Source organism: Dreissena polymorpha, chromosome 7 (genome assembly GCF_020536995.1).
Source record: "Dreissena polymorpha isolate Duluth1 chromosome 7, UMN_Dpol_1.0, whole genome shotgun sequence".
Taxonomy (NCBI): domain Eukaryota; kingdom Metazoa; phylum Mollusca; class Bivalvia; order Myida; family Dreissenidae; genus Dreissena; species Dreissena polymorpha.
Window position 1 is genome coordinate 107,689,092 of NC_068361.1, and position 144,179 is coordinate 107,833,270.

General features: G+C 36.3%; 3 protein-coding genes and 1 long non-coding RNA gene across 8 annotated transcripts; 3 read left to right on the forward strand and 1 right to left on the reverse strand.

The window, feature by feature from the left end:
• Positions 1–27,069: 27,069 nt before the first annotated feature.
• Positions 27,070–119,126, forward strand: LOC127838283 (DNA replication complex GINS protein SLD5-like). 4 transcript variants are annotated; one of them, XR_008029756.1, is made up of 8 exons: positions 27,070–27,249; positions 30,928–31,074; positions 46,730–46,783; positions 52,836–52,933; positions 55,599–55,687; positions 65,993–66,083; positions 113,638–115,700; positions 115,853–119,126. XR_008029756.1 is itself a non-coding variant. In XM_052365929.1 (7 exons), the coding sequence occupies exons 1-7, from the start codon at positions 27,154–27,156 to the stop codon at positions 113,732–113,734; spliced, it is 672 nt and encodes a 223-aa protein (XP_052221889.1). In that variant the 5' UTR covers positions 27,070–27,153; the 3' UTR covers positions 113,735–119,126. The 4 variants fall into 4 exon arrangements, 1 of the variants encoding a protein (XP_052221889.1); XR_008029757.1 differs by having other exon boundaries at positions 113,638–115,407; XR_008029755.1 differs by having other exon boundaries at positions 113,638–114,846; positions 115,124–119,126.
• LOC127838275 (uncharacterized) lies at positions 55,755–59,789 on the forward strand. Of its 2 annotated transcripts, none has more exons than XM_052365903.1 (3): positions 55,755–56,831; positions 57,270–57,500; positions 57,740–59,789. In XM_052365903.1, exon 3 carries the CDS (start codon positions 58,177–58,179, stop codon positions 59,563–59,565), a length of 1,389 nt encoding a protein of 462 aa, XP_052221863.1. In that variant the 5' UTR covers positions 55,755–56,831; positions 57,270–57,500; positions 57,740–58,176; the 3' UTR covers positions 59,566–59,789. The 2 variants fall into 2 exon arrangements, with proteins under 2 accessions (XP_052221863.1, XP_052221862.1); XM_052365902.1 differs by having other exon boundaries at positions 58,216–59,789.
• On the reverse strand, positions 94,704–98,015 carry LOC127838286 (uncharacterized). The gene is made up of 3 exons (XR_008029758.1): positions 96,523–98,015; positions 96,011–96,201; positions 94,704–95,674 (listed from the first exon to the last, which is right to left on the reverse strand). It is a non-coding gene; the product is annotated as an uncharacterized LOC127838286 (long non-coding RNA).
• Positions 119,127–133,534: 14,408 nt separating the features above from the next.
• On the forward strand, positions 133,535–141,380 carry LOC127838277 (protein phosphatase 1 regulatory subunit 3B-like). The gene is made up of 2 exons (XM_052365904.1): positions 133,535–133,687; positions 137,545–141,380. The coding sequence occupies exon 2, from the start codon at positions 137,553–137,555 to the stop codon at positions 138,603–138,605; it is 1,053 nt and encodes a 350-aa protein (XP_052221864.1). The 5' UTR covers positions 133,535–133,687; positions 137,545–137,552; the 3' UTR covers positions 138,606–141,380.
• The last annotated feature ends 2,799 nt before the right edge of the window (positions 141,381–144,179 follow it).

Here is a 144,179-nt window from a genome sequence, read left to right on the forward strand (position 1 = left end):
AATTTTGTTATGCGATTTAAATGAGGTAACTTAAAATTTGAATTTTCTCATAGCACTTCATGAGGAATCAAACCCAGCACGTTAACGAGCAAAAGCTTATGCAATAACACTACTGAAATGGATTCTCAAAATGTCCTGATGTAATTGTTCTCAATTATCAGGCAGTGCAAGACCTAAGTTCTACACCCATCCATTAACAAACGTTATTTGGCGGGGGATATCAATTCAACGAATGTGCTTGTGTTTACATGAGTGGAAGTTATAGACAAAAAAGAGAATGTGGGGGGGGGGGTATCTGTACTCCACTGGCACAGGTTAAGTATTGTTTATTGTTCTTTGCCTAGTTTTACTAGTTTCATTCGATGGATTCCATTTAATTTATAGTTCTAAGCTCACCTGAGGAATGTTCTTCAAGCACCATTTTTTCAACTGTTTTTTTTTCTTCAAAATAAGAGCCGCATTGGGGTGATATGTATAACAGAAAATGCAAGGATTTGTTCAAGTGACACAATTCATAGATTGATAACCTAACACAACAATTCTTCTCAAGTGAGTGCTTTAGTTTCAGTAGCCTCCAGGAATTAAAATGTTCTTTTGCCTGCCCTTTTAATAAAGGTAATACAGATTTCAATTTGTTTGAACATTTACATGTGTATTCTATATATTTGTCTAGAGCAGGGGATCAGAAAAGAGTTACCTGTTCATTTGTTTTGCTTTTACTTTGTTAAATATAATGACACATTTTGCTCTTATATTCTTGAATATGTTGTTTACATTGACAGCTAGTCATTGTGGCAGACAGCCATGTGATACTAAAACAGATTGTGATGGAATTTGAAGCTTAAAGCAAAAATATATCTAACATTCGATCATCAGCTCAAGCATGGAATTATTACTTTGTGAGGATTAGAAGTGATCTATGGATTTCAATAAAAGTAAACCAATAAAAACAAACACAATACCTTTATATTGATATGTAATCATTACTAATGTCATCATCACAGACATTCTGAACATAAATACCCTAAACAAAGGTCAACCATACGATTTTATGTTTCGTATGGTTTTTTTCTAGATACATGCATGTTTAGGCAATTATGCTTTGTGTGCAGTTCTGAATATATTTTAACTACAATTCCAGGTTAAACATTTGCATTCCAATTATAAATTGAATGCATGCAACTTTTTTTTATTTAACTCTGCAGTAAGAAGCTTCCAACACTTTCGCATTTTGCATTCACTCAAAGTTTTTATGAAATAAGTTTCAAATTCCAAATTATGGATGATATTATTATTATTGTTGTTGGTTTTTGTTTAAAGATATTTTATCGTTTGTTATGAAATTTGCTATAAAAGTGGAACAGCAATAGTTTTTAAGTCAATTTATTTAAGTGCAATAGACATATTTTCAAGAACATAGAATTGCATACATGTGAAAACAATTCTGTTGGATACACAAATACCCTATCATTTAACAGACATATGGACACTTTAATTTTTTATTACTTTTAATTAAAAAATATGAAGATAAATGCATGATCAGGACTCAAAACTTACCGATTGATTACAAAATAATGTAAATAACTACTCAGCAGTATAAGTGAAAACCAAGCATTTAAAAAAAATAATGGTCAATGAAATGTTTTTATTAGTATGTTTCATTATTTTTAATATAAAAAGTAAACCAAACTAAATCGTCTCAACAGGTAGAACAGAAAATGAAAGCTTATTAATTCAGTTTATCGTAAACTGCCTGGTATAATTGTTCTTTTCATAACGCCTTCGGCATTATTTTGAGGTACAAATACTGCAAAGTTATTAGCATCATTTTCCGGTTCATCATTTTCAAAAAGAATGTCAGTTTCATCTTCATTTAAAATGGAAAAAATTATGCAGTATGCAACCACCATATCAATGAACATAAGTCTGCGAAATCTACTCTTTAACATGCCAAAGCTGTTTTCTATGAGGACACGGGTGCCAGAAAGGGCTTTGTTGAAGTTCACCTGTTCCCTTGAAAGGTGACCATTATCGCTAAATGGTGTCATCAAGTATCTAGAAATCGGATAAGCTCCATCTCCTGTTATGTGATTCATTCCAGTAAACCCGGGAAGTGCAGCAAATAAAGGCGAGTTACCGAAAACGCGTGCATCATGCACCTTTCCAGGCCACCCACAATACACTCTGTGAAACGCCTGTCTTCTCGACAAACAGCTTGCAAGATTATTGAATAGTGTCTATTTCTATTGAAGTAGTCCGGAGACCTTTTCCTTGGTGCAGAAATTTTTATGTGCGTCCCATCTATTGCCTCCAAGACTCCAGGGAAGCCTTTCTTATTTTGAAATTCATCAATCACAGTCTGCTTGTCATTGTTTAATGGCCAACATATTACTGTCTGAAGAAGGCTGTCACATAAAATTGTCAGCATTCTTCGGTTATGGTCTAAGAAAGCTGACTTTGATAAGTTTAAACGGTCTGCAATAGACCTTACTGTCTCTAAATTACCCAAATACCAAAGCGTCATTTATAAGTCCTTATCCAATAGAACTTGTTCACGATCCCCAGTGGCAATCCTTCTACGAAACTGATCATCAGCTGAAATTCTCTCCAGAACTCTTTCAAAAGTACCCCTTATCATGCGAAAAGATGTCTTAAAGTCATCTGGGAGGTACTGAGGTACAGTGACTTCAACGTAGTAGGCCACTTTTGGGACATCATCTCAAGCTGCATCTGAAAAGAAACCAAATTACTAGTTATTAGATGGATTCAGTTAAAAGCCGGTTATATTGCTTGATTACGTCAAGCTTATTAATACTTTAAAACTCAATATGATTTTTGTGCTTAGTAATCTTTATTACTTGGTTCAGAACATTTTCAACCCAGGACCCTAATACAAACCTGTGCCATTAAAATTGCAATAATTATTCAAATATTACTCCAATTTAAGTTTAGATGTTTGTTTTCGTGGCTATGTTAACATCATAGGGCTGAAGCATGGTCCTTAGATGCTAAGGAGTATGGGTACACCCCTTTGGGTGATACACATTATTTAGCATCGTTTTTATAATTAATGAATTCCGACTATTTATCCAATAAATAAAATATATACTTGAATTGGTAATTGTCAATAGTTAATACTCGGTGTATACACTTAAACTATTCACGTCCCGAGGCCAAAATTACTGTTCTTTATATTGTCCGAAATTTAGTTAGCCCAAATAACATTGAATATAACAAGTGAATTCGTTAATAATTGTAGAATAGACATTTCATAATACGTACATTGCTGCACATACAGCAGCGAATCGTGGCATTGTTCCACTAGCCTTATGAGAGAGCAAGTCCATTTAATTTTCTTCAAATCAAAAATCATAAAATCATAATGGTTGAATTAATTGTGATTCCGTCAAATCGGTATGATTGAACAGCGAGAAGTGCCCCTTTCCAAGGACAAGGTTTTCTATAAACGAGAAGGGTCTCATATGTTTTATTTTGAATATTTTCCAATAGATACAAAAGAAATGTACTAATAATCTAAATAAAGAACTCATAAATCATTATTGAAATTTCCGCTTTAATGTTTATGAGGCCTTTTCCTTCAACTTTAAGCGGGATTTAGCCATCTCCGCTTTTTAGCCACGCCTGTTCAAAATATTTCCCATGATGCAAATTATAGGACATATATATATATGAAAATTTTACCCCAAATATATGAAATTTATACCACACACATATTTTGAAAACTTTTAACACATATATCAGAATTATACCACATATATATCAAAATATTGCATACATATGAATTTTTAGAACATATATATGTTAATATCAAACATAAATATGAAATTATAAAACATATATTTGTTATGCAATACATATATCGGATTTTACCATATATATATATATCAATTTATACAACATATATATGCAATTATAACACACACAAATGGAAATATACAACATATATATACAAATATACCACATACATATGGAAACATTGAATTTTACAAAAGTTATCACGCCATAAAAACGTGACAGAATATATCAATATAACATAATCAAGCTTTAATAACACACACAACATTTAAAAAATAAATATCCGGAAGTGATCATCCGAAATAAAGGTTTCTGAATAAGGAATTTACTTATTACCATTTCCTTATTAGAGGCCATAATTTCAGATTCTTAAATTTGAATCAGTTTCGCATAGCACAGCTTTATATTCATTATTATTTGCGAACTTTAAAGTAAGATTTGTTATTATATATCTGATGCAGTTTTTGAAGTCTTTCTGACCCTGGACGTTGGTCAAGAATATGATAGCTAAATACTAAACATGTTTAAGCTCATTCCGTTCTTATACGTAAACAGTTACAAAGGGATATTATTAAGGATTCGAAGCGAGTTCAACACGTCACCATTTAAGCAAGACTGCACCTAAGGCAGCGGTCTAGTAGCCTCAAGTAGATTGCAAAGTTTCATCGAGATGCCTCATTTTTTTTATCGAAACCTGCGCACACACTAGCTGTAAGAGTGTGTTTCTTCATAGATTTGTTTTAGTGCGAAAACGCATTTTCTCGCTCATGCAGGCCAACAGTAAATCCGGCAACCGTTTACCTCGACACACGAGGGATATACAAAATGGCGATGGCCTCGACGGTAAGCAGTCATTCGCCGATCTTCGCGTTATAGTTCCGCTCTGTTTTCGTACAGAAGGCCAATATTTCGGACTGCGGTGTCGTTAGTATGACTTCACTAAAGTCACCATAAAGGCGAGACTGCACCGGAAGCGGCGGACCAGGTGCCTCTAGTAGTCTGGACAGTTTCATAGAGATGGCACTGCTTTTATAATTTTCAATTTAGAAGCAAATGCGAATACTAGCTTTAATTGAGTGTTTATATAAATATTAATTTTCAATCTCCGAAAACGCACCTCTTGATCTTTAATGCCAACTGTACATCCGGCGAACTTTAATATAAGCACATCACTAAAGGTCGTGATAAGCGATAAAATAGCGCTGGTCTCAGTGGTAACCAGTCATACTTCTCCGAAGTTAGTGCAACTGCTAATATTTTCCGCGAAAAAAAATGGTTACCATTACACATAAACTTTTTAGACATGTATTCAAATACATATTTTGATACCCAACTCACATTTACAATGATTGTCATTGATTTATTGGTCTCTTTGGTTCATTATATTTTTGTGTTTGTAAGAAAATAATATTTCTTTATTCGATTTGAATAAGGAATATGGAAGAAGTTCCTTATTCCTTTTGCAAACCGAATAAAAAATAGCTTATCATTAAATCAAACTTAGTAGAGATTGTTTTTTAATATTTATTTTGACCTTGCAGTCAAGGATAAACCATGAAAGTGCCAGCACTTATTCCCAATGGGGTCCTTTGGTTTTGTTGAAGAGACAGCAAGCAGAAGAGACAGTATTGAGATACAAGGAATCCGGATTACTCTAGCATATTGCGAATAGATCCCTTGTTTTGTTTACGTGCTCAGTGTAAAGCACCGATACACGCGAGAATAACGTGGGTAAAAATCAGTTCCACTCTAGTTAGGTGGGAAACACTTAAAGCATTTCTATAATTTCCAGTGCCCCGGCAAGGAATTGAACTGGGGACCTCTGGAATGGTAGACCAGAGTGTTATCACTCGACTACCGCACCACCTTTAGTGCGAAAACGCGTTTTCTCGCTCATGCAGACTAACGGTACATCCGGCGACCTATAACCTCGGCACACGATTATTGACCGTGGGATCTACAAAACGGCCATTTATTAGCGTAACAGTTACGCTCTGTATTCTACCGAAGGCCAAAATGTGGAGCTGCGTTTACATCAATGCGATATCACTGACGTCACCATTAAGCCGAGACTGCACCGGAAGCAGCGGCCAGCTCATTATTTATTATTCAAACCGAATAAGGAACTATGTTATCATTAGATAAAATAAAGTAGAAATGTACTGCAATTAATATTGTTTATAGCCGACCTACATTTACAATATTTTCGTTTATTTATTTCTCTCGGTGGTTTATTTTGATAAATAATTTATAGAAATAACATTCCACTTCCTCATTCGATTTGAATAATATATAATGAAGCTTCTTTTTATGTAGCTCACTTTGGATCGAGTTCATCGATATTTATTATGACAATTCCAGTTCATTATTCGGCTTCAATAAGGAATAAGGAACTCTATATTTCTATTTCACTCGCTACGAAATGTCTTAGCGGGACACAATATTCAAGCTCCTGCTCAGAAAATTCGTAGCGAGTGAGGTCAAGAACTTAAGCGAATATTAGTGAACAATAAAGCCAATCACTTTCTTACAAATATGGCTGAAAAGTGAGCGGCATTTACCATTTAATACACACAATTAATACGGGGTTTAAAAAGGCGAAAAATACCCGTCTCGATATGGACGTCGCCATATTAACTATCAAGTGATTATATATTTATATTTATCCTTCCGTTGACGTGTACTGAGAACCATTACACATAATAAACATTACTTAACTTGACGTTTTTTATAACTTGATTATATTAAATTCGTGGTTCTAGTACGTCGACATTATTTTATGATGTAAGGGGTGTTGTTCTGTAGCGCAGCCTAAGAAAGACATTTATTGAAACATATACAAAATAAAATTCATTTTAGTACAAGTCTGCGTTTCAATGTTGTTTTCTTTTATTCTCCCAATCTTAAACATGCCAAAGTGCACATTATACGGGTAATTCGTTTAAATAAAAATCGCAAGACTGTGCAAGTTCGATATCAAATAATCAATTCAGACGACACTGAAGTATACACAAAAGAAACAGAATGACATCCAGCGACATTGAAAATATAACAGAAGGCATTTTATGTACCAGGCTAAAGCCGTTCATGTTCGTTGATATATCGGAAAATATATGTCTATAAGTATACTGGGTATACATTTAATTCATATAATTGTGTTGTGTTGTTGTTTTTTCACACACAAAATACAGTCATCTATCAAATTATACTTTAATGAAACGAACTTTAAAGATGCCAGAAGGGGTGTGGTGTTGTTGTTTTTTCAGAAGAAGTCCATTTAGAAAAGGAGCGTCATAATCAGCATATCTTAGTCAACTGATGTTGAATAAGAACACAGACAGTAGACGAAATCTAGGTATATACATGGATAATGTAGGAAACCGATAACTACTCAGTAACCGGATGTTTTCTATGAAAAGCCTTTTGATAACTTTAGATTCTGCCATAGTGTTTCCCCAAACATTAATGAAGGGACGGTAAAAATCCAGTTTATAATTAATCATCTTTTTTAATTAACGTTTGTATTGTGAGCATTATTTTAACTCAATCAACGTTATTTCGCCCTTTATAACCAGTATTCTTCAGATTGCATGATGATGATCTGAATATTGAACTATAATATACTTTGTGTCTGAAACGGTTTAACATTGTGTTTGCGTCAAAATCAATAAACACTGTTGTATTATACGTGTCGCGGAAGAGAATGGTTGTGAATGACTAAAATAGTCCACTATCTGCTGCGTCTTTTATTTATGGCAAGTGACCAATTGACAAAACAGTACAAAACAGCACAATACAAAACAGCATGCAAACATAGAAGAATAAACAAGGGTCAAAGCCTTGGAACGGTCAATGCAAAGCATTGCGGGTTTAAACCGGTTTTAGAGCGCTCAACCTCACACCTCGCCCAGCAGTATTTATGATACATATTAGTGTAAATAAAATTTAACCTCGGAGCATTGCAACTCAAATTTAACAATAATAAAAGGGAATTTAAACGCATTCAATTTCATTACCATTTAATTACTCAATGGTAGGAAGAAGACCAGAGCAACAAAGTTACAACTTTTTGAGGAACGATGAAATGAAATTACGAACAAGTGTCAACTATATTCCTTCTTATAAGAAAAATATTTAGCATCATAGCATCATAATACAGCATAGTATGCAGTTTGTGCAATACAATATCGTAAAATTGTATAACCTTTAAAATAATAAACAATGATGTTTTGAACCAGCGTATTATACATTTATCACGGAACAACAAATAACAGCCAAATTATGTATTTCACAATTAACAGGGAATCATATTAATAAATTAATTAAACAAACTTGTTGCTACTGTACACTGTCATACTAAAATTAATCACAACACAGTGGTCTAGGTACTTTGTGCTTTTATATACTTGTCGCAAGTTTTTTATTACTAGTTTAACATTTATTTCAGCCACTGGTCGATATGCACACTATATTTGCATGGGAAAATTCGCTTTTTGTCCTCAACTCGTTAATTTAATAACCCGTTGACAATATTTTATTATCTGATCTTAATAATTCCATAGCTGATTTTGTTTACAGACAGACATATAAGCTCTCTAAAAATCTATTCAAATTCACATATGTTCCATCGAAGTAAACCAACAGAGCCTATAAATAAGATCATCACCATGGCTTATATCTTTATTCCTTGGAAAGTTTGATAATCAGGAATCCCTCTTTTGTTTGTTTATAGAAACCAAATTGGTCGGTTTCGCTAAACAGTCTCAGAATGGCGTGTGTGATGCCCAGCACTATGCAGAGCAACTTCTAAAAAGAAAAACAAACACAAATCCTTAAATTTGATAAATGATGCAGAGGTGTTGTAAATGCCCTGTTGTTGTTGTTTTTTGTTGATTTTGAAATGTCTGGAAGATTTTGGTACGAAAATCCAACAGTATTTAATTCAGAGGTTTTAAAACTTATCCTTTTATAGTGATATGTAACCTATCAGCAAATCGGCAAAAAGCGCGCAGACAAAGTGTGAACAAGTGGAAAATAAGCTAAAATACTGAAAAGTTAATTCGGAATATTGATAAATTTTGTGTTTCTGTTTGATTTAAACGACAACTTACTACGATATCGCTCATTATCACGTGTACATTTCTTCTAAGAGCATATGGAATTTTAGGCGGGTAATATTTACCAACATTGTGTTGACAAAAGTAATCGTTATTGTGATAAACCAGTCTGGGACTATGGCTGTGGCCGAAAGCAGTTTCCAGGCGGTAGTCTTTGCATTATCGTTCCATACAGAAAACACAGCAATAGGCCAACACCGGTTTTTGAACGTCCTGTAACATTACTCAAACTTTAACCTGTAAGTGAGAATTCCTGTCAAGCTAGCAAGATCCAAGGAACTATTGTATTCATGTGGACGTAGTTCTACATTTTGTGATGATTTCTCTGAAGTTCAGAACATACCAAACTGGAGTATGTTTCCTGTCATAACAGTCGCCAAGGGCAAATAGAAGACTATACCAACAATAGCATACAACCATATTTTTATTTCAAAGCCAACCGATCATAGTACGGTCTATAAAAACGCTTCTGCGAGCAAAAAGAAATGGCAAAAGCTCTGAGGCAGTCTCACATTCCTTTGGTTTTTGATATGGGTCTTTTGTATAAGGCCCTAAAATTATTTGGAGTCAGAACGACAATTTGAAAGGGGTATTCATATGGAAGAAGGCATGCATTTGCTAATTCAATTTTGGCTGGAATTGGTTTCTGTACGGTGAAGCTGGTTTTCGACAGCTCCTGTCAGACGCTGCTGTACATGTTCCTGTTATTGCAACCAATATTATCATTGGAAAACACGTTGACAGTGGATTGATGGCGTTCAAGTCGTTTGATGAAGCATTGCACAACTGACTTCTCAGAAACTTGTGTGAAGGAACAATACAGATATGCTGTTAAAGTTCAGACGCATTAATAAAAATGCAAATACAGAATCATCAATGAAACAATTCTGTTAAGTCATTTCAACGCACATATTCCAACTGCTTGATGGATTCCTAGAGGAGTGTCGCAAGATCAATATCAACCAATGTGTGACATGGGCGAGGAATTTTGTTTTGACGGAGCTGTGTGGAGGCAACAACAGATAGACTCTAAACGCACTAAGATGTACCAAGGCTAAAAGTTCTGTACATCCAGGACTCCTTCCACCGACTGAGGACAGTTTAACTCTACATCTAATTAGATGTGTGGTTCATTAATGGATATGGAGACATGCAACATTATTGTCCTGCCTTGTCAGACGTTGTATATGAATATGATGGAACTGAAGCCGGTCTCAGGCCAAAGCTGATGAGCCTACCCGCTGCATCGCCAGAGTTGCTGAATGACCTAGTGTGCGAGTGTTTGGTTTGTAATGAAACGTGTGTTTGTTAAGCAAATCAACAACCATGTACTGAGACCTGTTTTACAGTGGTAACACGTCTACCAATATATCAACAATGACATTAAGCCACGAAATAGATAGCTCTGATGATGAGAAATAAACATTATCAATCTTACTAATTAGACTAAATTTTGAATCAGCTTCATATTTATATTTTTAAAAGTTGTTACTAATATGTTGTATACGGTTGTGTGCATACATGATTCTCGTATATAAAAATCATTATGTTCACTGTTCCGAATTGTGATGTTGAGGAATACATTATTTCATATCAATATGATGTTAAAGAAAATTATGTCACACAAATAGGAAAGGAAGAGATGTATATAAAGTGAAACTCCAGTGAAAGCTTATCTACTTTATGTTGTGAAAATATTGTAGAGAATTAGTTTCTTTTTTATCAGTATTAAAGGTATTTATATAATTTTTGTATATATAATTTTGTTAATGAATGTATAGTTTAACAAACTATATATGATGTAGTTTCATGTCGTGATGTTAAGTTATTTTATGATGATAATTTGATAAAAACACTAATGGTTAAATAAACAATTCATCTTCATATTAAGGGACAAAATATGTAAACGTGTGACTATGTCGTATACTTAAAACAGTGTTAGAATAGTAATCATTTTATAACATAGAATACATATTATAAATAGAATAAACTGGAATTAATGTATATTAATAGGTGACATACTGTTTCATGTGTATACCAGTAATACAATTAGTTTTGTGTTTATATTATGTTGAATATTTTTTGTTGGATAATACTACAACACGTATGATAATTCTTCAGCCATATTGACAGCTCGTTTAGCTGCCATATTGAAATTGTAGTTGTTGCGTATATTTCAGATTGTTCAGATGTTAACACCATAATTATAAATATAAATTTATTTATAAAACGTTTGTTAACAAAATCCTGGATAAAGTGCTGCTAAGAACCTCAGGATATGTCTCACATTGACCCCACCCAATGTTAGTTACTTCTAAAAAAAACTCAAAACATATTAGAACATATTGTTTATCTGAGTTCATTTATTATATCTGACATGTGACAATTATGAAAACTTCATTTCATGTATTTAATTTGAACATATATGTTAACATATATGTTAAATAACTGACACATTAACATTTTTTGTTATTTTTTTTATCAACTATTTTATGAACAAAATATATATTCACTCTTTATAACATGTTCCATTGAATCAAAATGTTAATACTTATCTAAACATTTATAACAGTTTAAACAGATAAAAATAGCAAACATTTTACGCATAAGTCTTTTTTTCATTTTTAGTTGTTTTTTTTTTTTAGTGGCCATCTTAGACGCCATCTTGGATTTCTCAGTCCCCCAGCCCCTTTGAACAAAATGATTTTTTATTTTGAAATCTAAAGAGCTTGACAAAAATGTTGGTTCCTAAATATGAGAGTTATTTGAGACAGTTTGCTCTACCATTTGTCATGCATAATTGGGAGCTTCGATAGGAATGAAATTATTGTAATCGTTTCGACATCCGATTATGTAAATTGAGTTTTTTGCTGACAGTGTTTTAAAAGTTTAACAGGAAGGATTTAAAATCAATATAGATATAAACGGATAGAATAACAAAAAAACGGGATTACACATCTGTGTTATTGTATTATTATTATAAGCACCGGACTTATTTGTCATCGAGGTAATTGTGTCTTTTACAATAAATTTTGCTGTTTGACAAATCCTGTTAAAGCACAAATAGAGGCATCAATTTAATGTACAGATGAATTTCAGATTCAATCGATATTTTTGCTACGTGTCATCATATAGTTTTGTTCGATTCTTTCGTTGAGAGGTGGCTTCATTTCTTTGATCACCGTTGGCTAAGACTGAATGTGGACGTCATTTTGTTCAGTTGAAGCCGCGTGATCCAATTCTTTTTAGATAAGAAAAATTGGCCCGGCTAAGTGGGCTGATATTATTGATATTGGCCCACTAGATACGAATATCGGCCCGCTCGCGACGTCACTTTGTTACTTTTATAGTAACGATATGTAATATTTAGACAATAACACACGGCAGAGCTGGGCCGAACGTCTATTATCGACCCGCTGCTGACATAACGGCCCGAGGGCCTGTTGAGTATATCTATACTCAAATAGATAATTCAGCAGTGCAAATTATATGAATTGATTTGTGATTTGTGATTTAATCACATTTTCACAAGTTATAAATTAATGAATTTATGGCTTTTCTCGTTGGGTGTTTTTATGCTCAAATACATAACAAATCTATTACCAGCTATATTAATTGATTCGTAATTGAATCACAATAACACTTCATATGAGGTTCAAAAATGGTAAACTTTTACTAATTTTTGGAACTGTGATTAATTAATAATTTGACATCACTGTGTTTGTGTGTTTTTCACATGCAATGTCAATTTAAAGTTTAAGGGGCATTTGAATGTGTAATATTCCCTTGTTTGTTTTTCTCTGCTTGCACACTTAAGTAAGTGTGGCATATTTATTTTAATAAGCTATTGCAATTGTTGTGTGGTATTTACCTCTAACATTACAGTTGTAACATGTGTCCGCAATTTCTTTCACGCATTATATTTATTACATAAATTTTAAAATTAATCGTGTCCAACTAATGGATATGGACACGGCGCCTGTATTGGCGCCCGGGTGGCCAAAGCAATTGTAGTGCAACGGGAAATTCACGGTAGCATCACGCCTGAAGCTTTGACCGAAATCCTTGATATACGACCGACCATCTAGTCAAATGTGGAGTATGATTGGATTCAGTAAATCTGAATCTGGGACCATGAATAAGGTGGAAAGTGAGAATGAGGGGAGGGTGAAGAAGAGGGGTTAGAGGCAGTTGTTGGGTCAATCATCGTACCGGACACCTTTTTGGGCTTGGAAGAAATAGAAAGTGAGAATGAGGGGAGGGTAAAGAAGAGGGGTTAGAGGCAGTTGTTGGGTCAATCATCGTACCGGACACCTTTTTTTGGGCTTGGAAGAAATAGAAAGGGTGACGGCAGCTATTGATAGTGCGTCCCTCAGTGGACCTCATGCATCATAAATCAAATCATCTTATGCTAAGGTTGTGGATCAGGGGGCTTGGTCAAAAGTGATACAACAAAGGCCAGAGGTAGTGTGGCATCAGGGGTCAGTGGAGCAGTCTGTACAATATCGGACTATGACATCTGCGCCAATGCCACTGGAGCCCATGTCTGTTCACAACCAAGCTGCCCAGTGGGGTGTCAGCAGGGGTCGTAAGAGCATCCTGTACAGTATAGGTCTGTGACGTCGACACCGTATATACCATTGAATCATTATCTGCAGTCTGGTCCAAATTAGGCTATGGCTCAAATTCACGTGGCACATGGGACGTACCCTATGAAGTTCCATGCCAAGGCGCATGGGGCACAAACTGGTCAGTATCAGATCATGACGCAGGTGCCGGTTCCGCAAGCGGGTCAGCTTCATTACATGTAAATGGGCGGTCAGAGTCAACCGACCACAACTGACATATATGCTCCCTACCGTACAATCGGGGTATGCAACCGCGACACCGGTGGTACCTTCAACGCAGGTGGACAAGGGCCATGCACTAACTCGTCTTGCTTCGCGGTCTGCTGCACATGCGGCGCGTGGTGCTTCACACCTGTTCAGCAGAAGTCTAGACTGCAATCGCTGCCCAAGGCGCTGGTTAATGATGGCCGGATAGGCTGGCAAGTTTTTTCACCAAATTTGAAAAATATGCTGGTATTTTCGAATGGGAGATGCTGAGAAGCAAAATTACTTGTTTCTGTGTGTCACTGATAAGGCTAGAGAGAACTATGCCTAAGTCATGGACCGGGAGGTGGAACTTGGCTACCTAGAGGTAGTTGACAAGCTTGAGAGGAGGTTTGGTTACCGACAAGGGTAAAATTTTCGGGTCCGAGGCAGGGACAAGGGGAGTCAGTAGATGACTGGGCGGACAGGGTGTTGACCTTGGCTGGCAAGGTCTTTAAGGATTTGCAAGAGGAATACACGTCGCAAGAATCTATATTAAGGTTCTTCATGGGAGCAAAAGAAAGAGAGGCTGGGGAGCCGGAAGTGGTTCCGGCGGTGGAATATGTAAACATTAAGACTGCAGAGAGAGGGCTGCAGATGAATGGTTCAATTGTGGGACAAGTAGCCATCCAACTGGGGGACTCGTTTTTTAAGAGAAGGTTTATGTAGCCCCTAATGAAGATTGCATGTTGCTCGAGCTGGATTTCTTGAATAGGCATTGAGCCACTGTCGACATCGTAGTGGCCACCATGTGTTTAAATGGCCAGGTAGTTCTCATGTCTCAAGAAGGAGGATAAGTCGAGACAAGAGTGGCTAATGTGACTGTCGCTCGTACTGTTATCATTCCACCATACTCGCTGACCATGGTTAAGTGCTCTTTGATAAAGCCAATAGTCACTTTTGAAATTCAGTCTGAGTTCGGTGAGCTGATATTACCTATGTCACTCTATGTCAGGGAAGCTGGATTTAGTCTGTCAATTGTGAACATGTCGGGTCACCATGTTAAGCTGTAGACAGGAAAATTGGTTCGAAGGACAGAAGAGGTACGTTTAGTGAGACAATTGCCCGAGGTACTGACCTCAATAAAGTTGGTACGGAGGCGGCAAAATGGGATGAAGTAATCAAGGTGCCGGACAATCTCGGAGACCTTTAAGAACGATCGAAATTAAACTTGAGCGATGGGGAACAGCTAAAGGCGACTGGATTCTAACGTGAACTTGAGGATGTATTCGTTAAAAACGAGTATAATCTGGGCTATTGTACGGCTGTGAAGCATTGCATAGATACGGGGTAAGTCAAACCCATTAGGCAGAAAATGCATAGAACCCCGGTCGCCTTTGTAACGGAGAACTATCTTAAAAAGATGTTAGAGGCGGGGGTGATCCAGCATTCTATCTCAGAATGGTGCTCAGCGCCAGTTTTGGTTAGAAAGTTTGATGGGTCGGTTAGGTGATATGTGGATTACAAGATATTATAAGATCAAGGAGTCAGACAGGAAGAAAACTGCTTTCACAACTAAGTACGGGCTATTTGTGATTGTCCGGATGGCATTCGGTCTATGCAATGCATCGGCGACATGTTCACGGGTCGTAGGCTAAGTACTGCGGGGTTTGAACTGGAACAGTGTTCTTGCCTTTCTTGATGACATCCTTGCTGTGAACAAGACATTCGCTGAACATATGCATTCAATACTGGGGATATTTGCCAGGTAACGGCACTATTACTTAAAACCTGTGTATTGTGAGCTGTTTCAGCATAAGGTGGAGTTTTTGGGATGTACTGTAGGACCAGCGGGTTTTAGGGTTGTCCTCAAATGACGTAAGGGTGGTGTTTGACTGGCAGGTGCCAATCTGCTCTAAAGATGTAGAACGGATTTTTGGGGCTGGTAAAATACCACCGAATGTTCATACCGGATTATGCCGGAAGAACGAGGGCACTGTATGAAGTATCGGTAGTTAAAGAATATAAGTGAGGAATAATCAAGATGCGGCTTTCTTGATTTGAACGAGGACCTGGTATATGCCCCAGTTCTAGGACTTTCTAATCTGAGTGACCCTTTGTACTTGACACCGATGCTTCTGATAAAGCGATTGGTGGGGTTCTCAGTCGAATTCAGGCAGGGGTCCTTAGGGTTATTTGTTTTGGGTCAATGCGCTGACTAAAGAATATTTTTTGTACCTCGAAAAGGAAATGCTAGCGGTAGTGACGTTTACTCCACAGTTTCGCCACTACTTGCGGGGACGCAAAAGGTTGTTCATTTCGGAGCAAAACAGCTTGTAAGACAATGGCCAAGCCTCGTTTAGAAAGTCGCCCCAAGGTTCATGTTTTATATCCCCCACTGTATTCCACGTAGCACTGATAAACTCGCGGGCGCTCCTCTTTTATTGCAGGGTGTTGGCTGCGTGGCTAAGGTTATGCAGCCAAGAGGTAAGAGACAATATTCTGGCGCAAAGGTTTGACTGTCGGTGCGGCGTGGTTCGAGCAGATTGTTGTAAGGCGGTCCAGATGATCAGGTCGACTAAGTCAATTGAGTTGATGCAGAGGCGCGGACCAAATTATTGTATGGCGGTTCAGACAACTTATCAACTAAGTCAATTGAGTTGATGCAGAGTCGCGGATCAGATTGTGGTGTGGCGGTCCCGGCGACCGGGTTGACTCAAGCAACTGAAGCGATTCAGAGGCCCGGACCAGATGTTGTTTCACTCCGGCAACTGAGTTGATACAGGGACCCGCACCAGAGCGGAGTGTGGTTGCTGAGGCTCGGGCGACTGTGTTAAGATCAGGGATGGATTTGATTCAGAGACCCGCGCCATTCAGTTGTGCAATCGAAGGGGCCAATGTGATGGCGTCGGCTCGAATGACAGGGTCGATTCCGGAGCCCGGATCTCTGGCGGACGAGTCTAAATGGGGCGAGGACAAGGAATCCGCACCTGGGGTTCCCGAATGGATTTCGGCTAGGAATGAGGAACTTACCACGTTCGACAGCCATTTCCATTTGGACAGTATTTGTAAGGTTACCAAGGCTAGCTCTATTGATGCGCTGGTGGGGCATTACATGGGGCCAATACCTCAGGTACCGGTGCGGGTAAATGGGTGGATTTCGGTTTTCTGCGATCCACTCAACTACCCAAGGGAATATCCCTGCGTCACTGGTTTCAGGTCGGCTGTTGGGGTACATCATAAGGCGCCTCCAAGGGACGTTAAAGAGGAAGGACAGGTAGATAGGGAATTGAGAAAAGATGTGGTAGTAGCACTGGGAGAGATCGGGTTGGACCTATCTCTGTGCCTGCGAGAGTGGTGTAGGCAGAAGGAGATGTTTGAGGGGATGTTGGAGCTGGCTTGCCCTAGGCGACCAGTGATCTTGCATATTCCGGGACGAGGCAATTACACTTCTAAGGCTCGTGCCCTTGCCCTCCGTCTTATGTGGAAAACGTTAGTCCCACACAGAGAATACATCTGCACTGTTTTACAGTAACTTTCGATCAGGTTCTGAGTTTGTCCGCCGCATTCCCTCGGTGCTACTGTAGCAGCTCAGGTCTGGCCGCGCGCTTTGATGAGGTGCAAATGTCAGCCGTGCGAGGTATTTTGGCCGACCGACTGTTGGTGGAGACCGACTCTCCCTACTTGCGGGTCCAGAGTAAGAGAGATAATACTCCGACGTACGTTGGTGAGGTTGCCCATACTGTGGCTTAGATCCGAAAGGTGACCCTCGGGGAGATATTACGTACTAATGCTGAGAACGGCAGACGTCTTATAACCTGTAGGGGAGTCAGATGCTAGAAATAGTCTGTTTGCGAGTTGAGAGTCGACGTATATGCTACTTTTTGAGGCGCACTTTAACTAGAGCTTGACGCGGTCGGTTGTCCTGTAGACACTGGCCGAAGGGAATGGATATTGGAATGTGCACATTAGGATTTAGACTGGAATATATCCTGGGGTTACTGTTGGTCATTTGTAAGATAAGACTAAGGTCAAACAATGGAAACACGTGTCAGGATCCAGTAAGGTGGTCTATGCTTTAGGAAAATGTTTGGACAAGTATTTGAATGTGTGCTAGGATATACTCAACTGACCCAGGAAGTTATAATAGAAAGTGAAGTGAAGTGTGGGCTGTGCGGTAGGAATGGGTTTGGTAATACATTGCAAGCGTGCCCGGATTCGTTACAATTTATAAGCACGTTAGTGGACGCCATTTAGTTCAGTATAAGCTGCTCATACCCATGCTTTTCACAAATGAAAAAAAGACCCATCTCATAAATCATGAGAAGGATGAACTTGACCTTTCACTACTCAAAATGTGCAAAACGATTTCTCTACTTGGAAGCTCCAGTTGAGTTATATGTAAAAACGTGAGAAGGTCACTTATAATTACATAAAGTGTTTGTTTAATGTTTACCTGTGTTTTTATGCTTCAACTGATAACAGAAGGCAAAACAATAAGTTCTAAGTATACATTAAATAAACTTTTAAAAATGCGATTAACTTATACTGTTATAAATATAGTAAATATAGACATGTATTTTTGTAAATAAAAATAATACATAGCTTTGCATTAACGAAAAATGACTGTATACATGAATTGTTTTTTTATGTTGCTGCATACCATAATATATGTGTTTAAGGTATCCAACTGAAGGAAATCTCTTGACAGTATTACTTTCTTCGACCATACCTTCGTAGAATTCGAAGGCATAATAAAGAGAATCAATCGATCTACGTCAAGACTACCGATCAATCCTTTAGAAATTGTTTATGGACCAGTCAATGGTCACGGCATCAAAAAGCATTGCCTTATTTCCGTATCACAAAGAATCCCCATCATTACATCTTAGCATCGATATTTTTTTAATGAGACTAATACAATCGTCGGTGAACAATTTAATAAAGACGCCGTTCAATGTATTGCTTCGAAAGTTTATCATATTTAGTTTCTGAAAAGCATATTTTAATGTCTTGTTTATGTGTGAATAAATACCTTATCTACAATATATGTCGTTAGGCGGATTTTTTTTACTTTAACTATAATTAAGTTAGTATTTTGCAAGCCATGCCTTATTTATAAGACAAAAGACATACGCATACGATCTTAAGCTTACTGCCTCTGAAGATTGCTATATTACAACATTGACGATATTTACAGAGGTAAGTTCTATTCCATTAACACAGCTAAAAAAAACTTGGGTATTATTTAATGTACCAGTAGTAAGAGAAGTAACTCTAGAAACCTTTATCAAAAGACATGTTTGTTTCATCAACTACGTTTATAACATAACATAAACTATAAGCATCAATGCCTCGGAACGGTGTATGAAAGATATTTGGTATTTCAGCTTCGAACAAATCTTCAGTAAAAACACGGAGCAGGTTCTCGTTAACCGGCTGCCTTAGTTTAAACATATTTATTTCTTATGGCGTGAACAATATATACAGATGTTACACAATATAAGCAGAAAAGGATTGAAACGAAAGAAGCACGTTCTTGTATAGTTTCTCTCCTTAGAATTAATATTTACACATGGAAGTGGCAGTGTTTAAAGACTACACATTTCATGATATATGCCGGTAGTAACAAGACGGGATATAAACATTTAAAAAAGTGAGGTGATCAAGGTAGGATGAAGGATTTTGGTTGTGGGTAAATGTCAAATAAATGCAACGTCGAGTCGGGATCGGACTGTTATGAGAAACGCTTAGATTCGGTGATGTATTGTTGGACACAAAGAAAGATAGTAGAGTTATCATCATCGTTTAGGGATGTATTGCCAAAGAGTAGCGTATCAATGTCTACAGGACTTATTTATAATTCCTACGACATCGTTCATTAACTTTGTCCGTATTACGCTATACTAAGAAGAAGTGGAAGTTAGACTCAATATCTCCACAGCGACAAAGAGGAGAATCAATAATATTGTTAGCGTAAAGGTGCTCATTAAGGGAACTGGATTTGGTCCTTAAACGCGTGTGAATGACTTGAGAATGCCGTTTACCTATGTAATAGTACGATGGTGTTATAACTTTATTCCTGTTATGTTTAGATTTAAATGCATTCAACGATTCACAATTTTTTAACATCATCTGGTAGGTTATTCCATTTTCGAATGACTTCGGGTACGAATGAATTTTAGTAAAGGGTTGTTCTAGATTCGGAAGTACGTAAGTCATTAGCATTGCGAAAATTATACCTAGCAACAGATCCAACATGTTGGGGTACGAGGTCGAATAAATACTGTGGGGTAATCGAAATTTGCATTTTGAAGAATAATGTTAGTTTATGTTTGTCATGGCGGTCATGTAGCGGTTCCCAGATAATTTCCTTATGAAGGTCAGTTAATGAAACTAGTTTAGACGATGCACAAGCGATTCGCGCTGCTTCATTTTGAATTTTATCAATTTCGTTTTTTTCCGCTTGGATGCCATTGTCCCATATCACATCTTAATATTCTATAAGAGGTCGAATAAACGATATATTAATTATTTCAAGAGATTTCCAATCAAGTGTGAACATTTGTTTTCGCATAATATTAATTCGAGTCCATGCTTTTTCTGGTATGTATTTAATATGGATGTTCCATTTACAGTCTTTAGAGAGGAAAACCCCTAGATGTTTGTGGGAACCGACCTCTGGTATTTGTTTAGATTCTATTGGATCATCGATAATAATTTAAAGGGAAGTGTCATCAGCAAAAAGGCATAGATTACTTTTGATGCCGTAAACAATATCATTAATAAAAATTAAAAATAACAGAGGCCTTAATATGGAACCTTGGGAAACACCGGCTTCTAATATTGCCCAGTTAGAGACTGCGCCTGGAAGTACTACGCGTTGTCGTCTTTTATGAAGATAATTAGTTAACCAGGAGAGTAACTTTCCTCAAATGCCAATTGCATTTAGTTTATGGAGAAGACCTTTGTGCCAGACCTTATCAAAGGCTTTACTGATATCAAAAAAGACAGTTTTTACCTCTAAACCATTGTCGATGGCTTTACAAAACGTATCGTATATACATGTATATGTCAGTTGGTTAGTAGTTGAATCACCTGGCAAAAATCCAGACTGAAAAGGCGTAAGTAATTTGTTACTAATGAGGTGATTATATACGTGTTTGAAAATGATTTTTTCGAAAACTTTTTCCATTGTATTTAAGAGTGAAATTGTCTTAGATATAGACCGTACGCCGACTCGCCGGCGTCCTGTTCCAATTATAAAACGATCAAAATAGTAAAACGCATTCAAACAAAGATACCAAAAATTGCGAACTATATGTACTTAATCAAACTCTCAAAGTACAATGATTTCGGTGACCAGTTGTCTTATGTGTATGCTGTACACCGTCTCACCGATGGCCTGCTCTATCTTTAAAACGACTTAGCAAGGCATTAGTGGCCAAACGCCCAGTGACCAATGTCTTGCTTTCAACATTTGTGTATTAACAAATACAAAATTTAAAAGCACCTACCTCCATACCATAACAGCCATCTTAAAAAACTAAAATGACGGAAGGGCAATATTTTCTCAAATACGAATACCAAATAGGCCGTAAACTCTTTACTCTTTCTTTATAAGAAAAACGTTATTTATTACATACCCAGGGCTCTGCGAGACCTTCCTTTTTTCGTCTCACACGGAGCTGTAGATAAATCCCTACGACAATAAGGGAAATCACTAAGTCAATAAACTTCCATTGATCACTGGAAGATGCAATAGTGCAAACTTGGATCGCTCCGGTACGCTTTTGCAACCCCTCTTGATACTGTTAATGTATGTTCTTATAAATCCATGTGTATATATATCCTGTTCTTGAAAATAATCAAATATGTTGGGTAGGGCGTACCAGCGTCCCAGCGGGACGTACGTTACAATTATCTATCCCGTCCGTGCGTCTTGGTCCTGATGACATTACCTACTTAAGATTTCAAAAAGATTGTGTGATCTTTTGCATGTTTTCTATATTCATCGTTTATCCTTTTTGCTTCCGAACCACTTTTTATATGCACTAAAACTTTTTGCTATATTAATAACTGCACGGAATACAAACATTTTGCAGGCACAGTAAAGTGGTTTTCTGTTCCAGCGCAATTAAAACTAGATGGGTCATTGCACATAGACATTTGTTTACACCTTTGTTATTAACTTCTACAAATAAATAAGTCTTCCGCGAGGGACTTTTAACATGGTAGCATTGAATCTGTGCTATAGACCAAGCATTCAAAGAACCATGGGTGCCTCTGGGATCGAGGTGTCACCTGTATCCCGCTAGAACCCCAAGTAACACCTCTCTTGGGCGGAGAGCACATAATCAAGGCTCAAGTACAGTCTTCGAATTATAACATGTATACCAATCAATAAAACATTTATCTAATAATATCTCAATTGGGAAGTATTCATATAGCAATATAACTATATCCCTAACCATTACATTACCACCGAACTCTTTGGATCAAAATTGTAAATGTGGCGAATAGTCGTTTAGCCGGGGTAAAGTTGATCCGCTTTGGCTTGAATTCAAAGTTTTCCCCTGAAATATCACACAAGTCCGCCCTAGAGATGCACTTTACGAAAATAAACTTCGAAATACATACACAAGCCTTCAATGGAATGACAAGATTGGAACACAAGTTTATACATAATTCAAATCAATTACGTTTTTGAAGGTTACGACGAATCAATACGGCTACTCCCTAATAATTTACACGACGAATTATTAATGGCTCCTAAAATATGAACAATATCATAATCATTTAGCTTATTTATAAGGTTTGAGTTGTTGTAAAGCTTTAACAGAATGAATAATTTACGCTGATCCTAATGCACGAATATTGTTAAATTTTCATAAATAAAATATTAAGAAGTTGTAAGTTTTTTTGTGCATCGATGCCGTAGATTATTTTCCAATACCTCTATCTATCTGTCTATATATATACTGTCTAACTCCCCTTTCGGGTATTATCGACAGGTGCGCAGTCAGTGCAGGTAAAAGTGTTAAAAGTGAAAAAGTGAGAATGTTAAAAGTATGTTAAATTTATTATAAGGTGAAGTGATTTAAGGTTAAAAGCTGATAAAAACATGTCTCCCAGAGTTCAAGGTGCAGAAGGGGAAAGCAGGGACTGCTTAAACCCTTCAAGATCATGATGTAAAACTGTAGTGGCGGGGTGGTTGTTCTACATCACAATAGCACTTGGGAAATGAGAAAACTTATAATAATTTGCAGTGGTATTGATCTGTCTGTAGGAGAGGGGATGCATGTTACGAGTGAATCTGGTGGGTCGATCGATATAAGATGGTAGGGGCACAGCCACTAAACCTTGAACAATTTTGAAAAACATTATTAATGTTGTGTTATTTCGTGTATCTTGTAGGTCTGCCAACCAAGTTCCAGTTGCATGGAGGTGACACTGGCATACGGGGTATAGTTGTGTTTGACCCAGCGGATTGCTCGACTCTGTATATTTTCATTTTTTTGTATATTTTTAATGTGTGAGGACTCCATATAAACAGCAGCAGAACACGCGCCGCAAAAGTGAAAGCACAAGAAGAGTACATCGAAGCAAATAGGACCGTCAAGCGAAGTATCAGAGAGAAAAGAGGAACTACATAGAGACGCTTGCAAAGAGGCGGAAGGGGCAGCCTATCAAAACAGAACTAAAGATCTGTACTCCATCACCAAAAGATTAGCAGGAAAGTTTGCTAAGCTAGAGAGGCCAGTAAGGGACAACAATGGAGGAGTTATACCAGATGATGAATGGCAGAAAAAGAGGTGGATTGAGCACTTCCAGGAGCTACTCCACAGGCCTGCCCCTGTGAACCCATCGGAGATTCTGCCAGCTACAAGCGATCTGCCAATCAAATGCTGCACTCCCACAAAGGAAGAGATTAGCAGCGCCATCAAACAATTGAAGAACGGCAAATCTGCAGGACCTGACAGCATACCGGCAGAAGCGCTTTAGGCTGACGTTGAGACCAGTGTGGACCTACTACACCCGCTCTTCAGCAAGATATGGGAAGAAGAAGAAATCCCAACAGAGTGGAAAGAGGGTTACCTCATCAAGCTTCCCAAGAAAGGCGACCTCTGTTCTTGTTCCAACTACCGAGGAATCACGCTGTTATCCATCCCAGAAAAGGTGTTTCATCGCATTCCTACTGCACCGAATGAAAGACGCAGTAGACCCTCATCTCCGTGACCAACAAGCAGGCTTCCGAAAGGAGAGATCGTGCACGGATCAGATCGCAACCCTGCGCATCATTCTGAAACAATCCCTGGAGTGGAATTCGCCGTTGTATTTCAAATTTATTGACTATGAAAAGGCGTTCGACAGCGTTGACCGGGAGTCCCTCTGGAGACTTCTGAGACACTACGGAGTGCCAGACAAGATCACCAACATCATCAGGAAGTCTTATGAGGGAATAACTTGCAGAATTGTTCACGGCAGACAGCTCACGGATGCCTTTGAAGTGAGAACTGGTGTGAGGCAAGGCTGTTTACTCTCACCTTTCCTGTTCCTGCTGGCCATAGATTGGGTAATGAAGACACCAACGGAACAGAAGCGGAATGGAATTCAGTGGACACTCTGGGAACAGTTGGAAGACCTTGACTTTGCCGATGATTTGGCTCTTCTCTCCCACACCCAACAACAGATGCAGGAAAAAGACAAACATGGTAGCGGAAAACTCAGCTAAACTGGGCCTCACCATCAACAAAGCGAAGAGCAAGGTGTTCAGGACCAACGCATCAAACAACACACCCATCACATTCAAAGGCGAGGCGCTGGAGGAGGTGAACAGCTTCACCTATCTCGGCAGCATTCTTGACAACCAGGGATGAACGGATGAAGATGTCAGAACCCGCATCGGTAAAGCACGAACAGCCTTCCTCAGCTGAAGAACATCTGAGGATCCAGCGTAATTGGCATCACCACCAAGATTAGGCTCTTCAATACCATTGTGAAGCCGCTACTCCTCTATGGAGCAGAGACCTGGAGAACCACTGTCACCACCATAAAGAAAATACAGGTCTTCATCAACACCTGCCTCAGGAAAATCCTCAAGATACGCTGGCCAGACAAGATCTCCAACGAATAATTATGGAGAAGAACAAACTAGCAGCCAGTTGAAGAAGACATCCTTCAGAGACGTTGGAGGTGGATAGGCCACACCATTCGCAAGCCTGTATCCAATATGACAAGGTGGATAGGCGCCGTGACCTGGATGCAAGAACATCTGGGGGTCCAGCGTAATTGGCATCAGCACCAAGATTAGGCTCTTCAATACAATTGTGAAGCCGCTACACCTCTATGGAGCAGAGACCTGGAGAACCACTGTCACCACCATAAAGAAAATACAGGTCTTCATCAACACCTGCCTCAGGAAGATCCGCTGGCCAGACAAGATCCCCAACGAAGAATTATGGAGAAGAACAAACCAGCAGCCAGTTAAAGAAGACATCCTTCAGAGACGTTGGAGGAGGATAGGCCACGCCATTCGCAAGCCTGTATCCAATATGACAAGGCAATCCCTCACATGGAACACCCAAGCGAAAAGGAAGAGAGGGCGGCCTAGAAACACCTGGCGCCGGGACCTGGATGCAGATGCTAAGCAGATGGGCCAAACATGGGGGCAGCTTGAGAGACTCGCCCAGAACCGAGACGCCTGGAGGAAGCTGGTTGGCGGCCTTTGTCCCAGATGGGACCACAGGCGAAGATGAGATGAGATGAGATGATATGAGATGAGGACTCCATACGGAGGAAGCATATTCAACTTTAGGTCTAACCATGTCTTGTATGCGAGCTGGCGAATGCTGGAATTTCTCGTCTGTATGTTCCTGTGGAGAAAACCAAGATATTTATTAGCGTTATTTGTAATTCTATTTATATGGGTGTTCCAGGAAAGGTCTTTTGAAATGTCCACACCTAAGTATTTTGCATTGTCAACAGTTTCTAATATTTGTCCATGGAGCTTGTAGTTTAAAGACAATTTTGATTTATTTCTGGTTATGTTTAAAACTTGACATTTACCTGGGTTGAACTCCATGTCCCAAAAATGTTCTCATTTCATTAGTTTATTTAGATCTTCTTGTAGGGTGTGGCAGTCATGCATATTGTTGATTGTTGGGTATACGGCAGTGTCATCTGCAAATAAGCGATCTTGAGAGGTAATAGACTTAGGTAAGTCGTTTTTATAGAGAAAAAACGTAACGGACCAAGCACAGACCCTTGTGGTACCCCGGATGTCACTGGTACCTCGGAGGATAGTTCTCAATCTTGAACAACCCATTGAGTGTGACATATAAGGAATGATTTGATCCATGAGAGAGTATCCACACCATATTCCTGTAATTTGAAAAGCAGTTTAAGATGGTTCGATCACTTTGTCAATCGCTTTGCTTAAATTAAGCAATATTAGATCAGTTTGTTTTCCATATGTCATATTTCGTGCCAGGTCATCAATGAGTTGTAGAAGTTCTTTCTCTGAAACCATGCTGTAAGTCATAAAGTATGTTATATTAATTGAAATGAGCTGAAAGATTAGATGGAACTATATGTTCTAAGGATTTACATAAAATACCTCTGAATGTTCATACGATATGCTTTGCAAGTATGTTACTAATTATGAAGCTTTATGCATTTAACCGAAAATATAACTTATATGTTTATAAACTTAAGAAGACAAAACATAGTATTTGCTATTTTAAACCACACTGTATCTACATCATGTTCAACCTATTCGCGAACTATATAGGTTATATTACACTAATTCAGATTCCCATATGGTCCCATTATAAAACTGACAATTTTCAACGCATTTTTCTTGCCTTTCCTACGGATCAATTTTTCCGAACCTGGTATCATTTTAAAGATGGATCTGTCCTCTTCCAATAATTGCAATCAAAAACAATCTTATCGCAACTTCTAAGAAAGTAAATCGCTGTCGAATGCATCCACTGTAGAAAAACCTGTCTCGGAAGCCTAATTTCGACAAAAGCCCCACCCAATAGAAAAGACACCCCCAAAAGTTCATCTTTTTAGTAAGCTTCCAATCCCAGGCATCAAAGTACTCCAGACACATACAGGATATTACAAATAACCACAAAAGACATGTCTCACATTGTTAAATGGCTTTTATTCAAAAAGAGAAAAGGAACTCTTTAGAAATAGGCACTACTGTCGAATGGTCCACGGAGGGATACAAAATGATTTAGTGTAATGTAACCTTATCATCAACGTACGGAACAGCACGGCGTTTACAACATGTTAACAGAGTGCGAATTTTATAAATCAATGATTTTCTTACTAGACAGTTGGCGGGAAAATGTTAAAGAGTTAAAAGGCATGCATTAAATTATTATTTTTTAACCATGGATGTTCTAGATGAATTGGACAATTCGGAAAATGAAAGCGAAGAAGAAGCGGAGGCGATGACCGCGGCCGACGTACTTCTTAAACTCGAAGAGGTGTCTTTTTTATTATGGTGGACGAACCAGTTATCGAACATCTAAGAAATTACGTTAAATTACCTAAAAATTGAAACACTTAAATGCCAAAACAATTTGTTTTAACAAATGACTTACATTTCAATCATTGAATGATTTATTTGTAAAGTTTTCCAGCTAACTACCTTCAAGAATTCATAACAATGATTCCCTGATTATTGTCACCTCTAGCAGACAAAATAAAATGGCGGCCGATGTAAACATGGTCACAGCGATTTTCCTTGTCCAATTGGGAAAAGTACCTGTACCGGTCCAATTGGGAAAAATCAAGTCATGAAAACCTCAAAATTGGGAAAAATCGAGTCGTGAAAACCTCAACTTGGGAAATTGGTGTATTTGATTTTTTCCTCCCAAATACTTTTAAATTGATAACCAAGTGTTTTCAAGCTGTCAATATTATATAAACCTAGGTTCAAGCTATAGAGTTGCAAAGGGAAACTAACTAAATGTTGCTAAAAAAAAAAAAAAAAATTTTTTTTTTTTTTTTTTTTTTTTTACCTTTAATTGGGAATTTAAGGACAGCAATTGGGAAATTTGTATTTTTTTCGTAATTTGGAAAGTGCTGTTTACCGGTACTTTATAAAGAAGGAGGAAAATCGCTGGGTCATAACACACTAAATAGTTTCCCTATATAATTCAATGTAAAAGCGACAACTTTGAGCGAAAATAAATGCAACATTTTGCACATAGAGACCCCCATAACCATACCTTTTCTTAAAGGCCATTCTAAGCGGAATCGATTTATGCAATAAAAAAGATATGTCATGTACAATGCAAGAAAGAACTTGACACAAATCAAAATCGACTGTTTTTGCAACTTTTTTTTTTCGGCCGTTTCTTAATGGAATGTAACCTTTTCTAGTGCAATGGTTTACTATAGTCTTCACGTGTATCATATTTCAGGGATTCAGTAGTGAACACCTATTCATGCCCTACCATTATCTCCGCAAGATAACACCGGAATAATGGTAAAAAGTGTAAAACATGCCTTCCTGTCAACTATGATATTTTTTTAGAGAGTACAGCCTAATATGAAGCGATCATTTAGTGTATTGTAACCACATGACGTATTACCCGACACTTCATAAACACTACTCCAGTATATACCAAGTCACATGACTATCACGTGACCCGGACTCAACGAAAAAATCTGCGTCTGCTGCAATCAAAATTGCAAACGGAAATATGCTTTTTGGTTTGTAAATGCACGTTTTGATAAATGCATTCATTTTGTAATAGCAAAAAACACACAAAATGGTGTAAATAACAATAAATGCACTCCTTTAACCTGTTTTTGGCGCATTTGTTTCAAGCTAAATAGGCAAGTAGGTCATGGACTTCATGTGCGACCATTTGTTTATCAATGTGACGTCATGCGCACTTTTGCTTATGTGCATACAGAAGCAAAACAAAACGTCCAATAATAGGTGCTGTTCGATAACAGGTACTTACACGATAAAAAGATTAGCCTATTTTGCAACCGCAGTCAAAATCCTAGTCAGATATCCTCCAATTACATTGAATTGAGCGGTTAAGGAAACAACTAAAATAATTTCTGAATTAATTCAAAGAATGCCGCACTAAACGATGTACCTTTAAAGATTTATTTCATTCAAAATTGTTTATTTACAGCATGTTTAACCACGCAAAGCTGATAGTTCCATACACAAATGCAAATGACATAATGATATCCTCCAATTACCTTGTGTCGAGCACAAACGGAAATGACATAATGATATCCTCCAATTACCTTGCGTCAAGCGGTTAAGGAAGCAACTAAAATAATCTGTGAATAAATTCAAACAATGCCACAATAAACGATGTACCTTTAAAGATTTATTTCATTCCCATTCAACCAATGTCAAAATTGTTTATTTACATGGTGTTTTACCATGCAAAGCCGATAGTTCCATACACGCCCGCAAATGACATACATTGTTTACCTTGAGTCCAGAGGTCACATCCAAAAAGCGAGAGTACTCGATTGCAACAGGCAGGAGGTCAACAAAACTTCAAAAAGTCGATTCACTGAACAAATTTAGAGAAACTGAAAGATTAATTTAACTTTTTTCATATCTTCTATTTACCATTTAACAAGTTTCTGTTTTATTGGTCTATCTTCTTTTGAGCAACATGGACACGAAAAAGTGCTCAAGAGTTGAAAAAGAAATAACGTTCGCAATTTGTTGAAATAAAATTTTGGCATATATATGTTACTATTAAAAGATTTGATAAAATTATCCAATCGGGACAGTGCTTACCCACTGAACATGTGTATATCATCATGTAACCTATTTTCTCGATGTGCGTTCACATATTGTTCCGTGCAACATTTTCAGGGAATCGTGAAAAAAAGAGTTTTCATTCAAATAAATGAATTTGGTGTGTTTAAACTAGGGCAGTGGTCTGCAATTTATGTGCAAGTTTAATGAAGAGTACTGAAAAATGCATGAAACAGGCATACACTTGGATTATTTTAGTTGAAGTAAGATTTTTAAATACAATAAAACTGTTTTTTTCCTTATTTTAGTCGTGTCTGTAATTATTTTCAAGCGTAGTAATATGAGTAAAACAAAATACTCCAAGCGCATGCGTGTGACGTCATCACGAGAGCCGCGTTCTTAATGTAAACAAAGTGATCGAAATTAGGTTATGCTCGAAATAAGGAAATCGTACGATATGTACAGGAAAGTAGGTCAACTAAACTGGAAAATACAAGACCTCATCTTTTACAGGACCTACCGTCAACAACATATAGTCGGAAAATAATCAGTTTTTATTGCTGATAGTGATGTGTTTATGATAAAAATTACTCATTGATTTTTGTTGGTTTTATTTTTCAAATTTATATTTTAAAGTGCTGATTTGATTTTTTTTCATAAAATCAAGATAATGCTTTTTCAATATCCTTTCAACAGGTGTTGGGCGCGTAGCCAAGTCACTTTAACACTATCTGTGTTGTAAGTTGATAAACTCGTATTCGTTTATTGTACAAATGTTGATTATGTTCGGTAGCAAGGATATTTCGATAGTTTACTCTTGTAAAATTCGGCACTGAACGTTCGGTCAGACAAGAGCAAACCTAGCATTTCTATGAGTTCGAGAAGTGTTTTCTTCTAGTTTATGTTGGCAAGTAGCCGTTTGTGTCATTTTTTGTCAAGAGGCAACCTTTCCCAACAAAATTGTACATAGTGAACGAAAATTGACTGCCAGTAAAGCAATGAATGGCTTAAAAATGTTGATGTTGTTGATATTCCTGTGACATGTTATTTATATTTTAAAAAAGCTTGCTTCACTTTTAGAAAAACATTCAAAATGAAGTGATCATTTTAATGTATGAAAAAAGTTGTTTACAAATGAGCATTTATGTGATTGAAATATACTGAAAAAAAGTATTTTCTCAGGTTTGCATAAAAGAAGTAATTCGGCAATATCTGGTGAGGTCCTGTACATTTTGTAAGTAACATGTACCCAACCTCATTTCCTGTAAGATTTTTTGTCCTTTTTGCATGTGTTGGTAAGAGCAATATGACGGCTTAATGCTCCTCCCTTTATGGGAGTATAAAAAAAATAGTCAAAGTTCATATCCTTATTTACAACTAAGATTATTGTTAATAAACAAATTCATCCCTTTTTCAGGCATGGCTGAATGAGAAGTTTGCCCCAGAGCTACTTGAATCAAAGACTGAGCTTGTGGAATGTCTGCTCGAGCAGATTTCAGAAATGGAGGAAAACTTCAAACGAGCAAAAAAAGGCGACTTCAAAGTCAACATACACAGCATGGAGGTAATTTGTTTTCTCTGCTTTGACAAGAGGGTCTTTATGTTCCAGCGATGTGTTGGGAAATTTCAATTTTATAACATACATTTTACAAATTTGGCAATAAAAATAGTGTTCAAGTTGCTATTTGTGTCGCGTCCAAAACTTCTATTGAATTAGAAATTTTGTGATATCATATCTTGTTGAGAGAAGCTTCTTAAAGGGACCTTTTCACAGATTCTGGCATGTATTGAAGTTTGTCATTAAATGCTTTATATTGATGAACGTAAACATTGGTTCTAAAATGCTTCAGTAAAAAACAAAAATAAAATTAAAGAAAAAATAATGACCCTCATCTGGGCTCGAACCAATGAGTAAAAGTCTAACCCTTAGACCACTCGGCCATCAATGCTCATACTAGCTCAGCTGATTAAGTCTATATATCAAGATATCTTTCAGTTTGTGATGCAAGCACCAAATTTGGCACATATACTTTTCAGTCACTATAGATTTGATAAAGCACGTTAGCCAATACAAAATTTCAAAATGGCGTCCGTTTTCAAGATGGCCGCCGTCAGGATTGAAAAATGAAAAAAAAAGGAACAAACTCTCTGAATGGTGTTACTGCTGTGAATATTACTTGATTTTGATTTTGTACACAACAATTTGACTAGTTTGAATTTAAATTAAGACATTGTTTAAGTATATAGTACACACAAATCCAACATGGCTTCAAAAAAGGCCACCAAGATGGCCGCAAAAGCTATTTATGATCATAGCTATGTTACTATCCAATTAAATTTGATGAATTTGGTGTCTATTCCCAGGTTTCAGGGAGCAAAGAGCACATTTATTTCGTCAGACAAAGTCATACATGCCATAATTTTTCAGACCAATTCCGGGACATTAAGTTAAATTGTCCGGGACTTTTGCCGATTTTCCGGGACATGTATCAAATGTAGCGATATTTATAGACATATGCAGGGGTTTTTTTTAGAAAAAGGGGAAGACGCTGGACGCTGGGTAAAAGGGGAAAATCGAACGCGAAAGAGACATATTTGGGGAAAAAATAAAAACGGTTCATTTCAATGTCTATTACCTGCCTACATACTTCAGGGTTTGTTTTTTTAGAAAAAGAGGCATGTCTCTGACCTTTTTGTTCTTAAACACATGAACAAGTATGATATTAAAGTCAAAGTCCTAAATAAAGTTGCAGGGGTAGATCTAATAATGGGAAATGTTTTCAACTGGGGCCGGGGAACGATGTCAATATTGTGATTTCAATTTCATGATGAATGGGTTGACGATCTAGATCTGCTACAGTATTGAAAGGGAAAGGTGCGACAGTATAAATCGATGTTGATTACATTTACCTCCGACTCCTGCTGGGTTTCAACGGTTTTTGGTGATTCATCCTTAAAAAATGCGTCAACGCAATTAATATTTCCCGAGTCCGAACGTTTTATTTTGTTTGTGTATGAACGCCAATTGTGAGACTTTTTTCTGTTTTAACGTTTATATCTTGGCTTTCACATAACCCGGATGAAAATTCGACTGGTTTCTGGTAATTAATTGACGAAACACCCTTCTGGCGCAAGACCGGAATCCAGTAAAATAGTCACATGATTAATACGATTAGTTGCCCGGTTTCCATGACGTAATTAAAGAGCTATATATAGAATCACTGGGATTCCCAGATTTTAGTGTTCGTAGGGAGAGAGAGAGAGAGAGAGAGAGAGAGAGAGAGAGAGCGAGATCGTTGTACATGGTACAAATTGGATAAGTGTCGACTTCCCAAAAGAAAAAAACATTTCTTTGAGGGTAAAATATTATATTTTGGTGAAAAATTATATTTTTGAAGGGGAAATGGTAGTTTTAGGGGAAAAATTCTTGTAGGGGAAGACGCCGAATATCGGCGTTACTTTCTTAGTAAAAAAAACCCCTGATATGCATTTTTGGTACGTTTTTTTTTGTGTTTCGCATCGTTAATTGCAAAAGTTTGAAAGCCTATCCGAAATACACTTGATCTATTAACGTCAAATTAAACATTACTACTTCCGTTACTAGATACAAGCCACGTGTTTTCAGTGTAAGCGTTCTAAACATAGATGGTGATGTCACTGCGTTATTGTTATTAAGACCGGTGTGTAACGCGTAGTTGTTGATACGCCTTTATTCATTTATAACATTTATATTTTATATGTTTAGAACAAGACAATAATAAACCTAGTGAGGATGACGTTTTTATATGCTTACTTTTTTACTCAACTTCTTTGTTGGTTAAATGTGCGAACATAAACTGCTTTTAATTTTTTACTCGGCGATGTTGGACTTCAGATGTGTGAACAACTATCCTTTGCCCTTACCCAGCGGGAAATAATGACGTAGTAGATTAAAGTCAATTAACAACCACATTTAACTAGAAATGGCGCGGCAGAGGCCGACGCGTATCCCCACGCCGAATGTTTGACCTAGGTGTGCCCCAGGGTTGGTAATGGGGCCATGCATAGCTGAGATTGACCGTATTGTCATAAGAGAAGTTCATCATCAATTAGAAGTGAATTGGTGTAGAAATGAAGAAGTTATAGTAAAAGGCAATTTTGGGTGGGTGTGACATATGTGGGCAGGGCGCCCCAGGGTTGGTAATGGGGCCATGCATAGTTGAGATTGACCGTATTGTCATAAGAGAGGTTCAGTATCAATTTGAAGTGAATCGGTGTAGAAATGAAGAAATTATAGTAAAAGGCAATTTTGGGTGGGTGTGGTCTATGTGGGCGGGGCGCCCCAGGGTTGGTAATGGGGCCATGCATAGTTGAGATTGACTGTATTGTCATAAGAGAAGTTCAATATCAATTTGAAGTGAATCGGTGTAGAAATGAAGAAATTATAGTAAAGGCAATTTTGGGTGGGTGTGGTCTATGTGGGCGGGGCCCCAGGGTTGGTTATGGGAACATGCATAGTTGAGATTGACCCTAATGTCATAAGAGAAGTTCAGTATCAATTTGAAGTGAATCCGTGTAGAAATGAAAAAATTATAGTAAATGGAATTTTTTGGTGGGTGTGGCCTATGTGGGCGGGCGCCCCAGGGTTGGGATTGGGGCCATGCATAGTTGAGATTGACCCTAATGTCATAACAAAAGTTCAGTATCAATTTGAAGTGAATCCGTGTAGAAATGAAAAAATTATAGTAAATGGAAATTTTTGGTGGGTGTGGCCTATGTGGGCGGGGCGCCCCAGGGTTGGGAATGGGGCCATGCATGGTTGAGATTGACCGTATTGTCATAGGTGAGGTCCAGTATCAATTTGAAGTGAATCGGTGTAGAAATAAAGAAGTAAATGTAAAATAACCTAAAAAAATGAGTGATAATTTCTGACGCGGCCCCACCCCAACCCCTATAACTTTTGACCCAGGGGTCAGATCAAAATTCCAAATAGTGCAGGGTCGCACATATGCTCATAGCTACCATGTGTGTAAATTTCAAGGTTCTAGTGCTTTTAGTGTAGGAGGAGATAGTGGCCAGGACGGACGGACAGACGGACGGACGGCGGAGATCACCACAATATCCCCACCTTTTTTTCAAAAAGCGTGGGGATAACAATGCCGCCTTTTCGGTTTGACCGAGAACGTGAGACAATCGATATGATAACAGGACACCTGTTAATTGATCGACTTTGACACGTAGCGTAGTCTGCCTATTCGGGTAGGCATTGTCATGGCGACGCTGCAGATATACACAGATTCGAGGTGCAGTTAAGCCTAAGATAAGGTACATGTATATATGGATTTTGTAAATTCCGGGACATTTGACAGATTTCCGGGACAGCAGGACAAGTTCTTCATTTCCCGGACTGTCCCGGACAATCCGGGACGTATGGCATGTATGCAAAGTGTAAGTTAATAATGTCACACAGAAATCCAACATGGTGTCCAAAATGGCTGCCAAGATGGCCGCCAATACATATTAATGACCATAACTATGTTACTTTCCACTCAATTTTAGATCTAGATTTTGGTGTCTATAGATAGGTTTCAGGGGTCAAAGAACACATTTACGTCATCAGACACTTTTAAAGTTTATTTTGTATCACACAAATCCAAAATGGCCGCCAAGATGGCCGTCAAAACCTATTTATGATAATAAAATATGACTTTGTAACTGTCCACTCAAATTTGATTAATTTGGTGTCTATACCCAGGTTTCGAGAAAAGAACACATAAATATCACATTTATATCTTCAGACAAAATGTAAGCTAATTATGTTGCACACACATCCAACACAGCGACAAAATGGCTATTAACACAATCTGAAGGACCACAGGTCCATAACTTGTTACTCAAAAGTTATGGTTGTTATGTAAGACGCCATAGTTTAGGAGACAAAGAACACTTTTATGGAGTTGAGGTTATATTTAAGCAGTTGAATTATCATAAACCAGGGGTTTTTTTTACTAAGAAAGTGACGCCGATATTCGGCGTCTTCCCCTACCAGAATTTTTCCCCTCAAAATACAATTTCCCCACCAAAAATATCATTTTTCACCAAGATATAATATTTTCTCTCAAAGAAATGTTTATTTTTCCTTTGGGCATTCGACAATTATCCAATTTGCACCATGTACAACGATCTTTCTCTCTCTCTCCAGATGAACACAAAAAATCTGGGAATCCCAGTTATTCTAAATATAGCTCTTAAATAACGTTATGTAAACTGGGCAACTAATCGTAATAATCATGTGACTATTTAACTGGATACCGGTCTTGCGCGAGAAGGGTGTTTCGTCAATAAATTACCAGAAACCAGTCGAATTTTCATCCGGGCTATGTGCAAGCCAAGATATAAACGTGAAAACAGAAAAAAATGTCTCACAATTGGCGTTCTTACACAAACAAAATAAAACATTCGGACTCGGAAGATACTGAACGCATCGAGGCATTTTTTAAGAAAGAATCATCGAAAACCGTTATAACCCATCAGGATTCTGAGGTAATCAACATCAAACATTGTGAAAGTGAAAGAAGACAATCGGCAGCTGCTGCTCCTTTCCCTTCCAATACTGTAGCAGATCAAGATCGTCAACCCATTCATCATGAAATTGAAATTACAAAATTGACATCGTCCCCCGGCCCCAGTACAGAAATATAGTTGAAAACATTTCCCATAATTAGATCTACACCTGCAACTTAATTAAGGACTTTGACTTTAATACGTGTTAAATGTGTTTTAGAACAAAAAGGACGGAGACAAGCCTCTTTTGATGAGTTATAGACATTGAAATGAACAGTTTGTTTTTTTTTCCCTAATATGTCTCTTTCGCACTCTTTTTTCCCCTTTCACCCAGCGTCCAGCGTCTTCCCCTTTCTCTAAAAAAAAACCCTGTAAACTCCAATTTATGACATTTGGAAGAGAGAAAGAACTAGCACATGACTTCAAAATAGGATCAGGTTTTACTAACTTCTGTATACATCATTTTTTACCATTGCTGAAAATCATTGAATATTAATTACAGCCTGAATAAGCATGAGTTCTTCCAAAAGGTTAATATTATACACTTTTTTTCTTATTTTTGGTCTTATTTTCCCTTTCGGAGTAATGCAGGATCTAGATGAGCAAATCTGTATCCTTTTCCACCAACTGTGTGGTGCTATGACAGGATCGTTATGATGTTTCTTTAACAATTTTAACATCTGCATCCACGGAAGACAGAACAACATAGCATCCCATTTAAGGCAGGGTTGTGCTGATCTAAGCAATCATGCCGGCCATGTTTCTGTCACGAGACAAAAATTCTTCCATTTTTACATGAGCATTCTGTTTCTTTGCTTAAACACACAATATGATTCACGTTTGTTTCATCGTCTCCGGTGTGTGTTGTCTTTGTTATAATGACCGTCTTGTAGCCATTGAACCCCACTGTCGCTTGTACGTAATGCATTTTCTATGAATCTACATAAGACTCGGCTATTGCGTTATATAAGTCGCCTTCTCCATGGTCAAGGATTCAGGAAAGTGCCACCATCATGCATCTGTTTCATGAATACAGTTCATCACAGCCTCACATGATGTGTCTATAGCATACTCTCAAAATTGCCTGAGCGATCTTAGGCTTAACTGCTTAGGGGTTGAAGAATACACTCAACCACTCGCATATGCGAGTGAAGTTGACGGTCGGGCGAGTAAAATCTGTTAAATACTCGACTGACCTGGCGAGTGCTGTTTTTCAAGTTAAGAAATATAAATTCAGTTCCAGAACTCCTTCCACATCGATACAAATTTCGAACAATTTTTTGAACGAACAAAAATACGTTAAGTACACAAAGAAACTTCACTTTCGTTTTGACAATGAAAAATGACGTCACGGGCACATTAAAAATAATTCTCGAAATCGGCTGCGCTCTTTTCGTTGTTGTCAGTGCTCTTAGCTAATCGATTAAAAGTGATTAAAACTTAAAAATGTATTGGTCATTCCGTGAATTTTAATGTAGATATCAATAAAACAATAATACATCACTGGTCAATTATAAAACTTCTTATATTTAATTAAAAATAAACAGAAAAAATAATTATTAATAAACAGAATAATTCCGAATTTCGTGATCAGAAGCCTTAGGCAAAATTTACCATATTGTAACCGTTTGTCAATCAAGCGTGTCTTTCAGTAAAAGTTCGTCTGAAATATTAAAATGGAAAAGGGTTCTATTCTAAAATATCTGCAAGGTGGTGGCGACAGGGAACAGAAAGAAGTAGAATGGTCGTCAAAACGAGAAGCGGAAAGAATTGAGAAAAGGAAAGAGGTGCAGAAAACGTAAGGAAAGCAAATATAATCCATCAGATAATGTAGTTAATTCGTTCGCAGTTTAGTGTCACTATGTTACGTAGGTTTAAAAGGTTCTGGTTGATCATAACTATAAATATAGATATCTATTTTTTTAATGCAGGGCGAGTAGATTAAAGTGAAGGGCGAGTGGATTGTCAGGCCTACTCACCCTGCAGGGCGAGTGGCTCTGGAAAAATTCTTCAACCCCTGCTGCTGTACACAGTATGTTCTTGGTTTCAAAGAAGGCAGCAGGAAGGGAGCTCAGTTCAAAAGACAATATGACTGCAAGGGAAGGATATCCAGATTTTTACACCACCAGAAAACGCTGGAACAGAAGAGCAGGATAAAAAGCACGTTCAGAAGCGATCTTAACAGCCAAGCTATTCCCAAGAGCTTTGTCTCTGTATTTTCTCGTGAATTTATAAGCAAAGACCAACTTTCCTATGATATTTCTTATGATCGTTTTCCCAAATGCCTCAACTGCATGAACATTTACATCTGACCCAGCCACTGCATTGTTTCTTATTGACCATGTTTTTAGAGTAGGGTTAGCTGTGTATGGAGAGCAGGTTTGTGATCTGTGTCTGCATTTTCTATAGATCAAAAGAATCCCCTTTGATGCACGCCTTAGTTGAATCTTTGTGTTGCGAAATTGAAGTATAGGTCAGATCTGTTAAATCCTGCATCCCACTGTTGTGCTAGGATGATGCAGATAGGGTCCAAGGGGTTTGCATTTCCTCGGCTATTTCACTGCCGTGAGTTAGACCACATGTGCTCTATAAACACATCATCAATGTGTGCTCAATGACAAGATCACGTCCTAGCCCAGCATAGCATTGATGGCTCCTACGAACAACTTGAAAACCAATACCGAACTTTCGATAAACGTCTGGGTGCGTTTTCTCTAGATCGCTTATTTGCAGCAAAGATGGATAGCAAATCGGGAACTGCCTTCTAATGCATCAGCCAACACCCAGTACGATATGCTTTAATCAACACCCTTGAATTGTTAATTGTAAGCTGATAATTTAGCAATAATATGCTTGTCTTTGAGGTCTGGGCAAGTTCATGTTTCTTCTTCTCTGTGGCCCTCTCGGGTTTGATATAAATTGCATAACATATCATCTGCTAGCGTCATTTTGCCACTAATAACAGGCTGTCAAGCGGTCATGCTTTTTCCTACTTTTTCCTACTATTTCCTACTTTTTCATCAGGATCCTACTTTTTCCTATTTTTTTACCAAATCTTCCTACTATTCCTACTTTTTCATTTTCAATGGAGAATTTATTTTTTTTAAAGAGTTTATTTAGTAAACTTGCAGGATGAATGAATCTATGGTATGACTGTATCCCTGTTAATGTGCATTCATCTAGATGAGACCTGACAACCCATGCTAACTGTCTGCTAGCACCTCTTCAGGAGCATAAATATTTATTTCTTATGTAACTTTTAAAATTATTGACAAGTTTTTTTTGAAGTAACAATAGTGCTGTGTTTACTTCCTTAGCATTTGTACACTGCAGACTTCACTACCTTACACAGTTCCCAGTGATGCAAGAGCTGAGGGAACCCATTGTTTATTCCAGTTTTATTTTGTTTCCATTGACAACAATTTGACCAAACCTTATGCATGTTTACATGATATTGCTGTTTGGAATGTAGAGATATAGAGATACATGTATTGTATGAGTGGTTATGTAATATGGAATTTATTACACAAGTTATTGGAAAAAAGATAAAACTGATGCTTTGCCGAGTTTTCATCATTTACAAATATAATGTAATAAATTCTGTATTACATGACAACGGATATGATGTTCTATTGATATCATAGGTACATCATGTTTAGTAATTAAAGATAAATGCACAGAGCCTAAATGCCCTGATACATTTTTATGCTCCCGGTAGGGTGGCATGTTGCAGTTGTACTGTCAGTCCGTTTGTCTGTCTGTCTGTGTGTGTGTGTCCGTCCGAAAACTTTAATATGGGCCATAACTTTTGCAATATTGAAGATAGCAACTTGATATTTGGCATGCATGTGTATCTCATGAAGCTGCACATTTTGAGTGGTGAAAGGTGAAGGTCATCCTTCAAGGTCAAAAGTTAAAAAATACAATCCAAGGGAAGTAATAAGCTTTAAAAGGGAGATAATTTCTAAACCTGCCAAATGATATATTGAAATTTTATTTCAAAGCTGCGCAATAGTGGGCATTGTGTTTCGGACAAACACAATTCTTGTCTAATGATGCCATAGCTAGTGAGGTAACTTCAAGGTGTTAAAGCGAAGTATTAAAATTATTAAACAGCATTATTACACTCCCGCAAAGTCATCAATAATGTAAAAGCCATTATTTGAAACTGGAATAAACAATGTAGTGCAACTGTTTCATTGCCCAATCAATGCTGTCATAAAAGATGTCAGGTGATAAGGTCCTATCTCCGCTTGCATAATCTGCTCTGCAATGACCAGTCATTTTGAATGTAACTTAAGTCATTATAACTGCACCCTATTGTCAATTTAAAGGTTTCACAATGTAGCTGTAGCAGAGCATTTACACTGCTTTATATACTAGTATTAATCTTGTACAACAAGTTGGTGTATCACTAAATAAATTTGGTCTTCTGCTTAAGGATATAACATGCACAATATAATTACCATTTTTATATCGATACACAGAAGACCTCTAACCACTTATTTGATGATACACCAAAATGAACAGCATCTAATTACATGTATACTTCTTTATCAGGGTAGCTTTGCTTGAAACTTAATTATCATAGATACACTATAAGTGCTAAAATTTCTAGTGGGAAAACAAAGTTTAACCCTTCATGGATGGAGAAGTTGGACAACAATGGAAAAACACTGGGAGTTGCATGAGATACTGGCAATGAGTTTGCAAGATATTGTACTGTCTGAATGAAGTCCATCTTGTAGTAATTCTGGTGCTAATCAACTTATAAGTCATGCAGATGGATAAAAACACAAGGAAAACATGAAATACATGCATGATAATTCACAAAAGCGTTTGTTTGGAAGTGCCCAAAAGCCAAGCAGCTCTCAGGGTTGGGATAAATCTATCTGTATGCAAGTACATCCATCACACAAGGAACAGGTACAAAAGGCTGAAATCTTCTGGGCCCTTAAGGTAGCTTCAAGTGGGTATCCATACAGAACATGTGATGGCACTCCTGCTCTGTTTCAAGCTATGTTTCCTGGACCTGTGTCTAAAAAATAAGTATTATGTATTCCTACTTTTGAGGGAAAAGTTCCTACTTTTTCCTACTTTTTTCCTACTTTTCTTGCAAAAGTAGTTCCTATTTTTGCCTACTTTTTGAAAAAAGGTCACTTGACAGCCTGTAATAAGGGAAGAGTACAAATCCTTTGCATGATCCAGCAGTATCTGAATGTCTGGATCTTCCTGGGTCATTTCGGCTGTAGGCTGGCTGTGTATGCCCTTTTCAACAAGAAGATGGTCCTGTGAAGCCATCTGTACAAATTTTTGTGTCACAATGTGCACAATTTGCACATGTTCTCTATAGACTGCCTCAAGTATGTTTTTGAGAACGGTTTCTGCCATGAGGGATCCTTTGCCCCCCCTCCCCCCAAGTTCATACGTTTATGATTTCGGCAGCCTTCCAATACAAGGGTTGGTCAAACGTTACAATGGTGTGAAGGTTGTGGCAAGGTTGCAAACTAAGGCTTATGTAGACATACCCCATTGTACATATTAATCATAGGCAAGAATTTGAATGACAAATGCAGCCCCGGGTACTGTATTTTCTGGTGCAAGATACGCATCATTCCCTGCAAATTCAGTGTTGCCTGAAGCTGAAAAATATCTACTCTCTTGTCAAAATCCAAACCTCACGGCAGGTCCAAACTATAGCGTTTCACATAACAAGCATCACGTCAAAAGAAATGAACTTGTGGTCCTTCGTACACTGTAACTCCAATATAACGCTGTCAGTGGGGTCCAAGCCGCGAAACAGCGTTATAACGGATCCGCATTATAAGTTTTGAGCTCATTTTCTGCAGGGCGCTATAAAAAAAACAGGTATAGAATAGCCTATAATATAGGTCATGTATATTGCCATTCTGTGTTGACCAATATACATGCATATAAACCGCATTGTATCGATAACAGTATACATACCGCTTTTCTTATGTGCACATTTATCCGATAATCCAATAAAATTGCAACATCACTTAAAAATAATAATCTTGAACATTAATGACGATATATGTTTAAGAAATTCGTAAACACAACCGTATATATATATATATGTATATATATATATGCCATTTTCAGAAGTGTTAAGAGTACAGTGCATTATGGGGCAGAGCTTTCATTGGACGAGCGAATTTAAATTTAGATTGAATGCAATAAGATTCATGTACAAAAATTGTTTTATTGGGTCATACGCATAAAAACGTGTTTCCCGGGGACTTTCTGATACCGCGTGAAAATGAAAGTGAAACTCTGTTAAAAATTACTGGTACACTGCGTTCGCATGTAAATAAATCGTCTGCATTATTTAATTTCTTATACACGAACTAAAAGATTAAATGACATAATACTAGAATATAATGAAATGAAAGAAAAAGTTGTTTTATACAGTGGGCAGTATATTTCACAGCCGCTCATTTAATATAGTCAAACTGCAACCATATCAAAGTAAGAATGTTTTAATCGTTTTGAAACTTATGGAAATTATCGCACTGAACCGCTCTGATGAGGAATACATGTAATAAACACTGACACGCGAGTTTTTCACACCTTTATTGACATTACACAACAGATTAACACCAATTAGCTGTTGGTGTTGTTTAACCTCGAGGCGATTATAATTGGTTCAACGGTTCAATCGGTTGAATAAAGCTATCAACACGTGATTGCCGCCATCTTTGAATTGTCTGAAAATACATGAAGTTGCATAATACGGATTTGAATCAGAAATCAAATGGAAGGTTGGAGAAAAAATGGGATCCAAGCACCCCCCGCGTTATATTGGATTCAGCGTTATAACGGAGCGCATTATATTGGAGTTACAGTGTATTGTGTTTGACGCCATGTGAGATTTCTGTGTAACATTATACACTTAAATTATGTCTGACAATCGTAATGTGTTCTTTGCCCCTAGAAACCTTGATATAGACACCAAAATCATCAATTGTGAGTGGAAAGTTACAAAGTTATGATCATTAATAGATTCTGGTGGACATATTTGAGGCCATTTTGGACGCCATGTTGGATTTGTGTTTAATATAATAAACTTATACTATGTCTGATGATTGTAATGTGTTCTTTGCACCTTGAAACCTATGTATAGCCACCAAAATAATCAAATTTGAGTGGATATTCACAAAGTTATGATCATTAATAGGGTTTGGCGGCCATCTTTGCGGCTATTTTAGACGCCATGTTGGATTTGTGAGTACCGGTACATATTGTAAACTTAAACAATGTCTGATGATCTTTATGTGTTCTTTGTCCCTTGAAACCTAGGTATAGACACCAAATTCTTCAAATTTGAGTGGATAGTTGCATAGTTATGATCATTAATACATGTATGTTTTGGTAGCCATATTGGCGGCAATTTTCGACGCCATGTTGGATTTGTGTGTAATATATTAAATTTAAATAATGTATGATGATCTTAATGTGTTTTTGCCACTTTAAACCTTTGTATAGTCACCAAAATTATCAAATTTGAATGGATATTTACATAGTCATGATCATTTATAGGTTTTGGTGGCCATCTTGATGGCCGCCATGTTGGATTTGTGTGAACTATTTTAAACTTAAACAATGTCTGATGATCATTATGTGTTCTTTGCCCCTTGAAACTTAGTTATAGACAACACATTCATCAAATTTGATTGTATAGTTACATAGTTATGATCATTAATAGGTAATTGTCGGCCATCTTGGCGGCCATCTTGAAAAAAAACAACTTTCCGGAGGTCCGATTGTGGTAAACTTTTGATATGTGTTAAAGGACCTTCTACCCTACCAGGATCAGTTTAAATACCCTTTGTAGCAATCTTTTGGTGGTTGAAGGTATTTTTTCATATATTGACCGTACCAGTACTTCTTGCTCAAAACAGAGTATTGACGGCCATCTTGAAAAAAAATGCAGCCATTTTGAATTTTCAAGTGGCTAACCTGCTTTTTGAAGAAAGGGGTACCTTAAGGTAATGTATGTCAAGTTTCATGCTTGCATCACTAAGTGAACGATTTTTTCAATAACCAGGGCAGCTATACAATGAGTGATGTATTTAGCCGGATTTTTTTCGAAAAAATCTCGGCTTATAGATTGATGTTGTCGGGCGGGCGGGGTGGCGGCGTGCTCGAAAATGTTAAAGTTCTTATTTCATGGTATAACTTTGGTATGCTTGGACCTAGAGTCTTCAAACTTGACATGAAGGTTGGCCAGGATTAACAGATGACCACTGGTCATTTCAAGGTCATTCATTTGAAGGTCAAGGTCACTGTGACCTTCAATATAAAAAATGTTAAAGTTGTTATAACTTTGGTATGCTTGGACCTAGAGTCTTGAAACTTGACATGAAGGTTGGCCATAACTAGTTAGTAACCACTGGTCATTTCAAGGTCATTCATTTGAAGGTCAAGGTCACTGTGACCTTGAATGTAAAAATGTTAAAGTTCTTATTTCATGGTATAACTTTGGTATGCTTGGACCTAGAGTCTTCAAACTTGACATGAAGGTTGGCCAGGATTAACAGATGACCACTGGTCATTTCAAGGTCATTCATTTGAAGGTGATGGTCACTGTGACCTTCAATATAAAAATGTTAAAGTTGTTATAACTTTGGTATGCTTGGACCTAGAGTCTTCAAACTTGAAATAAAGATTGGCCAGTACTAGAAGATGACCACTGGTCATTTCAATGTCATTCATTTGAAGGTCAAGGTCACTGTGACCTTAAATGTTAAAATGTTAAAATTGTTATAACTTTGGTATGCTTTTACTAATTTGCTAATAAAAAAATTGAGATCAAACTTTCCTAATTGTCAATTCAAGTTCATATTTGTGACCTTAAATGTTATTGTTGTTCATGTATATGCATGCATTCAAAACATAACACAAGGTTTGCTCATGCCTTGAAAAGTACTTACATTTCATTTTGACCTTTCAACAATATTTCAGTAATTTAAGTATTGCATTGACAAAAACACGAAAGGTACTTTCCTGTCATTTAAATCAAAAATCCGGCTTCAATGCGGTCATCTCCGACCGCGGAACTCTTGTTTATTCTTTATATAAGCCATCTCGTAGTGTCACAAAATATAACGACAACAACAGAACTCTCCAAATTATTAAATTGTTTGCCATTGCAATGCTTTATAATTTTCAGGTTTTTAACTCGTTAAAAGATGCTTATAATGGCAGTGATTTTTTGCTTAAAATTACCACCGATTTTTGGCTGCTTCCCAATCGCAAAATTCCATGTATTTTCCCAAAAGTCTGACCAAAAGTTCCCCCAAAAAAGCCCAATTTCAAAAAAAATAAATATATATATTGTTTTTTTTAAAGAAAGAAGTCTCTTATGACTTAATTATGGTTTCTTAACTCTAGATCTCAACTTTATTTTATTTTTACAACCTTCAAAATATGTAACTTTAATTTAGTCCTTTTTGTTGATAAAAATTTTCCAAATGTGCCACTTTTATTGATTAAAAAAATCCCAATTTGACTCCTTTTCCCAAAATGGCTAGAAATGCCCCTGAACATACACTTAAAAACAATATTAATTCTGTTACTTATAATCATATCTATTATGCTTAATTTTTCCCAATTTCGTGGTTTATTGCGCTATTTTTCCCAATATCACGGTTTATCGCGCTAATTTTCCCAATTCAAATGGCACAGGTTGAAACAAATAAAAGCAAAAAAATCACTGAATGGATATTTTAGAGCATGGTTAATGTTCAGAATTACTGTTTCCTCACAAATATCATAACTTCTATGAAAATTTGCGAATCTGAACCAATTTTGTTTTATTTTGTCAATTTACCAAAAAGTGAAAAAGTCCCTTTAAAATCTATTAATTTTAGTATTAACCAGGCTTTCCGAAGGAAAAAACTGGTTATTAGATTGGCGAATGCGGGCGGGCTGGCTGGCTGGTTGGCTGACGGGCGGGCGGAACAAGCTTGTCCGGGCCATAACTATGTCGTTCATTGTCAGATTTTAAAATCATTTGGCACATTTGTTCACCATCATTGGACGGTGTGTCGCGCGAAATAATTACGTCGATATCTCCAAGGTCAAGGTCACACTTTGAGTTCAAAGGTCAAAAATGGCCATAAATGAGCTTGTCCTGGCCATAACTATGTCATTCATTGTGAGATTTTAAAAACATTTGGCACATTTGTTCACCATCATGGGACGGTGTGTCGCACGAAAGAATCACGTCAATATTTCCAATGTCAAGGTGGCCACGACTAAAAATAGATTTTTTTTTAAAACAAACTTACAAAGGGGGTTAATTTTGTTTGTTCATTTCAAAAGTTCAGTTTGAGTTTTCTCCCTTTATCAGATTTTTTTTCACAATGAAAACCTGGTTTTGTGACAATTTTGTCCCTTGTTTGTTGTTTGTTTTAGTATTTGATATCTGTTGTATTTGTTAAAATTGATATTTTTATTTTTGTTGCCACATAAATACATTGGTTTTTATTATCTACTACTGTCATTCATACTTTCATGTTATTGAGTATTTTAAAATGCCTAGTTTGGAAATAGTTTGTTGTAGTGATGGGTTCTTTATCTAGGCTTCAAATAGGGAGAAATTCAGTAAACCTTCTGGATGAAATCTATTTATTGCCTTGTTCTGTTTACAGATTGATCGCATTCGATATATAGTCAGCAGTTATTTGAGATGTCGACTGAAGAAGGTATGCAAAGTGCTCAAGTTTGCCTAAGACTGATTTATTAACTGTTTTAAATTGTTCTATTATTCTGTAAGAGTATGAAGTTCACAAATACTGCCGGAGATTATGATCCGTACAATGCAAATTTGGAAAAAATTAATTGGGAAAAACCCTGACATTGGGAAAATTTGCATCATGAAATTAATACTTACATTGGGAGTTATGGGTCATTTGAATTTCTTGGTACTCATTTCTCAAATCCTTCTTATAATAATTTGATATGCCTTTTTGCTGAAATGTTCAGTTTCATTGCTCTTTTTTTTAGCTCACCTGATTGCTCAGGTGAGCTTTTGTGATCGATCTTTGTTGGTTGTCTGTCCGTCCGTCGTCCACATTTGGTTTGTAAACACTCTAGAGGTCACATTTCTTGTTCGATCTTTATGAAACTTGGTCAGGAGATTTGTCCCAATGATACCTCGATCGAGTACGAAACTGGGTCATGCTGGGTCAAAAACTAGGTCACTATGTCAAAAAAAAGAAAAACCTTGTTAACACTGTAGAAGTCACATTTCATCCCAAATCTTAATGTAACTTTGTAAAAATGTTTGTCTTAATGATATGTTGGTCGAGTTCAAAAGTGGTTCCGTTTTGTTGAAAAACATGGCCACTAGTGGGCGAGGCAGTTTTCCTTATTTGGCTATAGAAAAACCTTGTAAACATTCTAGAGGCCACATTTCTTGTCCGATCTTCATGAAACTTGGTCAGAAGATTTGTCCCAATGATACCTCGATCGAGTTCGAAACTGGGTCAAAAACTAGGTCATGCTGGGTCAAAAACTAGGTCACTAGGTCAAAACAAAGAAAAACCTTGTAGTAAACGCTGTAGAAGTCACATTTTATGCCAAATCTTTATGTAACTTTGTCAATTGTTTGTCTTAATGATATGTTGGTTGAGTTCAAAAGTGGTTCTGGTACATTGAAAAACATGGCCGCCAATGGACGAGCAGTTTTTTTTGCTCCCCCCCCCCCCCCCCCCCCCCCCCCCCCCCCCCTAAAAATTGAGGGGAGCATAAAGTCGCCGCCTCGCCTGTCCGTCCGTGCACAATTTTTGTCCGGGCTATTTCTCAGCAACTAATGACCGTAATTAAATGAAACTTTATTGGAAGCTTCTCTACCAAGAGGAGATGTGCATATTATTAGCGGGTTCTGGTTGGATGATTTTTCACAGAGTTAAGGCCCTTTAAAATTTTCCATTAACTGTACATATAGTGCAATTCTTGTCCGGGCTATTTCTCAGCAACTAATGACCGGAATTCAATAAAACTTTATGGGAAGCTTCACTACCAAGAGGAGATGTGCATATTATCAGCGGGTTCTGGTCGTATGATTTTTCACAGAGTTATGGCCCTTTGAAATTTTATATAAAAAAATTATTGTCCCCCCAACTACATGTACTGTGTCCCCAAGACGTTTCCTTTTATCTGAATATATAGTGCAATACAATAATAATGTATTGTGACAAAAAATAACCTTTGGGGAGCATCATTCGTCTCCGACGGTTTCTTGACCTTATTTGGCTATAGAGAAACCTTGTAAACACTCTAGAGGCCACATTTCCAGTCCGATCTTCGTTAAACTTGGTCAGAAGATTTGTCCCATTGATACCTCGATTAGGTGTGAAACTGGGTCATGCTGGGTCAAATACTAGGTCATTAGGTCAAAAAAAAGAAAAAACCTTGTAAACACTGTAGAAGTAACATTTCATGCCCAATCTTCATGAAACTTTGTCAAAATGTTTGTCTTGATGATATGTTGGTTGAGTTCTAAAGTGGTTCCAGTCTGTTCAAAAACATGGCTGCCAGTGGGCAGGGCAGATTTCCTTTTTTGGCTATAGAAAAACCTTGTAAACACTCTTATAGAGGCCACATTTGTAGGTCCAAATCTTACTAAAACCTTGTAAACACATGTAGAATTAGCATTACTTGCAAATGTTTGCATTCCAAAAAAAAATAATGCAAATGGACAGAACTCAATCAGAATTAATAATATGCTCACACTGCAAAAGTAAACAGAAAAGAACCAATCTAATATGCTATAGAGTAATGAATTTTTAACTACCGGAAAGCAACGAACAAGGCCTTGTAAAAAAAGGTGAGCAAACTAGGGCCATCTTGGCAATCTTGTTGTTCACTTGCAGTGAATGCACTTCAGGAACGAAATTGATGTAACTGTCCTCCATTTTGGACATTTTTTGGACTGCAAATTTTGTAATTGATTGGGGAAGTGCCTTTACATGGTACGTCATTAAGAAATCCAATTTTTAGCTCCACTGGCCAAAGGCCAGCGGGGCTTATGTCATGGTCCTGTGTCCGTCCTGTGTGCGTCCGTGCGTGCGTTAACTTTTTCTTTAAACATCTTCTTCTCCTAAACTACTGGTCCAATTCTGATGAAATTTCTCAGGAATGTTCATGTGGTGAACCTCTTTCAAATTTGTTCAAATTATGCCCCTGGGGTCAAATTTGACCCTGCCCCAGGGGGTCAAAAAATTGAAAATTTGCTTATATAAGGCCTATTTTGTGCAAACTTTAAAAATCTTCTTGTCCATAACCATTGGGACTAGGGCTACCAAATTTAGTATGTAGTGACATCTTATAGTCCTCTACCAAGTTTGTTCAAATTATGCCCCTGGGGTCAAATTTGACCCTGCCCCAGGGGGTCAAAAAATTGAAAATTTGCTCATATAAGGCCTATTTTGTGCAAACCTTAAAAATCTTCTTTTCCATAACCATTGGGCCTAGGGCTACCAAATTTGCTATGTAGTGACATCTTATGGTCCTCTACCAAGTTTGTTCAAATTATGCCCCTGGGGTTAAATTTGACCCTGCCCCGGGGGGTCAAAAATTGAAAATTTGCTGATATAAGGACTATTTTGTGCAAACTTTAAAATCTTCTTGTCCATAACCATTGGGCGTAGGGCTACCAAATTTAGTATGTAGTGACATCTTATAGTCCTCTACCAAGTTTGTTCAAATAATGCCCTTGGGGTTAAATTTGACCCTGCCCCGGGGAGGAAAACATTGAAAATTTGCTTATATAAGGCCTATTTTGTGCAAACTTTAAAAATCTTCTTGTCCATAACCATTGGGACTAGGGCTACCAAATTTGCTATGTAATGACATCTTATAGTCCTCTGCCAAGTTTGTTCAAATTATGCCTCTGGGGTTAAATTTGACCCTGCCCCGGGGGGTCAAAAAATTGAAAATTTGCTTATATAAAGCCTATTTTGTGCAAACTTTAAAAAATCTTATTGTCCATAACCATTGGGCGTAGGGCTACCAAATTTAGTATGTAGTGACATCTTATAGTCCTCTACCAAGTTTGTTCAAATTATGCCCCTGGGGTCAAATTTGACCCTGCCCTGGGGTTAAAAAATTGAAAATTTGCTTATATAAGGCCTATTTTGTGCAAACTTTTAAAATCTTCTTGTCCATAACCATTGGGCCTAGGGCTACCAAATTTGCTATGTAGTGACATCTTATAGTCCTCTACCAAGTTTGTTCAAATTATGCCCCTGGGGTCAAATTTGACCCTGCCCCGGGGTTAAAAATTGAAAATTTGCTTATATAAGGCCTATTTTGTGCAAACTTTTAAAATCTTCTTGTCCATAACCATTGGGCCTAGGGCTACCAAATTTGCTATGTAGTGACATCTTATAGTCCTCTACCAAGTGTGTTCAAATAATGCCCCTGGGGTCAAATTTGACTCTGCCCCGGGGGGTTAAAAAATTGAAAATTTGCTTATATAAGGCCTATTTTGTGCAAACTTTAAAAATCTTCTTGTCCATTACCATTGGTCCTAGGGCTACCAAATTTGCTATGTAGTGACTTCTTATAGTCCTCTACCAAGTTTGTTCAAATTATGCCCCTGGGGTCAGATTTGACCCTGCCCCGGGGGGTCAAAAAATTGAACATTTGCTTATATAAGGCCTATTTTTTGAAAACTTAAAAAATCTAACTGTCCATAACCATTGGGCAAAGGGCTACCAAATTTGGTATGTAGTGACATCTTATAGTCCTCTACCAAGTTGGTTCAAATTATGCCCCTAGGGTCAAATTTGACCCTGCCTTGGGGGGTCAAAAAATTGCAAATTTGCTTATATAAGGCCTATTTTGCAAAAACTTTAAAAATCTTCTTGTCCATAACCATTGGGCCTAATGCTACCAAATTTGGTATGTAATGACATCTAATAGTCCTCTACAAAGTTTGTTCAAATTATGCCTCTGGGGTCAAATTTGACCCTGCCATGAGGGGTCAAAAAATCGAAAATTTGCTTATATATGGCCTATTTTGTGCAAACTTTAAAAATCTTCTTGTCCATAACCGTATGGCATAGGGCTACCAAATTTGGTATGTAATGACATCTTATAGTCCTCTACCAAGTTTGTTCAAATTAAGCCCCTGGGATCAAATTTGATTGTTCCCCAGGGGTCACAAAATTGAACATATGCTTATATTGGGCCCATTTTGTGCAAACTATACAAATCTTCTTGTCCATAACCATTGGGCCTATTTCTATCAAATTCGGTAGGTAGTGACATATAATAGTTCTCTACTTAGTTTGTTCAAATTATGCCCCTGAGAACAAATTTGACCTTGCCCCAGGGGTCACAAAAATGAACATATGCTTAAATAAGGCTTATTGTGTGCAAACTTTAAAAATCTTCTTGTTCTTAATTATAGAGCCTAGGGCTACTAAATTTGGTATGTAGTGATGTCTAATAGTCCTCTACCAAATTTGTTCAAATTATTTCCCTGGGCTCAAATTTGACCCGGCCCCGCCCCGGGGCTCACAAAACTGAACATATGACGTTTACCAGTGGAGATTACTGCGGCCGTTTGGCTGTGACCAACAACAACATCAACATCTTGAAAACATGAGATAAAACCCTGTCATTTAGTGCCATTTTAGGTCAGATGGTGACTGCTTACAAAGGCGTTGAAGTAAGAACATGTGTTATGAATGTTTTTCTTACAAATTGAAAAAAGTCGGGTTTTATTTAAATATGTCGAAAGTGACCATATATCCGGATGAATATATTTTGTATGACATGTTAACTTCATGTCTTTTTTGTAGTGTTTAAACCAGTTTAATAATATATTATTGATTTTAAAAACACAACTTCCATGAACATAATTATTTCAAGAAAAGTCAATATATGATACTGCACGGTAAGCTCAAACTTTGTATCCAAGAGAAGGTTTTGAAATTAATGAAGTGCAATGTTCTTAACTATCGTATATGCTGCTTTTTAATAACTAATGATTCATTGTTCCATTTGTGAATCGTGACTCATGAATTGTGGATATGATTGTAAATTGCTCAACAATCCATATATATTTCTGACCATTTTATAATTTTCTTAATATAAGTTATGAATTGACCTTGGAAGTCAAATGTATTACTTAATAAAATACATTTATAAATATAAAGAAATAATCTTTAGATTATCATAATATTCTCAGGCCTTTTGGTCTTTGGGATGTGTGGGTTGATGAGCAATTTCTCCTTATATCACAATGATTTCTACCCTACCTGATCATTTCCTTCATATTCCATTTTAATTTAATTGACGTCTGCAACCTCTTTCAAATTGGGAAAGTCCAAAATGTGTCGTTAGGTAAAGGGTTAAGGCATTTTGATTCCTATGGGTCTTGTGAATCTGTTTCAAATCAAATGTGTAGAATTGATCTTCAGCATCTAAAAATATGTGACATAGAAAGAACGCCAATATCTTTTGGAGAGATAAATGTACCTACGTTATAAGCAAAGGACCTGTGCAACAATTCCCGGACTTTTAAGTCTGTTTAGTTAACACGGTAGTAACTTTTTCCATATATAAAAATGCTCACCCTTCCAAATTTTAACCCCCAGTGGGTCGAGGGATAGAAAGAGAAAGTCACATGCTTGAGTACATTTCAACCCATGCGCATTGAACGTTTTTTTGCAAAGAAAAAACAGTGGAGCGATAAAGGGCCATCATGGCCCTCTTGTTTTAAATGCTGCCTTCTCTGTTTAGATAGAGAAGTTCACAGCCCAGGTGTTGGAGGAGGAAGCCAACAGGAAGGATGACGACCCCTCTAGGCTGTCCCCGGAGGAGTTTGCCTTCGCCAGGGAGTAAGCTGCCTTTTTGTTCAGTGTTCAGGGCTCAGTACTGAAAATTGTTATATGATATGATTTATTATCAAATTAATTCTCATTGTTTGACGATGAAGCATCTTAATTTTCTGTACAAAGGAACAATATTTCAGAGTAGTGATTTCTCCATGGATCCAATTGACTAAGGGATCATTTCCGAGAGTTGTGTAATTTCTGTGCAAAAATGTGGGAGGTGCAGCTGGTTCCTGTGCGTATTTTTATAAGCAGCCAATAAAATATCATGTTGAAAGCTCTCTGCCTTTTAAGCTGGCAGTTTTAGTTGCTCGCATAAGATTTTCTTTTGTAATTAGAGAAAATATTTTAAAAAATATTTCAAAATGTTTTGGTTTTCAGCTGATTTTTAGCTCACCTGTCACACCGTGACATGGAGAGCTTATGTGATCGTGTGATGTCCGGTGTCCGTATGTGCATGTGTGCGTGTGTGCGTCCGTCAACAATTTGCTTGTAGACAGTAGAGGTCACAGTTTTCATCCAATCTTTATGAAATTTGGTCAGAATGTTTATCTTGATAAAAACTGGGTTTGGATTGTATTTGGGTCATCTGGGGTCAAATACTGGGTCACTAGGTCAAAAACTAGGTCACTAGGTCAAATAATAGAAAAACCTTGTATAGACAATAGAGGTCGCAGTTTTCATCCAATCTTTATGACATTTGGTCAGAATGTTTATCTTGATGAAATCTGGTTAGGGATTGTATTTGGGTCATCTTGGGTCAAAAACTAGGTCACTAGGTCAAATAATAAAAAACCTTGTGTAGGTCCCTGTCTGCAAGTGTTCAACATTGAGCCACATACTAAACTTGTACTCATTATTTTTTTTTAACAACTCAATACTCAATTGCAATATTAATATATAAATGAGAGTTATACTCCCTATGTGTTATTATATATTGTCTTTTTTCCTTTCCTACTCATATAATTGCATTTACACATGCAACTTCACTCTACATTTGAGAGCTGTTAAATCAGGCTCTGGCATCCCTATTAATTAATGTTCATAGATATAAACATATCTCTCCAATGATTAGATCTTGTTGTGTGGCATTTAGTTTAAACTTTAAATATACACATAAAAATGGTACTTGACTATGTATGTAAACATATTGTGGCAATGTTCAACCACTTTGTGATCTGGAAAATCCTCAAGTATTATTATTGTATTACTCAAACATATTACACATCTGTGTATTCCTTTTTCTATAAGACTTATATTAAAATAGTCCTATTTGGACTCTAACATTTAAAACACAGATCACAAAGTCTAAAGACTCAAACAAACCCTTTGCAGTATATACTGAACAGTGGGTCTGGTAATGATGATGCCACATACAACAGTATGTGTGTTTTCACCATCTTTACTTATAAAAATTGGGCTATTCTTTCTCTCTCTCCTCCTTAAAAAACAAAACAAACAATAACATACAATAACAACATCATATTAATGATAATAATTAATAATAAGTACAGTAACATAACATAAACATAGTAATCTAATACTATAGAACAACTCCAAGTTCTTTTGGATTAATTCATCCTTTTCTTTCATTTATATTTTTGCATATAAACTATTATTGTTTACTTTTTCTGGTCCTTTATTATCTCAGCAACCAGATCTTCTTGATGAAATCTGGGTTGGGATTGTATATGGGTCATCTTGGGTGAAAAACTAGGTCACTAGGTCAAATAAGAGAAAAACCTTGTGTAGACAATGGAGGTCACAGTTTTCATCCAATCTTCATGAAATTTGGTCAGAATGTTTGTCTTGAAGAAATCAAGAAGAAATCTGGGTTTGGTTTGTATTTGAGTCATCTGGGGTCAAAAACTATGTCACTAGGACAAATAACAGGAAAACCTTGTGTATGCAATAGAGGTCACAGTTTTTATCCAATCTTTATAAAATTTTATCAGAATGTTTATCATGGTAAAATCTGGGTTGGGATTGTATTTAGGTCACCTGGGGTCAAAAACTAGGTCAATAGGTCGAATATTAGAAAAACCTTGTGTACACAATAGAGGTCACAGTTTTCATCCAATCTTTATGAAATTTGGTCAGAACGTTTATCTTGATGAAATCTGGTTTGGGATTGTATTTGGTTAGTCAGGTGAGCGATTCAGGGCCATCATTGCCCTATTGTTTGCATATGGAGTTGTGTTTTTTTTAAGAATGAATATTACCAAAAGAATTAACGACTCGTCAAATCTCAATGATTGACAAATAAGTACAAAAACACTGGGAATGGCTTGACGTTGTGAAACGGTGGCTATAAATCAGAAAGCAATCCCAGTTTCAAAATGTTTGATGGAGATCAATAGTCCTGATAAGGCTAGCTAAAAAATCTGTCACAAATGATCCCTAGGCAAAGTGTCATTAATTTTAGTTCAGTTTACAACATTTCAAAGGACAAAATTTTGCAACATTAAAACATATATAAACAATGAAAGACTGCAAGCATTGGCTACAGAGCTCGGGATACAGAATGAAGACTATTGCAGAATTAACATGGGCAAGTCACGTATAATAGACAAAATTGTCACCCTTTTCCTCTGCAATCTGGAGAAAACTGGCATCAACTTCAGGACTGCACTGTATCTGATAACAAACATTGTCTTGGTCTTTGTTTAAGGTACTCCTCCAACCTAGAGGGACACATACAGCACCTTGCACTGCGACATATGCCACAGAACCTGCAGGCTCTCAACAACAAACAGACAGGTTAGAGTGACATACCGTGAAACCATTATTATCAGACAATACCAATATTTGTCCAGGGTTCGCACAGGGCTTGAAAAGTGCTTGAAAACGAGTCCAAGGCTTGAAAAGCCCTTGAACAAAGGGTGGCCTTGAAAAAGTGCTTGAAAAGTGCTTATTTCATGTAAAAAAGCCTTGAAAATGTGTATTTCTGCTCAAAATTACTTTAACCATCATTTTAATTATAAATTTTAATCGTTCTTAAGGGAAATATTACGAAAATTTATCATAAATTCCTTCGCGCAAAAAGAGTACGAAATATAATGTTCGTATACTATTGAGTACAAAACGTTATGTGTACATGTCACAGATTATGTGTACTACGTCAGACGCTCTCCATTGTGTTCTGTTTTCGCGAGTGAAAACGCAGCGATGGGGAAGTGTCATTTTAAACCAGGGTGGTTAAGTGAATATTCCTGGGTACAGAAAACAAATGACATTCGTAAAGCACATTGTCGGGTCTGTATGAAGACCATTGATGTCGGGGGAATGGGGGAAAGCGCTTTGAAAAGCCACGAGAAAGGGGAAACCCATAAAGAAAACATGAAATTGCGAAGCAAACAGGGTTCCTGCGATGTGTTTTTTGTGAAACAGGAAGGTGCTATAGTTAAAACCGACATAAACAACAACAGCCCATCTGTGTCAAACCAGGAAGGTACATCCGCAGAGAGTGTGCAGATAGAAGATAATCAAATTCCAGGATCTTCGCAATCATCAGCAGCAGTATCAAACTCCCAGACATCAATAGACAAATTCGTTTCAAAAAATGATATGTTGAAAGCGGAAATATTGTGGGTATTGCATACAGTTTGCACACATCAATCATTCAATTCCAATAAAAACATTACAAAGTTATTTCAGGTTATGTTCCCTGACAGTACCATAGCAAAGAAATTTTCTTGCGGAGACCGCAAGACAGCATATGTTGCTGTTTTTGGGCTAGCTGAACATTTTAAAACTTTACTTGATAGTTCCATAAGTGGACCATACTCGGTGTCTTTTGATGAAAGTCTAAACAAGAAAGACCAATCCAAGCAAATGGACATCCATGTTTGGTTCTGGGACGGAAGTCAAGTCGTTACAAGATACTACACTTCCGAGTTTCTTGGTATGCTTTTGTGCAATTAATACTGTTCTCTATAATATGGTTGATAAGCATGATAAATTCTTGAAATCTAAGTTATTTATATTATATTGTGTTGTCTATTCAGTATGGCCATTTAGATGCATAAAATTCATCATGTGTCATGATTATTATTTATCAATGATTGCCTTAATGGTATAATTATTTTGATAACAAAGAAGAATTGTATTCTTGAGCAATGAAAATACCAAACTGATGTCCCAGAAGAAGAGAATAGTCATTTTCTGGTCGCACAATCGTTTTGATTATTTTTTGTTCCATTTTATGTGTGAGCTAAATGTTTAAAATTCAAACAAAAAATATTGCAAAAATAAATGAGTATGTCCTGTGTTATACGCTTAGGCAAAATGTCAATTATTTCCTGGATTTATTTTCTTTAAAATTTGTGTACATATTTTTTAGGTCATGCCACAGCCACTGATATGTTAGACCATTTCTGCAAGGCTGTGTTGTATTCCCTCAAGCCGGCTGATATGATTCAGGTTTCCATGGATGGTCCAAATGTAAATTGGAAGTTCTATGATCTGCTTACGGAAAAATTAACCCATGAACATCAAACAAAGCTAGTGAATGTCGGGTCATGCGGACTACATACGGTCCATAATAGCTTTAAGGCGGGAGCTGATGCAACAGGTTTGCAACTTAATGCAATAAAAATAATTAAAATAAAATGCTTTATCTTTTTCTAAATATATATGTTTATATAGTATGCAGCTTTAATTTAAAAATATGATTAATAAGTTAATTTTTCAAACTATTATTTCCATGGTTGATGTGCATTCAAATTTCTGCTCAGCTGCAAGTTGTTGTTCCAGTATTTTTTTAAAACTTCACTATTATCATTTGATCTTTGAATATCTTGTGTATTTAAGGGTGGAAAATTGGTGATATCCTTACGAGCTTGTACTACCTCTTCAAAAAACACACCAGCCAGGAGAGAGGACTTTACTAATATAAATATAGGCAGATTACAGTATATTCACTGTCTTCGGAGACTTTGCTTCTTTATCATGTGAAGGAATATTTAGATAACTGATGTTGAGACACAATGACATAGTTTCTTAGATTATATCTGGGGAAAAAATTACGATAACAAAGTACCACAACTGTCAAAATAATGAGGTTGCCCTCGCAACACAACGAAATGTGGCCAGAACGGTTTGATTGCTCTTGGTCAAACATTAGCAAACCTTAGGCCCTTCAAGCTCTAGGTTCAAGTTTAGTTCAGGGTAATTTGACCAGAACAACTTAAAACTTTATAAGTCATTATTCAATACAAGAGCTAACAAACTCTGGCTTTGCCTTTTTTATGATTTTCATGTTTAACTTTTGTACAAATTATTTCCAGATAACTGGAAGCACACAGTTTCCCTTGAAGTTTGCAAATCATCGGTGGTTGGAAAATGTTCCGGTGACTGAACGGGCCATATCACTGTGGGACAACATGCAGCAGTATATTCAGGAGACAGAGAAGTCAAAAGCACCAACCTGCAAGTCGTACGAAGTCATTAGGACAGCAGTGAAAGATCCACTGATTATCGCTAAATTGCATGTTTTCAAGTCTGTGGCTAAGTTGTTGGACCCATTCCTCTCTGACTTTCAAACTGAAGCTCCTATGGCCATCTTCTTGGGTACTAGCTTAGCAGAAACTATCATCAGCATTTTGAGACGGTTCATCAAACCTGACATTATGGAGACAATTACCTCATCCAATTTGGGTAATGAAATAGACCCATCTGATAAGACACTGCATGTTATATACAGTAAAGTTGAAATTGGCTTTCAGGCAGAAAAAGCTTTGAAGGATGCTCAGCCTAAAACCTCTGAAAAGCAAAGAATGGAGTTTCGTATGAGTGCGAAAGACTTCCTGGAAAAAACTTCTCAGAAAATTCTGGAGAAATCTCCAGTTAAGTACTCTCTGGTGAGAAACCTTTCCTCACTGGACCCAAGAATGATGGCTGGAAAACCTGAAAAGTGTAGGAAACAGTTCAAAAGGTTAGTTCACCATTTGAACAGTCTGCATAAGGTTAATGATGATGATTGTGACAAAGTGTATGAGGAATACAATAAACTTATTGATAGAATTCCATTGATAGGTGTGAAAACATTCTCTGAATTTGATCTTAAAAAGGATCGGTTGGATGCATTCTATGCAAAGATACTGACAAATGACTTTGGACATCTGAAAAATGTGGTATGTCTTATACTTGTACTCTGCCATGGTCAGTCCGATGTTGAAAGGGGATTTTCTGTAAATAAAGAGTTGGTGGTAGAAAATCTTGCGAAGGAAACTTTAATTGGACAAAGAATCATATGCGATTATGTTAAAACTGTTGGGGGTGTTTTGAATGTTCCCATAACTAAGGATTTGCTGAAATCAGTTCAGTCTTCGAATGCTAAGTACAATGCACATTTGTCTGTAGAAAAAGAGAAAAAGTTGTCTGAAGAAAAGAAATTAAAAAGGAAACTAGAAACTGAAGAACTTAACAAACTGAAAGACAAAAAAGCAAAACTTGAAAATGATGTGGTCATGTTGGAGGAGAAAACTGAAAAACTTATGGAGAAAGCTGAAGCAACTAGACATTTTGCTTTTGTCACAGAAAGCAATATTTTAAGGATCGGTTGTAAGGATAAGAGGAGACAGCTGGAAGAACTGGAAAAGGAAATCAAACCTGTGAAAAACAAAATGTTAGAGTAACTAATTTCTATTTAGATGAAATGAACTAGTCAGTTTGATGTGAGCATAGAGAGAGACAATGTGTTTGTTCGTAAGAACTTAAAAAAGTAAATACATATGTGAGACTCATTGAGTTAAGGATGGATCATGTATGTGTATAATTATAAGTAGAAATAATATGTATGAGTTATTGTTAAATAAGTTTTATTTGTGTTTGAGCAAATAAATGATATTTACTGTGACAATCTGGCTTGAAAATGCATTTTTTTAAGGAAACTAACGTACGGTTCTCGGCCTTGAAAATGGAAATTTGGCCTTGAAAAGTCCTTGAAAAGTGCTTGAATTTAAGTTTGAGATTTCTGTTTGAACCCTGTTGTCGGACCGACGGACATATCTGACAGATTATGACAAGGTTGGATCGATTTTGCAATTCCTTCGGACCAAAATGTCAGACTCCAAAAATATAATTAATATGTTATTAATCATCGTCGGATGCTCCGTGGGATTCCAATATATGCCATCAAAACATGTTGAACTAAATACGTTAATACCAGTGTTGTTTTTATGCCCCCTTTCGAAGAAAAGGGGTCATTTAGTGATCGGACTGTCCGTCTGTCATTCCGTCTGTCTGTCCTTCTTTCCGTCACTCTTTGCGTTTAGGTTTCGAAAAATGCTCTTAACTTCTATGTCCCTTGAGATATAACCTTCATATTTGGTATGCATGTGTATATGGATAAGGCCTTTCCATATGCACACAAGTTTTGACCCCTGTGACCTTGACCTTGAACTTAGTGTCCGCATTTAATTTTTGAAATCTGCGTTTAGGTTTCAAAAAAAGCTCATAACTTCTATCAAGCGTTTATAGGGGGCATAAGTCATCCTATGGTGACAGCTCTTGTTATGTTTCCGATCTATTTCTGTCCACATGGAGGGCAAGTTTTCTCAATATCTCGGGCATGTTTAAGTGACATTTTGGTCATGGTTCTGAGGGCTTTTGTACCGGCAGTTTACATTTTTGGGATACTAATAATAAGAATATAAAACATTTATTGTCATGAAAAATATATTTTATTGTTCAGACTCATAATAACATTTCATTCATTATTAAGAACATATATATTTATTTAACAAATAAAAATGAAACTACCGGTACAATTACATAATCACTTACTTTTCACTGTTCACTTCATTACTCTCATCATCACTGTTGAACAGTTTCTTAATAATCACTTACTTTTCTCATTTCACTTAAAATCCCTCAAAAGTCACTCATATCATCACTGTTGAACAGTTCCTTACAATAACGCGTTAAAAACTTAAAATCTATTTCGCAGAATTTCAGTTTTGCTTTCAAGATGAGAAAACAATCATTACTAAAATAGTATAGTGTCACGATAAGAAGAAAATCGTTTAATAATCCAACCACAATGATTGCCGTTCTCCTTCAGCACGTCTGGAAATCGTTCCTGAACACCTGGATAGGCTGCCCTTATTTAAAAGTTTGCTATTTTAAATTCAATTTTGTATCGAAAAACCTTGTGCTAAAATGTGCCATTTACAATTCGCAATGAGATTTTTAATGACCCTCGTCATGCGAAAGTGGGTCTTATTCCATATGCGCCCATCATATATATAACCCACTCAGCCTGCTTATCTCTCAGTCTGGTCAGGTGATACATTATGAGGCCATAACACATTGATTGATTTTATAGCGAACAGCATAGCCTCTGACCAGACTGCGCAAATGCACATGTTAAGTTTAAGAAACGCTGGTTGAAACGCATAAGACCCATTTTCACATGACGCGGCTATGAAAGTGTGATTTAAATGTGTCGAAAGAAAACTGCGTTTATATCAAACATTAACATACAATATATTTAGATAGTAAAGAAATATACTTATAATAAGGCATGTGAAGACACATATGATGTGCAGTCCCGTAGTATATTTTTTATCTTCTTACACTAATGTGTGGTTTGACACTGACAACACACATTTCATGCGGTGAATATGCAACTTATAAGTGAAAAAAAACACAATAGTTAAACTTTTTTTTACATTTTATTTATTTATTTATTTAGAAAAATAAATTGCAAACTATATTTCAAAGTCAGCGTTTATGCCAACTACATTTAAAAAAAATATTTCTTGTTTTATTTAGTCGTTTTGGTTTTAGCGATTATGAAGCATTTTTGAGGTTTACTATAGTGTAACTGTAGTAATTGGTGAACTCATGTCCAACGTTTTATAAATTGAGAACTGTGAATATAAACAGGCTTAACCTTCTACTATTTCGTTGTTAGCTTCCGTATATACAAAAGATTGCCGCTATCTGTTTAGAGCAAAGGAACGTTTACCAGAAATACCTGCTGTAGAAGCATGAACGAGGTTACGAAACAGATCATTCGTGTTTTATTTAATTGTTTGTTAAATTCGGTTTTAGCAATTATGAAGCATTTTTGTTGTTGTCTATCGTATCCCTGATGTTATTGTTGAACTCGTGTTCAACGTTTTATAAATTGAGAATATAAACAAGCGTAACCTTATACTTAATAATTGCGTAGTTTTCCCGAATCTATTAATAGCCTCAGATTAACAAGCGTAACCTGATGCTATTGCGTTGGTATCACCCGTGCAATTGGACTCTCCCTTGTTTATCAGCAGCTGCATCTATTAATAGCCTCAGATTATGAATGGGCTGCGCAAAAATACTACGTCATGAAGACGCAGCAGAAAGTGGACTATTTGAATCATTCATAAACAATCTATTCAGCGACATGTATAATACAATCATTGCTTATTTTCTATATAAGCTCTGTTCGAAACTATTTCATTTAACACGATATTCATATGATGTTTCCATTTGTGAATGAATATAGTTGGAGAACTCAAACCTGTTGCATAAATTACCGGTATACAACTCTTTCTGGCGTGGATGTGGCATGTAGTAGGCTTCCGTAGATAAGCCGTACAGACTTAACATTTTGAGTAGCAACATTAGCTGGTCGCTACACGACCAACTAAATATGGCCCAGAAATATCGATTTTTTATTAAGTACCTCACCAATAATTCGTGATGACTTTAAAGGCCAATTTTGGGAGCGTTTTTAGGTCAACTTATGGCTGCCAATGTACGGTACACATGTCAGCGCAGTGAAGTCTCTTTTTGATCTGTAAATATCCGCAGATTTTATGAAAGCCATTTTTTGTGGTTGTCCTTGCAATAAATTTATATTATATTGACTGCAAGTGTTCTAACATCACTTGGCAGAGATGTTTACTTCAACAAAAACTGTTTATTAATATTACTATGCCCATAATTGAAGGTAAAGCACCTTTGGGATGTAAACTATCATTCTTGTTTTCATTGACTTCTACTATGTTCTTCAAAGTACTTTAATTCCATTGTAATTTGTGTTTTCCTTAAAACATGACAATGTAAACTAGAAATGGCGCGGCAGAGGCCGACGCGTATCCCCACGCCGCATGTTTGACCCAAGGGCGCCCCAGGGTTGATCATGGGGCCATGCATAGTTGAGATTGACTGTATTGTCATAAGAGAAGTTCAGTATCAATTAGAAGTGAATGGGTGTAAAAATAAAGAAGTTATAGTAAAAGGCAATTTTGGGAGGGTGTGGCCTATGTGGGCGGGGTGCCCCAGGGTTGGTAATGGGGCCATGCATAGTTGAGATTGACCGTATTGTCATAAGAGAGGTTCAGTATCAATTTGAAGTGAATCAGTGTATTAATGAAGAAATTATAGTAAAAGGCAATTTTGGGCGGGTGTGGTCTATGTGGGCGTGGCGCCCCAGGGTTGGCAACGGGGCCATGCATAGTTGAGTTTGACCGTTTTGTCATAAGAGAGGTTCAGTATCAATTTGAAGTGAATCAGTGTAGAAATGAAGAAGTTAATGTAAAATAACCTAAATTTTTTTTATAGTAAATGGATTTTTTTGGTGGGTGTGGCCTATGTGGGCGGGCGCCCCAGGGTTGGGATTGGGGCCATGCATAGTTGAGATTGACCCTAATGTCATAACAAAAGTTCAGTATCAATTTGAAGTGAATCCGTGTAGAAATGAAAAAATTATAGTAAATGGAAATTTTTGGTGGGTGTGGCCTATGTGGGCGGGGCGCCCCAGGGTTGGGAATGGGGCCATGCATGGTTGAGATTGACCGTATTGTCATAGGTGAGGTCCAGTATCAATTTGAAGTGAATCGGTGTAGAAATAAAGAAGTAAATGTAAAATAACCTAAAAAAATGAGTGATAATTTCTGACGCGGCCCCACCCCAACCCCTATAACTTTTGACCCAGGGGTCAGATCAAAATTCCAAATAGTGCACCGTCGCACATATGCTCATAGCTACCATGTGTGTAAATTTCAAGGTTCTAGTGCTTTTAGTGTAGGAGGAGATAGTGGCCAGGACGGACGGACGGACAGACGGACGGACGGACGGCGGAGATCACCACAATATCCCCACCTTTTTTTCAAAAAGCGTGGGGATAACAAAAAGAGAGCAAGAATCTTATTTATTCATGTTATAAGTAGGGATGGCAACGAATACCGATATTGGTATTCGGATATTCGGTCATCCTTCCGAACGAATATTCGGATATTCGGTCAACATCTGTTAGAAAAAAATCAACTATGTTTACCGTACCATTACTCCATGAATTCTACTTTCGTTTTTACCGGAAGTTCCCCGGAAGTGACTAAATATTGACACAGCATTGCCGTCGCTAATTGTTAAAATTGAATGACGAAAACTGTTTTTTAACTTTTAATATTGTAAATCAACAATAGAACGAGAAACATAATATTTACATGACGACAAAACAATTACATAACAAAACAGTTAGATCTATAAATAATTTAAGCTAAACTTAAAGATAGTATTTACATAGCGAACACGTGCTTTAATATTGTACATCAACAATAGAACGAGAAACATAATATTTACATGACGACAAAATAATTACATGACAAAACAGTTAGATCTATAAATAATTTGAACTGAACTTAAACATATTATTTACATAGCGAACACATGCAAACAAAACACCGTTGCCACATTTAAAAGTCACTCGGATCGGCGTCACTGGGCACATGAACATTGTTCTTATTTAAAAACACGATTGCGTCGACCAGATCACTGGCGAGTCTATTTCTTAGTTTATTGATGAGCAATCCAGTGGTTGAGAATATGCGCTCAGATGGCATAGAAGTTGCAGGTACATATAGAACACTCCTAGCAACATACGCGACTTTCGGAAATCCGCTCTCGCGACGTTTCCACCACTTAAGAGGTTTAGCGGTTGGCTCCATTTTCACAAGCAAATATCTCTGAAGTTCGTCAGAATTCTCTTGCTCGGTTAGAGGTTGAGTAAATTATTTTCTAAAAGCTTTTTTGATTGGACAAAGTGATTATAACCATACGATCTTTTTTGTTTTTCACACCAAGTCGGCACTTCCTTTACTTATTTAATCTTTTATCATGTTAAATGTAATTCGAGTTATTAGATCAAGACGGGTCGGTGTTTTAATTGCCATACGGTCTTATTTGTTTTTTTACACCAAGTCGGCTTTTCCTTTACTCATTTAATCTTTGATAATTTTAAATGTAATTCGAGTCATTGGATCAAGTGCAGGTCGGTGTTTTGATTGCCGATGCGATTAGAACCTATCATAATTTTGACACAAAGTGACTGTCTTTGTTAGGCAATTAGCGGGATTTATGACCGGTATACTGTCATCACCATAGCGACGAATTATCCGGACTAAACATTATGACACGAGGAACGACTTTTTGTACAATGTTTGAAGCAAATTTCACGAATACAAAGTCTTTGAAATTACTCTATTTTTTGATTTTTTTCTTCCGAATATTCGATTCGGAAAATAGTATCCGAATATTCGGTCCGGGACCGAATATTCGGATATTCGTTGACATCCCTAGTTATAAGCAAATTTTCAGCCATGGGCTACAACTCATTTCAATATAAATCTTGATATTGTATAAGTTGTCTCCCCTTTTGCAATGGTACACACTTATAACCATAAGATGAGAATGACCTTGAAAGATAATCTTATTGAATGGATCATGTATGTGGGAAACAAAAAAAAAAACACTGACTTCTTGTGCAATTTATTTTAGACTTCAGTGACAAAATGGTTTTGATTCTCAAAAATGTAACCATTAAACTCAAAATGTTTGCATTCTAGAATATAGCATTATTTTGGAAACTATTAATTATGAGTGACGTCTTATTTACCATTTCTGATTTTGTTATTTACATAGCATTCAAGTAACTATAACCCATGACAACTTAGATTCATATTTCTATTCAGTGAGAATGATAAATATATGAAAACAACCAGTCAGTTTGTATTGTTGTATTGATGCTGTTGAATATGGAAAATAACAATAGAAACAAAAATTTGATTTCAGCACCAAGGCCAAATCTAGACAAGTATGTTTTCCTGCGGGTGAATGTTGCCACAGACGGGGTACTGGTGGAGGAAGAAACATTGGACACTGGGTAACTGAATTCTGTCACTTATAAATGAGCTCTAGGAAAAAAAGGCTTTATCATGCATGTGCTTAAAGTGTTGTCCCAGATTAACTTAAGCATGCATGGCGCTTTCCATTGTTATAGAATTTTTTGTTCACAGGAAGTGTATTATAAATTAAAATTTGGTTCAGACGTAAAGTTTTGTCCCTTATAAGCCATGTGTAGGCTACCCTATATGCACAGGCTACCCTACAGCACAGGCTACCCTACAGCACAGGCTACCCTATATGCACAGGCTACCCTATATGCACAGGCTACCCTATATGCGCAGGCTACCCTTTATGTGCAGGCTACCCTTTATGCACAGGCTACCCTATATGCACAGGCTACCCTTTATGCACAGGCTTCCCTTTATGCACAGGCTACCCTATATGCACAGGCTACCCTATATACACAGGCTACGCTTTATGCACAGGCTACCCTTTATGCACAGGCTGCCCTATATGCACAGGCTACCCTATTTGCACAGGCTACCCTATATGCACAGGCTACCCTATATGCAAAGGCTACCCTATATGCACAGGCTACCCTTTATGCACAGGCTACCCTTTATGCACTTGCTACCCTTTATGCGCAGGCTATCTTTTATGCACAGGCTACCCTTTATGCACAGGCTACCCTTTATGCACAGGCTACCCTTTATGCACATGCTTCCCTTTATGCACAGGCTACCCTTTATGCACATGCTACCCTTTATGCACAGGCTACCCTTTATTGCACATGCTTCCCTTTATGCACAGGCTACCCTTTATGCACAGGCTACCCTTTATGCACATGCTACCCTTTATGCACAGGCTACCCTTTATGCACAGGCTACCCTTTATGCACAGGCTACCCATTATGCACAGGCTACCCTTTATGCACATGCTACCCTTTATGCGCAGGCTACCCTTTATGCACAGGCTACCCTTTATGCACAGGCTACCCTTTATGCACAGGCTACCCTTTATTGCACATGCTTCCCTTTATGCACAGGCTACCCTTTATGCACAGGCTACCCTTTATGCACATGCTACCCTTTATGCACAGGCTACCCTTTATGCACAGGCTACCCTTTATGCACAGGCTACCCTTTATGCACAGGCTACCCTTTATGCACATGCTACCCTTTATGCACAGGCTACCCTTTATGCACATGCTACCCTTTATGCACAGGCTACCCTTTATGCGCATGCTACCCTTTATGCACTTGCTACCCTTTATGCGCAGGCTATCTTTTATGCGAAGGCTACCCTTTATGCACAGGCTACCCTTTATGCACATGCAAGAAGCTCTGGTTCCCAAGAGCACAGCTCAAATGCTGTTTTTGCAGAATCAAAACTTGAAAACTTCCAAGGTAAAAAATATATAAATATTAGCATATATTGTATAATGTGTTTACCATTATCATTGCTGCATGTTATAACTTTGTTCTTGCTTATGCACATGTTTACATAATTATGCCCGGCTTCGAAGAAGAAGAGGGGGTAAATTGCTTTGCACATGTCGGTTGATCGGTCTATCGGTCTGTCGGTCCGTCAACCAGGTGGTTTCCGGATGATAACTCAAAAACGCTTGGGCCTAGGATCATGAAACTTCAAAGGTACATTGATCATGACTCGCAGATGACCCTTATTGATTTTGAGGTCACAAGATCAAAGGTCATGGTGACCCGAAATAGTAAAATGGTTTCCGGATGATAACTCAAGAACACATACGCCTAGGATCATGAAACTGCATAGGTAGATTGATCATGACTCGCAGATGACCCCTATTGATTTTGAGGTCACTAGGTCAAAGGTCAAGGTTACTGTGACCCCAAACAGTAAAATTGTTTCCAGATGATAACTCAAGAACGCTTTTGCTTAGGATCATGACACTTTATAGGTACATTGATCATGACTCGCAGATGACCCCTATTGATTTTCAGCTCACTAGGTCAAAGGTCAAGGTCACAGTGACAAAAAACGTATTCACACAATGGCTGCCACTACTACGGACAGCCCATATGGGGGGCTTGCATGTTTTACAAACAGCCCTTGTATGTTTTATATTGAAAAAAAAAATGGCAGACGCATCTGCAAAAGGTAGATTTTTTGTTCCTTTTTATGACATGAAAAAAATAACAGAAAAGTGGGAAACATTATACTTCTCACAAACTGCACTGGTTTACAATCTGCTAAACTGGCCCCCTGTGGGAAATTGGCTCAGGGTTATATGTGTGCTTGTTTATTTAGTCAGATTGCAAGCCTTCTCTGTGAAAGCTTGAAAATTTGACCTTTTAGCATGTTATCATCAATGCAGGAACAATTGGGACAAACATCTTTAAGAACCAGGAATAACCCTGGCCTTGACTGTGATTGCTAACTTCAAAGTGCTAGATATACCTTGCAAATTTAGGGCAGCTAAACATTTGCACTGAAATTAATAGCAAAAAAGGATTTTATAGAATCTGTCAAGCTCTGTTTGTATGTACAGTCCAACCTGTCAATAAAGACCACTATAGGGATTTGGTCGTTGTGGTCTTTGTTCACAGGTGGTCTTTATTCGCAGGGTCGATCGAAACTTTGCACAATATGCTAGTAGTTTTTTTAACAGGTACCTTATCTATGTATGTGCTCTATTGTTTAATTGTTTGAATACTTATGCATGTATAATGAAATAAAGGATTGAAGACACAGTTTTGTTTTACATTTGTATATTTATTACATGTTGCATTTCTATTCCCTTATGTTTTAATTATTTATTTCATTTATCATATGCTGTATAAATAACTATTGACATACATGTATACGTACATGTACATGTAATTCTACAAAGAACAAAGTAAAAAATACACATAACATAGCAAACATTTATACATGAAATACATGAATCACTACTATACAACCAGTAAAGTTTACAATAATGGACAATAAATGACATCTGATCAACCAATGCGAAAGACGCAAAAATCTTGTCGGACACGAGGTCCGATAACTTTTAAAATTTGTCGGACCTCGCCAGATTTTATCGGACCTCGTTTTTCGTCCGTGCCGAGACAAGTATGTTTCGCCGTTTTATTAAAAGTTGTTAAATTTTAAATGCCGCTCACTTTCCAGCCATATCATGATATCAGTAAGAAAGTGATTAGCGTTTATTTTGTATTAATATTAGTTTCATATCTCGACTTGACTCGCTACGAATTTTATTCGCGGGAGCTGTAATTTTGTGATCCAGCTAAGAAATTCCGTAGCAAGTAAAGTCGATATATAGAGCGAATATTAGTACGAATTAAACGCTAATCACTTTCTTGCTGATATGGCTGAGAAGTGAGCGGCATACACAAATTACAAAAAGTAATAAAGGGTATAACACGGCAAAAATTGCTTGTCTTCATCAAATCTTGACACGGGACAGGCAACGGTCGTGTGGTTCCCCGCTTTCTATTTACGATCATCACAATGCTCGAAACCAGTAAAATTTAATTCAACCATGATGTCATTGATGCGTCGCCTACGTCACGAAACAATGTGCAATATTTAACTGGTTCTAAGAATCGCGCTTGGAGTTTGTTACGTCACCAGCAAAGACAGCCAGTTCGACTGGTTGGAAAATTGATTTTAAAGTTAAATAATCTATCGAAGTAAAATAAACATGAATTAGACCTTTTTTTAATATTCCTAGTTTCGTGTTCATTTTTAATCAAAGTTTTACATATTGTTTTTTTTTTTTTTCTTGTCGGACACGAGGTCCGACAATTTGGGAAATATTATCGGACCTCGTCGAATTTTATCGGATTTGTCCGAGGTCCGATGTCTTTCGCATTGGTTGCATCTGATATTTATATAAGTCTGAAAACATCCAAGAATAAGATTCAAGACAGATACTCAACGTACCAGTAGAAACAACAAAACACAATAAGCACTACGACCCCCGTCCCTCTCCACTTAAGACACACACAAAATCAAAACACTCACTTAAAAAAATCACTTATTTTACTCTGCTTGACGCTAGAGTCCATCCTATATTTGATAAACACATCCTGTGCTTCCATGATTGAGTTCAGCAAGCAGTCATTTTTTAGAACTGCAAACGAGCACACAACGGAGAAATTTAAGAAGAGAATGACTATCAAAATGTTTGTCTTTAATAGGCATCGTAAATGATATGAAACCGTTAATTTCCTTAATGAGTTTATGAAAGCCCCAAATTTGTCTTTGATATTTTCGGCAATTAGTACATTAATCGCGAGTCACTTAAATACAAAGGCAAATTTTTACACTTTTGACAAACTGTCAAATGCATAAAAGAAGCAGGCGACTACCAATTAGCAATGCATGTAAAATAAACAAGCAACTAATATCGAGTGCAATAAACTGTCACTTGCCAATATCTCTGTAGCGACCGACGAGTCCACTGGTAAGATGTGTATCACGTGACTACGCAGCGTCCTGGCGGCCATTTTGTTTTTTGAAAGTTGCGAAAACGTTGATTTTTATGATTGCAGTGGTCGTTGTAAGCTATCAAAATGGAGATTTGGGAATGTAAAAGGGTGGTCGTTGGTCTTTGTTCACAGGTGGGCTTTATTCGCAGGTTCAATATATAGTGAAATCCTTCAGGAGGAAATCGGTGTGGTCGTTATTGACTGTTGGTCGCTATTAACAGGCGGTCGCTCGGGCAGGTTGGACTGTATATGTATTGCTGTTCTGGTAAATAAAAACATTATACCACAGCATTTTTCCTCACCGTTTTTAGCTTGGCTGTTTTCGGAGAAAACCGGAGGTATTGTCATAGCCAGCTCGTCGTGTCGTGTCAGTTGTCGTGTCCGCCGTCCGCGTCGTGCTAAAACCTTAACATTTTGTTAAGGTTTTGAACATTGGCTCTAAAATCAAAGTGCTTCCACCCAGAGCTCTAGATAAAAATTTGGTCAAATTCTTATTTACTCCCTATTTTAAAAATTATTTCTTATTTTACCCCCTATTAATAAGATTATTTCTTAACAATAAATTACCAAATAATTTTTTATTCATTGTTTTTGACACATTAACAATACAACATTTTTGTTTATAGTCTTGGAAAAGCCTGGCTTTCCTCCTCCGTTTCTTGCTAATTGAAAGAATGCATGCAGCGTGGCCTTTTTACACTGAAATGCCTTTTTTTTTGCCTTCCACGCTTCGATACACTGCTTCGGTCGGCTATTTTAATTTTTTATGTAAAACGGTCACTGACACTTTGGCTTAGGTCATAATGGCCTTTTGGTCGCCGTTAAAGTCATATCAAAAACTATATTTAACATTTAATTTTAAAGACATTTTGAATAGGAATACAGTATATTACTTGTGTATAAAAAATTATGATAAGTGTAATTAAAAAGGTACAATAAACAGTAATGACACGCCTGCAATACTGGGAGAACAGAATCGAGACCGTTTGGCCTTTCGACCGTTGGTGTGGCTCTTCCTCACAGCAAACGCTTGAGTGACGTTGACTTAAAGTTGTAGTTTTAATTGAGCGCGTAGACGAGTCAGAACCGGGATGAAATGTTTACCGTATATAATTTGCTACCGGAAGTTATTCGCACGTTTTTAAAATTTCGAATTCGTGTTTTATTTTTTCAATGCGTAACTTTACGCAAAGATTCTAAATCTAAATCGTTATTTAAGAAATTTAATTCGATTTTACGCCTTTACGCATGTTATCTGGAGCACTGCTTCCACCTACAACTTTGAAACTTCATATGTAGCTGCACCTTGATGAGTTATACACGCCACACATATTTGGGTCACTAGGTCAAAGGTCACTGTGACCTTTAAAAAAAAATAATCTGACAATCTTTCTTTTTTTCAAACATGCACCTGCTGCCAAGCGTGGCACCCGTTATGCGGTGCTCTTGTTTGAATGATACCAGTACCGGACAAATTGGGAAAATAAGCGATGTTTTCATCAAAATTGAGAACTTAATTAATTATGCTTAAAACTTTATAAAACATTTACAAAATAATATTAAGTTGCATATTAACATCAAAGTGGTGAGTGATTTCCTGCTGTTTCTATGAACACTAAACAAATCGTTTTTCAAACTTTACATTCTTTTAACTGGAGCCTTGCTAGAGAGTATCGCTGTCTGAATTGGGACTTTGAGATTCAGATTCTGTAGGATTACCTTTATTCTGACTGAACCAGGTTTGGGTCAGTAGACTCCACCATTGATGAAACATTGCTATAATCAACATCTGACAACTAAGCATGTGCCGACTGCAAAGGCTAATCTGGGAAGACAATTAACGCACATGCATTAAACCCCCTTTTCACAGAGCATGGCTCATTTTTATGATGTCATTATTCACAGAGGAAATACCTTTAAGCTTTTGTGTGTGTAGTTTTGTGTACTTATTGCACCAAAACATGGAATAAAAGGACTTAGTTGTTTGTTGGAGCTCGATCAAATATTTATTTCAGTCATGGTTATAACAAGTCTTTTTCGCTTATGTGCCACTCATGAACATATGTTTTCTACAGTCACTTGTGAAATTAAGTTCTATCATACACCCAACTCAACAAATTCTCCATACTTTTTTTGTCCATGTAAATATCAATCTTCACACTGCTGGCTTGTCGCATTGCTTGGTAAATGTCAACCATGGTGGGGTGTTGCCTTACTAGTGGCATGTAGCCCTGTTATACCTGTCTCTGACAAGAAACAAAACAGTTTTGGTTATGTAAAACATATACAAGGGTTACATTAAAGGGAAAGTCTGGTTGTAAAACATTATAATCTTGCATGCCACTTGCTTTTTGTTTACAATAAGTTAGCTGAAGCATAAATGGACTATCTGGGATTGAAATTATGATACTGTTAGATGTATTAAGTTTCATACAGCTAGAACAAAGAGTTTGCATAAGGGTCTTTGGCAAAATATTGGTTTTACGAGTTTTAAATTATGGAAGTTCCTTGGTTTGAAAGATATAAAATGGTTTTGCGCTACGGTGGAGGGTGTCTGCTTCAGTTTATGAACAAGTTAAAAGAGCAATAGGCAAAAAGTGGACGAAAATATACATATTAAAACAGCCCAAAAAACTACAAAAGATGATTAATTACATTAATCAAAGCGCTGAAGGCACTGAAGTGTTCGCTATTGCATAATCTAAGATGCGCTTCAGTTTTCAAAATGATGTTATAGCTTTTTATATCGCAAGTTTGAAATTAACAAAACCCATTCAAATTTATAAAGATGTGTGTGCATTATTTATCCTCATATTTATGTTATATAGATAACTTAGACAAAATAACAACAATATGTCTCTTTTTTCACAATTGGTTGCTGCACTGGCAACAATTTTTTAATTTAGTTTCCTTGCTAAAAAATAACAAGTCAATAATCATGTACATTGTGTGTTATGTGAATCTAATACTGTATCTATTTCCTTTAAATTATTGAGCAACAATTTTGCCAACATGACAGACTTTTAATGCAGCATCAAGCTCCGTTTTCCCTGAAAGCAGCCAATATGTACAGATTTCAATGATAAACAGGCAAATGTCGTTCCACAAGCTGTTATAAACACTAGACTTACCTACATTGTTGAACAAGCTCTTAAGGTAGCGCACCTCTAATGGGCACATATCCAAATATAATTTAATTAATTATTTTCCTAATCAGCATCATTTCACTGAACTACATGCAAATTTGTAGGTAGACTTTCCATGCTTTTTAAAAAAATATACCGATTTTTTCAAAACCACCCTCACGCTCGGCTTTTGTCCAGTTTATTTTAACCCATGGGGTATATAAATGTTCCATAATTCATTCAAATTTCCAAATATGGGCATGCAGTTGGTGTGTACAGATGCAGTAAAGGTGTTTAAAGTTTAAACAAGATGAAATAAGTATTATTTTACAGACATTTATTTTTTACAAATTTTAATATATGGAATAGCGCCATGAAAAGTAAGTGATTTCAGCCGAGTAAAAATTGGGTCGGTTAAAAACAAAGTGTCATAAAATTCAAAATAGTATCATTTAAGTTATATTTTAAACTTAGTTTTTATATAAACACTATATACAGCAAAAATACCAAAAAATAGACAGATTTACCGTTTACTTTTTGAAATAAAAATAAAAATGCAACATGCATCATTCGTATTTTCAGCAGTAAATTAATCAATTTAGCCATAACGTTGTTTTAATTTTAAAATTGAAGGATGTGCATACAATTTTCAACATATTTAACAATAAACATAGCTTATGTGCTATATTAAATCAAATTACGTTAGAAAAGAAATAAAACGCGTCGCAAAAAGTATGCGATGTCTGTAGGAATCGAACCTGCGCAGGAAGATTCCAAAAGATTTCTAGTCCATCGCCATAACCACTCGGCCACGACGACTTTAGATCTGTGCAACTTTAAATTAGATACCCATAAGTAAACAGGTAAAAAGGCTCGCTCGATCTTTGAAGAAATCGCGAAATCGTATTTTTCAGATGATAATTGGATCAAAGTCAATATTTGTAGTGAAAATAATGTATTCTAAATGAATAAGTTAAACATATATCAAAATTCGAAGTTTGAAAAAAATAAAATGCATCTCTCGGAAATAAGCGATCATTGAAGATCGGCAATGATCGTAAAATAAATCGCGGGAAATCATTAGAGGTGCGCTACCTTAAACCTTAACATGCTGTCTGATACAGTGTAAACAGGCAGTGATTATCTTTACTAGCTGCATTTGTTGTCAGTAGCGTAGTTAAAGCATACTGATTTGCAAAACTGCCTCTCTACTTAAGCTTGAGCTAAAGCTCACACTTAAAATAGAACTCACTCTTACTGTCTTACATGAACAGTTTGTATGCCCCTGAAGGAGGCATATAGTGATCGCACTGTCCGTCTGTATGTCCATCTGTCTGTCTGTCTGTCACACTTTGCGTTTAGGTTTCCAAAAGTGCTCATAACTTCTATGTCGCTTCAGATTTAACCTTCATATTTGGTGGGCATGTGTATATGGACAAGGCCTTTCCATAAGCACAAAAATTTTGACCCCTGTGACCTTCACCCTGAACTTAGGGTCCGAATTTAGGTTTCGAAATCTGCGTTTGAAAAGTGCTCATAACTTTTATCAAAGCGTTTTTTGGGGACGTATGTCATCCTATGAAGAAAGCTCTTGTTTATTTCTAAAGAATAATATCATGCAATCATATCCAAAACAATGTGTAATATTTTATATGAGGCACAAAACAGTTTTGAATACTTGATGATTTTACTACACATGACAAAATGTATAAATAATGGATCTCCATATATATTTTATGGAGAGACATTACCTATTAACTTCTCCTTTACAAGGCAGGTGGCCAAATGCCAATACAACACAGGGGATTAGATACAAAAGCAAGAAGGTGCATGTTTTAGTTGAGTTGTGATTATCCACTGAATAAGAAGATCAATGAATGTTGGCACTTTGCAAAGGACATAAAGAGCTTTTCAACAGCTTTTTCCTATCCTCTAAGCTATGTCAAATCATGTAGGTCCAATATTCATTTGAGTTAAGAGACACGTAAAATCAAATTGATAAGTGAGTTGACATTAAAACTGTTTACAATTATGCACATGATTTATCAGATGTTGGTTGTGTTATCAAGTTTATTTTAGAAAAAAATAATGTCCACCATTATTTTAGTTTGGTTTCATTACATGCGTGAAGCTGTGCAAAATACAGCGATATTTTTCCTTCTTAATTAAATACTGGGAAACGGCACTTTCCTAATTGGGAAAAAACTAATTATTTTCTTATTGCTGTCCAACAAATTTCCAATTGAAGGTTTAAAAAAAAATGAAATGAAAATGCAACATTTTCCCTATGTAGCTCTATGGCTTGAACCTAAGTCAATATAATATTGACAACTTAACAACACTTTGTTATAAAATTTAAATATATGGGAACAAAATATCAAATAAATCATTCCCAATGTAAAAATTTCACGACCCCAATTTCACTGGTTTTTGTGCACATTTTTCCCAATTGGGCTGGTATAGGTACTTGTCCCTACTGGGCATAAAAAATGGCTAAAATGTGTTAAGAAGTTCTTACTAAAACAGGATTGAAAGTAGTGGCTAGAAAAAGTATAGGAACAAATACAGGAAACAAGCCTTTAACCCTTTGCATGCTGGGAAATTTGTCGTCTGCTAAAATGTTGTCTGCTAAATTTCTAAAATTAGCATTTTCTTCCAATTTTTTTCAAAGAATACTATCAGAATAGCAAACAGTTTGGATCCTGATGAGACGCCACGTTCTGTGGCGTCTCATCTGGATCCAAACTGTTTGCAAAGGCCTTCAAAATCCGGTTCCAGCGCTCAAAGGGTTAATGGTAATAGAGTTTGCAATCAAGGCAGCGATAGCAAACGAATACAGAGAGGCCAAAGCTCCAATGAGGGCCATGAGGGTAGTATTTATACTGCAGCAGCTAGTGGAAAGGTTCATGATTGGAGATGCTACTAATAATGTCAATATTTATTTTACAAACGTATCATTGATGTTTAATTGTTAATGTATGTTGACAATTGGTATATAAATTTGTTCAATTTAAAGTATAAAAAAAATAAATAATTAATCTTGTAATTATTTATGAGACACAAATATATGTATTTTTTAATTATATAGATTTTTTTATGCCATCATTTGCTCGTTGCCCAGGGGAAAATTAACATTCCATTGTGTGTTTAGCCAACAGGACAAGACAGACCAATGCTGCCATTTTTTTTACCATAAACCAATTTAATAACGCAAAGCGTTAAAACGGTATATTGTAAAATATGCAGGCTAATTGAAATAAATCATTGAATGAATACGTGCACTGCAACATTGCAGGTGCAAAATAAAAATATTTTTATTCCATTTAAAGATGTTTAAGGCCGCAAACCCGACGAACATTTAATCAATTTCTTGTGGCCTAGTTGATGATAAAAAGTAAGTTGTAAAAGACCAAGTAGACATTGGGTTATGCAGGTACTTTTCAAATTCTACTGACAAAACCAGTGTTAGTACGGCAAATGAGTGTGTGTCATTCTCTGAAGCTTTCATTTATGTCCAGTGCTTTGCAATATTCTAAATTACACAATATGTTTATAAAGTTGAATTTATGCAAGTTAACAAATATTAGATGACTGCAAAAGAGTGTCCTTGTTTTAGGTCAAATAATGTTAGTACTTGCATACTTTTAGGAGCCTGACTAAATACTCTTGCATACCAAACATAAATGATGGAATTGGCAATTATGTGAAATTTGTTGTGACAGTGATTAACCTTGATCCTATTTATAGAAAATACCAGTGTATATCTTTATTTTGGAGCAGCGACTGAATAACGTCACCAGACTCCTGTAAAATGTTGGGAATCCGGTGTGAGTACACATGCTTATGTTCCGTGCATATGATTATTATGCCATTGAAGGAGCACATGCAGTGATCAGACCGTCCATCCGTCTTTCTGTCTGCCTTTCTGTCACACTTTGCGTTTAGGTTTTGAAAAATGCTCATAACTTCTATGTCTCTTCACGTAGCAACTTGATATTTGGCATGCATGTGAATCTCGTGGAGCTGCACATTTTGAGTGGTGAAAGGTCAAGGTCATCCTTCAAGGTCAAAGGTAAAAAAATAAATCAAAGCGGTGCAGTAGGGGGCATTGTGTTTCTGACAAACACATCTCTTGTTAGCTCATTTATTTTTTGAAAAAAAAATTATGAGCTATTGTCATCACCTTGGCGTCGGCGTCCGGTAAAGTTTTGCGTTTAAGTCCACTTTTCTCATAAAGTATCAATGCTTTTGCATTCAAACTTCGTACAGTTACTTACTATCATGAGGGGACTGGGCAGGCAAAGTTAGTTAACTCTGGCTTGCATTTTGACAGAATAAATATATGTGCCCTTTTTATACTTAGAAAATTGAAAATTTTGGTTAAGTTGTGTGTTTAGGTCCATTTTATTCCTTAAGTATCAAAGCTTTTGCTTTCATACTTGCAACACTTACTAACTATCATAAGGGGACTGTGCAGGCAAAGTTATGTAACTCTGACTGGCATTTTGACAGATTTATGTGCCATTTTTATACTTAGAAAATTGAAAATTAGGTTAAGTTTTGTGTTTAGGTCCACTTTTTAGCTCACCTGTGCTCATGGTGAGCTATTGTGATCGCCTTTGTCCGTCGTGCGTCGTCAACATTTACCTTGTTAACACTAAAGGTTACATTTATTGTCCAATCTTCATGAAACTTGGTTAGAACATGTGTCTCAATAATATCTTGGACGAGTTCGAAAATGGTTGCGGTTGTTTGAAAAACATGGCTGCCAGGGGGCGTGGCAGTTTTCCTTATATGGCTATTGTAAAACCTTGTTAACGCTCTAGAAGTCACATTTTAGTCCAATCTGCATGAAACTTGGTGGGAACATGTGTCCCAATAATATCTTGGACGAGTTCGAAAATGGTTGCGGTTGGTTGAAAAACATGGCTGCCAGGGGGCGTGGCAGTTTTCCTTATATGGCTATTGTAAAACCTTGTTAACGCTCTAAAAGTCACATTTTAGTCCAATCTGCATGAAACTTAGTGGGAACATGTGTCCCAATAAAATCTTGGACCAGTTCGAAAATGGTTCCGGTTGATTGAAAAACATGGCCGCCAGGGGGCTTGGCAGTTTTCCTAATATGGCTAGAGTAAAACCTTGTTAACACACTAGAAGTCACATTTTTAGTCCAATTTTCATGAAACTTTGTCAGAACATGTGTTCCAATAATATCTTGGACGAGTTTTAAAATGGTTCCGATTGGTTGAAAAACATGGCCGCCAGGGGGTGTGGCAGTTTTCCTAATATGGCTAGAGTAAAACTTTGTTAACACTTTAGAAGTCACATTTTTAGACCAATTTTCATGAAACTTTGTCAGAACATGTGTGCCAATAATATCTTGAACAAGTTTGAAAATGGTTCTGGTTGGTTGAAAAACATGGCCGCCAGGGGACGTGGCAGTTTTCCTTATATGGCTATAGTAAAACCTTGTTAACACTCTAGAAGTCACATTTTTAGTCCAATCTTCATGAAACTTGGTCAAAACATGTGTCCTAATAATATCTTGGATGTGTTCGAAAATGGTTCCAGTTGAATGAAAAACATGGCCGCTATGGGGCGGGGCAGTTTTCCTTATATGGCTTTACTGTATGGTAATACCTTGTTTACACTCTAGAAGTCACATTTGTGGTCCAATGCTCATGAAACTTGGTCAGAATATTTGAACTAATAATATCTGGGCTAAGTTCAAAAATGGTTGAGATCAGTGAAATAACATGGCCTTAAGGGGATGTGGCATTTTCCTTAAATGGCTATTTACTACAAAACCTTGTTAACACTCTAGAAGTCACATTTATTATCCAATCTTAATGAAACTTGATCAGAACATTTGTTCAAACAATAGATCAAGTGAGTTTGAAAATGGTTATGGTTCGTTGAAAAACATGGCCGCCAGGGGGGGGGGCAGTTGCCCTTATATGGCTTTAGTGAAAACTTGTTGACACTATATTAGCCACATTTATTGGCCAATCTTCATGAAACTTGGTCAGAACATTTGTCCCAATGAAATTTTGCCAGAGATTGAAGCTGGGTCATATGAGCTCAAAAACTAGGTAACAAGGTTAAATATAAAAAAACATGTTAAAAGTCACTTTTTTGGTCCAAAATAATCTTCATGAATCAGCTTGCATTTTTTTCAAAATAGTCTAGTTCTTTTGGCTTTCAGGTGGGCGCCTTAGGACCTGATGGCCCTCTTGTTTCCTAAAGTATCAAAGCTATTGCTTTCATACTTGCAACACTTACTATCATATTGTTCAGGCAAAGTTATGTAACTCTGACTGGCATTTTGACGGAATTATGGGCCCTTTATACTTGAAAATTTGGTTAACCCTTTACCACTTAGAAACGCACTTTGGCGCTTTTGAAGTCCTTTACATAATCAAAATTAAATTTATGTTCTTTCTTAATATATTCAATTTTTAAAGGCTTCATTTCCAAGCCTTAGATACTGATGAGCACCAAACAGCATACAACCTAAACAGACTGCGAGTTACTCGCAGGCTGTTCTGGTTTTATGCTGCTTGCACATAGGCATTTTCACTTTGCTCCTGCGTGGGAATGGGTTAAGTTTTGTGTTTTGGTCCACTTTACCCCTAAAGTATCAGGGATCAAGCAACTGGGCGACGTGGGCAATTATATTGCGTGGCTTTCCTTGAATCGCCCGGATCAAAAGCACCGGCGATAATCACTTCGCCCTAAAATCTGGCAATTAACATATCCGCAGCGCTATCTAAGTGGCTTCTGTTTATTACCCTATACAAGACAAAGTCAACTAGAAATGGCGCGGCAGAGGCCGACGCGTATCCCCACGCCGAATGTTTGACCTAGGTGTGCCCCAGGGTTGGTAATGGGGCCATGCATAGCTGAGATTGACCGTATTGTCATAAGAGAAGTTCATCATCAATTTGAAGTGAATTGGTGTAGAAATGAAGAAGTTATAGTAAAAGGCAATTTTGGGTGGGTGTGACATATGTGGGCAGGGCGCCCCAGGGTTGGTAATTGTGCCATGCATAGTTGAGATTGACCGTATTGTCATAAGAGAGGTTCAGTATCAATTTGAAGTGAATCGGTGTAGAAATGAAGAAATTATAGTAAAAGGCAATTTTGGGTGGGTGTGGTCTATGTGGGCGGGGCGCCCCAGGGTTGGTAATGGGGCCATGCATAGTTGAGATTGACCGTATTGTCATAAGAGAGGTTCAGTATCAATTTGAAGTGAATCGGTGTAGAAATGAAGAAATTATAGTAAAGGCAATTTTGGGTGGGTGTGGTCTATGTGGGCGGGGCCCCAGGGTTGGTTATGGGGCCATGCATAGTTGAGATTGACCTTAATGTCATAAGAGAAGTTCAGTATCAATTTGAAGTGAATCCGTGTAGAAATGAAAAAATTATAGTAAATGGAATTTTTTGGTGGGTGTGGCCTATGTGGGCGGGCGCCCCAGGGTTGGGATTGGGGCCATGCATAGTTGAGATTGACCCTAATGTCATAACAAAAGTTCAGTATCAATTTGAAGTGAATCCGTGTAGAAATGAAAAAATTATAGTAAATGGAAATTTTTGGTGGGTGTGGCCTATGTGGGCGGGGCGCCCCAGGGTTGGGAATGGGGCCATGCATGGTTGAGATTGACCGTATTGTCATAGGTGAGGTCCAGTATCAATTTGAAGTGAATCGGTGTAGAAATAAAGAAGTAAATGTAAAATAACCTAAAAAAATGAGTGATAATTTCTGACGCGGCCCCACCCCAACCCCTATAACTTTTGACCCAGGGGTCAGATCAAAATTCCAAATAGTGCAGGGTCGCACATATGCTCATAGCTACCATGTGTGTAAATTTCAAGGTTCTAGTGCTTTTAGTGTAGGAGGAGATAGTGGCCAGGACGGACGGACAGACAGACGGACGGACGGACGGCGGAGATCACCACAATATCCCCACCTTTTTTTCAAAAAGCGTGGGGATAATTAACTGGTCGAATCGACAAAACTCTGCCCCCTGGCGTAATAAATTACCTATTGAAAATTTATAAGCAAAAATTCACAGCGCTCGTCATTTGGGTATTTGGCAGGAATCTCTTGACCAAGCAGAGTGAAATCACTGAAGCCTGTAAGTGTTACAAACGGTGTTTTTACTGCTATTGTCAAGTTATATGGGGTTATTATCGGATTAACAGCTCCTTTATGATAGTGAGCAATAAATAAAGTAACACTGGAACAAAATGTCACCACGATACAAAAGTATAACGATTATTAGGGCTGCTATTTCTTTACCATTTAATCAATACCATGGGCCTGGCAAAAGCATTTAATTTCTCCAACAAAAACACATGAAATCTTGTTTCAACAGGAATTTGTGAGCATTTCTGTTGAATAGTTTCATTATTATAATGTTTTGGGAAGGATAAAATTTGATTAAGAAACCAACAATTTCGGAAATAAAAATCATAACATTCACTCGATGTACTATATTTTGGATATGTTAAAATTCGGACATTTAAAGATCGGGACATTTATGTGTTGGTTTGTTGTTGATAGTTTGTCAAACTATGTTTTAAGTTATTTCAGGCAACTAGAATGGATGGTGGCAATTATCTGGGCCTTTCTGTCAGGAAATATGCGTGAAAAACATTCATTTATTTGAGCCTAGAAATCCTCCACCACTAACAGAAAACGTTTTAACATCAGAAGCTATCTAAGCTTATGTATATCATGTCCAAATGACCAAATATAACTGTTTAACATTTTGAAGTGAAATGCTTTATTGTACATTGGTGTGATTCTATGTTTAAAGTGTTTTTTTTAAACATTTATGCAGCATACTGTTACATTGATGTTAACATTATTATATTATTTTGGTTATCTGTGTTGTTTATCAAGTTGAAAAAAAAGTTATTTATATACAAATAAAGCTTATTAAGACTTATGAATGTATGACTTATGAAGGTACTTATTGTTTTTTATGTTTTAACATACTTTTTAAAGTGATAATTCAGTCAATGACATTAATGTAATGTAGTAAGGTTTCTTTTAATCATTGTCCTAAATGATTGCTCTGATTAATAAGGTTGGAATAAATGACAGTTTTCACACTGCGAAAAAGTGGCACAACTTTTTTGGGGCCAGTGAAACCCCTGGGCTATGGTTCACAATGGTCCATTGGTGATCGCAAAAGATCCACTTCTCCCTAAAACTGCCTCACTTCTCCCTCTCCAGAGCTTAGGGAGAAGTGACTTCTCTCAAAAATTGGAGTCTAGATTGATCCCTGAGTATCATAGATATTGCTTTCATACTTGGAACACTCGCAAAATATCATAAGGGGATAGTTAAGGACAAGTTGCACAACTCTGGTTGTCATTTTTACGGAATTATGGCCCTTTTTTTACTTAGTAACTTTGAATATATGGTTACATTTTGTGTGTAGATCCACTTTGCTTCTAAAGTATCAAGGCTATTGCTTTAAAACTTCAAATACTTTCATGCTATCATGAGGGAACTGTACCTGGCAAGTTGAATATTACCTTGACCTTTGAATGACCTTGACTCGTGGTCAAATTATTTAATTTTGCTAAAATTGCCATAACTTCTTTATTTATGATTAGATTTCATTGATACTTTGACAAAACAACTCTTTTGTCCGTCCTGCGTTGTGCGGCGTCAACATTTGACTTGTTAACTCTCTAGGGGTCACATTTATTGTCCAATCTTCATGATCAGAAGATTGGTCTCAATGATTTCTTGGATGAGTTCAAAAATGGTTACGTTTGCTTGAAAAACATGGATGCCAAGGGGCGGGGCATTTTTCCTTATATTGCTATATATGGCTATAGTAAAATCTTGTTAACACTCTAGAGGCCACATTTATTGTCCAATCTTGATGAAATATATCAGAATATTGTTTTAATGATATCTTGCATGAGTTCGAAAATGGTAACATTTGCTTGAAAAACATGGCTGCCAAGGGGGGGGGGACATTTTTCCTTATATGGCTATATTGGGCTAATATAAAATCTTGTTAACACTCTATAGAGGCCACATTTATAGTCCGATTTTTATGAAACTCGGTCAGAAGATTCATCCCAATAAAATCTTTGAAGGGTTCAAAAATGATGCCTGTTGGTTGAAAAACATCGCCACCATGGGGGCGGGGCTATTTTCCTTATATGGCTATAGAAAAACCTTGTTAACACTCTAGAGGTCACATTTATTTTCCGATCATCATGAAACTTGGTCAGAAGATTTGTCCCAATGATATCTTAGATGAGTTCGAAAATGAAAAAAATGGCTTACAAGGGGCGGGGTATTTTTCCTTATATGGGTATGGTAAAACCTTGTTAACACTGGCCAGAGGCCACATTTATTTTCTGATCTTCATGAAACTTGGTCAGAAGATTTGTCCCAATAATATCTTGTTATCTCAGGTGAGCGACTTTGGGCCTTTCAAGCTCTCTTGTTTTAAAAACAATTGATACTTACCTATTTGAATGTCATGGTTGTCAACGTAACGGTCTTGAATCGGCTACAAACACTGTGACATACACTTCACATTTAAGTGCAAAGTCAGTATACAGTCGAAACTGACCTAACGGCCACCTGAATTTACCGGTCACCTGCAGACATCGGTCAGTCTGGAATCCCCCCCGACGAAAAACACTCTAGATTACACCTGAATTTAACGGCCACCTGTCCATAACGGCCAACGGCCACTATATTCAACTCCGAAATTTATGTTTGAACTGAAATCAACGGTCACGCGTCAGTTGTCTCGAGTCGCGAAAATTAAAAACACTGCACATCATTTGTCCGTCTTTTTTGCGGTTAAAGCGTTTGATAGCGGTAATTGCCTTTGATATTATAAAAGCGGCTCGCTGCGAGTAAACAAATAATAAGGTGTTGAGAAGGTTTGTTTTCCGGGGAAAATTGTGGGGGTTTCTTCAACAGAAAAAATGTCAGAGTTTTTGACACGCTAATTAACATTGAGTATCGATTTTAAAATAACATTTCGGATCATTCTTTAAAAGAGCTTTCTAGCGTTCACAACACTTCTAAAAGCAATCGGAATAATAAATCACGGAATAACAATGAGTGGTAAACGTAAGTTCCTCACATTAGAGGAGCGAGTCAAGTGTTTGAAACTATTTGAATCTGGAAAAAGTTTGCGTGTAATAGCAAGTGAGCTCTGTGTTGGACGTATGCAAATGCAGAGTGTGCTTAAGCGTAATCGAAAAATTATGTAGGAGTATGAATCGAATGCAAATGTGAGTTTGAAGCGTTGTATTTTGTATGAGGTTGTTGAGTTAAAATGCTTTTTGTGTGATGTTTGCGTACGAATAAATTTAAACAAACTTGTTGCGTCTTTTTCTTTGAATAAGAATGGTACAATATCACCGTACTATCGGTTTATGAAAGCGAATCCGCTTTTTAGACTTGTATGAACGTGACGTCAACAGCACGTGACAAGTTTAATTAACTGAATGATCGAGATGCATGATTAAACAATTATACTAGCTTTGATAAAGTCATTGCTTTAGTTTAATAACAATATGAAATTAAATCAATCTATAAAATATTATTCTGTATTATTCAATGTAAGTAAATTCTGTTATTATGCTTAGTTAACGGCAATGAGCATTTGTTTAACACTGTATGCAAACGACTGGGTGGGGTAACGACATAGCAATACTACCAACTGACAAACCATCTTAAAATTGTGATCCGAATTCAACGGTCACCTGTGGACAACGGTCACTTTGGTCATTTCCCTTGACTGACCGCTGAATTCAGGTTTGACTGTATTTCAATGTTGCCTTATCTCTGAAGCAATAAAACTCCCAACCAATTAAGATAACTTCTAACAACACCCCAGATGATCGCATTTATCACCATTGCATGCCACTTTGCGACAGTCGCATGCTCCATTGATTTCAGCTGTGTCGCTTGCATCATGGAAATCGATTGTATAACGACTGCCGTAAAAGTGGCTGGTAAACCGAGAGTCTTATGTCATTTGAAGGAAATATTCAGCAGAAAAAAAATGCGGATTTTTCGAAAAATCGCCATTTGAGAAAATTAGTCTTCAGAATATTTTATTTTGTCGCCATTGGCACCAATCGACAGCGGGAACCCTGCAGAAAGGTGCTGCCCGGAGAGGTGCCCCCTCATTTTAAGGTGGCAGAGAGGTGCCCTCCAATCAAATCTGGAGGAGCAGATAAGTGCCCCCTGTCAGAATTAAGTGGGCTGATATTTGCCACTCGCAATAATTCTAGGGGCGGATAAGTTCCCCCCTTGGGACTATCGTCTGTTCCAGTTTGTGTCAGCTTCAAGACACATGAATTGTGGAAGGCCTATAACTTTGCCAAAAATCAATTGAGTGGAAAAAAAACTTTCAGTTCATCTGTAAGTCAAAAGTCCAGAAAAATAGAATGCCACCTTACCGGGGGGGGGGGGGGGGAGCATAACAAAATACAGCTTAGGTGTATTTGATCCCAAATTCAATAAATATGGTGTTAGATGTGGTTTTAGTATAATTATCTTAAATATAAGCATGTAATTGTCAATTTCTTCTGTTATTTCTTTGGAACTTAATAATCTGAAATGAGATACTCAAACTACTATAAAAACATTCAACAATAAAACTAAGCCTCTGTGAAGATAAACAGTGAACTTATTTTATTTTCATCTAAAATATAATAAATGACTTAGGCATCACTAATTTCATAATAAATATTAAAAGGTGCGACAAAACACTTAATATTCCTTTTTTGAACCAATCTAGTCCATCTAATAAGTTTCTTTTTGATTTATGTTAGCTTTGAAGGAACAATTTGTTGAAACACATTCAAGTTGTTTATATGAATGAATAACTTGTTACGTGATCACTCCTTGTTTACAACATGACCTAGCTTTCGACTCAATAACCTTACATAAACTCTATGCACTACCGCTGATAACATTATTCAGCCAGATATCAGTTTGCCTGTACATAATACATAATGGACCTTGTTTCCTGACACATCTGTTATTTTTCTGTTATCCATGTCAAGGTCATCACATTTATAGCCCAAGTTTCAAGTTCAATATTGCTTGCCATGAGCATTAAGCATGACATTTTGAATGTTAGTGTGACACTGTAGTATCTATTAATAATTTCTGTGTCAGATAGGATAGTTTTGCACTCTATCAAGTGTGTTTGTGGAGAAGATAATTGGAAATAGCTGTTTTGTGTATGGGAGAGATAACAGTGCAAAACAGCTGAGTTTTAATGATGCACATAAATTACTTCAGTCAGTGTTGTTTTTTTATGGTTGATCTCAGGTGAGGTGTTTGGGGTTGGGGTATAACAAATGAGATAAAAAAAATAATAATAAGGAACTCTTCTCACTACAAATGGATTAAAAGAAGCTTCACTGGCATCAAATTAAAATAAACTATATTTCAGAAGCTTTACTACCATAAAATTAAAATTATCTGTAACACTAAACTCATTATTTAAACAATTTTGATGACTTTAGTCTTGTATTTTTTATTAGCCGGATTTTTTTCGAAAAAATCTCGGCTTATAGATTGATGTTGGGCGGGCGGGGGGGGGCGGGCGGGCGGGCGGGGTGGCAGCGTGCTCGAAAATGTTAAAGTTCTTATTTCATGGTATAACTTTGGTATGCTTGGACCTAGAGTCTTCAAACTTGACATGAAGGTTGGCCAGGATTAACAGATGACCACTGGTCATTTCAAGGTCATTCATTTGAAGGTCAAGGTCACTGTGACCTTCAATATAAAAAATGTTAAAGTTGTTATAACTTTGGTATGCTTTGACCTAGAGTCTTGAAACTTGACATGAAGGTTGGCCATAACTAGTTAGTAACCACTGGTCATTTCAAGGTCATTCATTTGAAGGTCAAGGTCACTGTGACCTTGAATGTAAAAATGTTAAAGTTCTTATTTCATGGTATAACTTTGGTATGCTTGGACCTAGAGTCTTCAAACTTGACATGAAGGTTGGCCAGGATTAACAGATGACCACTGGTCATTTCAAGGTCATTCATTTGAAGGTGAAGGTCACTGTGACCTTCAATATAAAAATGTTAAAGTTGTTATAACTTTGGTATGCTTGGACCTAGAGTCTTGAAACTTGACATGAAGGTTGGCCAGAACTAGTAAGTAACCACTGGACATTTCAAGGTCATTCATTTGAAGGTCAAGGTCACTGTGACCTTGAATGTAAAAATGTTAAAGTTGTTATAACTTTGGTATGCTTGGACCTAGAGTCTTAAAACTTGACATGAAGGTTGGCCAGAACTAGTAAGTAACCACTGGACATTTCAAGGTCATTCATTTGAAGGTCAAGGTCACTGTGACCTTGAATGTAAAAATGTTAAAGTTCTTATTTCATGTTATAACTTTGGTATGCTTGTACCTAGAGTCTTCAAACTTAAGATAAAGATTGGCCAGTACTAGAAGATGACCACTGGTCATTTCAATGTCATTCATTTGAAGGTCAAGGTCACTGTGACCTTAAATGTTAAAATGTTAAAATTGTTATAACTTTGGTATGCTTGGACATAGAGTCTTCAAACTTGACATGAAGGTTTGCAAGCACACTTAGATGACCACTGGTCATTTCAAGGTCATTCATTCTAAGGTCAAGGTCACTGTGACCTTGAATGTAAAAATGTTAAAGTTCTTATAACTTTGGTAGGTAAAAATGTTAAAGTTCTTATTCCATGTTATAACTTTGGTATGCTTGTACCTAGAGTCTTCAAACTTGACATAAAGGTTGGCCAGTACTAGAAGATCACCACTGCTCATTTCAATGTCATTCATTTGAAGGTCAAGGTCACTGTGACCTTCAATGTTAAAATGTTAAAATTGTTATAACTTTGGTATGCTTGGACCTAGAATCTCAAACGAAAGGTACTTTCCTGTCATTTAAATCAAAAATCCGGCTTCAATGCGGTCATCTCCGACCGCGGAACTCTTGTCTAGTTCTGTGTCATTCTTATGTGCCCCACCACTATATTGGGGATGTATTGTTTTTGCCCTGTCTGTTTGTTTGTTTGTTTGTTTGCCCCAACTTTAACATTTGCAATAACTTTTGCAATATTGAAGATACTTGATATTTGGCATACATGTGTATCTCATGGAGCTGCACATTTTGAGTGGTGAAAGGTCAAGGTCATCCTTCAAGGTCAAAGGTCAAATATATAGCTTCAAAGCAGCGCAAAATGGGACATAGTGTTTCTGACAAACACATATCTTGTTTTGCATTAATATAGCTTGTTATGTCCCCTTATCTGTGTTTTGGTTTGTTTGCGTCAAACTTTAACATTTGCTAGAACTTTTGCAATATTAAAGATACAGGGCTTTTTTTCCTTCTTTATGAGTGGCCGTGGAAGGACATTTCACAATTTTGAAAAGAACAATTCACAAACCTAACATGGCCGTGAATTTTTATAAAATGGGCCGTTTTTCACAATTTTAATAATTTCACGACTCAGTTTTTCACAATTTTAAGAAGTTCGCGACTCAATTTTTCACAATTTTGAAAAGTTTGCGAATTAATTTGTCACAATTTTGAAAAGATTGCAACTCATTTTTTCACAATTTTGAAAAGTTCGCGACTCATTTTTTCACAAAATAAGGGGGCCAGGGCCGCTTCACAAAGTCAGGAAAAAAAGCCCTGAGATAGCAACTTGATATTTGGCATGCATGTGTATCTCATGGAGCTGCACATTTTGAGTGGTGAAAGGTCAAGGTCATCCTTCAAGGTCAAAGGTTAAATATATGGGGGACATATAGTGTTTCACAAACACATCTTGTATTGGAACTCATGCCCAGTCCAAAAAGTATATTTTGCTGCTGCGATCTACAATCTATATTCCATAGATGGTTTGTAGGCATATTGTATAAATATATATAGTATGATACACAATATATAAATAATATGTATCATGTGATTAAAGGGGCCTTTTCACAGATTTTGGCATTTTTTAACTTATTCATTAAATGCTTTATATTGATAAATGTAAACATTGGATCGTAAAAGCTCCAGTAAAAAATCAAGAATAAAATTAAAAAAAGGAAAAGAACATTGCCCGGAGCAGGTTTCGAACCAGTGACCCCTGGAGTCCTGCCAGAGTCCTGAAGTAAAAAACGCATTAGCCTACTGAGCTATTCCGCCGAGTACATGTCTTGACGTATTTTATACCTTATATAAGCAATCTTCGTAGTTTCACAAAATTTAACGACAAAAACAGAACTCTCCAAATTATTCAATCGTTTCGCGTTGCAACGCTTTATAATTTTTAGGTTTTAAAATCGTCAAAAGATGCATATAATGGCTATATTAGACCATGGTAAATGTTCAGTATTACTGTTTCCTCACAAATATCATAACTAAAACGAAAATTTGCAAATCTGAAACAACTTTTTTCAATTTTGTCAATTTACCAAAGCGTGAAAAGATCCCTTTAAACTGTAAGAATTGAATTAGATACAAGTTTTAAAAAACAACACAATAAAGCAGAATTTATCAAGAGCAACCAATGATGAATGTGAGTAGCTGAACCGTTTTAAGTTTCCTTTTAAAATGTTAAAAGTTAATATCATTGCGTGAAACTTTTTAACATAATTAGGCTTATCTGGAACAACATTGAAAGCACATGCATGAAACCTGGTTTTCCAAGATCTCAAATGTAAGTTATTGTTGCTAAATGTGGTGGTTAAAGCACCTGAGATGGAAGTGTGCTTTTTGTTCAAAACCCATTTATGGCCTGGCACTAACTAGAACGAACACGTCAAAGTAAATGAGCAAAAATGTCAAATCATGGACTGAAAAGACAATAGTTTCATTATTCCTGAAAAATATTGTTCGTGTTAAAGGTTAACTAATTGCTTCATATGTGGGCTGAATGAATTACAGGTATTTAGTTTGAAAAATCAATTGGTTTCAAAATTCAAGGCATATTGATGAATCTTGTATTTGAAGTTAATTTCAGTATTCCCTACAGTCAGGTTCTGTTATGGGGTACTAGCATATGATAATTTTACCAGCTCTGTAAAACCACATTCTCTTAGTTTCATAAATGTCTTAACCCATTTATGCCTACCGTCTAGAAAAAAGGCCTTGGCAAACAGCCAAGAGTCAGATGAGACGCCGCATGATGCGGCATCTCATCAGGGTCTGCGCTGTTTGCTTAAAGGAATTTCTGTAAGAAATATTCTAAATTTAGAAATAAATATACTAGACATCCCTAATTTGGAAATAAATTGATCAAATTTAAAAGGGTGGGAGAGTCCACTAGGCTTAAATGGGTTAAAAATAAAGATGTTTTATGGGCCTGGATACTGTAATATGCCCGGTCTCCACCAAAAAGAACTTGCCAAGTTTGCTAATAAACATTCAATTGATTGTAAGACCATATGCCTACATGGTGTGCCTCAATTGCCACATTGTCACGAAAAACATATGTAATTGCCCGGTTCAAATAAATGGGTTATCTAAGGTTAAGTACACTTCCATAATAAATTATTAAGTGAGAGCAAAATTAATTTTCAAACTTAGTACTGACCTTTTCTTAACCTTTCCTCGTGTAAATTGTAGGTATTTTATTTATGTTTTGCATCATTTATATGTCATTGGGTTGAATAAATAATGAAGATAAGTATCCTAAGTATAAGACTTTTATCATATACAGGTATGGGTCATTGACTTTAACGCTTGATTTATTTAAATAGTTATAGGACACAGGGTAATTTTCATTTATGGTGACCGGGTGTTCAACTTTAGATGTTTGTTGTCAACTTTAATGGATTTGAACAAGGTAAAATATTACTGACATTTATTTCCATGTTAATCTTCCATATTGAGAAAAAAAGTTTTAAAACTTTGGATAAGAATAACCAGATTGTGTTTGTATACCACCTTTAAAAAGAACTTTTCGTCACCTTTTGGTATTTGAACACGCGATATATTTCATAGAATGATTGGCAGTCAACCAGTCGGTGGATTTAAAGATAACGTTTTGATGTTTGTACAATAAATGACTAATATCAGATCAAGGCCTAATGAATGTATTAATAATGTTTATTAATCTAAAACTATAATCATTTGGCTTTGGTCATGTCCACACTTAATATACTTTTTGTTGCTGATTTCAATCATGTAGGCATTTTTACATGGGAATTGTGACTACTGACATGAACTTTCCACAGGTTTCAGCTATTTAAAAAAAAGAAGAAGAAAAAAAGTTTGCTCATTCATTATACTTTTTATTAAGTAGCCTCTTAAAACAATGCCATGACTTAATGCTGTCACAACAACACAAAATATGAGTGTTAAACTGTTTTATATGCTGAATAAATGTACATTACTTAAAATAGTTATTAAAACCTCAAAATGTATCTGGCTTTTGGTTTGATATATTAGTCCCCATGGCCAACACATATCTTTAAGATATGCTATCATTAATAATGATTGTATGTCATTTGGGGGAATTTTTTTTTGTTAAAGGCCATTCAAGGTCGGAAGACTTACAAAAAAATGGCTTATAATTCATACTTTAATTATAATTGCGGATGCAATTCAGGCCAAGGGTATTTTTCTTGTCTCTGAACACAAAATGGTTCAATTTATCATATTATATTACCAAAAGCTATCATTGGTTTTATGGAGCAGACTGTTCAGGTTTTATGCTGTTTGCTGCTCATCAGTATTATCCAAGGGTTAGAAATGAAGCCTTTAAAACTTGGATATACTCAGGTAGTAAAAAAAGTCTTAAATTAAATTTAACTGCCTAAGTGACTACAAATGAGTCAAAAGAAGTATCTAAGTGGTAAAGGGTAAAACCTTCAGAGTTGTTAGCATTTAGACTTCTTCTTCATGCAGTTTCATGTTGAACCTACAGCAGCCCTGGGGACCCTCCTGCTGCTTCCTGCATTAGAATGCAGTTAAAATTGTCAATCAGGTGTGACCGCAATATTGGTTCTTCAAACAAGTTAGATTGCTATCTCCACGCAGAGTTGTCATCCCATGCTCTCACTTAAATCTCTGCCATCAACAGAAAATCTTTATGAAAGGATTTTTTTTCATTATTATTTTATCAAAAGTTGAGTAATTTTCTTGTACATTTTGGAAATAGTGTTACAATTTTCAAGGAGGGGTAGTTCATAACTTCACTACACAGTATATACACTCTACATTTTATTTGCACACTATGATAATAAATATATACACCAATGAATAAGTCTCTCATACTACTTAAGTATCTTTACATCTCTATGTTCAATTCTACTCTCCATCAGCTCCCTTACTGAACCTGGCTTTTCATACAAATCTGCCCACCCTACCATATTTGGATGTGTGGAAAGACACTGATAGGACCTAACATTTAATTGATATTTATTATGGCAACTGTTGAAATATTTGACAAGCAGACTTTGCAGAGCAACACACCAGACTACTCTTTATTATTAAATGATGACCACATGGTATCCTGTTTTGATAACACATGTTCACCATGCCCCCCCCCCCCCCCCCCGGATGGCATCAAACAAAGCAGTCTAAATTGAGTTTAGATATGAAAAATTACAACAATAGTGTACAAGCTAAGGTTCATAATATCAAATTAATTACCATAATTGAAATATGTAATAATAACAACCCGAACAATATTGTACCAAGACACTGGCTGGGCTATCATCCTTAGATGGTTATAACGGCAGGGATTTGACCAAGCTATGCTGGTTCCAGTCAAATCTTTGCATGGAGGTTGGCTAGATTGGTAAAGACAAGTAGAAGAGTTTATGATTATGGCGTCCTTTAGTTTGATGTTAAAGAGATCAGTTCATGCCTGCTTGTAGTTAAAAAATGTGAATTCGGCTCAACAAAACAACTCAGGTATGTTTGATTGGAATTAAACAGCCCCAGAAGGTGGGCATAAAGTGATCGCATTTCCGTCTGTCTGTCTGTCCTTCACATTTTGTGTTAAGGTTTTGAAAAATGCTTATAACTTCTATGTGCTTCAGATGTAACCTTCATATTTGGTATGCATGTGTACATGGACAAGGCCTTTTCATTCACACACAAATTTTGACCCCTTTGACCTTTACCTTGAACTTAAGGTCTGCGTTTAGGTTTCCAGTTTCCAATTCTGCGTTTAGGTTTCGAAAAAGCATTTTTCGGGGACATATGTCCTCCTATGGAGACAGCTCCTGTTCTATATAAACTAAAAGTAAACATTATTCTGTGCATGTATTTATCTATAGTAAAAAACAATTAATTACTTTAAACAAGTTATACCTTTCTTTGACCTAAAATGAAAATCCAAGTGTTGTGAAGATATTGAAAAGATTATAGCATTTTATAGGGACTTTCATTTCATGCTCTTAGTTTTGTTTTAATGGCAAATTTACTGCTAGCATAGGCAATATTTGTTGAAATTTGATAACATATATTGAACGCAAAATTACCTGGGCCTTCTGCCAAGTATAGGGATTGCTACAATCGGTTTGAATTGACAGTTTCAATCTTTAATTAAATTTAAAAGCAAACAGCAAAGTATAGACTTTATAAAAAAAAAGAGATTTAGAAGTGGTTTTGAAGAAATTGTTAATGATTGTTGTCTGTTGTACTTTGATGTTCCAAATATATGTTGGCAATACCCTTGTCAAAAAAGTGAGCAAAATCCGGTTATAACCCAGTTTTAAACTGGGTTTAACCCTGCGGTATTGGCACCGAGCTAAAAGCGAGTCTTTTAAACACACTTTTTGCTTACCAACTTGGTTTTATCTGAGTTGAATCTTGGTTTAACTCGCTTAAAGCCAACATAGTGGTTTTTATAACCGTCTTAAGTGGGTTTAAAGTGAGTTTTTTTCAGGCATCTGTGTTAAACACTGCGGTATTTGCACTGTGCTAAAAGCGGGTTTTTCAGACACGCTTTTAGCTTACCGACTGGGTTTTTTAGCTTACTGACTTGGTTTTTTCTGAGTTAAATCTTGGTTTTACTCGCTTTAAACCAACATAGTGGGTTTTTTAACCATCTTAAGTGGGTTTAAAGTGAGTATGATTTTCTACAAGTTGGTTTTTTGAGGTTTTTTAAACATGCTTAGACCAACTTCTATCTGTGAAGTTGGTTTTAAGTGGGTAAAAAGTGTGTTTTTTATGTGAGCTATAAGCAGGCTAAACACGGTTTTTAAGTGAGCGAAAAGTGAGCTGAAAGCACGCCTTTGTTAGTTTTTTTCACAGTGAAAACATGCTTTTAACTCGCTTTAAACCTAGTTATTAACAGTATTTTATCTGTGAAAAAACAAAAGAAATTTGTGGGTTTGGCTAAGTTGATTTTTGTGGGTTTTAACAGTGTTTTAGTGAGTTTTTTTAAGAAAGTAGGTTTTTTGTGAGCCTTTTGTGGGATTTTGCAGTGTGAAAAAAAATAATTTTGGACTGATATGTTCTAGAAAAAATAGTTTTTGTGAAGCAATTACAACAGTTCATTATAAGCCCCATGTGGTTAAAAGGGAAAAAAACACAATGTGTACGAAAATTATGTTTATATGACAAAAATAGTACACCGCAAATTAATACAAACAGATTATTTTTACAATACATTATAAAATAATAGACATTTATGGAAGATTTTAAAGCAAAAGGTTGACCGCAATGGACCACTGCGGGTGGAGTATTTAGACCGCAGCTGCTGCAGAGACCTGGATCTCAGCTGTTGGAGGTACCTGAACCGCAGTGGAATGAGGAACCTGGATTTCAGCTTATGGAGGGACCTTGACGGCATACGGTGTTGGGACCTGCACAGCAGCTACTGGAGAGACCTTGACTGCTAGGGGACCTGGAAAGCAGCCAGTGCAGGGAATTAGACCTGATCTTGGCGGGTGGAGGGACCTGGAAAGCAGCTGGTAGAGACCTGGAAAGCGGGCCCTGGAGCGACACGTAGTTGTACCATTGATGCTGCTTGTGTCCTTCTCCTCTTGAGCATCTCTTATGCCAGTTGATCTGCAAAGGATTAATACCATATCACTTTCAAAAGGGCAAGGCATTCTTCAAACATGTTGATTGGTTATGTTTTCATTCCACTTAACTATGAAATATTGCTGTTATGGTAATCTTTTTGCTTTAATAATAATAAATTTAAGTTATTTGCTTGTTGTTTTTGTTTGTTTATTTTTGAAATTTTAATCCCGTGATCACATGTGACTAAGCACTTTTCATCAATTATTAAAAGAAATTGCGTTTGGTAGAAAATGCAGTTTGAAAATGTACCAAGATGCGTGGTCTCATTTGGCTGTGTGGTCTGGTGGCATTGTAAATGCAATAACCTGTATAGTTTACCTCTCAACAAATCGAGCTTTCTTGGTCAAGGACAGGGCGAGGTTTTCCCACTGTTGTTCCCCTCAAGTTTGCCAGCTTGTGCAGGGTAAAAACCAGGTTTAAAAGTCCATACATCAGGCAGGCGATGATGCACATTCTTTCCAAAGGATCTTCCCATTGATGTCAATTTTGCCTTGTGGCAAGAGTTTAACCTTCAAAATTAAAATATATAAGTTCTAATTAAGTATGAGGGAAAGAAATCCGTTCAGTAATAACCAGAAATAGATATAAATAAAATTTTAGATGACAATAACCATGAAACACAACCATAATTATTCACTGTACACAACATTTACACTTTTTCATGTGTAAGTTTATCTATTTTTGCTTCAAAATGTGTTGTTTATCCTTTAAATTGCAATACAATAACTTATCCATTTACATTTCCCAGTGACAATACATAAATATGATAATGATCATAATTAATTCAATAAACTAAATAAAAAAAGGGGTGAAGAAATGACAATACAAACCTGTTAAAACTGTTCTTCAGTATTCCAAAAACAACAACAGGCAGTTCAACCTCCTTTCCAACAATCTTATTATTGATTTCCACATTGCAGTAAAAAACACATTGTTTTCATCACACAATACTTCATGCTGACAGAATTTCAAGACATTTTACACTACCATTATAAGTCTTTCACTTCATTATATTAATGTTGCTGAATTAAATTTAGCTCAATATTCAATTGCTGACACCAGCTTATTTTTCAAAAGTTGTTGTTTTCAAAAAGATAACTTCCTCAGTGCAATAGCCAATCAAAAGCCTTATATCTTATTCCACACAGCCTTATCTCTAGGCAAACCCCATCAGTAGCCTTATCTACCCCTAGATAATCAGTACCCTGTTTAGCTCTGAATGCCTGACAGATTGTTATCTGTTTATTGTTAGTGGTGTGAAATAAGGGTGTTTTTAGGTATTGTCTTGTTATTTTGTTGACAGTTTATGTAACACAGGTCATGTTTGGCATTTTATTATTTTATTGCAAATTAAGAAAATGGATATGATGGTATCATATGCAAATATCAAAATCTTGCATAACTTATGTACAAAAATAAATAGATTATTTCCAAAATAATGTTTCCAATACCATAATTATTTAAATATGCAGATTTAACAAGTAAATACTGTTTTAAAAAAATATAAACAATCATATGAGATTGTTTAAAAAAAATAAAAAATTAAGACATAAAACAATCATAAGATATTGTTTATAATAAAAACAAACATAAAGAAAAAATTCAAAGTGAAACACAAACTCTTTCATTTTCATGTATAAAACTAAGCTTGACCATTGTTATAGTTTTTGTCAGTGATACTTGTTGTCCATCTGTGAACCTGTGATAATCTGAAAGAGCCATTTTCATCCAATATTCCCTAAAAATTATGGGGAGCACACAAATGTACAATAGGGACAATGGCAAACAAGCTGTAAAAAAAGCCCCTTTACAATTGACTTGTTTTATTTATGGCTATAAACATTAAACAAAGACCCAGTTGAAGAATTATTGTTTCATTGATGAGTTATATTAATAAACAAAAGACCAACTTGTTGAAAAGTGTGTTAAAGTGAGTCTTTAAGCCTCGTTGCAGCTCTCAACTTATTTACAAAAAGACCAAGTTAAACTCGCTTAAACCCACTTCTGTTTAAAAAAAGACCAACTTCTGTTGTAAAAGACTCGCTTATAAAACAAAAAGACACACTTAAACACACATAAACCAACTCATAAATAAAAAGGCTCACTTTTGACACACAAAAAACCGACTTCTTACAGAAAAAAACTCGCTTAAACACACATCTTCTTAAAATAACCAACTTTAAACTCAGTTAAGCACAGTTTAGCGCACATAAAACTCACTTTTATTAGCAAAAACCAACTTCCGCTAAGAAAAACTCAGAAAAAACACAGTTTTATGTTGGTTTAAGTGTGTTTTGGTATGAAAGTGGGTTATTTTTTGACAAGGGTATTAAACTGGTTATAAATCTGAAGTAAAAAAATGCAAGTACATATGCAGTCATAGTGGGTAATTGAACATTATTTGAGGTAAAAAAATATATATAATGGTTGATGTTGTGCACTAGGTGTGATGATTGTTAAGTAAGAGCATTAAGCTTATGTATTTTTTTAAGTACATTCATTTTCAATCTTTTTTTTATGTTTTAATAAATTGAACTATAACCTACTACAAACACAAATTAATTGACTTCAATCAAAGCGCTGAAGGCACTGAAGTTGTTCGCCGTTGTTGTCCTTGATTAGCTTGTGTGCATTGCACAGGCTAATCAGTGTGCACAGGCTAATCTTATTTGACATGCATTAAGCCCCGTCTTCCCTGAAAGCAGCCAATATGTACAGATTTCAATGATAAACACCAGACTGGCCAATGTCGTCTTACAAATACACTCACTGCTGTAGTAGATGCAGACGCTCCTAAGCATTCGTCGCCTGCAGTGCAGACAGGCAGCCGTAATTTCCGCGGATCAGGTTGTCCCGGATGTCACTTCTGAGATTTGCGTAAATTTGTTTTAAAAAATGTGGGGGAGAGGGGCTTCCACCGATTCCGCGGACGTATTTCATAAGTGGCCCGAAATATCCGCAGCCCGCGAAATCTCTCCGCATTTTACACTGGTAGATTCTGCCTAAGCATTTTTAAAATGAGCCATATAATTGGCTGTCATTTCCCAATCTTCCAATTAACATCGTGTTCTTAAAATGCGCTCTGTGATTTGTGAAATGGCGCCGTTGTGAAGAGAAAATTAAGATTATTGAAATAACAAATAGCAATCGAATAAACGACTGACATCACCTAGTCTGATAGGAATAATGAAATGTGTTTGTCAAAAAAAGACTACGTTTTAGATACAAGCAACACATATTTTGTTAAGAAATGTGCCCACTGAATTTGTGTCACGGAAACCAGTGTTTGCAAATTGGAGTGTAGTCTACTCGCGAAGTAAAACAATTTAGAGAGTACCGTTCGAACATGGAAATAGACAAACATGATTTGATTTTTATATGTCTGTGGGTCTGTGTATAATCAGATTCATATGCATATTCTACTTTATTATGTTTGTCACGCTGTTCAGTTAACTGAAATAGCTTTGAACTGAGTGAAGATGTGAAATGCAAGATATTGAAAGGTAAACAAATTAAATATATTAATTTAACTCAGTTAATACATCATTAACACCAGAAGAACACTCAAGTGTGTTTGTTTATATTTAGTCTATTAACTGTCATTCAATACATTGAAAAACTGCTGCTATTGATCACAATAAATACTTACTTAACTGTTTACTTTGCATCCTCAGTATGATAAATGTGAAGTTTAACAGGTTTTTATAAAGAAATAATGTTATGAAGTTCAAAAAGTTGTTTATTTTAATGTCTGTTTTTCGGCGTAAGCTGTTTTAAGCGAGCTTTTCACCTTAGCCTGACCTTTGTGAGCGTCCAATAGAATTCAAATAAAACTTCCCGCGGCCAAGTACAGATGAATACACTTCATTGACTGCATTGGCTGATTTGAGAATACGACCAGCACATTGGAAACATGTCCGCGTCTTTGTAACACTGTTTTACTGCGTGTTAAGCATGAAACAATTTTATATCTAATGAAAAGGCTTAATAGATAGAACAGTTATACACTCAATCTCGATATCAATACAGTTTGTGCGTCCACCTTTTATTTTCAGAAGATTTTCAGCGCGAGAACGTTTGCACTTAAAGGCTATTTTCTCATATTTAGTACTAACTTCCATATTCCTGTCAACATGTTAACATGTTAAAGTATAGAGAGCAGTGGAAACGAAGACTCACTTTAATGTATTGCATTTCAACTCGCGAGGTATATCGGGTCAAATTGCGGCCACTGTTTGTGAATGTCAGAGTTTACATACAGGTCATCGCTGCGTCTCAACCCTATGTGCTGATCGGAGTTCGCGGCCAGGAAAATAATCATAACATAATAAAGACGCTATAGCGTGAACTAGGTGAACTGGAATTTTCTTTAGACCAGACAGATAATAAATGAATAATAATAGATTCTTAATGTGTTTTCGACAATACCATGATACATATTGTTTTTAATTAATTTAACAAGAATTATGCCATCATATTGACTAATGAATTAAGCATGAGCCAATGATTCTCGATACTGTTAATAATCGAATCAAATAGCAATGCCAGACAAACCACTAAAACAGGTTTGTTCGAAGAACGCGTGTATAAATATTAAAAATATATACGGATACTTCGCGTGTGGCCGGTTGACTCATATGTATTAATTTCACTTCCATTCTTCTTTTGGTTTTCTGTTTTGTAATCGATATGTTTATGACCAGCAATATGTAATGATGTAAAATAAGCCGCGAAACCTCCGCGTATCATCCCGTACTGCGTTTGCTGCAGCTAAGAACTGCACAGAAAAAGACATTCGCTATCTTTGATCTCATTCATTGAAGTCTTTACCTTTCATTAACTGCAACCACAATCAACGCCGTATATCTTTTTTAAAGATATTTCTTGTTATGTTTATCATTGTGTTATGCGCGCCATTCGCGTAGTCAAAATCAGTCAACAGAATTTTCCTCCCCTCTGACTTTGCCTCAATCACACCCCTGGTGAGGAAACAGTAATACCGAACACTTACCATACTCTTATTACATGTATATTCATTATATGTTCTTTGATGATTGAAAAACCTAAAAATGTAAAGTGTTACAAATGCGAAATTGAATAATTTGAAGAGTTCGGTTGTTATCTTATATTTGTAACATTACGAGAATTGCTGCTGCTAATTATATCAAGTATAAAATATACCATTCAAGCCAAGTTGCCATGTACTTTTTTCTTTCTTTAATTTTATTCTTTTTTTTTTAATACAGCTATTTAGTTAGAATGTTTATATTTATCAATATAAAGCATTTAATGACAAACTTCAATCCATGCCAAATCTGTGAAAAGGTCCCTTTAAATGTGAGGGACAATTTAAATAATTTACTAACATGAACTGCATGGTGGAAACAGTTGTGATTTCATACTCAATTATGCTGTCAGTTGTTGCAGGGTGAATCTCCTGATCCTCACTAATAGATTCACTGACCATGACCCTTTGACTTAAAACTAGGCCATTTTTAGAGATGGAGAAACCAGAGAATATTGTACATGGTATAAAACTGAAGGTGATCTGATGGTATCCCCAAGGCCATTGAGTGACATTGTTGTATTGGCATTATTTTCTGCTCTTAAGTACTATAGCTTTATCACTAACAAAAGTCAAAAGTTAAACATGAGAAATCTGTTGTGAAAGTTTTCATGTGATTCATTCTTGAAATGTGAGGTTAGATACTAGTAAGGTGAAGTGATAAAACCTGGTCAAGTTATTTTTATGTCCCCCACTATAGTAGTGGGGGACATATTGTTTTTGCCCTGTCTGTTGGTTGGTTGGTTGGTCTGTCTGTCTGTCTGTTTGCGCCAACTTTAACATTTTGCAATAACTTTTGCTATATTGAAGATAGCAACTTCATATTTGGCATGCATGTGTATCTCATGAAGCTGCACATTTTGAGTGGTGAAAGGTCAAGGTCATCCTTCAAGGTCAGAGGTCAAATATATGTGGCCAAAATCGCTCATTTTATGAATACTTTTGCAATATTGAAGATAGAAACTTGATATTTGGCATGCATGTGTATCTCATGGAGCTGCACATTTTGAGTGGTGAAAGGTCAAGGTCATCCTTCAAGGTCAGAGGTCAAATATATGTGGCCAAAATCGCTTATTTTATGAATACTTTTGCAATATTGAAGATAGCAACTTGATATTTGGCATGTATGTGTATCTCATGGAGCTGCACATTTTGAGTGGTGAAAGGTCAAGGTCATTCTTTAAGGTCAGAGGTCAAATATATGTGGCCCAAATCGCTTATTTTATGAATACTTTGCGATATTGAAGATAGCAACTTGAAATTTGGCATGCATGTGTATCTCATGGAGCTGCACATTTTGAGTGGTGAAAGGTCAAGGTCATCCTTCAAGGTCAAATATATGGGTCAAAATTGCGCATGTAATGTCACTTCTGCAATATTGGAGCTAGCAATTTTATATTTGAAATGCGTGTGTATCTCAAGGAGCTGCACATTTTGAGTGGTGACGGGTCAAGGTCATCCTACAAGGTCAAACATCATATAGGGGGACATTGTGTTTCACAAACACATCTTGTTAGCTCTGCTGTTTTCAGAGAAAACCCGAGGTATTGTCATAGCCAGCTCGTCGTCCGCCGTCGTGCTAAAACCTTTACATTAGCTCTAAAATCAAATTGCTTCCACCTACAACTTTGAAACTTCATATGTGTATTCCTTGATGAGTTCTACACGCCACACCATTTTTGGGTCACTAGGTCAAAGGTCAAGGTCACTGTGACCTCTTATATAAAACTTTAACATAGGCTCTAAAGTCAAAGTGCTTCCACCTTCCATCTTTGAAACTTCATATGTAGATGCATCTTGATGAGTTCTACACGCTACACGCTTCCACCTACAACTTTGAAACTTCATATGTATGTGCACCTTGATGAGTTCTACATGCCACACCCATTTTTTGGGTCACTAGGTCAAAGGTCAAGGTCACTGTGACCTCTAATATAAACTTTAACATAGGCTCTAAAATCAAAGTGCTTCCACCTACACCTTTGAAACTTCATATGTAGATGCACCTTGATGAGTTCTACACGCCACACCCATTTTTGGGTCACTAGGTCAAAAGTCAAGGTCACTGTGACCTCTAAACAAAAAAATCTAACAAGCTTTCGCAGCGGAGCGTGGCACCCGTTATGCCGTGCTCTTGTTACATATGCTTTTATGTCAGGGTAATATTATTATCTAAAATATACAAAAATGATGTGTTTAGCGCACCAAATGACTTGTTTGTTTTTTTTTGCAATATGAAATCTTCATGATAGGTGCAAAGGGCCAGACAAAAAAAAAATAAGTACACATTTCACAAATTGACTGCATCACTTTGTGTTATTGCGTCTATAAGAAAGTAATATTACCCTGATAGCACCATGTGTAAATAACTAAATAAGTAAATATCCTGAAATTTCCAATTTAAAAAAATCTAGTTGGCCATCCGAACAACCAAGTTTTGCAATATTCTTTCCTGCTGCCTTCCACCCCCCCCCCTCTGGGGAAAACTTGCAACAAAGTTTTTATGTCCCCCACTATAGTAGTGGGAGACAAATTGTTTTTGCCCTGTCTGTTGGTTGGTTGGTTGGTCTGTTGGTTTGCGCCAATTTTAACATTTTGCAATAACTTTTGCTATATTGAAGATAGCAACATCATATTTGGCATGCATGTGTATCTCATGAAGCTGCACATTTTGAGTGGTGAAAGGTAAAGGTCAAGGTCATCCTTCAAGGTCAGAGGTCAAATATATGTGGCCAAAATCGTTCATTTTATAAATACTTTTGCAATATTGAAGATAGCAACTTCATATTTGGCATGCATGTGTATCTCATGGAGCTGCACATTTTGAGTAGTGAAATTTCAAGGTCAAGGTCATCATCCTTCAAGGTCAGAGGTCAAATATATGTGGCCCAAATTGCTTATTGTATGAATACTTTTGCAATATTGAAGATAGCAACTTGATATTTGGCATGCATGTGTATCTCATGGAGCTGCACATTTGGAGTGGTGAAAGGTCAAGGTCAGAGGTCAAATATATGTAGCCCAAATCGCTTATTTTATGAATACTTTTGCAATATTGAAGATAGCAACTTGATATTTGGCATGCATGTGTATCTCATGGAGCTGCACATTTTGAGTGGTGAAGGGTAAAGGTCATCCTTCAAGGTCAAATATATGGGTCAAAATTGCTCATGTAATGTCACTTCTGCAATATTGAAGCTAGCAATTTTATATTTGAAATGCGTGTGTATCTCAAGGAGCTGCACATTTTGAGTGGTGAAGGGTCAAGGTCAAGGCCATCCTTCAAGGTCAAACGTCATATAGGGGGACATTGTGTTTCACAGACAGATCTTGTTTTTAACAAGTTGTGAATAACCGTGAGGACCAATTTTAAATATAAAGTTACTCCTGTTGCTGATGCTGCTGTTATAATATTGCTGTTGCTGATACCACTGGTCACATGTCCCTGATATGTGGCCCATAATTAATAAGTATGACCTTGCTGTTTGCAGATTTATACTTTAAGACAACCAGGTGTTTTTGCTAAGCTCTTCATGCCATACCTTGTTAAACATAAATTTTATTGTGTTTGGCACCAAAATTGACAACCAAATCAGGTAAATGGTGCATGATGCTAAGGTATTAATGCTGAACATCTCTAAATCGGTTAAAGTAGCTGACCCTGGCATTTGTATAGTTCCTGTCCTATTACCATATTGTCTGTGTTGTTGACAAAATATTTTTTTCCTCAAGGTCTGTCAAAGAATCCTTGAAGGTGCATGACACTACATGCTGCTTTTTTGTTGTGTTTTGTGCAAGCATGCACATAAATAGTGAAATTATATACACATCTAAAGTTTTAATGGACAATAAATTGTAAGTCAAGGATCTTGTACAATGGCCCTGTTTTTGTCCTCCTTATGTGTTGCATGATGTTACCTGGCCACCAATATAAGCTTCAGAGTTTTTGTAATCGACCCACATGTCCTTACTCTTGTTGTTTGTTTGCTTGTCTATAATTTTGTCTTTGACAAAAATGGTTAAGACTACAATGACAAATCCTATTTTCAGTTTGGCTACATTTGGTTTGTTACGGCTACATGTACTTTGTAATGGGCACATATTTCAGCAGGTTTCATAGAAACATCTTTGCTTTTTTAACAGGATTGATCTTCTAAAGTATTTGGTTCAAATTATTATTGTCCCCTACCGGTTTCAATGGAGGGGTCCTTATGGTTTGCGCTCTGTGTGCCCGTCAGTCTGTGAGTCTGTCACACTTTTCTGGATCCTGCGATAACTTTAAAAGTTCTTAATATTTTTCATGAAACTTGAAACATGGATAGATGGCAATAAGGACATTATGCACATCATCTCATTTTGTTCCAACGTCAAAAATTATGGTTGCTATGGCAACAAATAATAAAAAATAAATATATTTCTGACAATGGTGGAGCTGGTAGGGAACATATATTGCTTGGCAATAGTCTTGTTTATTAAGTTATTATTTAAAATCACTTTCTTTTTTTAGGACATATAATACTTAATGCATGACTTTTTGTTGTATGTGTCATGTTTAGAAAAGAAATGAGTTGCTCAAAGTTTAACAACCAGGTAAAATTATGACCTTTGATTTTATGATGAAGTTATTTGTGCAAATGAAAAAGTACAAATTTAAATTATTTGTAATCTGAAAATACATACATATGCTTAAACTGTTTAGAGGTGTATGAAAAGCCAGTTCCTTATTATATTATTTTTATTTGACATTAACATGTTGTTACTGTAAATGACCATACAAGTTTTGAGTGCTATCTTACTTTAAATTTTTATCTGCTGAAAGTTTCAGAAAAAAATTGCTTAGAGGCTCTGTATGGTTGTGACTGTTCAGTTTAAACAATCAACATTAAAAACAGTTGATAATTATATAGTTCAAATGTTTCATTTTTAAAGGATATACATTGTAACACAATTGTCAAGCAAGAATAGTATCCTTTGTTCCAAAGACTTGTTATAACAAAAAAAAAGCAAGACAACAATGAGTCACGTAACTCATTTAGGCCAACATTTTTTAATAAAAAGGTTTTCGGATTTTTTTTCTAAAAGTGTCGGGTAGGAGGACGGAAAAAAAAAAGATGGGTGACCAAATATGCACTCATTTTAAAAATGTTATGGTATGAAGTTCTTTTTACTTAGCAACCACAGTGATTTTTTTCAAACATGTTGATGTGCAAAATGATCATAATCAGACTGTAGGTCTTGATGTGCAGTTTTTAAAGGGAGGCGGAAAACAACAACGGGCGAGGCATGGTATGGTATTGCGCAAGGGGGGGGGGTTAAAGGGTTAGGATTAGGGTAAGTGTTAGGGGTCGGGTTAAGGTTTGGGTTAGCCTAAACCCAACCCTAACCCGACCCCTAACCCTTTTTTGGGGTTATCACCCCTGACCATGCCTCGCCCGTTGTAGTTTTCCGCCTCCCGTGTTTAAATTAGTTTGAATTTTAAAAATATCTTAACTATATATATATATATATACAAGTTCAAAAGTTATGCAATCTTTTCACTTGTCTATAATAAACTTTTTGGTGAAATTTTGATTGTTTTTTCACAAGGAATCCATATGTTGCATTAAAAATACTTTATATCAACAAACAACCAAAAAGCTATTGAGGTTTAAAAGAACATTTATAGTTTATTGTCCAGTAAAAATCAATACCGCAGACAAATACAAATAGCATAATAAAACGCTTCAGGGGTTTCACTGGCCCAAAAAAAGTTGTTGCCACTTAATCGCGGTGTGAAAACCGCCCGTAATTCAAACTTAATCAATAAGGACAATCATTTAAGGAACCTTACTACATTAATGAATAATGGCATTTACTATATTTTTATTACTCACAGAAGTATGTTAATACATAAATAACAATAAGTACCTTATAAGTCCAAATATTAAAAGCTTTATTTTTATATAACTAACATTTTTTCCACTTGATTAACTAGATAACCAACATAATATAATAACGTTAACAATAATGTAACAGTATGCTGCATACATGTTTCAGAATTATTTATTAAAACCGAGAATCACACAAATATATATCATCTGAAAGGAAAAATAAATCAAACATTAGAAAATAAAGCATCTCAATTCAAATTGTTAAACAGTTTATACATTTGGTCATTTGGACATGATATACATCAACTTCTGTTTATTATCAAATTTCACAAATTTTAAAACAACACCTTTTGTTAAAAGGTTTTCTGTTAATTGTGGTGGTTGATTTCCAGGTTCAATTAATAAAATGAATATTTTTTCGCATCTTTTTCTTGACAGAAAGACCCAGGATAATTGCCACTATCCATTCTTGTTGTCTTAAATAACACAAAACATATTTGTACAAACTATATACAACAAATCAACACATAAATGTCACTATCTTTATATATGTCCGAATTTTAACATATCCGAAATATAGTACATCGAGTGAAGGACCTACTTTTGATTTCAGAAATAGTTGGTATCTTAATTAAAATATATCGTTCCCAGAACATTTTAATAATGGAACTGTTAAACACAAATGCCTGTTGAAACAAGTTAACATGTGTTTTTGTGATGGTATTGATTAAAGAAATAGCGTCCCTAATAATCGTTATAATTATGGATCTTCGTGACAGTTTATCCCAGGATAACATAATTGATAGTTCAATGTCATAAAGGAGCTGTTAATCCTATAATAACCCACATAAACTTTACTATTTTATTTGGACATTCATGGTTTGAAATCGTTTTAGAAACTGTTGATTTTGCGATTTTTGAACTTTTGGTACGAACCAGTTCGGGACAAAACCAAAGTTTCATACCCATTGAAAATAACGAAAAAACACATATTATATGCACAAATTCGTCACTACAACTACATTTAACAACACATAAAATTTTATTCTCTAAAATATGACCGTATTTGTGCGTAAAATATGGAATGTTTAAAGTTGATAGGCGTAAATGGGTTTCGCATTTCGAGCACCTGTTAAATTAAAATCGTTTTTTATGTCCCCCACTATAGTAGTGGGGGACATATTGTTTTTGCCCTGTCTGTCTGTTGGTCCGTTGGTCTGTTGGTCTGTTTGCGCCAACTTTAACATTTTGCAATAACTTTTGCTACATTGAAGATAGCAACTTCATATTTGGCATGCATGTGTATCTCATGAAGCTGCACATTTTGAGTGGTGAAAGGTCAAGGTCATCCTTCAAGATCAGAGGTCAAATATATGTGGCCAAAATCGCTCATTTTATGAATGCTTTTGCAATATTGAAGATAGCAACTTGATATTTGGCATGCATGTGTATCTCATGGAGCTGCACATTTTGAGTGGTGAAAGGTCAAGGTCATCCTTCAAGGTCAGAGGTCAAATATATGTGGCCCAAATTGCTTATTTTATAAATACTTTTGCAATATTGAAGATAGCAACTTGATATTTGGCATGGATGTGCATCTCATGGAGCTGCACATTTTGAGTGGTGAAAGGTCAAGGTCATCCTTCAAGGTCAGATGTCAAATATATGTGGCCAAAATCGCTTATTTTATGAATACTTTTGCAATACTGAAGATAGCAACTTGATATTTGGCATGCATGTGTATCTCATGGAGCTGCACATTTTGAGTGGTGAAAGGTCAAGGTCATCCATCACAAGGTCAAGGTCATCCTACAAGGTCAAACGTCATATAGGGGGACATTGTGTTTCACAAACACATCTTGTTTCTTATTGCTTTGAATGCTTTCATAATATTTTTTAGTCATTTTAATACTATCAATTTTATAAAATTGTGAAGAAATAATAAAATATTTATTTACAAATCATTTCCATTCAGGAATTTATTTGATGGTTGCATAATTATTGCGAAATTAGCAGACTTTGCTGATGAAAGCGTTGTAGCGTTCATCAACTTCTTGCACAAACAATGATGGCGTAGCTGTTGGTAAATTCCAGCAACAGTACACGATGAAGGAGGTTCACGTATTAATGTGGGTAATTAAAACTGGGTTTACTATGATGATTCATAATTCATTTGAACTTTTTCTAAAAACCGGCAAGCGTTTTGTGTTTAAAAGCCACCTTTTGGCATCTGAAAAAAAAACAAGATTTTTAATTATTTTTTGGGGGGGGGTTTCATCAAAAATTGAATTCAGCGGGTCTGAAAATCATTTTATTAAAAAACTCTGGCCTTAAAAGCAATAAACAACTCTCAGCATAACCTTACTATTTAAAGGAATAATTTTGTGTGAAGACTTAAAACTTTAGTCTGGCTTTCCAGATAGATTTTTTTATCGTTTTTGCTAAATTTGCTATTGAGTTTGCAATCATTTTTCTGACATTCAATCAAATTCGCTTAATGAACTTAAAATAAACAACATGTAAGATTAATTAAAAAATGATTAATACAGTGGAACCCCTCTAAACCGGACAACCCCGGGACCGAGCGGAAATTCCGGTTTAGAGGGACATTGACTATTTTAATTTCAGAAAGTCAATAACATAAACTAATGTGGAAAAACACTTTCACCAAATTATAATAGGTTATTTACATTTATCAGCAATATCAGTCACAACATAAATCAAACATTGCATCCTGAAAAACAAACTATTTATACATGTATGCATTTGTTAGGTGAATTAATTTTTTTCACACGATATTCCGGATCGTCGATATTCCTACCCCATATTTCTCTGACAGCATCTTTAGTGTAGGTTTAGGGAACATCTCTAACTCTTTCATCAATTTGATTTTGTCTTGTTGAGGCAATTCCACGGGCATTAGAAGGAGATTAGAAGGAGGTTTGGACATTTTTATGCCCCCCTTCGAAGAAGAGGGGGTATATTGCTTTGCTCATGTCGGTCGGTCGGTACGTCCGTCCACCAGATGGTTGTCAGACGATAACTCTAGAACGCTTGGGCCTAGGATCATGAAACTTCATCGGTACATTGATCATGACTCGCAGATGACCCCTATTGATTTTGAGGTCACTAGGTCAAAGGTCAAGGTCACTGTGACCCGAAATAGTAAAATGGTTTCCGGATGATAATTCAAGAACGCTTATGCCTAGGATCATGAAACTTCATAGGTAGATTGATCATGACTAGCAGATGACCCCTATTGATTTTCAGGTCACTAGGTCAAAGGTCAAGGTCACGGTGACCCGAAATAGTAAAATGGTTTCCAGATGATAATTCAAGAACCCTTATGCCTAGGATCATGAATTTTGATAGGTAGATTGATCATGACTAGCAGATGACCCCTATTGATTTTCAGGTCACTAGGTCAAAGGTCAAGGTCACGGTGACCAGAAATAGTAAAATGGTTTCTGGATGATAACTCAAGAACGCTTATGCCTAAGATCATGAAACTTGATAAGTACATTGATCATGACTGGCAGATGACCCCTATTGATTTTCAGGTCAAAGGTCAAGTTCACAGTGACCCGAAATAGTAAAATGGTTTCCTGATGATAACTAAGGAAAGCTTATGGCTAGGATCATGAAACTTCATAGGTACATTGATCATGACTCACAGATGACCCCTATTGATTTTCAGGTCACTAGGTCAAAGGTCAAGGTCACAGTGACAAAAAACATATTTACAAAATGGCTGTCACTACAACTTAGAGCCCATATGGGGGGCATGCATGTTTTACAAACAGCCCTTGTTAGTCTTAATTACCAATTTGAAAATCGAAATGAATATCTTAATGCAACTGCTTCAATAACTCAGCAAATCACCATTTTATATGACACTAAATTAGCACTGGTAATGAAAAAAACAAAATTAAATAGCATTAAGATTATAAAAATTTAGCACGGCTTCCTACATCAAAAACAAAACACACTAAAGAACTCTATATTTGTTATCAGTAATTATAATCTGTATTATCACCTCTTTTGATCTATATGTACATCACCGGACAAGTATCTTAATTGTTTTGCTATATTTACAGTTTGCAATTTTTTTGACCACCTTTATTAATTTCAAGCGTCTTTAATCCGCTATTTACAACTTTTTGACACTAGGTCTAAGGTGCAATAAACTGGCCCTGAGCGGTTTAGAGAGGTACAATTACGTATGAAAGAATGACCGGTATTCGGAATTGAGGGGATTCCGGTCTTGAGGAGATATTTTACGCATTGTTTTATAGGGGAAAAAATGGGACCGGACAATTTGTTCGGTTAAGAGAGGATCCTGTTTAGAGGGTTTCCACTGTATTTAGAGATTTCTCTTTTTATGTCCCCCACCATTTTAGTGGGGGACATATTGATTTTGCCCTGTCTGTTGGTCTGTTGGTTTGGTCAAACTTTAACATTTGCCATAACTTGTGCAATATTGAAGATAGCAACTTCATATTTGGCATGCATGTGTATCTCATGGAGCTGCACATTTTGAGTGGTGGAAGGTCAAGATCATCCTTCAAGGTCAAAGGTATAAAAAAAAAGTCAAAGCGCCGCAGAAGGTGACATAGTGTTTCTGACAAACACATTTCTGGTTTTTAATTGGGAATAGTAACAAGATATAGTTAGATACGTTAAGATGACTTACTTATCCACCTTTTTTGGAAACATATTGTTTCATGCAGTTAAAGATAATTGCATTTGAAAAATGTTTTGTTTTATTATTATATTTAAAAAAAATTTATGACTTCCAGTCCAAAAAATAGCTGAAATGTCATTGCACATTTGGCTTAACAGTTAAATGTCTGTCTCAAAATGTGTGTCCTGGTTTGACAGACTGTCAAAATTTGTCACATGTTTTATGTCTGTATTATTAAATCAATTAACAGTGGTTGTCCTTTTGTCACATTCTATTGCATTTGATTCAATAGATATGTTTAGTTATCTTGTTTTTGTCACCTATGTGGGGCACATCCAAATCGGGGGTCTACCTGTCTGGGAAAAAGCTCTGATCTGTGTAATCAGCCATGTTGACAGTGATCAGACTGCAACCTGATACCCTGGGTAATTATGAATGGGACTGGTTTGTGTGCCTTCAGCAATAAATCAGGCCAAGATTACAAATGAGACACGTGTGTCTGTACAAGGATAGGTTTTTTGAATGAGGCAAAAAATCAGGCCAGTAAAATGTATTATCAGCTGGGATTTGTTTGAAGAACATGTTAAGATAAAGAAATTGGTAACAAAATATAGCCCAAAAATGATTTTATGAATGAACACACCATGTTTTGAGGAAAATTCATTTGCTGTTAATCTAATGATGTTTGGGTAGTGATAAAGATATTCCCCAAACGTGCTTTAACGATTTATGAATGAACAAACCATGTTTTGAAGAAAATTGATTTGCCATTAAGTGAATCGTTTGTCAGTTTAATGATGTTTGGGTAAGGGTAAGATACCGGTATATTCTGTCATGTCTTCAGTTTTTTTAACCACAGTGCAAGCAGTTTATGTGTAGCCAAGTCTTTGCACAAGGATTTGTTTGTTTGAGAAAAAGATCATGTTTAAAACCAATTAAATCCCATTAGGAGCACACCTGATATCTGCCCCAGTTTGATACTTTGTCTAGACAATGCACTGCTAAAAAATAAATCAAAAAAATAAATAACAACAGCTGCTCTTAGGTAGTAAAAACATTTGTAATATTACCTTTACCAAAAGCATTAAAGTAACATTTGTCACTCCAAATCGGTTGCTTGTCTATTTGCAAAATGTATGCTAGTCTTCAAAACAATTATGTTTAAACACTTAATTACACTAAATTGGAGGCAAACATTTCATTGTTAATTGCTTGTTCCACTGTATGTTTTAGAATGAATCATTTGTTTGCTGTTTAAAAAAACTAATTTGGGGAAAGTTTGTTTCGACCATGCAGACACATTTAAGGATAAAAAGATGCCCAGTAATGAGATGGTTTGTGTTGTGAAAGGATTGCATTAACAAATTACAATTTTAGGGTTCATATTTCCATATTTAAATACCAACAGAATGATGCACCCATAGCTTTCTTGCTCCAGAGATAGGTGAACTGTACAAGGATAAATGTATGCTTATGCAGAAGTGGTGAAAAGTGGCAAAAAACGTTTTTGAAGGAGGGCATTTTTGCCTATGATAATTTGCATATTGTCATAAACTTAAAAGTAACACTGTATTCTATTATTAGAAACTCTAATTGTATCACAATAAACATGACGAGAAAAAAAATTAAAAAAAATACTGTGAAAAGGTATATAATAAAAAGAATATTATGTTGGTCTCAGAGCTGCATGGTGCTATCGTTTTACACACGCCACTCAACTCATACATTCTATTGGACCTATTAATTACCTTGATATTCAGTATGTATCAGTCTTATTTGGCTGTCAGTAAACAAGTCAAAATCAAGTATCTTGGCAGTGTAGCATTAGTTGAAGGGACAAATGAAACAGTGGCAAGTAAAAAAATACTTGACCACATGTTCTATAAATATGCTATAAGTTGTCAGTAGCATTTCCAAGACAGTTACAACAAAGATAATTATTTAATTCCACAGAGTGAAGGAACTTTCAGTTATCTTTTTATACTCTTTCAGGAAACATACATGTGATGTCAGAAAATAAGAGTGGGCCCATGCTAATTTCTATCCCTGACTTTGCCGCTACACTGACGCCAGTAGACCAATAACATCATTGTAACTCTTTCAGTGCTGGAACCGAATTTTGAAGGCCTTTGCAAACAGTTTGGATCCAGATGAGATGCCACAGAACGTGGCGACTCATCAGGATCCAAACTGTTTGCTATTCTGATAGTATTCTTGGAAAAAAGGAAGAAAATGCAAATTTTAGAAATTCAGCAGATGACATTTTAGCAGACGACAAATTTCCCAGCATGCAAAGGGTTTAACTTCTTGTCTTGTGTCTTTCCAGGGAGGAGATAGTGGACTTGGAGAAGGGAGACCAGCACATCATGAGATATAAGCCGATGATGTCACTCGTGAACTCTGGGGCAGTCTCATTGATATGAGTTACACAAGACAGCACCAGATTTCTACACTGCTACACTGTGTGATAGAATTTGTCACTTGATAATAACCACAATAGATTTAAGGTGTTTAACCCATTTATGCCTAGTGGACTCTCCCATCCTTCTAAATTGGATTAATTTATTTCCAAAATTAGGGATGTCTAGTATATTTATTTCTATATTTAGAATATTTCTTACAGAAATTCCTTTAAGCAAACAGCGCAGACCCTGATGAGACGCCGCATCATGCAGCGTCTCATCTGGGTCTACGCTGTTTGCAAAGGCCTTTTTTCTAGACGCTAGGCATAAATGGGTTTAATTTGTGCTGCTGAGGAAATACACTCTTCCTCACCTGAATGCAGAATATCACAAGAGATTTCCATCTGAATTGAGAAATAAGTTTTGAATTCTGACCATTTTTTACAATTACCTGTGCATGTATGTATTAAGTAACTTGTGAATATGTGGAGCCTTTGACATGTAAATTCTAAGAATTGTGCATTAAAGTATTTATTTTTGTATAAATTTTAAAAACATATTTAATTGCTATTTCATGTATCCAGGAACTGTAAATGTTAATAAGTTGTAAATTCCTTTACACAGTAACTTGTCAATGTCCTGTGAATTCATGTACGAGTGACTTAGGAATTAATGTAACTAGTGACTTGTGAATTTATGTTTTTATAATCCAAAAATGTTGTGCATTTAAAATGTAAAAACAGTCCAAGAATCAATTGCTATCATTACTTTGTGTTGTTTGTCTGTGACATATCAATACATATAATGTGCATTAAATTCTATGTACTGATTGAATTAATGAGTATCTTGTTTAGCAACTTTTATGTGATGTTGTGTGACATACTGAAATTATTGTGTAACATGTGTGAAAAATTGCAGTTTATTAAGACACACATTTTAACATTCAACCAATATTATTATGCTCCCCATATATATATATGGGGAGCATATAGTTGCCAGTTTGTCCTTCCGCACATACGTACGGTCACACTTTTGTTACAGTTTCTCATAGCACCTTCAATACTTAAACGATCTCTTTCATATTTGGCATGTAGATACCTTGCATGGACCTCTACCTTTTGATGACATTTGAGGTCACTGGGGTCAAGGTCACCAAGGCTAATAATAGACTTTTGTTACAGTTTCTCATAGCACCTTCAATACTTTACCGATCTCTCATATTGGCATGTAGATACCTTGCATGGACCTCTACCTTTTGATGACGTTTGAGGTCACTGGGGTCAAGGTCACCAGGGCTAATAATAGACTTATGTTACAGTTTCTCATAGCACCTTCAATACTTTACCAATCTCTTTCATATTTGGCATGTAGATACCTTGCATGGACCTCTACCTTTTGATGACGTTTGAGGTCAAGGTCACCAAGGCTAATAATAGATTTTTCCGTCACACTTTTGTTACAGTTTTTCATAGCACCTTCAATACTTTATCAATCTCTTTCATATTTGGCATGTAGGTACCTTGCATGGATCTCTACCTTTTGATGATGTTTGAGGTCACTGGGGTCAAGGTCACTAAGGCTAATAATAGATTTTTGTTACAGTTTCTCATAGCACCTTCAATACTTTACCGATCTCTTAAATATTTGGCATGTAGATACCTTGCATGGACCTCTACCTTTTGATGATGTTTGAGGTCACTGGGGTCAAGGTCACCAAGGCTAATAATAGATTTTTCCGTCACACTTTTGTTTCAGTTTCTCATAGCACATTCAATACTTTACTGATCTCTTTCATATTTGACATGTAGGTACCTTGCATGGACCTCTACCTTTTGATGACGTTTGAGGTCACTGGGGTCAAGGTCACTAAGGCTAATAATAGACTTTTGTTACAGTTTCTCATAGCACCTTCAATACTTTACTGATCTCTTTCATATTTGGCATGTTGATACTTTGCATGGACCTCTACCTTTTGATGATGTTTGAGGTCACTGGGGTCAAGGTCACCAAGGCTAATAATAGATTTTTCCGTCACACTTTTGTTAAGTTTCTCATAGCACCTTCAATACTTTACCGATCTCTTTCATATTTGGCATGTAGGTACCTTGCATGGACCTCTACCGTTTGATGACATTTGAGGTCACTGGGGTCAAGGTCACCAAGGCTAATAATAGATTTTTCCGTCACACTTTTGTAACAGTTTCTCATAGCACCTTCAATCCTTAACGATCTCTTTCATATTTGGCATGTAGGTACCTTGCATGGACCTCTACCCCTTGATGACGTTTGAGGTCACTGGGGTCAAGGTCACCAAGGCTAATAATAGATTTTTCTGTCACACTTTTGTTTCAGTTTCTCATACCACCTTCAATACTCTTTCATATTTGGCATGTAGATACATTGCATGGACCTCTACCTGTCCATTTGCATGGGTGTTCTGCAATGCAAACATTTGCAAGTAATGCCAATTCTACATGTGTTTACAAGGTTTTTGTAAGATTTGTACCTAGACATGTAGCCTCTAGAGTGTTTACAAGATTTCTTTATAGCCAAATAAGGAAAACTGCCCCGCCCACTGGCAGCCATGTTTTTCAACGGACCGGAACCACTTTTGAACTCAACAAACATATCAATAAGACAAACATTTGTACAAAGTTACATGAAGATTGGGCATAAAATGTGACTTCTTTAGTGTTTACAAGGTTTTCTCTTTTTTTTTACCTAGTGACCTAGTTTTTGATCAAGCATGACCCAGTTTCGAACTCAATCGAGGTATCGTTGGGACAAATCTTCTGACCAAGTTTCATGAAGATTGGACAAGAAATGTGGCCTCTATGGTGTTTACAATGTTTCTCTATAGCCAAATAAGGAAAACTGCCCCGCCCACTGGCGGCCATGTTTTTCAACGGACCGGAACCACTTTTGAACTCGACCAACATATCATTAAGACAAACATTTTGACAAAGTTACATGAAGATTGGGCGTGAAATGTGACTTCTACAGTGTTTACAAGGTTTTCCTTTTTTTGACCTAGTGACCTAGTTTTTGACCCAGCGTGACCCAGTTTCGAACTCGATTGAGGTATCATTGAGATAAATCTTCTGTCCAAGTTTTGTGAAGATCGGACAAGAAATGTTGCCTCTAGAGTGTTTACAAGGATTCTCTATAGCCAACTAAGGAAAACTGCCCCGTCCACTGGCGGCCATGTTTTTCGGCGGACCGCAACCACTTTTGAACTCGACCAACATATCATTAAGACAAACATTTTGACAAAGTTACATGACGATTAGCATGAAATGTGAATTCTACAGTGTTTACAAGGTTTTCCTTCTCTTTTTTTACCTAGTGACCTAGTTTTTGACCCAGCATGACTCAGTTTCGAACTCGATCGAGGTATCATTGGGACAAATCTACTTACCAAGTTTCATGAAGATCGGACAAGAAATGTGGCCTCTATAGAGTGTTTACAAACCAAATGTTTACGACGGACGGACAGACGACGGACAAAGACCGATCACAAAAGCTCACCTGAGCAATTTGTTGAGCTAAAAAGCTTGTGAACAATGCAGAGGCCACAATTATTGAACAAATTCATGAAAGTTAGTTATCACATTTTTCCAGTTATATCTCTCCCAGTGCCATTGTGTTACATGGGGTAAAAGAAAATATGTCACTATGTCAAATAAACGAAAAATCTTTTGATCACCATATGCGTAATATTCATGCAACTTGGTCAGACCATTAGTCCCAATGTTATCTCGGTCAAGTTCAATTGTCACATGGGTCAACATGTGTCGTTCTGTCAAATTTAAGCAAATGCATGCCAACACTAGAAGTGGCATTTGTTTGCATAATCTTCATTAACCGTGCTCAGAACATGTTCTCAGCAAAATTCAAAAATTGCTGTGGTCCGATAAAAGTCATGGCAACGTGGGGCAAGGCAGTTTTTCTTATATATAGCTGTTGGAACTCTATAGAAGTTACATGTTGTGACCAAGCATAACGCAGCTTACTCAGAACATGTTTTTCCATAGATATCGGGGCTGACTTAGAAAATGTTTCCGTCCCGCTGAAGAAGATCTTGCGGGTAACAGTTTTCGTTATATGGCTATAGTAGAACATTACCTTAGAGCAGGAAAGTTCCTTTGGTTTCAGGTGAGCGTTTTATGGCCTTTTGCCCTCTTGTCAGAGTGCAACATTTTACAGAGGCAAATTCCTCGTCTTACCTTAACGTCGCTGAACTAGGAACACAAGGATAAATTGATCATAACACATTTTGGTTGAAAATCTCTTCGTGACTCCGATGCCTGTATACAATGTACTTTGTGAATAAGACATCATCTCAAAACGTTTGGTATTAAAAATATATAAATATATTTATATAACTTAACATGACACTGTATGAACATTCAAACTCGTTCAACGACCGAACCGCATTTACATACATATGGTATGGTATGTATAGAAATTAAAACAAAACATAAATTAGGAATACCATACATAGATCATAAGTCAAATCTGTCACATACTTGTGATACACATCCAGATAACAAAGTTTATCATGATCAAGGCATGTTATCATACCTCAGTTGTAAATACTGACGAAAATTTATATTGCGCAATACCGCAAAAGTCATTCGAACCCAGCATGATCCGTTGGCGGTATTTATTGAACGAAACTAGTAGAAGTTACTTTTCAACGGAGTCCCTCATGAATGCTGTGTTTACGTACTCTCTTTGCATTGTAGAACGTGCTCGTCGCGTGATCACTGTTGTTCATTCACTGATCCACGCACTCTCTTCATATTACGGAAGATGCTCGTCGCATGCTTTTAATATTTTTTAACTGCTTGATGTATTTTGATGGTGTATTATGGTACGCCAAGCCTTCCTGACGTTGATGTTTGGTTAGTTTGTGTTGTTAAGTCAAGCCGGTATTTTTATGAGTCATATTGACATTATTTTGGTTCAAGTTTGCGTGACGTTGAGTTATCCTGTTGAGTCAAGTTTTTTTAAGTTTAGCAAAGTTAGAACTGTTGTGTCAAAGTGAAATAATGCATTGTCAATTTTACATCATATTGGTGAATGGTGGATTTATTTATGTGGTTTTAATTTTGAAACCAAGTTGAGTCGCATTAGTATAATAGCGAGTTTATATGACATATGCTGGAGTCTAATGGCATTGAGTTGAGTCTATTTGACATTAGGTTAAGTGAAGTTAGCGTTTTGTTGTTTTAAAAACCAATATGGTGGACTCAAGTTTTCATGACACTGTGTTATATTGACGCTTGTTTTAATCACATTGGAATTTTGTTAATCCAGAAATAAATAATGTTTAGACTTAAGTCGTATTTTAAGTCAATTCAGTGTATTTTAATGTTACGTTCCAGAAATAAACCTTTCAGCAAATATGGATCGCTGTTGAGTTTTATGGCAATTGTCATCAGAACACATTACACCACATACTATGACTTTACAACAAGTAAAACCGCTCAATTTGTATTACGTTTGATACAATTTTATTGCGAATTAACTTAAACTGATGCTTACTGAACCCAACATAATGTCAGCTTGACTGCACCTCATGTCATTTTCACCAAAAAATCGTGCAAATTTGATCCGACACCATGAAACTCAACATAATGAAAAATGGACTCAACCCAATGCCATCTTGACTAAAATCTGCACCAACCTCTTGCCTTCTTGACCAAAGATTATGTGAGCTGGACTTAACTTCTGATTACTTAACACAAATTAAGGCTAATTTGACTCGATCTAGTGTAAAATGGACTCAACTTTTGTATTTTTTGTTAATTTACCAAAGCGATCGCACCGATCTTGGTAGAAAAACTGCTCCACATTATAATAAAGGATAACATGTTATCTGTTATTTCATACTTTAATAGATGCGACATTTTAATTAGCATATTTAGAGATTTCTTCATTTAACGCAATGTGACTGACAGGCATTTATAAGCGTGAATCTGTCAGATATCGTTTGAAATTTTATTAACCACCCATGGTACATCGGCCATTTTGAAACATTCGTTAATTAAAACTCATGTTTCACGAATAAATTAGTGACTCCAGTGAGAAAGTTCTCCCGTTTCCTGAACTTATTAAGTCGTGGGAGCGAGCTACTTAAACGTTTGAACGATTGACTAAGTCGTTGAAATAGAGATACAGCAATACAAACCACCATATCTCATATCTGTGCCACCGTACGCAACTTGCCTATTAACCTGCTCTACATGTACACGTGTGGTCAGCAGGTCACCGCTTTATCGGCGCATGTGACCAAGCGGTCTCGTGTAGCTGGCATGTCTAGCTGACAAATTTCTAGCCTTAAATATGCAAGTAGTTAAAATGGCATGCCGACCCACACTGATGTAGGAGATGATTCCCATTTTCATTAATATAGTGTTACCAGCCTACAATTCTCTACACTGGGCGCAAGTCGTAAGGCACCACGGACTAAAAGGGACATTTCACAGATTTTGGCATGTTTTGCTGTTTGTCATTAAATGCTTTAAATTGATAAATGTAAACATCAAAACTAAAGAGTTTAAGTATAAAACAAATATATAAAATTAAAGAAAGGAAACAAAGTTATCACACCCGGGCCCGAACAACGTCTATTGTTCAAACCACTCGGCCATCCGTGCTCACGAACCGTAGTAGTTTATTCCTAATATAAGCAATTCACGGAATGTCACAAAATATAACGATAACAACATAACTTTGCAAATTAAACGAACCATTTCGCATTTGTAACGCTTTATCATTTTCAGGTTGTTAAATCGCCTAAAGATGCATGTAATGACTGTTTTGGATCAAAATATGAAAAGGTCCCTTTATCACTCAGTTAACTCTTAATAAGAAATGATATGTTAGAGAAATTTCGTTTTGTGATTGGAGCATCTTTCGCCTTAACAACCTGTGACTTTAAATAATATATATGACTGATTATGACTTAATTTATTGGTGTTTAAAAGATATCACCTTCAAGTTTCTCTTTAAATCAAAACGTTGCTGATTTCATCCGTATATTTGTTCGTTAACCCTAAAACAGCAACAATTATATCATGTAAAGCGATAATAAACAATTAATTGAGAGATTTTCCAAAATGCGGAATTTCAATAAAATATTATTTTCATATATAAAATAACAAAATGGTAAGTAAAAAGTGCGTTGTAACTTTTGTTAAGCTCAGGTCAAAAATGTGCGTCTTACCAATATTTGCATTTGTGATGCTTGCCGGACATCCTGTAACACTGAATGTTCCTAAGTGTACGTAGAATAAAATAAGAGTAAGATGAAAGCGAATAAATAATGTTTTGCTTGCTTATCGACAGATCCCGATTTCTCGGACGTTATCAGCAATACTTTCATAGATCACATTCCATTAACATAGGTGTTTGAATTTAAGAAATTATTTGCGATGTATTAGTGTTAATCAGTCAAAAACAACGATAAGGAGTGGACATACGTATGTAAGCCTCGCGTCAGAACGTCATAAACGTTGACTATCATAAAACATGAATAATCTTACATAATTTGCTTGATATTTCTATTTAAAAAAAGATAACTATTTTTCTCATGCTGCGCCCAAGTTTTGGCCACTGACTGCGTTACATTCTGTTTTATGTGTAAATGGAGATCTGCGAGTATTGTGTTAACATCATTGGCTCAGCTCAGGTCAGGGGCGTAGTCAGCGATACGCACTTACGCACGTGCGTTACATCATTCAGAAAAATTAAAATGTACGCATGGCCAAAATAGGCTTAAAAGTGTAAGGCTATGTATGACCTTAGGAGGTTAACCTTAATGTGCGTGATAATTTAAGATCTCAAGTCAGACATATCAGAGCAATGATTTACGAGACTACTTTGAGTTATTTGAACCTGAAGTTTGGTAGCGCCACCACCGGATCGTCTCTCGCCAACGCTTTCCTTGACAAACTACGATCTGCCGGATTTAACGTTCCTGCAATAAGAGGCGACGGGGCCGCAAAAATGTTTCGTTGTCACCGCGGTGTCAAAGCCCGCATTCAACAAGTAGTTTCAAGAGCACTTTATACACATTGCAAAGCGTATTCCTTGAATCTTGCAATTATGCACGCGTCCAAAGAGCCCTGTGCAAGAAACATGATGACGACCGTCAAGAAAATAGCATTTTGTTTCCAGCACTCAACCAAAAGGTTATTACGGTTGCAAGAATTCCTTAGCAATAGTGACGAGGATCGGGCTGAGATGGACAGGAGGACCAAACTCAAGTTTTGTTCGAGACCCGGTGGGCGGTCAGAGCCGATGCCCTTTTCACATTCAAGGCTTCATTTGGAACGCTTGTGCGCACACTTGAAGAATGAGCCCAACACAATGATGCAATGGCTGGCGCTAATAAAGCAGCTATTACTAAGTTTAGTTTCATTATTGCACTGGTTGTTGTAGAGCATGTTCTGTCTGCGTGTGTGCTGCTCTCAAAACGACCTCAGGCTACCTCATGCGATCGTCTGCAAGTTGCAATGGAAGCTAAGTCGTAAAAACACAGGAAGAGGCAAAACGCAACGATTCCCATGTACGGCAGGCATTGTTGGAAAAAAGCCGTTGAAATGGCAAGCTCCGTTGATGTTGAACATACAGTTCGCCCCGCAGGGCGACAGCAGAACCGCCCTCATTCACCGGCTGCTACCGCATTTGACTACTGGAGGTTCAATATGTATTTACCATTTGCGGACCATTTACTTGCAGAGCTTCAACAACGGCTTTTTACAAGGAAATGAAAGATACGCCACACAGTACCTATTACCAGATCGTGTTCAAGACCTCCATGATCAACGAACAAATTCAATCTTCTCGGCAGCACAGGCGGACCTTGAAGTTAACATGGAAACATTTCATACAGAAAGTCAGCGTTTGCAATGCCGCTGTGATCAGACACATATTCTATCTACGCCTTCTCTGGAAACCACGCTGCTCGCTCTACCGGAACACTTGTATCCGAATGTTGCTAGGTGCTTCAGTCTGTTGCTTGCGGTGCCAGTATCAACTGCTTCAACAGAACGCTCGTTCAGTACCATGAGACGCCTTAAAACCTACTTGAGGTCAACTATGACAACTAATCGCATGTCTGGACTAGGTCTTATGAACGTTCATAAAGATAGGATACCGAACGCAGCTTGAGCTGTTGACATATTTGTACAAAAGAGGAAAAGGCGTTTGGCACCTATCTTTAATGACAATTGAACTGGTAGATATATACACAAGCCAAGCTAAATGACAAAAACACACAATGTCTATCATTTGATAAATTCAACCAAAAAGTCAAATAGCATAAATAAAGTTTGCACAAACTATTATCATTATTAGTTTATTACGTCTCATGACTTCTTGTTCTGTCACAACGAGTGAAAGCACTTTTCAGATAAAATACAGGATGTAGTATTAAGTGCCCAATATCCCCTCAAATACACATCAGCGCCTACCATTTAAGTTATGATTTTTAAACCCCCGAACCCCCACCAGCGATCACCCCCTCCCACACCCTCACTCATTTGTGCGTAACATTCCTTTATGTCTGGCTACGCCACTGGCTCAGGTTATAAATGATTATTCAGTCTGACAAATATTATTCTTTAATACTTAACGCTAATTTGTCTGTACAACCGAAAGTTATTAACATAATTTGTTATTCTAATATAAAAGAAATAGCTATAGCAAATGTACTCTACGATTAAGAAAGAAAAACGTGATCGGTGGAAAATCCTAAAATTACTCAACCGGACCCTAAAAAGATCCGTTTTGATAATTGTGCGCTAAATTTTAATTTCCTTATGTGAATTCTAAATCATTGCATATCGTGGATTTTTTTGTGTTTATGCATGTATAATGTTTATAAATCTATGAAATGTATATAAGCATATTGTACTGGTGACTTCGTCGAATACAACTGGTACTTTTGATATTAGATCTTCGATGCCTCCATTTTGGAACGATCATTAAAAAATTACGTCCGACTGATGCAGACTGGTTGGTATTAGGGTCTCGGCGTACTTTTTTATTGTCGATCGTTCCATATTTCGTGGTGCCTTGGAGATTTCGATCTGAATGTGGAACAAGAATATTTCTATATCAAATCTTTTATATGGAAACTATTTTGTGTATGGTAATATAGCTAGAATTAGCATTTGTTTACAGGTGAAGCAAACGTTGCAACTGAAGAAATCTTTGTAATGCAAAACTGTTGTTTCGATCGTGATTTTTCCATCTTTAAATAAACTATACATCATTAAGTAGAATTGTCGATTTCGAATCCATTTCTGTTTTTAACACCATTTCTTGTTTGTCTAACAAAACGCTGTATAACTCATTTTTACTCTTGTATTATGTTGATGGTTTCATCTTCCAAATTATATGTACAATTTAATTATAAAATTCATAACATCCATCATCTATACATGTGCATATTTGTCGGGCAGAACCTTAATATTGCAGTTGCATATTTTGTAATTTGCAAAGACGTGTTTGTCGAATTTATTATACATATTCAAAAAATTGACTAATCAATTATTAGTCGAACAAAACTCTTTATAACAGTTGCATATTTTGTTATTTGACGAAAATCACTCACAATGTATTAGTATGTATGTGTAAAAACCTTACGCGATCGAGATTATACTTAGCTAAATGCAATTATGTTAACGTTGACATAAGTATATGTTAATATATGACTTACTATTTACGTCAATAAAACAGTCTGTCTGTCTGCCTGCCTGCTTGCCCGCCCGCCCGTCCGTCCGTCCGTCCGTCTGTGCAACTGCTTACCGAACCAGTTGATCCCTGTATACATGATAAGATCTTATGTTCGTTCATTTGATGTAATATAACCCTAAGCACATTTGTATAATTCAAATTCTTTAAACTATAAAGAACATCGCTCTGTTCAAAATTCTTATAGTGTTGTATTCTTTAAGGTTACAACAACTTAGCATTTATAATCGACGTTGAAAATAATTCCCCGATTCAGATAGGAAAGGTGTGAGTAACCGGCTGTTTGACCTGTACGAGTTAATGTAGGCTTAAATTGCCCAGGAGGTACGGGTATGTTAACTGACCGTTGTTGATTCATCAAAATATTATTAAACTCATCAAACACATGCATCAAACAAAACAGATGTGATGCAAGCTTATATTCGGACTAACATGTATATACAGCCAACCAGAGTTAAAAGATCTAACCATATTTTCTGTTAATGGTGGTTAACTTTCTAACGCTCTTTTATTTGATTATACTTACTAAGTGTATTACTTTCCTGAATCGGTCCAAAGTATTTACTACTTATACATATTTTAGTGCCGTGAAAGAAGAGAAAACTTTCACTAGAGCTTTGTCAGTGGTTAATTATAGTAACGGTTAAAAATTGAAGCAACTGGGTCAATGAACGATAGAGGGTTGCTTTGCTTGTGGTCTGATTCTGACAGTCGAACTAGGTCCACCCGGTGTCAATGCCCGAGAACAGCTTGTAATTCATGTGGTCTACTTCGGACAGTCTTTTATCATGATAAGTTAAGACAATTATAATGTCGGAAAAGCATACAAAATAACCCAAGATCTGATGTGCTGAACGTTGTGGCACGTGGCGGGCAACGTGATGCGAATGACTTACATACCGAGTTAGAGATGGCGTTTGCAATTCGCTACTCGTATAGGCGAAGAAGAAGGAATTAAATGCTGCGTAAATTAAGAATTTATTAACCATTGACGTAAGACACAAGAAATCAAGTTAACGATGTAAAAAAAAAAGATCACCATGTAAAAATACGGTCCTTGTATTAATCATTGGCGGCTTTTTTACGTGTTGATTAGTGGAAAAGGGATATCTTCACTGTATTTATAGATAATATACTACAGAATAAAAACACACTGTATGCATGTATTGATAAAATTACATATATAACATTTAAGCTTGACGAACTATGTGTCATGCGCATTACCACCTACTGCAAATGGCGTCGTTGTTACAGTGCTACTAAAGACTTCATAATTTTTTAGACGAAATTATTTTGCAGTAAAAGTGCATGGATCTTATTCGAAGACATATAAATTAGCTCGTTGTTGTTGTGTTATTCGAATGCTACACTTATTTCCTATGTAATATAACAAGTGACATTACACAATGTAAATAACTGTTCGATCTGAATATGAAGTTTTTGTAAATATTAATTGTTTTTTCTTATTAAACGCATGACATTCTTTTTATACCATGATTTATTAAACTTGACCAAGAAATGTGTTTATTTGTGAAAAAAATAGTTGTAACTCCTGTCACAAATACTCAAGTGCCGCAGTTATTCATTCCGGTACATGGTCAACAACCAATAGCCGCCTAACAACAGAGACGATTTTACAAACAATGCTCAGACGTAAAATGTGAAAAAAAGAATTGGAAGCGTGTATTGTATTTGTTGTAATTTTTAGTATATGAACTCAATTTAGACTGCTTTGTTTGATGCCATTGGGGCATTGTGGAAATTTTTTATTAGAACAGGATACCACGTGGTCATCATTTCATAATAAAGACTAGTCTGGTGTGTTGCTCGGCAAAGTCTGCTTGTCAAATAGTTCAACAGTTGCAATAATAAATATCAATTAAATATTAGGTCCTATCAGTGTCTTTCCACACATCCAAATATGGGATGGTGGACAGATTTGTATAAAAAGTCAGGTGCAGTGAGAGGCTGGGAGAGAGTAGAATGAAACGTAGACATGTAAAGATACAATATAATTAGTATGGGACAGAGTTGGTGGCAGTTTTAGAGAGAATGGATTTTACCTAAATTGTGAAGACAGTTAACAAATAAACTTTATTGGTGTATATATTTATTCTTGTAGTGTGTAAATAAAATGTAGAGTGTATATACTGTTTTGTGAAGTTATGAACTACCCCCCCCCCCCCCCCCCATTGAAAATTGTAACATATTGAACATTCTACAGTCACCTACTGGATCATGTTTAGAAGGCCAGAGGCGATTTAACAAGCTAAGCTCAGTGTGCGACCTAGTCCTATTTGTTATGTTTTGACCCTTATTTTGTATTGGTTGCGTTGAGAATAAATATAATTAGGAGCTCTATCAGGAAATACCTCGATTTTGTCTCTAGTATCGTGCATTTCACGCTGGCGATAAGATTAAACTTTGACCTAGAATTAAAGACGTCTTCCCGGTTATGATTTAGATTGGTTGACGAACCCGTCTTACAAGGTTTTGACCTTTCTCAACCTATGTAATTGTTAGAGGAAATCGTCAGTAGGCCAGAATGAACACGATGAATTTTTGTTTATGTTAACAAAACCGATATCTGGCGAAATAGAAAACGTGCTAACAGCAGAAGATGTGACATATTCATGTGCGAATTTAAATCCGGGTGTGAATCTAGACAAAGTACTACATAAAGACCATATCATAGCATTAACCGATGAATTGTGATGATCTGCAACCACTGTCAAAAGCGCGCGTGTCCATTGGTTGATTCAGGTATTACATATACCTGGATGATTCGAGTTTTTACTAATATCTGGAGTGCAAAGGATTTTTTGCCGGGCGCCCTGATTGACAAACAGAGTGGCACACAATTTCTTCATTTCCGACCTTGTTTTTCTTCGTTGGGCGTTTGCATTCTCGAATTAGAATATCCGATAAGCTTGTTATTAACGTTCTTCGTAATTTAAATGTATTTGTACATGATGTGGCCAAGAATTGTTTAGAACAAACATCAGCGACTTACGTCATATTTTTGTGATCTATTTAATTTTACCGACGATCGTTTCTCACTGACAAAACCCATTCAACATCAACACCGTGTACCTTTGTTTGGCGAGGCTGGCTGTCTGACACACGTTTGACCTCTGTTGACCTTTATCATCAAACATAAAATGAAATAGTAAGTGCCCGCCAGTCGACCCGATAACATAAAATTCCACTTCTGAATTGGCCATACTCACGGCCGTTAATCACGCGCGCCACCTAATTTTTAGATGCATTTTTTATGCGGAATATGTTGAACAAGAAATATCTTTAAAAAAGATATACGGCGTTGATTGTGGTCGATGTTTATGAACGATCAAAAGTTATCTCTATGAGATAAAACGTAGCGGATGCCTTTTTTCTGCGCAGTTGTTAGCTACATCATAAGCAAATCAATTACGGGGTGTTGCGCCAGATTTCGTGGCTTATTTTGCTTTATGTGATATTATTACTCAGATATCTATATTTACAGAATAGAAAAACACAAGAAACATGAAAATAAACGAGTGCATATAGGTCAGCCGGCAATACTCGAATCTTATTTAATTGCATAATTATAGTATAGCGAATTATTGTGGTCATGCTTAATAAACTGGTCTAAATGGATAAATATTTCTAATTAATTTTATCAAAATCGGTCCTTATCATGCAAATTTTGAAACCATATTAAAAATCGATGATTGACATACCACAATGATATCGCCGAATATCTTTATTTAGTATCTTTCTGATCAAAACAGACTTCAAGTGCACAAAGTTTACGAGACGGCGTTTATATAAAGATTTCTGCAACTGACCGCAATCTGACCTTGATACCTTGCGGATTGGAATGCAATGCATTACAGTCACTACGTTATTGTCAGTAAGACACAATGATCGCAACCCCTTTTGCGAACTCCGGTGATGAACTGTATATAAACTCTGACTTTCACAAAATGACCGCATATTGACCCGAAACATCGCGGGTTGAAATGCAATGCAAGTAAGTACTAAATATGACAACATAGCCTTTAGTTAAACGCTTTTGCGCTGGTAATTCTCTGAAAATAAAAGGTGAACGCACAAACTGTATTTATGTCGAAAATTGATTGTAAAACTGTTCTATCTATTGGGCCTTTTCATTAGAGATAAAATTGTTTCATGCAGTAAAACAGTGTTACAAAGACGCGGATATGTTTCCAATGTTCTGGTGTTATACTCAAATCAGCCAATGGAATAAATGAAGTGTATTCATTCGTACCTAGCCGCGGGAAATTTTATTTGAGTATTATTGGACACTTACAAAGGTCAAGTCAGGGTGAAAAGCTGGCTTATTCAGCTTACGCCGAATAAAACGTAATCACCCTGTAAAATTATCGATGAAATTTCAAAACCTCTGTGCCTGAGCGCCACCTCGGAAGTTCCATTGGCTCATTTATTAATGCGTCTAAAAAAGAGGTGGCGCGCGTGATTAACGACCGTGATATTGAAAGTTATGCGGATGCTGTCTAGTGATAAGCAAAACTTTTAGCGTGCAGCTATCGTTAAAAATAATTAGTAAGGAAATCAGTTAAGCACCCAAGTCTCAAAAATCAAACGAGTGCGTGCTTGCCCCTTTATAACATCCAGAGCGAGCATACCGCGCGGCTGTGTTAGCTAGGGTTAGTGAGGCTCAATCGGTCATTGTCGGCTCGGGTACTACTTTTAAATTACTCTGGGTACTCTTAATTGAACTTAGTACCTCGTTTACAAACAATTTACTCAAACGTACCCGGGAATTCGCGCGTTAAATAGTTCGATGTCGGCTTTTTGTTCAAATTAATTATTTTCATATGAATGTAAATATTCTGTTAAATGGCCTCTGTATTGAAACTCATACTAAAAATGCTTGTTGAGGCGCGTTTAGTTCAAAACGTATTTTGTTTCGTATCCAGTAGCGCGCTTTACACCCCTATTTGCGCGGGAATAAAACTTGGGTACAGTCCTAATTGGCCGGGTACGTTTTTAGCTCGGCTGTTTTCGGAGAAAACCCGTTGTATTGTCATAGCCAGCTCGTCATCCGCCGTCCGGCGTCCAGCGTCCACCGTCCGGGTCGTGCTAAAACCTTAACATTTTGTTAAGGTTTTGAACATTGACTCTCAAAGCAAGTGCTTCAACCTACAACTTTGAAACATCATATGTAGCTGCACGTTAATGAGTTTTACATGCCACACCCATTTTTGGGTCACTAGGTCAAAGATCAAGGTCACTGTGACCTCTAAAAAAACTTTTGACAAGCTTTCATTTATTCACAACTGCAACCGCAGCCGAGCGTGGCACCCGTTATGCGATGCTCTTGTTTTAGTTTATTTTTCGTACCCTTGGTACATTAAAGTAAACTTAAAAGGGCCTTTTCACGTTTTGGTAAATTGACAAGACTAAAAAAATTGAATCAGATTCGAAAATTTTCGTTATAGTTATTTGTGATCAAACAGTAATACTGAACATTTACAATGCTCTAAAATATCAATTATATGCATCTTTCGACGATTTAAATACATGTACCTGAAAATTATAAAGCGTTGCAGCGCGAAACGATTGAAAAAAATGAAGAGATCTGTTGTAGTTATAGTTTGTAATTCTACGATAGAAAGCGATAGTTTTACTCTAGGGGTCATTGGTTCGAGCCCAGTTGAGAGTTGCTTATGGATCTTCATTGTTTCAGGGTAAAAATCCAGCGATTTAAGGTACACACTTCAAAACTGCCCCAACCTGTGAACAAGTTCCTGAACGAACACAGACCGTCTTACTAGTAATTCATTTCTACCGAAAATTATCTTGGTGAGAGATTTTTCATTAAAAAGCGATGAGATACATGTATATGAATGTGTGGGAAACATGTTACTTAATATGATGTAGTATCATTTACATCTACGTACACGATGGCGCAGTGTGAAACTACGTGTTTAACAGGTTCGTACCCAGGATTTTTTTACTGGGGGGGGGGGAGCCCAACCGGGGACGGTTTGGGAGGGGTCCCCCCTCCCTAAATATATACTTTTTAAATTTGGCACTTTGCAAGGTGAATTGTAATGCTTATAAAAACGTATTTTGTGATATGAATTAATGGAATATAACAAGTAAATCAGCACATTTCGGAAGTCTTAAACTTTAAAGCGGGTATATACGATTTTGTCAAATATTTATGAATTTATATAAACTGTGTAAAAAACTTATTATATATTATATTTCAATATAAATTAACATAAAAGTTAAGAAGAACATGTGTCGAAAAATGCGAAATAAGCCAGATATTTAATTCTGAAATTGAAAACGGCTGTACAGCCGAATTCGCTAGCATGTATACCATACATGTACGATGTGCATCTAAACTTACGAGTGGTGTTCCAGAAGTTCGTGGATTTTCGCTTTAACTTTCATTTTGTAACATAAATGGACAAACAAATAGCATGTTAAGAATAGTTCGTCCTTTCCAAATCTACTCTCCAAATATCATGGAAGTACATAAAACAATAAATATATATCAGAGATTTAAACATGTGCACAATGCGCACACCGACGCACGTGTAACGTTTCTGTTCAACGTCAATGACGTTATGAAGTTAACAACTGTCAAATCTTTTCCACATAATCACCTCCAACGCGAATGCACTTTATGTGTCGGGAAATCCACTTGTCAAAAGTGTCTCTATACCAGTCAGCGTCAAAAGACAACACGATTCGCTTTGCTGCAACTGTAAGTTCCTGTTTACTTGCAAAGCGAATACCGCGCAACTGTGATTTAACTTCCGGGAAGACGCGGAAGTCCATAGGGGCCAAATCCGGGCTGTAAGGAGGACTTAGGCGCTGTAACGTGAAAATTTGCCGTAAATTCTGTTTATCAACTACATCAAAGACCTATAGATAAATGTTATCTATAGGTCTTTGACTACATTTAAACCAAATTTAAATTCGCGTAACGCTCATGCTTATAATAAAATACACGCGTGCGCCGCATGTCGTTACTGAGGTCTCTATAGCAACGCGTTTCAAACGCGCTTTATGGAATTCATGCATTTTTAGCTTATATATAAAGTCCGTGATAATTGGTTTGTATAATGTGTAAATTTCATTGACTTTTACCAGAAAACTAATAAGTTATAGCAAAAATCCACGAACTTCTGGAACACTCCTCGTAGTTTAACGGTTTATAATACAAAGACGAATGCTTCGGTTATTGTAGGAAAATATGTACGTCACTGTCGGCTCGGGGCGCTAAATTGTCTTTGCTGCATTTTATGAAATTCTGCTTTAATGTATAATTTTTCTTGCCTATTTTGTGTTATTGTAACATATTTTATCAATATATTACAATTAAACACATATAAAAAATCGTATATATTGGTGTGAATTAACAACAATATTAAAAGCTTTAGATTTCCGAAACTTACAGGTTTAAACTGACGATTAACCACATCAACTATCGTATTGCTTCCACCATTTTTTGCACAAATCAATAACGTCACAGGTTTTTTAAATCTGATTTTTTGGGAAAGACCTTGCCATTTTTGAGGAAAAAAAATGCGCGAAACGCCTTATTTTGGGGGGAAATAATGAAAGTCTTAAATAATCAATTTAACTTGTTTTACTGTTTTAAAACAAATTCAAGGACAGTAATAATTTAATTATACAATATTTTTCTACACTGGATCAGGTTAACCTATATAATGAGATCGATTTGTTGTTTCAATTTTCATTTTTTACCAATGAGCCATTAATAGGTTGATATTACTCAATTCTCGGTACTCAATTATTTTAAATACCGAATTCTGCCAAATTCTTATCTGTTGCTCGGCAAATTTATGAATCTGTTTTTCTTGTAAACAAACATGTTAACTATCTCACCGTAGTCTTTTTCAGTGATTTCCTTTCAAAAATTATAAATACTCAGTTTTCATACCTTTGTCAGTGTTTGTGTTCCGGTTCAAATTCAGGGCCCTATTCTCAATGCAAAAAGTATATATTGGGACCTAATAATTCCCCCAAAAAGGTTTTTAAAAAACAAAACAAACAATTAAGCTTTTAGAAGGGAAAAATACGTCTATGGGCTTCTCAAAGAAGGACAAAAAACTTGCGACAGCAATTATCAGACCATAGTCTACGAACTCCTGTAGCAGTTGCTTCCATTCGCTGCACGTATCAAAATACATGTTACATCAACCATCGATAGATGAAGCATTCATGATCACAATGGGGGAATGATCGGGGATGTGTGTACAAGGCGATAAGAAAAATTGCATAGAGGCTTATCTCGATTGGCGAGCGTTAATCCCCTTGTTTATCAGGGACAATAAAACATAGCTGCTCTTTTGTTTTGAGGGAAAGTGTACTGTGGGCATTTGCACGAGAGAAAAAATTGCAGTTGGCCGATTATTTAAAAAAAATCATAGTTCGACAGCCAGCTGGGGGTCCGGGCTCCTGGGCCCATGGCCTGGGTACGGGCCTGTGTTAATATATGTAAATTAATGGATATTTCCTAAATTTCATATTTTATGAAAAACATCATCAAATATCTTTTATTCTGTTAAGTATATGAAAGCATAGTGAATCTGACCTGTAAATGCATCGATTTATAAACAGTAAACAGCAAAAAAAACGAATAAAAAATGTATAAACAATTACGTATTTCACTGCATAGCAAACATTTCACGCGGCGGTTAAGCGACGTACAACTGAAAAAATAATAAGATCTTACTTTTCAATTTAATTATTAAAAAACATAAATTTTCAAACGTTATTTCATTTCAAATGGTTTGAACTTTAAATCGATAATCTGCAATTGTATTATCACCAATAAACTCTCGCATTCAGATAAGTCGTCAATCACGTACATGGACTGTTAATTGTTCAGGCACATTACAGTATATCACTACAGCGTATCAAAGACAAGCCAGTATATCCGAATCATGCACGTGATCATTCGCATAAAAGCTGAACGCTTTTATATATTTCCGGCTCTGATTGGTGGGTAAAAATAAACGGGAGTTCTTTCGAGGGCAAGGCCGCTAAGCTCCAAGGTCGCGTGATCACCTGTTCGCGAATGCATGGATTATCGTCAGACCAGTTTGTTGAGTTTCATAAACGTGTGTATGCCCTTATGCAACGGACGTACCTCTTTGGGTTAATGTTTTTCCACGCGGAGTTAACACAAAGGTAACTATTTTAAATGATACATTTATCGGATTCTATAAAGGCGTTGGATTATTTAAAGATTTTATTGAAGTCAACGTACAGTAACGCTTATTGGATTTTAATTAGTATTTGACGAACCAATTATATTTTTAATTAAATAAGAACGGTTATTAAGGATGTGCGATTTTTAAATGAGTGGGCATAGTAGATAATAATAAATTACAGCCTAGTACAGGCTAGTCTCGTTACAGGCTGGCTCCCATTGACAGAAAATAACTTTTTTTCCCTGTCCAAATAATTTGACGTAATCTATCGATGTATAATGGACCTCATATGTATAAGAGTACTTTTTTTACTCAAAATCTGACCAAAATTTCCCCAAAACATACTAATTTGTTTATTGAGTTTACTATACATGCTGTATTTTACGAAATTCGTCTTCAATGTATAATTTTTCTTGTCTATTTTGCGTTATTGTAACATAAACATATTTTTATCAATATATTACAATGTAACTCATATACAAATTATATAATACTCATTATATTGTGGTATACATAAAAAACAATTTTTAGTTTTGTTAAACATTTAATGAAAGTTTAAATATATATTTTTGTATTAAATATTTATTAAAATGATATTGTTAAAATACGGAGCTTCAATGGGGGATCGAACCCACGACCTCCAGAGTGGTAGTCAGACACAATAACAGCGTCGCTGAAAAGCTAGCTCAACTGCAAGGCTGTTGGAAGTGACCTTAAATCACTACACTCCTCCCCCTCTTAATGTTACAAGGCCAGACATGCCCGCTACAGCGTGTCATATGACACTTTTTGCTATATTATAGTGTCGACCGCTTCACAAGCGGCTCCTTGAAGCCATTAGAAATCTCATCCTCGTTGCCATTATTGTAAAAATACGGAGCTTCAATGGGGGATCGAACCCACGACCTCCAGAGTGGTAGTCAGACACTCTAACCGCGTCGCTGAAAAGCTAGCGCAACAGCAAGGCTGTTGGAAGTGACCTTAAATCACTACAATGAATATAATATGAATGTGTTAAAATTGTTACAATAATATAATTTAAGAAGTTATATCTGTGCCAATACATTTTTTGTATTAAATAAAAAAAAATCGTATTAAATAATAATTTAAATGAAGAATAAACATATGAAGGTTAAAAAATGTTATAATATCATTATAGAAGTTAGATCTGTACCAAGACATTTTTAGTATGAAATAATATTCTGTATTAAATTAAAATTTAAATGAAGAAAAAATATGAAGAATTAAAAATTGTAATATTATAATATAATTTTAGAAGTTAGATCTATACAGAGACATGTTTTCAGTATTAAAAAGCATGTAATGCATACATGTATAATCAAAAATAACTGATCAGATATAAAAAAACAACACACTTTTTGAACTGCACTGATTCACATTTACTGGTACTCGGCTGCACCATACACCGTGACCCTTCTGATGAAGAACAACATCTTTTGATCATTTCATAAATGTTCAAGAATTATTAACAATCAATTTTTATTTAATAAGATTAATTTATAAACTAAAACAGAAACTTAAAATAATATGTTGCTAATTTACGATTTCTTTCATAGTCTTATAGACTTACAACAAAATTTAATAAAAAATAACAATACTCACTAATTACTCAATAATGACACCAACATTTATTAGTATAACTAAATTGCTCCTTCATGTGATTCTCTAATCACATACTTCATTTTCTCCTACCTAAAAAAGTAAATATACAGATAATATGAGAAAAAAAGGGAGGAGAAATGTCTAGGGTTTGGGGGGAGAAAAGACCAGGGGAGAAACGTCCAAGGGGGAGAAAAGACTGCAAACCATGTAATTTCACTTTAATCATTCACTTATAAACAAAAGGAATACTGTTATATATATTCATTTTAATAATGTTAAGTTTTTTCCAATTGCATGGTTTATCCCTCTATTTGAACCAATCCAAAATGCACATGCTGTAAAATATGAAGCCAAAAAAATCACTTGTAATGTATAAACAGGAAATAACAGAAGTTAACCTTCCTGTTTTTATACTGTGCATGCATGACATTAGTATTGCAAAAGTTAACCATTTGCATGCTGGAAAATTTGTCGCCTGCAAAAATGTCGTCTGCTGAATTTCTAATATTAGCATTTTCTTCGATTTTTTTCAAAGAATACTATCAGAATAGCAAACAGTTTGGATCCTGATGAGACGCCACATTATGTGGCGTCTCATCTGGATCCAGACTGTTTGCAAAGGCCCTTAAAATTCGGTTCCCGCACTGAAAGGGTTAAGATGTAGCAGTAAACAAAAGTCATTTCAGGGACTGGGAGTTGTTATCATTTTCGAAATTTACCTTCATGTGTATACCCATCAGTGTTTCTTTTTTTCATATAAATATGGGGTCTGTACAGGGGGGCATTCCCATTGGAAAAACATATGATATATTCCAAAATGGATTCAAAAATTCAAAATGGATGGTTTAAAAAAACACAAAAAAAAATAATACAAATCAATCTCAACATTTAATTCATGTCCCATCAATCTCTGGAGGTTAACTTAAAGCTAGTAAATTTATTAATTTTATTTACATCACTTATCCTCACCTTTTAAGCATTTGTTAATTAATCACTAATTACCCAATTTAAGCCAAAACAATGTGACTTTTCCCAATCCAAAGGGACCCGGCCCCAATGCCAAATGGTGTCCAGTTACTTAACATTTGAAAAAAAGAAAGAATATATTAAGAATGGTTTAAATAAAACAAATAAAACTAACTGAACACTTAAAATCTCAAACATATCAGTTAAGTAAATTATAAAATATAACAAATAAAAACATATTATTTCTGTACTCATCAAATTTTTAAGACTTTACTTCATCAATCTGAAATTCAAATCATTTACTGGGAATTTTGGGACTAGATTATAGATTTGGGGCAAAATATTTTGGTAAGTAAGAATATAATCAAATAATAGCTATAAAATCAACCAAAAAACCTAAAAGCCATGCATTAAAAGATGTCAGCCAGTTGCACTTCCAGGATATGCGTCATACGACCTTCCAATATTTTAAGCATAGGAATTATGAGGGAATAACCAACAAGAATTAGCAGAAATTGTGAAAAGTAAAAAGCATAGTACAATGTTGAAATAAGGGGTAACACAGAGGTTACTGTTTCATGCTGAAAAAAACAAGCTGTGCAAAGCTTCAATCGATCATGTAGATTCTGGATTTGTTGACTATCCTTCCTACTTTCCTGGTACTGCAAAGTGAGGTCTATTGGTAATCAATACATTAGTGAGATTGTTCTGGGTTGTACATGTAGCTACATGGCCACTGAATGAGCTCATGACTGGTAGATTGGTTGATGCCTTGCCAGGTTTAGTAGGATTGTACTGTACTGAATTCTTTAGCTATTGCCTTTATTAGACAAAAGGTTGTTTTATAATGACTTATTTAGGTTATTTATTGCCATTTTATTTCTTACTGTGAATGCTTCTTTTAATTGTTTTGATCGATCGAAACTCCTAATTCGTTAAACCTCTGGAGGATTGGGATGAAGTTTCATTTACAATTTTAAAATAAGATAAATGTTTTTTTAGTATTTTTATGTTCCACTGCTCTTCCTAAACAGCTGACTTAATATTTGATAAATCATAACAGTCTTTGAGAAAAACGTCGAAATTTCTCTCTTTTGGGCTATTTTATGGGTTTAATAAAGACAAAATTGATACACATTAATCCAAATAACGCTTATTTGTAGCCATTGGCTATTTTGCCAAACGGTGGAGTAAGAATGATACATACATTAAATAAAAATGCTAACAGCTTGCCTTTTTTTTCAGAGTCACTGATGTTGGACTTTCAGACTGTTCCTAGAAGGATGCAGGTAGACTACACGGCCTACCTCCTGGCCGCAAGCCCTCCTGCAAACAGCCTTGAATTTCTTAGCTATGCCTTCAGTGCGGAAGCAAAACGTGAGTGGGAACAGTCCCTACAGAACGAGACAGATCTTCAGAACAACAACGGGGACGACTGCACCAACGATAACTCTATGCTAGAATGCACAAAAGTCTTTTCGACCATGGCAATTAAGAACGGTCGTGTGAAGCGTAATCAGACGATAAAGCCCATCATAATTCGTAAAGACGAGGCTAGCAGTGATGGTGATTGGTCTGAATGTTCTTCGGGGCCGAATTCTGGTCAGGAAACGCCTACTAGTCCGTGCTCTCCGAGGACGAATAAGAAAGTCTCGTTTGCCGATCACAAAGGCTTTGCCTTAGTTACAGTTCGAATTATGACTGAGCCATCTGACCACCCTCCAAAACTTGGGGAAGATGTGCTTAAAACACTCACGAATGGTGCCGAAGCTGTTGTCTCCGGATTACCTCCCTTTCGGTTGAAATTTTCCCAGCCAGCATCAGATTATATGGCTTTCCGTGATAAAGTTGACAAGAACAATGTTTCTCTCGAAAACGTTATTCTTAGAGATTATAACGTGTTGGGAACGATAAAGGTGAAAAATATCTGCTTTGATAAGAAAGTTTTCATAAGGCTGACAACTAATTCCTGGAAATCTAGTCATGACATTCAGGCAAAATATGTTCAGCCGTTTGGAAACCTGGTTCATAACTTTGACACATTCTCTTTCGAGTTTGACATCGATTCTCAAGCTGACACAAAACATGTGATACAGTTTGCTGTTTGCTTTGTAGCGGATGATAATCAATTCTGGGATAACAACAGTGGAACGAATTACGAAATCGCCGCAACTGATTTCAACAAAGCCTCTTCATTTGTACCGGATCCCCTACCGTCCAGTACAATACCTTCATTAAACCGCAGAGGTTCCTTGTCTGAATATGGTTGCTGGCATCATGTTGATACATCATCTCCCTACTATTGACTTTCTAGTAGACCTGGCCAAATGTTGGTCATGGCATAAGAATCACAAAAGCATTACTTGTTCCTCCACGAACAATGTCTCCATCCAAGAAAGATAATGGGAAACATAATCCTTGCACGCATACAATAGGATTCATGTTATCATGATTGACCTCCAAGGTCTGAATTTGTAAAGGTTTTCCGAGTGCCATCAAAAACATAAAATCTCGGTGTCTGAGCCCAAGTCTTCACTATGGGAAAAAATCACAAACCTTGGCTTAGAAAGGGATGCTAACATTTTGGGAGTTGCAGTCAGCAAGGGGAGCTGTTGATCATTGAACACCAATGACCATTGACCATGTGGGAACATGTGCAGAAGATACCAAAGTTAGTGGTATTTTAGAGTCACTTCCATTGAAGATCAAGTAATAAATTGTTAAGTCCATGCATTTAGGTAGTAAGATAAGGGTTTTGATATGATCCGATATTTTCTGCTAATGATTTATCATAAGTTAAATTAGTTCATTCATTTCATGAATTGATCAATATCGTTCATGCTATCTGGTGCAAACTTTCATAAAAAAAAAACTTGTATATAAAAACTATACCTCAAGTGGTAGTTGCACATATACATGTAATTTCAAGTTGATTAATTTTCATTATGTAGTACTAAAAACTAAAACTAGTACTTAAACACATAGAAGGGTTGTAGTGAGAATGTTATTTTCACTTTAAAACTTTGTTTTTGTGTGCTTCAAAGAAACTGTTAAAGGACATGTGAAGTATTCTAGAGTGTTGTTGTAGACAGAGCTTTACATGTTATTGAAATGCGCTATGAGCCTTTGTATTTTGAACCAATTTTGTGTTGCTTGCTGTTGTATTTGTTAATATTTAAGCAGAATATTGTAATCATTTCATTATCTATTGCAATTTAAAATAGTATTTTGATTATGTTTAATTTGGCTTCTTTAGTTGTTTAATGTTGACATGTGATATAAGATATTGTCTATGTATGTATATATTATAATAATGTCGTTGTTATCCCCCGCCATCGGCGGAGGGATATTGTTTTGGCGTTGTCAGTCCGTCCGGCACTTTTGTGTCCGGAGCCATATCTTAGAAGTGCTTTGGCGGATTTCATTGAAACTTGGTATGAGTATATATATGGATAAGAGGATGATGCACGCCAAATGGCATTGTACACCATTTGTTAATAACGGAGTTATAGCCCTTTGTATCTTAAAAAAAATGCTTTTTTAGTGTCAAATTTAACACTTTTGTGTCCAAAAGAATATTGGCGGGGGATATCAATTAAATGAATTTGCTTGTTATTATTTGGTCAGAATTTGTTAGTTTACTTAATTTTGTGTGAAACAATCTATCCTGTTGTGTATGTCATAAATACAAAATCAGTGTTTATTGTACATTTTAAGATTTAGTCACAGACTTTGATGCTTCAAAAGCATTGATAGCTGAAAGCACCTATAGAAATACTGTGCATGTTTGTAACTTGAACGTTGACCTTTGTGACCTCAAAGAATTTGTTCAGTATTTAGTTGTTCAGCTGTGTTTAATGTGTTTTAGGTGTCATGTTGTTAATTTATGTAACTTGTGTTAAACAGTGTCTTCACAATAACTCTGTTGAGCATGTTTGTTAATGATTCAGATTGGCTCAAACTGGTATTCAACCTTATTTCATATTCTAACAACCAAAGATACATGCATATCTTGATGATGATGTAAAACTTGTATTAGGCATAAGGCACATATACATTTATTCTCTTTTCACTTGTGTAGAGATGTAAATTGGTCATTTTCAGAATCTTTACCTCACTACATGTAGGAATGTAAGGATTAGTACAATTGTTTATTTGATTTATCTTTGATAAAATTCTGGTCTTATACATTGCCAAACCATTTTCAATGAAATTGAAAATGAAGGTAGACTAGAAAACCTGCCTCCTCTCTTAACGGAATGCATTGTAAAATAAAAACATGAATAAGCTGGCATTTATTGTTTTTAAATTTTGTACAAAGTGAAACAAAATGAGTCAAAGTAACTTGTGTTGCTTACCGTGAATAAATACCATAAGAAAATTATGTAATGCATTTAGCATTGTTGTTTATGCAGTTCATGAATTGATAATCAATCACATCGCTCTATTTGAAGAGGAAAATATTAGGGCATTATGAGAATGGAATATACATTTAATGCGATGAAAACAGGTTTTGTTTTTGTTGACATAAATAAAAAAACTCATTTCTCTTCATTTATAACTACAGCATTTTCATAAATATTGTATGTTCTGGATTGTTATATACTGTCATTTGTTGTTAAGTTTTTGTTATATTTATAAAATAGAATCTGAATTAGTATTCAAACTTTTGCCACAATCTTCATACTCAAATTTAATTGTAGCCAAAAAGTAGCTGTTTCCCAAATATATGTTTACTCGGTGATAATTTTAATATTCATAGATCTTTGTAAAGCTTAGATTTGTGAATCTGTAAAATTCTTTCTGCACACCTGTGTTAAAATTATTGTAGTCAGATTAGATTTTTAATTTTGTTACTTGTTTTTTGGGGTTTTTTCTTCAAGAAACAAGAGTTTAATGTGATAGATTTCCAACCCTTGATTGTTTTGATTTTTGAAATAAATTGTGTACATAATTTGTAATTATCTACGTATATATGAATATATATATTTGTACTAGATTGTTGCTGTCATGTGATTACCATGAACTTGTTGTTAAATATTTTTATCATAAATCTCAAAAGAATAAAACATAAAATACTATGTAAGTGTCCGTGTTCATTCATATAATACTTCTGATTTAAGTTCAGATGATTTATAATGACGAGAATGTAAGACATTGAAGTGAAACAATTTGTGAACTGGTGAAATTATCACAAATGGCCTTAGATATTATGGGTCTTTGAAAAACAAAAATATTGGTCGCATAGAATTCACATGCTATCTAAGAGCAAAACATAGACTAGCGAAAATCAGATTACGTGATTTCGTTGACAGTTTATATATGAAGCAACTGCGTTTGTGTTTATTCTGAAATTCATTTGCACAAATGGAATGAAATTGGCATGATGTAACAAAAGTATGGTTTTATAAGTATTCCAATCTATAAATAAGTATTTTCGAAAGTAACTAAGCAAAGAATATCTATTTTGTAATAATATGACTTCAACTACGAAAACGTTGAAATGTCATATGAGTACTAGGCATTGAGGCGTTGAACTCGGTCTAATACGAGCACTTCTAATGACAATAATTGTCTATGAACACTGGTGAGGTCACGTTTATTCCCAATAATCAACTCTTCTTAAATTGAGAAATACTGTATTAAAGACAAACGTTGGCAACGTTGCGATGGCATTTTAAACTTAAAAAACACGTTTCAAGCATTAATATGGCGTATAAGTAACATTATGAAAAGGCAACCCTAACGTCAATTGTGTGGATAACGGTTGCTGCGAACGTGTGTACCATAGTCGTTTATTTTCAATTTAGAAAATATATTGAATAACTCTAACCTGTACAAGTCACGCTAATTGGGTCATTGTCGACCTGAAATGGCTTGAAGTCACCCGGGGGTGACTATAAGCCGATTCTTGTCACCCTAGGGTGACTTAAAGCCGATTCATGTCATTCTGGGGTGACTTCAAGCCGACCGGATGACTAGAATCGGCTTGAAGTCACCCCAGGGTAACACGAATCGGCTTCTAGTCACCCCAGGGTGACTTCAGGGACGGCTAATCAGGGACGACACTTTCCGCCTAAACTTGATTTTCGTTAAAGAGGGACTTCCTTGAAACTAAAAAGACCATGTGGACTGCACAGGCTAATCTGGGACGACACTTTACGCACATGCATTATGCCCAGTTTTCTCAGAACGCGACTCATATTTACTTGATGTTTGCCCAAAACCCATTCCAACATACATTTACGCACATGCATTAAGCCCAGTTTTCTCAGAACGCGACTCATATAATATGATCAACGACATTATGGTAGCGTTAAAAAGCATATAACGAGACGCAATTTATGAATGTGTATTTGGCATTCAAAATCTTGTTTCGATTGACTGTTTCGCCTGCCAAAATTGTAAATTGTTCTTTTTTTGGTCAAAGGTTTGTATTGAAACACGTTCGTGTTTGAAATAAATACATCTAGTGAAAAACTGGAACAGGTTCATAGCCATCTTTACATAATTAATCTGAAAGGACATTAACAGTACTTATGCAACTTAATCGTATACCTTACATAAATATGTTGTTTTCTTTGCGTCGATGAATACAAGAAGGCCGTTGATCTGCATGGTTTAACAGATTTTGAATTGTATAATTACAATTTAAGAACCATCCATAATTGAGGTTCAGGCTCTCTGAAAGTTTAGTGAAACGTAGCCAATCCTTGTGTTTTTCACGGCGCTAATAAATTTTAAGAAATATCAGTAAAACTCAACTGGTCAATCGTGATTCTTCGACTATCTCCGGAAGCCTCCGCAAGAAACCGTCTGATGAACCATATTTTCAATTGACCTTTAAGTATACCCCACTGTAACCTGTGTACAGAAATTACGCTTTAAGTCACCCGCCCAGGGTGCATGATCATGTGACTTTATGGGATTCACAAATAAATGTTTATGGTGGTAAACACACCTTGAAGTGGAGTTTTTTTCAAATAACTTTTTAAAACAATTTTCTGTATAATTACAACATAGTACTTAAAAGACAGTTTTTTGCGGCCGATTGCAATGTGAAAAACGTCGGAATTACATAAATTTATTAGCCTGCGATCTTGGACGAAAATTCGATGTGTAATGAATTAATGTATCTATGCTGTTGTGCTGAATGCAACGTGAAATTTTGGCGCAGATTGCAGGCGTATTCAATAATGTATTCTTAAATCTAAAGATATCGTCACAAACTGCAAGAAAAGCTGTCCTTTAGGCACTAAAGTTTTTTAAACATATTTTAATAACTTAAGATATTTGCAAAAAAAGTTCTAAACGGTGTGTTTTCATTCTGTCCAGCACGTATGTAAACCCCTGTGAACCCCGTTGATCCTGCACCCTGCATACTCCGGGATTATTTTTTAGTATACATGGTATTTTCCGTACCGCGGGTATTTTGTATTATAAGATTACCCGGGGTACTTTAAAATAGTAGACAATGACCAATCGTGGAAGCTCAATTGGTCGTTTTCGGCTCAAGATTTATAGATACATTATAAGTACCAACATATATCATATCAACGAAGGTATACAGGCTATTAGTACGGTATGACAGGCATAAAGGTTGCGTGCCAATACACTTATGTAGACTATACGCCAAGGCAGTCACGATCGCTTCAGTTTTAACCCATTTAAGCCTAGTGTACTCTCCCATCCTTCTAAATTGGATCAATTTATTTCCAAAATTAGGGATGTCTAGTATATGTATTTCTATATTTAGAATATTTCTTTCAGAAATTCCTTTAAGCAAACAGCGCAGACCCTGATGAGACGCCGCATCATGCGGCGTCTCATCTGGGTCTACGCTGTTTGCCAAGGCCTTTTTTCTGGACGCTAGACATAAA

Coding starts and splice junctions, on each gene's coding strand:
- LOC127838283 (XM_052365929.1), top strand. CDS start 27,154: ATGGATGTTCTAGATGAATTGGACAATTCGGAAAATGAAAGCGAAGAA. Junction 46,784..52,835: donor TGAGATGTCGACTGAAGAAG/GTATGCAAAGTG, acceptor TTCTCTGTTTAG/ATAGAGAAGTTCACAGCCCA. Junction 55,688..65,992: donor TCTCAACAACAAACAGACAG/GTTAGAGTGACA, acceptor ATTTGATTTCAG/CACCAAGGCCAAATCTAGAC.
- LOC127838277 (XM_052365904.1), top strand. CDS start 137,553: ATGTTGGACTTTCAGACTGTTCCTAGAAGGATGCAGGTAGACTACACG.
- LOC127838275 (XM_052365902.1), top strand. CDS start 57,438: ATGTCGGGTCATGCGGACTACATACGGTCCATAATAGCTTTAAGGCGG. Junction 57,501..58,215: donor GGCGGGAGCTGATGCAACAG/GTTTGCAACTTA, acceptor AATTATTTCCAG/ATAACTGGAAGCACACAGTT.